General features: G+C 41.6%; 16 protein-coding genes across 23 annotated transcripts; 7 read left to right on the forward strand and 9 right to left on the reverse strand.

The window, feature by feature from the left end:
* Positions 1 to 6490: 6490 nt before the first annotated feature.
* Positions 6491 to 7117, reverse strand: LOC115676170 (transcription factor UPBEAT1). The gene has a single exon (XM_030599055.2). The coding sequence runs from the start codon at positions 7051 to 7053 to the stop codon at positions 6661 to 6663; it is 393 nt and encodes a 130-aa protein (XP_030454915.2). The 5' UTR covers positions 7054 to 7117; the 3' UTR covers positions 6491 to 6660.
* An 8585-nt stretch (positions 7118 to 15702) lies between these two features.
* LOC115676246 (stachyose synthase-like) lies at positions 15703 to 19298 on the reverse strand. Of its 2 annotated transcripts, none has more exons than XM_056319829.1 (4): positions 17384 to 19298; positions 17075 to 17252; positions 16570 to 16976; positions 15703 to 16513 (listed from the first exon to the last, which is right to left on the reverse strand). In XM_056319829.1, exons 1-4 carry the CDS (start codon positions 18863 to 18865, stop codon positions 15908 to 15910), a joined length of 2673 nt encoding a protein of 890 aa, XP_056175804.1. In that variant the 5' UTR covers positions 18866 to 19298; the 3' UTR covers positions 15703 to 15907. The 2 variants fall into 2 exon arrangements, with proteins under 2 accessions (XP_056175804.1, XP_030454982.2); XM_030599122.2 differs by having other exon boundaries at positions 15703 to 16477; positions 16609 to 16976; positions 17384 to 19297.
* Positions 19299 to 25484: 6186 nt separating this feature from the next.
* Positions 25485 to 26814, reverse strand: LOC115676205 (glycine-rich protein 5-like). The gene is made up of 2 exons (XM_030599091.2): positions 26802 to 26814; positions 25485 to 26116 (listed from the first exon to the last, which is right to left on the reverse strand). The coding sequence occupies exons 1-2, from the start codon at positions 26812 to 26814 to the stop codon at positions 25485 to 25487; spliced, it is 645 nt and encodes a 214-aa protein (XP_030454951.2).
* Positions 26815 to 33975: 7161 nt separating this feature from the next.
* LOC115676204 (pentatricopeptide repeat-containing protein GUN1, chloroplastic) lies at positions 33976 to 38141 on the reverse strand. The gene is made up of 4 exons (XM_030599089.2): positions 36038 to 38141; positions 35137 to 35353; positions 34847 to 35031; positions 33976 to 34477 (listed from the first exon to the last, which is right to left on the reverse strand). The coding sequence occupies exons 1-4, from the start codon at positions 38026 to 38028 to the stop codon at positions 34213 to 34215; spliced, it is 2658 nt and encodes an 885-aa protein (XP_030454949.2). The 5' UTR covers positions 38029 to 38141; the 3' UTR covers positions 33976 to 34212.
* A 2786-nt stretch (positions 38142 to 40927) lies between these two features.
* LOC115676056 (uncharacterized) lies at positions 40928 to 57630 on the reverse strand. Its single transcript, XM_030598913.2, has 27 exons — positions 57381 to 57630; positions 57160 to 57225; positions 56024 to 56110; positions 55129 to 55185; positions 54919 to 54983; positions 54642 to 54811; positions 54300 to 54361; positions 53978 to 54061; positions 53266 to 53431; positions 52426 to 52541; positions 51333 to 51461; positions 50270 to 50341; positions 49994 to 50089; positions 49840 to 49917; positions 48884 to 49012; positions 48316 to 48492; positions 47923 to 48126; positions 47716 to 47829; positions 47382 to 47620; positions 45732 to 45777; positions 45349 to 45597; positions 43968 to 44198; positions 43495 to 43586; positions 42573 to 42798; positions 41899 to 42255; positions 41585 to 41658; positions 40928 to 41464 (listed from the first exon to the last, which is right to left on the reverse strand). Exons 1-27 carry the CDS (start codon positions 57486 to 57488, stop codon positions 41359 to 41361), a joined length of 3600 nt encoding a protein of 1199 aa, XP_030454773.2. The 5' UTR covers positions 57489 to 57630; the 3' UTR covers positions 40928 to 41358.
* A 3748-nt stretch (positions 57631 to 61378) lies between these two features.
* LOC115676248 (uncharacterized) lies at positions 61379 to 66339 on the forward strand. The gene is made up of 8 exons (XM_030599125.2): positions 61379 to 61815; positions 61958 to 62025; positions 62506 to 62572; positions 62695 to 62849; positions 62947 to 63017; positions 64319 to 64387; positions 65026 to 65126; positions 65834 to 66339. Exons 1-8 carry the CDS (start codon positions 61534 to 61536, stop codon positions 66131 to 66133), a joined length of 1113 nt encoding a protein of 370 aa, XP_030454985.2. The 5' UTR covers positions 61379 to 61533; the 3' UTR covers positions 66134 to 66339.
* A 302-nt stretch (positions 66340 to 66641) lies between these two features.
* Positions 66642 to 69820, reverse strand: LOC115676189 (pentatricopeptide repeat-containing protein At1g02370, mitochondrial-like). The gene is made up of 2 exons (XM_030599076.2): positions 69473 to 69820; positions 66642 to 68193 (listed from the first exon to the last, which is right to left on the reverse strand). Exons 1-2 carry the CDS (start codon positions 69743 to 69745, stop codon positions 66958 to 66960), a joined length of 1509 nt encoding a protein of 502 aa, XP_030454936.1. The 5' UTR covers positions 69746 to 69820; the 3' UTR covers positions 66642 to 66957.
* A 1650-nt stretch (positions 69821 to 71470) lies between these two features.
* Positions 71471 to 73743, forward strand: LOC115676062 (beta-carotene isomerase D27, chloroplastic). Of its 5 annotated transcripts, none has more exons than XR_008816819.1 (9): positions 71471 to 71681; positions 71748 to 71840; positions 72001 to 72105; positions 72219 to 72321; positions 72429 to 72524; positions 72611 to 72712; positions 72818 to 72898; positions 73119 to 73187; positions 73478 to 73527. XR_008816819.1 is itself a non-coding variant. In XM_056312465.1 (9 exons), the coding sequence occupies exons 1-9, from the start codon at positions 71562 to 71564 to the stop codon at positions 73613 to 73615; spliced, it is 897 nt and encodes a 298-aa protein (XP_056168440.1). In that variant the 5' UTR covers positions 71471 to 71561; the 3' UTR covers positions 73616 to 73743. The 5 variants fall into 5 exon arrangements, 3 of the variants coding, with proteins under 3 accessions (XP_056168440.1, XP_056168448.1, XP_030454781.2); XR_008816821.1 differs by having other exon boundaries at positions 72219 to 72278; positions 72429 to 72528; XM_056312465.1 differs by having other exon boundaries at positions 72611 to 72702; positions 73478 to 73743.
* An 830-nt stretch (positions 73744 to 74573) lies between these two features.
* Positions 74574 to 79110, reverse strand: LOC115676203 (DEAD-box ATP-dependent RNA helicase 24). The gene is made up of 5 exons (XM_030599088.2): positions 78308 to 79110; positions 76623 to 77851; positions 75677 to 75716; positions 75008 to 75425; positions 74574 to 74899 (listed from the first exon to the last, which is right to left on the reverse strand). Exons 1-5 carry the CDS (start codon positions 78930 to 78932, stop codon positions 74848 to 74850), a joined length of 2364 nt encoding a protein of 787 aa, XP_030454948.2. The 5' UTR covers positions 78933 to 79110; the 3' UTR covers positions 74574 to 74847.
* A 1875-nt stretch (positions 79111 to 80985) lies between these two features.
* On the forward strand, positions 80986 to 81884 carry LOC115665736 (pectinesterase inhibitor). Its single transcript, XM_030587575.2, has one exon. It carries the CDS (start codon positions 81087 to 81089, stop codon positions 81768 to 81770), a length of 684 nt encoding a protein of 227 aa, XP_030443435.1. The 5' UTR covers positions 80986 to 81086; the 3' UTR covers positions 81771 to 81884.
* Positions 81885 to 83923: 2039 nt separating this feature from the next.
* LOC115665737 (ATP-dependent Clp protease proteolytic subunit 5, chloroplastic) lies at positions 83924 to 88123 on the forward strand. Of its 2 annotated transcripts, none has more exons than XM_056318873.1 (9): positions 83924 to 84168; positions 85443 to 85529; positions 85612 to 85726; positions 85833 to 85925; positions 86105 to 86150; positions 86254 to 86326; positions 87097 to 87131; positions 87228 to 87316; positions 87702 to 88123. In XM_056318873.1, the coding sequence occupies exons 1-9, from the start codon at positions 84035 to 84037 to the stop codon at positions 87903 to 87905; spliced, it is 876 nt and encodes a 291-aa protein (XP_056174848.1). In that variant the 5' UTR covers positions 83924 to 84034; the 3' UTR covers positions 87906 to 88123. The 2 variants fall into 2 exon arrangements, with proteins under 2 accessions (XP_056174848.1, XP_030443436.2); XM_030587576.2 differs by having other exon boundaries at positions 83925 to 84168; positions 85416 to 85529.
* Positions 88124 to 91816: 3693 nt separating this feature from the next.
* LOC115676265 (probable WRKY transcription factor 65) lies at positions 91817 to 93827 on the reverse strand. The gene is made up of 3 exons (XM_030599144.2): positions 93559 to 93827; positions 93236 to 93373; positions 91817 to 93067 (listed from the first exon to the last, which is right to left on the reverse strand). The coding sequence occupies exons 1-3, from the start codon at positions 93639 to 93641 to the stop codon at positions 92437 to 92439; spliced, it is 852 nt and encodes a 283-aa protein (XP_030455004.1). The 5' UTR covers positions 93642 to 93827; the 3' UTR covers positions 91817 to 92436.
* Positions 93828 to 99130: 5303 nt separating this feature from the next.
* Positions 99131 to 100558, forward strand: LOC115675998 (uncharacterized). Its single transcript, XM_030598832.2, has one exon. It carries the CDS (start codon positions 99465 to 99467, stop codon positions 100341 to 100343), a length of 879 nt encoding a protein of 292 aa, XP_030454692.2. The 5' UTR covers positions 99131 to 99464; the 3' UTR covers positions 100344 to 100558.
* A 3204-nt stretch (positions 100559 to 103762) lies between these two features.
* On the forward strand, positions 103763 to 106132 carry LOC115676202 (DELLA protein RGL1-like). The gene has a single exon (XM_030599087.2). It carries the CDS (start codon positions 104169 to 104171, stop codon positions 105870 to 105872), a length of 1704 nt encoding a protein of 567 aa, XP_030454947.2. The 5' UTR covers positions 103763 to 104168; the 3' UTR covers positions 105873 to 106132.
* Positions 106133 to 107485: 1353 nt separating this feature from the next.
* Positions 107486 to 115608, forward strand: LOC115675990 (histone-lysine N-methyltransferase EZA1). 2 transcript variants are annotated; one of them, XM_056312036.1, is made up of 17 exons: positions 107486 to 107605; positions 107970 to 108071; positions 108234 to 108487; positions 108629 to 108790; positions 109197 to 109281; positions 109428 to 109583; positions 109678 to 109725; positions 109810 to 109881; positions 110309 to 111036; positions 111980 to 112136; positions 112945 to 113162; positions 113490 to 113621; positions 113711 to 113798; positions 113894 to 113941; positions 114159 to 114287; positions 114986 to 115063; positions 115131 to 115608. In XM_056312036.1, exons 1-17 carry the CDS (start codon positions 107567 to 107569, stop codon positions 115314 to 115316), a joined length of 2682 nt encoding a protein of 893 aa, XP_056168011.1. In that variant the 5' UTR covers positions 107486 to 107566; the 3' UTR covers positions 115317 to 115608. The 2 variants fall into 2 exon arrangements, with proteins under 2 accessions (XP_056168011.1, XP_030454682.2); XM_030598822.2 differs by having other exon boundaries at positions 110321 to 111036.
* Positions 115609 to 116102: 494 nt separating this feature from the next.
* Positions 116103 to 119731, reverse strand: LOC115676200 (uncharacterized). The gene is made up of 2 exons (XM_056312042.1): positions 119215 to 119731; positions 116103 to 116859 (listed from the first exon to the last, which is right to left on the reverse strand). The coding sequence occupies exons 1-2, from the start codon at positions 119645 to 119647 to the stop codon at positions 116309 to 116311; spliced, it is 984 nt and encodes a 327-aa protein (XP_056168017.1). The 5' UTR covers positions 119648 to 119731; the 3' UTR covers positions 116103 to 116308.
* Between the last annotated feature and the right edge of the window lie 826 nt (positions 119732 to 120557).

A 120557-nucleotide genomic window follows, 5' to 3' on the forward strand; every position in this document is an offset into this window, starting at 1 on the left:
AACAATTTCTCCCTCACACAACGGGACTCGAATTATAGCAATAACAATTTGTATCTCCCGTGTAATCAAACTTGTCGGTAACTTAGGTTTTGATATCGATGCTGCGTGGTTTTGACCCTCTTTCATCACAAAAGTTAACTTAAAGTGTGAGATTTTTCTTCACACTTATAAATTACCTATTAGTCCCTTCCACAATCGATATGGAATAACCCCAATTAATTTGCACCTCGATTTCCTGGAGCCGAGTTGACGTATTCCATCCACGACATAAACATTGAGTTCTACCGTCGATTTGTCGCCGGAGATGAATCCAAAAAATAAAGCTGCAACGAAACTAAAAATTGAATTCGGATAATAGTAGAAGGACGGTCTCTCTCTTTTTTTTTTCCCTAAAACGAAAAAAAAAAATAGATGTAATTTTTAACTTATTCCTATAAAAGGAAAAGGCACAAAAGAAAAGGAAAAAAAGAATAAGAGAATCGACGTGAGATTGCTTTCACTTTAGGTGGGAACCCTCGATTGTATGATGACGAAAGTTCATGCACGTGCGGCCTACCACGACCAAAAACAAGAAAAGGACATTTAAATTTCGCCCCAAGTTACATGAAGTTCCGTGTAAGACCGCCTCTCTCTCTCTCTCTCTCTCTGCCGTTCAATTATTTGGTTCGTTTAGGATTAAATTAAACTTAAACTTTTTGTCATTTTGTGTTCTCATTAGTTTAAAAAAAAAAACACAAAGTGTTCAAAATGGTGACGAAATTCAATCAGCGCCAATAATTTAGGGTCATACGCATATTAAATTCGTGCGCGTAGCGTACGTGGTACATGCACACAGAGTCGGATCTATACATGATTACAGAGCGTGCTTGCAAAATATGGACGAAATCGATTATCTTGTTCAATGCAAAGGGGTTTCTTGTGGCCGAGTGAATTACGTCGATAGGGCACGATGTTATTCATAAGATTCATCGCACGTCATCGCCAAGTTTAGCTGCATTATTTGTATACAATAGGCGATTTACATTCATTTCTAAGGAGCTAGCTAGCTATGCGTAAATTAAAGAAAATAAGATATCGCACTAGTTAATTGTGCATGTGCAACCACATTAGTCTAATAAACTAGTTCAGAAAAAATAAAACGCCGAAATGTAAGCCTTAGCTTTATCTAGCTTTCCGGCCAAAAAAATAAAAATAAAAAGCGTCATTAGATTCAAGTAAAATTAAAAATATTATCCTAGTCTCAAAAAAGTTATTGGAAAATAATATGTGAATAAACTTACCAACATTTATATGTCATGAAAGTTTTGAGTTGACAATAATTTCAAAAATGTGTTGGTCGCAAAATTTAAATTAAGCGAAAGATAAAAAGTAAAAGTTTATCTGGTCACGTCTTTAACAGCTACAACTATAATTTTGTTTCTCTTGATCTTAAGTTGGTTTAGGCCGAGATACTAGACTTCACGTAACATATGGTGTAGTCGGGGTTAAGAGTGTTACCTACATATCGCCTATTTACGTGTAAATTTTTTTAACTTTAGAAGTCACACCGTCGTAAACATTAATGACTGAGAAACCCTAATAGGCTACATGATAAGGGTCATGAATTGAACCATACTAAATATGAGAGCTCAAGGTGAAATACTTAAGCTAACTAGCGTAAGTTAAAATGCCGAACATGGAAGTTCGAAAAGGAATCTCTCTAGGAGCCGAGGACGCTTTATAGGGCTTATATTGGGCGATCGAAGTTTTACGCCATTTCGGTATATTCCTTCCTAGGGTTTGCTTGCGACATACGCCCCTTAATCTTATAGGCCCATTTTTGCTTAATCTTTTCTTAATTAATTGCTATCGAAAACTTTTCTCATTTACGTCAACGTCATGCTCGTAGTGGGCAGGGATTGTATACAAAATTTGAGGAAAAAAAAAGAGAAAAAAAAAGAGGGGGAGAAATGCCCATTCTGAGTGGCCGTTTGACTAAGGAGTTTGCTTCTTTCGTACGTTTAGGAGCTCAAAAAGATTAAATAATAGTACGACGAGATTAGGAAAAGAAGATTAATCTCTGATCTAGTCACCACCTTCTGTTTACCGAACCGTGGCTTGGGGTTTAGTGCCCAGCTTTTGACCATTGTTACGAGTCTCCCGTTTCGTATTACTCTAATGTTTTAGTGTTTGTGCATGTCTAGGGTTTCGAACGTTTCGGACAAAAGAAGAGCAGCTTGTGGGCAGTATTATAAGTACATTTGGGACATAAACAATGACTGCAACCGCTCTTTGATTATGGTAGCAAGCTTTTCTTGAGAAAAACTCGACTGCGCTCTTGTCTTTTTCAAATCGTTTTTGTGTAGCACGTCGACCCATTCGTCGTCGGTGGATCTCGGGTTACGCGGAAAGGGAGGTGCTGAGAAATGCACGGTTTGATTAAGGGCCTCTTTTTTTAGTTTAAGAAAAAGATTAGCCAACGATGGGAAGCACTAATTGAAACAGGGAAGTTGCTGTTCTACTAATCAGTACTCGTTATCTTATCCCAATGTTTGTGAAGATTACGCCAACGCTAAACCCAATTTAATAATGACCCATTGTCTGCGGTATTGCAATTTGGCCTAACCAGGCCATTTGCCTTTAAGATCTAGCTATATAGCAACTACACACCATGAAAAGGGTGTATCAAATCAACATCGTAAAATAATGCTTTTAGATTGCAATCTCTCCGTTCCAAGGCTCATCACAAGCCAATAGCCGTTTATCGAAGATCGCGCTAAATTTTTCGCTTTGTCCTTTTCATGGAAGGCTGAGGAAAGCTTTAGCGACGAGGCTGTCTCGATGGTTAAAGAACGAATATCAAATTGGGGTGCACAATTTCTTGCACACCCACCTGATGCGGACTGATTTCTTGTCCGGTTCGTCGACTCGGGCTGATTTTTCTTTTTTTTAACTCGAGTCTTACCCAGTTATTAGCGGCAGGCTTTTGTGTGGGCCTGGCTTAATTCACTTTAGTTGCATAAATTGGCTTTCTTATCATAAACATGCCCGGGACATGTGCGTACCATGCCCAAATTAGGAGAGAGAGTCGCAATTGTAACTCTCTCTCTCGAGAGAGAGAGGCTTCGCTGATCAAACAAAATTACTTCAAAATTTTCAAATTCGGTCATCGGTATTAAAATCGAAATTTTCACCAGGCACACTGGTTAGGAAAACATATGAAACTCTTGCCCTAAGCTGCCCGCATGAAGGTGAGAATGATAGCGATTGCAACGTGAAATAATTCCAACTTGTGAAATATAAGTTGGATGGCACAGCAAAGTGGTCATTGTCTAAGCATTACTATAACAACGACAGTTTTGGGCGGGTACTTATATTTAAATGAAATTCTTTTTTGTCTCTTTCACTTGGTTTGTACAAATAATAATGATTAAATTTTTCATATGTAATTGTCGCGGAATGGGGATTCCTAAACCAATGTCCGCAGCTGCTAATTTAGTTGGAGACAGATTTCCCCCACCATTCCACCTAACCCCACCTTAATTCAATTCGTTTGCCCTCACCCAACTTGGACCTTATCTTCTTCGAATTCATTCTCGTTTTTTTTTCTATGTATCCTTCTAGATTTCATGCACAGTCATACGTCTCTCACGTACAAGGATAGAGACGCGAGCAGATCGGATCTCGTAGGATTTTTGACCCGACCCTCCTTGTCTCCTCTAACTCCAAAGATATAAAACATACGTGCACGCGTGTCGCGAACGCAACTGAGTTTAGATCTCGCGTTCGATACTTCATACTCTTGAATGTATACTTTACGGGAAAAATACGTTGAAACGGTCCTAGGCCGTTCATTTAAGTTAATATGTTGCACATTGTTTTAACCTTGGCATGATCACAGATTTAGTTTCGCTTTGAACCGAATACCATGTTTCGTACGCTAATAATGTGATCGGATTTCAAATCTGAAAACCCTTTTCCTTATTAATCTCACCAAGCAATCTACGACCATCGATCAAGTTGGACCGGCTCGGGAATCTGTTCCCGTGACAAAACTTTAGGTCAAAACCGAATAAACCCTAATTTTAAAACACATGTTACGTGATGATTTTTCAAATGGGGCAGTGAACCCAAGGCGCTGGTTTTTCCAAAGGGAATATCGCGAGGAGCGACCGCGGATTTCGAAGTCAAAACCGCTCTGGCTCCACTCGGCCATCCCACAAATTCTTGATCTCTGCACCCAAAATTTTTTTAAAACGAGCTCGTGGGAAGGTAGTCAAACTGGAAAACGACAAAGCTCGAGAAACCATAATTAATTATAACGTTACATGCTTAATCAAGGGTTTTAGATGATAATCATGATCTTGAAGCGATTCGTAGAGATTAGGAAGGGTGACACCTGCCCTAATTAACATTCAACGGCCCATGTGCCCATCAAAAGAGAGAGAGAGTTTGTCTCGATCATATGTCACGTACGAATCCAAAACTAATTTTGCCCTAATTTAACCTATTCTAGTAATGTATCGTTGCTACAAGCATTGTCTTTTCCCATTTAATTTCATGCTTTGTTAAGCGTTTGATTAGTAAGGTAATTAATTTCGTGATTTGCTCGCTTCCTTGAAGCTTCGGGAAGGGGCGTGAAACGAAACCGCTGCCCTCGCTACGAACCCTACATAATACGAATTCGATGAAGGAAAGGAGTGGATGTCGATGTCGAATTCGATGTTGATGTCGATGTCGATGTCAATCGTTCGAATCGCCCGTGAGTCTCTCTACCCAAAAAGCAACCTCCTTTTGTTTGTGTGAAATTGCCACGAGAGGAATACAAAATCATGGTGTCTGAACTGGTAGACCTAAAGAAGGACATTCTCGTTTTTTACTTTGCATGATGAGTTTAACGCGGTGATGTGCCGACAGCCGCTTCGCTCGGATCCGGACACGGTTCGTTCGCTAGCGACGGCGTTGTGTGCTTTTTGTCGCTGCGTTCCGATTCCTTGTGCTCTTTTTCGGTTTTTTGTCTTGTCTAACTTCGAATCCCATGAATTTCACATTTTTAATTGAACATGATGGACACGCCATTCAGCTCCCACTTCCCAAAAAGCAGAAGAAGAGAGAAATTTTAAAGGGAAAGCTGGAATTTGTGTGCATGGGGTATTGCTATTGTTGTTCTGGAACATTGACATGCTAAAGAAAGTAGGGTCCTCGATTAAAATGCGTGTTTGGTGCTCCCTTTTGCGCTATGAAGATCGAGTTGGATTTCGATTCGCAAAGCTCGCTTTTGTCGATTCGCTTATGTTCTATCAAAAGAGTTGATTTTGAATACCACATATATCCTGTTTGAACCATGGTAAACAGATCCCGATGGCAAGGGACGGTGGGGGCTGGTCGAGACCCGAGTTCGATCCCTTGGAAAAGTACCAAGACAAGAATTTTTTTCTTAACAAATAAGAAAAACATTGCTAAGAAAGAAGAAGAGGAGGAAGGGGGACAAATGAAATGTCCAAATTGGGGGAGATTCGAAATTTTCGTAGTCTAACAGATGGGCCGATTCATTAGGCCTAGGCCCACTCTTTACATACATTTTAAAAAATGTGGCCCGATACAATGGTCAGAATGAGATAGTCCAAGATGTGGGAGGTCCAAAATTGACTTCTACCAAGCTTAAAAATTCCACCCCTACGTTTCTCCCCTTTAAATATACAGAAGAAGATATGTATTGATTGAATTCTTTATGAGATACATTTTTCAAATTGATTTGATGGCCTACTTTTTCCTAAACCGGAAAAGCGGAGTTGATATTATTCAGTTAGATCTAACAAACAATATCGATACATAATTGAGCCCGACGACGTAAAAGGCTTTATATATATAATTGATCTTGCATTGATACGGTGTAGCTCGATCTATGAATAATGTCGTTATTGAATAAGTGGGGTAGCTAATTAGCATTACCATATGTCAACTGGGCTCTTCTTTTTCTTGGGATATATAATCAGCAACTTCTGTTGTTTATGAACCGATCCGATGTAACAAAACGTAGTTATCAGGTTGATTCATTCTATTAGGTCAACTCGATCATATTTCACAAATATTATAATCCACACGGAACTGTGAAAACAATAACTCACTCCCATATATCCTTTCTTCTTGTGATTGAATTCATCCATCATGTTAAAACCTCCAAACACGTCCGACAGGATACCAAAGGTCATTTCTCTCTCGTATATTTCAAGAGCGCGATGCATCCCTAGAAACCTAGGTTAGCATATTTTCATGTTGTAATTCCCGAGCAATACTTTTTTTTTGCTTCAATCTTCTTCTAGGCCAAATCAACAATAACCACTTCAAAAACCATAAACACTTCAAGATCTGGTCGATAAAAGCAAACTATAATACAGGTCAGCACATCAAAAAAATTTGTAAAAGAAGAGCTCCATCATGCTCTCTCTTTCAGACAAATTCATGAATCAACCAATCTACTGTCAAACAATGAGGACGACAACATCAAAAGGGTGCTAACAGTAGCTGCGAATTTATCTGACCTCAAACAAACTCCGGCCAAGAATCGCATTAATTAAACACATATAACAACTGGAAAATGAGAAGAAAGATATAAAAGAAAAAAATGGGTAGGAAAGAATGTGGTTTTGGCTTCTCTACAGAGTAGTAGTTTTTAAGTAATTACTGATCACTAGAACCTGAGAACATGTCAACCACCATTTGCATCATCTTCACTCTCATCTCGAGGGACAGTATGTACTCAGCCGTCTCCTGGAACAGGCCTTCCAATCCCATCGACTCGCCATTCGGGATCAGCGTCTTCAACGTCCGGACCCGCCGCTCAATCTTCCGCGAGCATCTGACGACACTCCTCCTCGAGGCTCCCACCTTGTTGTTCCTCTTCTCGATGTTGTTCGCCCCTCTTCTCCTGATGATCCTTAGCCTCCTCTTAGCCTGAAACCTTCTCTTGCTCGCGACCGGTTTACCCCTCGAAGACCCGTTTGAGTCATCAGAATCAAGACCCTTCAAGCCGAGGGATACAATGAAACAATGTTTTGGAGAATCGGCCCCCATTGTGCGAGACTGTATTCGAATATGACTGACGAAGCTCTCTCTTATTGATTCCTCGACAGAGAGAGAGAGAGAGAAGAGAGACCTTCGCGTTGTGTTTGTGACGTGAAAATGGCACGACAGGAGGGCATTTTATATGGGCGTGACGATGCTTGTGGAACAAGGGTTTGGTGGTAATTCAGAGGATAATGCGATTTAATTATAATCGCTGCAAGAAAAGCAAGAAAAGTTGCGGCGGGGGACCACAGCCCAGCTCAACCCGCAACGGCTTCCGAGAGAATGGGGATAGCTCAATGGGAAAATGCCAAGTGTACATACGCCTAGCTAAGCGTAGAGAGAGCGTCGTATCATTATTGTTATTATTGTCTAACTCTCTTATGCTAATTATTATTACTTTGAGCATGTTCTCGCACCCAACGCAAAAGCTGCACATGTACCCACATGATTATTCTCTCTTCATCGCCACCACGACCCAACCCACCACCAATCTCTTGAACCACCACCACCGGTCCACCACCGCCACCACCACCACCACCACGACCTCCATTCATCAATATTACCTCATCAAACCAAGCTGGATTATTCTTCAGCCCTAACTCTTTCCAAATTCAATGCACTGTGGTGCGACCCTTTGTGGCCTAAAACTTCCAGCTCAATGAAGCGTGAATGCATGTTTCGCGACCCTTTTACGGGATTCTTAAGTGGTTAGCCCATGTTTCCTCATGGGAAACCCCATTCATTAAACAATAAAGAAGTGCAAAACCATGGTGGGTTACCTGTCAAAATTTTGTTTTAAGAACGGTGGACAACGGAGATCATTGATGTTGGATAAGGTATGTTTTCCTTTCCCCTTTTTGTTTCAGCTTCTGACATTCATGCACCCATTTTCGATCATGTGACGATGATGGGTGGTTTTTTCTTTTGTAAGATTGTTATCTAAAATCACAAGATCATGTTCTAACATGTTCCAATATCAAGTACAAGCTTGTGAAGAAGTTCGATCTGCTATATGGCAAATCTTTTTGTAGGTAGACAAAGATGCAATGCATCTTTTCGCCAATTTGATACACATGACCCATGTTCACACGCTCAATACTTAGAATCTCCTCTCTGAATTATAGCTCGATTTTTTTCTTTTTTGACACGTTAATTGATTCGACATAATAGATTCCCGGACAGTCCCTAAAGAGATAAGACGATTCCTATTTTTTCTTGTTATTTTCTTTTAATAGTAGTAAATGTGATAATACGCATGATTTTCGACATGTTTCATTATCTTTTAATAGGAGGCAACAGGAATTAAAGATATACTATAGAAAGAGTTATATAGACTCCTCTTTTCTAAAAATTAATGTTGGTATATTTAGCACTTCTTTGTTGTTGAAAATGGGTAAAAAAAAAGGAGATACTTTTAACCCATTTTTCTTATATTGATTGGTAAGTTCACTTCAGCTGATTTACATTTATTCAAGAAAATTAGCTGATTTATTTTCATATTATACCTAGCAAAAAGAAAGCTATATCTTCCTCTCTCTCTTTTTGTAATGTTTTGGCCGCATAACTAGCTAATATCATCACTAGCTGTTTCTTCTCAAGATTAATTAACTTTCGAATTTTTATTATTTGCCTCCTCATCACTGTCACTACCATTTGTCTATCATTTTCATTAGGTTATACTAAGAAGGTACATAATTTACCCCCATCTAGCTTAATCATAATTGTTTCCACGCTTTCACCTGTTTGGATAAGCAAGAGAGAAGCCTCTGCACATGAACCAGAAACGTGGGTTTCTGGTTTAATGCTAATCAATGAATTAATTAATTTCTTTTCGGCCATAAGATATTAATTGATCGAATACATCGAAAGGGTACACGAAAAGGTAGCGCGTAGAATGTATGGCTGTATCCATGTGACCATGGCAATTTCTGTGCGATGCGATCTCAACTCGTATATTGCAAAACCCTCCTTCGAAGCCAACAATGGTGGCCTTTTATTCCTTATCTTTGTGTCTCTTTTTTTTTTTCCTTTTAAATTCTTTTTATTCTTTTGCTTGTATTCTACAACAAGAAGACGTGTCCTCTTTCGTTGGCTAATGGTGAGTTGTGCGATGATACCGCTACAACTTTTTTGTTTCTTTTTGCCTCTCTTACAAATGACGGCTGTTGCACATGCACGGCTCAATCAGACCACATAGCTCATGTAGCTCTTTTCCTTCTGCATTATTGTGTATTGCGTCTTTTGTATTTCTATCTTGTGGATCTTTTTTTTCTCGTTTGATGTTTCCATAGGCGTGGGGTGCAATTATTGGGGGTTGTTCTAGCTAGTTCTAGCTAGGTTATGGTGGCTCTTGTTAGGGCATCTAATTTGTCCCCCTGCGGATGATCTATGATGGACACATCTTTTCTGGTATGCCACCACTTTCGATATGCATCATGTATATGACAAGTTGCTTCATTTGATTTATATTTTGTCCCACCCTTTTCGGTTCGTCTTTAGTCTTAGACCTTGGAGTGATTGTTCTTGCAAGAGATATTTCGTGCAAATTTACGTTGGGCTTCTTCTCTGGCCAGATTGTAGTTCACAATGAGCATATGACACTCAATACGGTTAGCTCCAAATTATTCTTCCCCTTCGGGAGACGCAATTCAACATTCAGAGTTCTTGGTGACATGTGTGTCTTTAAAGACATGTTATTTAAGTATTTGCGGACATTACTAAGAACTAATCACCAAAATGACATTTTCTTTCCAGAAATGTGGATTTCGAATTCTTAAATTCTCACACCCACTCAAACCATCCGAAACCAACTAAAAATCAAACCACTCAAACCATAAACTCAACCGCAGCTGCCGCGCTCATCACTTTCTGGCTGGCTATTGCTCGCCATTGACATCGTGATACTACTTGCCAAAGTCGGGTTGTGGCAATGCCAACTTTCATCCAAGGCCGCCAGCCTCGTCGAGGTTGTCCATGGTGGTCCAAGGTCAAGGGCCCTGTCACGAACGTGGGTGACCCTGGTCGAGGTCACTCGGGATGACTCTAACCTCGAACCTTGGTGAACTAACAGCTTTAACCTACCTCAAACAGAGTTGCTAACCATGGCCATTGTCATGAATATCATCCTTGCAGGTCTATTCAGCATATATATATTTAGAGAGAGAGAGAGAGAGAGAGAGAGAGAGAGAGAGAGAGAGAGAGGTGGGGGAGGAGGGCGACGGCAGAGGTAGGGACAGTGGTGGATAGTGTTGACCGAGGTGGCGAGGTTGGGTGGACGGTCGCATACGATGGTGGGTGGTGGATGGGGGTTGTGGGTGCTTGAAGTTATGATTTGTGACAGAATTTGGGTGATCAAAATTTGCAAGGAAGGGAATTTGGTATCCCATATGGGATTTTGTCCGGAAGAAAGTGAATGATATTCATAACAGCACGTAAGTAGTCATTCGATCAGAAACAAGGCATATCTTTTATATTTCCCCAAGAACAACCTAGATAGATTCACAGAGTGCAACGGCAATTACGAAGTGCTACCAAATTCTTGCGATTTAATTCTGTCGAGCTGCATAACCCTCCAATCCGAGATTAGGTTTAGGATCACTAATCATGATCGAGTGTGCCCCAAGAAATTATATGGTTGAGCTACTTTCGATCGAGGGGGTCCAGTAGCACGTGTAATTAGAACCTAAACTCATCAATTAGGAGGGGAGGGGGGATGATAAAAACACCTAATTATAGTGCAAATATGGCCCCATATTGGCGCGGGGAATCGAATGGTAGCCATGTTCTCCATGTGCACAAGGAAGTGGCTTATCAAGCCTTTAAATTTCCTGTTCTCTATGTATAAATTCAATTTTTTTTTTCCATGCATTTAATTTAATTTGATTTGATTCTTTTGTTTTTTATTTTTTTGATTTTGGGTGGTGACCTGTCGTGGCCTTGTCAGGTACTTTTTGAGGACAGGTGGGGGTAGAGCTGGACAGCGGTGGATGCACACGTGGCGCAAGAAAGTAGGGTTTTGGATGTCCACACCTTCCTGTGGCTGATGAGAGCGTGGGGGATGATGGGATGGGGGAGGGCTTTTCCCCCTTCGTGTCCAAATCTTCATGTGCCCGATGACCTGGACACATGCTCATAATGATTTTTTTTTTCCACTTTATACATATACATATTCATATACATATACATATACATACATACATGCATACCAGAGTTGAATAAATATGTTAGAAATAAAATAATAAAATGGGTAGCTATCTTTTGTTTATATGAGTAGAGCAAGTGGGTATTTGGGTCGTGAATGGACCCATCAAACGCACGAGTCGGGTCCGATCGAAAATAGTTCGATCCAAATTGGCTCGATTTAACTTCTTATGACCAATTTCCATATAATATAAATCTAGTGATCCATATATGATTCAACTCATACTCAATCCAATTCATATTGCTAAAACACGTTTAACCAAATTTAGGAAAGCTCATATTTAAACTGAGTTCGAGCACAAGACAAGTGAACGCAAAATCGAGTGAGGGCAAGAAAGAGTGAAGAGAAAGTCATAGAGATGGATTTGATCAAAGTAAGTTGTTAACCCATTTAACACAAATATTATTAAAACTCATTTATGACACATTTACTAAGTAATTAACCCATAAAATAACTTAGCCTATTAAATATGAGTTAAGAAGTATGTTTATAACCAATTTTGCTAGATCTAATCGTGAATAGGACCAATCATTATTTATTATTATAATTATTTTACGAAAGATATTTTTTTGAAGGATTGAAAAGCAAGTCAATTAAGTGTTTCGTCTGTGTATATACATTATATATATATATATATATGCAAAAGCCTATATTTAGGGTGCATTTGATTTAGCATTCCCACAAAAGCCCCTTGGGTAAATGCAGAGGTGTTTGGCGAGTATTTCCAATGAGCTTTTGACCGAAACCCAACCAATTTTTTTCTTTTCAAACTACCCTCACTAATTCTTCAATATTTCAATTTTGCCCCTCATGACTGTTCATTTTCTTTGGGCTGAGGGCGGCCGGCAAGGGGTCGGCAAAGTTGTGCGACCCCGATGACGGCCACCGAGGGTCGCCCGACCTTAGGTGGCCGTCACCTAGGGTCGCCTGACCTTGGGTGACGGCCGCTAGCACTAGATTCGGGGTCGCCGGCGGTAGTAGCCCATCGCCACCTCCAGTGAAGGTTAAGTTTTTTTTTTTAAATAAAAAAAACGCAAAGCCTTTTGCAAAATAAGATTTGCCAAACTTTACTTGGGCCAAAGTAACTTCACAATGGATTTTTTACCAAATGCAATTTACATTTCTCCAAGAGGCTTTAAGTTAAAGATATTTGCATTCCTCCAAAACCTCTTGGGAATACTGAACCAAACGCACCTTTAGACGGTTGGCGTGCTTTATTTGAATCTCTTTCTCCCAAAGTTAAGATTATTCTGTACAAGTTGTTGAAAAAGCCCAATAGAAAATGCTAATGATTTTGCCCTTTTTTGGGGTCTTTGAAGGTTGGGTTTGGGCAGGACAAAAAAAAAAAAAAAAAAAGGGTTTTGTTTGGGCCATAAAATTGCTGGACATGAATGCTAAAAAAAACACGACAGTGATGTTGCTTTGCTGGATCAATGAAGGTTGGGCCATGAAGTTGTGGATCTCATCTTCTTCCCCAGCAAAAGAAAGAGAAAAGAAGCTGAACAGCTTGGGCCCTAACATTGCACCGAAACACTTTCACAATTGGGACAATACCCCAAACATCACAAACTGGTATATCGGTACTACAGTTACCACAAACTAATTTCCATATCACCAAATATTTCAAATCGGTATACTCGTGACAAATCTATTTCCGTTAGCTTCCATCAATATCTCGTTAACTTACTGATGAGGAAACACAAATAACAAAGTCCGGTATACCTGTGACAAATCCGCCCTCCGTTAGCTTCTGTTAATATCCTGTTAAATTGCCGACGAGAAAACACAAGTGGCAAACAACTCGAACGATGGACGCGTGACTTGGGTCCAAACACGGAAATGGTTCTTCTAAACGACGTTGGTTCTGGGGAAACCAGATCGGAAGAAAAGGAATCGAGGTTGGGAAATCTGCTGATTTTGCCCGGAAAGCTTCCCCGCGTTTCGAAAATCCACAAAAATTCCTCATTTCTGTCGGCAGATTATGGCACAGATGGATTGGTTGGGGATATTTTTGTTGCAATACTGATCTATCGGTTTGAAATCTTGGGCAGTAACGATCTTTAGAGCATGTACACGCGAATGAATACATGGATTGGAGGCATGCGCACACGCCTTCTCCGATAAACAGGAAGACAAGACAGCACCGTCAAAAGCCCAACGCCGACACTAACCAGACATCCCTCCTTTGTCCCACGTTAAAGGCGGTTAATTTAGGTAAGTTTTGGTTGAATCCCTCTCCCTCTCTCTCTTTTTCTTGAAAGTTGGTGGTCTAACCCCGCAACTTCCCATGCATCTGTCTTTGTCGTCTTCGACGACGGCCTTCCTCGCGACAACTCCATCGCGTTTTTGTCCGCAGATTAGTGTTCACGGCCCAAAACAAAACAAAGCAGAAATTCTTCTTTTTATATGTTTTATTCTTAATTGGACCGACCACAAATTTGTGGATAATCCCATTTTGGCATTTTGCTTAACATGCTCCAGAAACGCGTCTTCACAAGCAACCTACTCGGTCTCTCGCTCATCAACTCACCTAACTTCATTACCGCTTCTCTTTGCATGGAACGTTAGTTGAAAAAGCGTACTAACTTGTTAAATCTTAACTAAACATACTTTAGGAAAAACATCAATATCGTCTATTTAAAGCAATTAGCCTCTACTGTATATCTCTTGGATTTCCATGGTGCCTTGAAATTATGGCTTAACAAGCGTCTCGAGGACACCTGTTAATACAAACCCTTTCGATAAGATCTTTCGTTTTTCATTCATTTTTCTGAATTTGCCACAAAGGTTTTTACGTGTACGAACCACATATAATGTTATATTTGTATAAACTTTAGAGGGTCGTGACTTATAACTCATTTACGATACATCTTCTCGAGTTTAGTGACAATGTAATGTGTCGTATATCGTCCATACAACAACTTATAATGAAATTACATTGAAATCATATAGATGAACATATGCTCTCTTGATTACTTGTTATTCAGTACCAATATCCTTTTCTGATTTATATGATGGTAGTTTAGCATGTACCTTCTCTTCGATTAAAACATATTTGTGCAAACTCATGATGATATCGGCTTTAGGTCCTCTCTATCTTTTTTTTTTCCATGTTTTTCAAATGTTTTATGTTCATTGTATCCTAAGATCCTATTATTTTCGTTTATGTATTTTACTAACAGAGACGTCTCCCACGAAGGCTCAAAGGATTCATGTGACGATGTGCAATATCCTCGGCCCTCGATGTTCTTATCATGTCGCATTTTAGGCGACATGCATCCGCATCTCTCGAACTTGATTTTGATCATGAAAACGATCGATAATATGTGTTCTACATCTATCTTTAGAGTGTAAATTTAAAACCTGATACAAGGGTCAATTTTTGCAGTCAACATTGCGTAATATATCCTATGATATTGATACTACCTAACGTACTTAAATGATATTATCAAATCAGTCGTCTCATAATTCGATTCTTACCGTCGACGACACTTTATGATCGGACACTTTCACAATATAACGAATATAACCTATAACATGACCATATGTCGTCGTAGTTAAGTATAAAAACATTGTAAAATTGTTTTACAACGATTCATCGCAAATAAGTGTGCAGAAGTATCGTAGAAATAGATATTGAACCGTGCCATACATTATTGCATTATAAAAATTTCCTCTTAATGATATTTTGATGATGGTATGTACTTCAACCTCAAAAATTTACATGATGTGCTTATACATCGTTATCATATTTTCCCTTGCGTGGCGGACCGACTTATTTAACGAGAGATATTTGGGTGCTACTAATGAAAGTCGTATTCAATCCATAATGGATCAATCTCGATCGTCACCCCACGTGGGAGGCACGAGAACTTTACCTGCGGCTGCGTGCATAGGTGGGACCACTTCACCTAGGCTTTTTGGATTTTTCTGTTGGCTCTGAGCCATCGACACGTGGAATTGACGAGACGACCTTTTTCTGACTACATGGCAACACCTGTCTTCCTCGCAAGTCTTCGCGTTGCGGATTACGCAAGCTCAATAAAGTCATATCCAATTAATTAAATCAGCAGTATATTCCACGCAAGCAATTTGAAAAAAAATCAAGAAAAAATGAGACGGTAACGGGATTTTCAACAGCTTATGTCGTGTGTATTAAGTCCCGATTAGAATTAACGCAACACTAAATTTTTTTCGAGTTGAGTTTTGGTAATTGGATTATCTCTAATCAAATCGGGTTTGATTTATTGCTAAGTTCGTGTAAGATCCTTAAGAGACTTCTCGTTGGGATGTTTCTAGCATGTTGCTCGGGAATTATCCACTTATCTCTTTTGGATAGCCGTGGCGCATTAGAAAGACGAGCCAAATGGAAGTTTTCCCATGTCGTTTCACATCTTTATCCAATCAAATCCAAAAGTGCAAAAAGAACAAGAAGTACAAAAGATCATGTCAAATTAGGAAGGAAAATACAAAGTAAACCTTAATTGATATGGAAGAGTTCCATGGATGATATTTACACCCATATACTCTCTGAATTACATCATTGATCCAAAAGACTCGCAAGAACATAGAATTTAAAAACGTTTGACTTGAATTAAACCACCCTCGACATAGATATAACTAATGACATTGTTATTTGCGAGACGTGCTTGGATTGATTCAGAAGAGGAAAGCCACGGTCGAGACGCCACCCAGTTGCTCGACCCAAGGGAGATCCACGGTCAGCTTGCCGTCCTCCGATGACCACCAGAACGTGGCCTCGGCGCCGTTCACCATGCACTTCTCGGGAGCCCTGCTCGAGTACGCCAAGAACACGCCCCCGCCCTTGACCTTGACGATAGCCCCGAAATCAGGGTACTCCAAATCTTGAATCGTGCCCCCACAATTGAACATGTTGGTGAGCCCGATGGGTGCGAATTTGGTGCTACTGGGTCCAAGGTGCATGACGGGCACAAAGCTGTAGATCTCGAAGCAAGATGGCTGGATGGTGATGCTGATCGGGTCAGAGCTCGGGGTGGTCAGGATGAGCTGATCGGCTTGGCCAAGATAGACCGCGAATTCACGGGCCGTGCCCATTTGGGTCGTGCCCTTGGTCTGGTCCCATTCGATGTCCGCGACGTGGACCGACCCGGACATCGGCTTGTAGCACTCGGAGTGCCCCTTGATCCTCCGCTCCTTGGGGTCCCAGCCAGCGCCTTGGCAGTTGAATGCCCCGAGCACACCACCATACTGCAGCAGAGCAAGCACAAATTTTATTGATAGGATGTTACGTACAACTTAGTCTCAAATGAAACGATCACAGACAAAATCATTGTAAGAAGTGGTAAGATTGCACGAATTTTGCTTAGCAGCGTAGCTACCTTATTGAAGTTCCAAATCTTCAAGATGGTCTTGTTGTCGAAGAGGGGGTTCCTGAAGAGGCAGTCCCTGGTGGGCAGGGCAAAGTGCTGACACTTCGGGATGGTCCCGTCCGGGTACACGAGCTGCTTGATGAGCCCGAAGTCGTGGCCGCCCACCTTGTCGCTCACGTAGACCGGGCCGCCGCAGATGGCCCGCGACCCCGCGTGGAACTTGGCGCACTCGTGGTCCGACTGGAACATGTCCCAGTCGGGCTGGATGATCTGCCCCATCCACATGCTGTTGTAGGCGCAGTGGATCATGTGCACGCCTTGTAGCCAGTACTTCCCCATCGGGTCGCCGTTTGGGTCCTGGAACCAGAAATCGTCGCCTGTCGAGCACCGATTAACCGAACTTATTAACAAATTCGAACAAAGGCATAGTTCATTTGGACATTCTAGCGCGTGATCTGGTGTTTCTTTCGCTTACCTACTCTTCCAATGGAGATCTGTCGAGTCCCGAGGAAGAAGAAGTCATTGCATTGTTGCATGCTCGCGATGAGCCCAGTTCCCTTGAAGTTCTTGGCGAGCGAATTGCTCAGGCCCTTGTAATACGCCTTTGCGAGCTCAACCCTGCCTCCATATTCCTCACTAACGTACTCAAGAGTCTGCATTTTGGGAGTTGTTGATCCCCACAGATAAGTAAATTACCAAAGATGAAACAGCTCAAACATGTTCGTAGAATGCGAAAATAAAGAAGCAAATTAATGCATAAAGGATGTACAGGGAGATCGCTTACATGGATGACGTCCACCTTGACTCCGGTGATGCCGGAGTCAGCGAGGTAGGAGTGCATGGAGTCGTAGAGATCTCCGGCTTGGCTCGGATCGACGAGCCCGATCCCGCCCTCGATGATCTTCACCACAGCTAGGTCGGACATGGTCCCGTCGAGCCCCGGGGAGAGCTTGGTGGGGACAAGCTTCGACTTCAGATGGGTGGCCCCGGGTCGAACCCCGCCCCAAGCACCGCATAGCGCGTGCCACACATATATGTCGTCCAGGCCCGGGAACTTTGCCCTCAAGTCCTTAGTGAAGGCCTTGAACCCGTAGCTCCCACTCTTGCAGGCACATTTCCCGCACCCTCCTGCGCTATAATCTTCGCCGTTTTCCTGCCCTCCGAACATTTCATCGAGCTCTTTCTTGAGCTTCTTGATCCTCGACTCGAGCTCGGCCAGATCTTTGGCCCCGGACTGGACCGCCCTGTCCCGTTCCTTCTCTGCGTGCTCGATCTCGATACCCTTGTCGATCAGCATCCTGGGCTTCTTCGTGTCGAAGGGGGTCGTGCTGGGCCCGAGCATAGACCCGGCTCGGTAGTTCCTGAACTTGTCGCACTCCTCCAGCCTGTGGAGCCTGCCGGTCATCTGGGTGCCGCCGAGGACCAAGTTCTTGGCGTCCGCCTTCGGGTCCTGCCCATCGAAGTTGATGCTTTGCCAGCCATCGTCGATGATAACGAACCTCGGTGGCACGCCTCCTTCGGCGAAGTCCTGGACCCCGTGCCAGACCCCAGCCGGGTCCACGGTGAGGTAGAAGGCGTCCCAGGTGCACCACCCGAACTTGTCCACGAGCGTCGGGACAGTCTTTTCCTCCAGCAGCTTGAAGGTATTGAGGTGCACCCTGATGGCCCTGTAGGCCTCCCTCATCACGTTATACGGGTTGTCGGACACGTGGACGTAGGCCATCGCCTCGAAGGAGGAGGCGGTCGCCCGCGTCGACCCGCTCTCCGCGCATATCGTGAAATGCCCGTCCCGCCCCGGGTGGAGGGCCGACCGGAAGGCCCCCTCGATGATCGGGACGATCAGGACGTAGGACGAGGCCTCGGGGACGTTGAGGAGGACCCACTGGGTCTCCATCTGGAGGTCCGACCCGGAAGACCCGACCCACATGGTCGACCACCACGTCTTGAAGCGGAAGATGCTGAGGAACTCCCGGCCGGAGAACTTGCCGAGGGAGTTCACGAGCCGGTCGGAGGGCTTGTCCTGGGCGAACCCGAGGAAGCAGCCGCGGTTGGCGGTGGAGTCCACGCGCAGGAGCAGGGGGAGGGGGGCGTCGGAGGAGCGGCGCGTGGAGGAGAAGTGGGTCAGCGAGACGTTGCTGGGGACTTCGGTGAGGACGGGGACTCCGTCGACCGACAGCTTGCCTTCGGAGAGGTCGAAGTGGTTCTGCTGGGCGTTGGTCCGGAGGACACTGGAGAGCGGCTTGGCTGGGTCGTTCGGTGGCGCCATTATCAGCGGACAATGAAAACGGAGAACAATTCGACGGAAGAGATGAACAGAACAAAGCTTGCAGGGCTAGGACAATGACAGAGTTCGCGCGAATCTCTGCAGAAGAAGCGAAAGGAGGTTGGTATATATAAACACAGAGGGGGTCACTGATTATGGAAGCTTTCTTATCTTCTTTCCGGAGGGAAAGTTTTGTGAAGTTGGAGTGAAGATTAATCAAAATCTTCTGCAAATTTACAGAGGAAGAAAATGGGAATCTGTGCGGGTGGGTGATTTGATACGCTTGACAAATATAGGAGGGATATCGAACAGAGGGCAAGAAGATGAGGAAATGGCAAGTGCGAGGAGATTAAAGATCGATGTCAGAAAGAGAGAGACAGAGAGAGAGAGAGAGAGGAAGACCGTCTTCACCGATTGCATGGACCAATGTTGAGATCGAGGGCGCATACTTATAGAAATTCCGAGGGGGAAAAAGGTGGGGTTGGATAAAGTGGTAAGGAGAGGACCGTGGAATTTCTTTTCCTTAAAAAACAACGCGACCGGGGGTTGAAAAGGAGGAGATACAGAATCGAGAAAAAGCGTCCTGAGGATTAGAATCTTGGGCGGTCGCGGATTGGATAGCGACTGGCGGTCTCTTTGGTGGCTTTATGCTCTGCCTCTACTCCTGCTCCTCCTCCTCCTCCTCCTCCTCTTGCTCTCTGTAGTTCTTAGAGAGGAACTCTTCGAATGCAAACAAAACGCCCACCTTCGTCAGAGGAAGATGATGTGTCCTCGCTCCGGAAATGCATGCGATCAGAGATTAGAGGCAAGGAGATGAACCAGAAAGAACCGCACCACGTATCGACCTTACATGCACGTCGCTGTCCTTCTATCTATGTTCTTTCCCCTTCTAAGTTCAATTATGGTCGGGTCGAATTTTCTGGATGATGTTTCTGTTCCGCACGTTGGTATCGAAGGAGCTGATGGGGACCTGACATACAGAGAAGGGTAATAGGATAGAAGCACGGGATACACACCGGAAAGTTCCGAAAGTGAGATTAGGCTATGCATAAATCGAAACTAGATTTTGACCAAATTAAAAATTGGATCTTTTCTTGGATTATTGACGGTTCTACACGGCAAGAATTTAACTATTTAGAGCTTTAGGTTTGCAACGTGTTAATACGTGATTGGTTGACAAAGTAGCTACGTATAGCTGCTTCGGACTAGACTGCTATGTAAAAGCTTGCATTATATATTTTTAACTAAAAAAAATCTGAAGTCTCTCGAACAAACGATTCCTCGAAAACCTTAAGGTTTCATTCGACCAATTTTGCAATATTATGTTGAAAAAACACAATAGAAGTTTCCTTTTCAGTTAAGTAATGTTACTCTCCCACCGTCCTTTTCCTCTTATTCCCGCTCAACCTTTTTCCCTACCCACCAAAAACATTCATATTCTACACGTATGGTATAAATTCTTGGACCCAAAGAATACACGTGACGACAAATTTCACAGCTAACCGATGCTTCCCTCTTATAGTCATAACGATTGTTGAAGTATCGCACATCACTTGACAATGTGATCTCTCTCTACTTATCAATTTTTAGCTTTTGGATTGGATTTTCCATTGAACCACATTGATCCTGTGCAAAACTTTGAAATAACATTTCTTGTATGTCTTACCATTTTATGATAATGTCCGGACTAGTTTATGTGCACCACGATCATAAGTCGCACCTATTGAGACGAGAGACAATCCGCAAACTTAGGGGATCGACCCAAGATTTGACCTGATTGAGAGTAGCCACATTGATAATCCTTCGATCTGAATCATCTTACCCAACTCCATCATACAATTCTTTTATCTACCCTTTAGCTAGGCATGACCATATGATAAATAATTAATCCCAGAATTATCTATTTGTTGTTTAGTCACGCTCGTTATTGAAAGGGTATGATACCATGGCTAAATGATATTGGTCATGTAATGTTTATGCACTATAATATTGTGTTTACTAAAAGTGAAAAAAAAAAAAGTTAATACCACGAAAAACCCAAAACTGGTATAGTTGTGACAATTTTACCCTAAACTATTTTTTTGACTATAAAAAATCCCAAACTGGTACACTTGTGCCAAATTTACCCAGAACTATTTGTTTGATCACCAAAAACCCCAAACTAGTATACTTATAACAATTTTACCCCGAACTCATTTTTTAATAATATTTTTTATTTTTTTCGAATTTTTTTAATTTTTTTCTTTTCTTTTCTTTTTCTTTCCTTCATCTTCTTCGTCTTCAACCTTTGGCCTGGTCGCCGACGAGGTTGGCCCTGCTGTGGCCGGCAAGGGGTCGATCTCGCCAAAGACCGGCAGGGCGGCCTCGCCGGCCAAAGGTTGAAGATGAAGAAGATGAAGGAAAGAAAAGAAAAGAAAAAATAAAAAAAAAGTAATAAAAAAATTCGAAAAAATTCGAAAAAATATAATATAATATTAAAAAATGAGTTCGGAGTAAAATTGTCGCAAGTATACCGGTTTGGGATTTTTGATAGTCAAAAAAATAGTTTGGGGTAAATTTGTCACAGGTGTACTAGTTTTGGGTTTTTTGTGGTCAAAAAAATAGTTCAGGGTAAAATCGTCACAGCTGTACCAGTTTGGAGTTTTTCGTGGTATTAACAAAAAAAAAAAAGACCAAAAAAATATAAAAAAGAAAAAGTTAGTTGCAAGCTCTCATTGCCACCGGAAAAATTGTCCAAAATTTATTTGCAATGACCAATTCAGTCCTCAACTTTTTAATTTGACCAACTTAGTCCTAAATCTTTTGATGATTTTCTAATGTAATCCAACCGAACCAATTTTGAATTAGAAAACGTTGACGTGGCCGTCTATGTGGCACGACAAGCGTTGACGTAGACGATTTTTAAAAAAAAAATTAAAATTTCCTTTTTTTCCCTTATTCTACTTTTAATTTTCTTGTTCGGGCCTCGGCGATGGCCAAGGTATGATGCATCTATTCCGTATAAAAGTAAGCCTTATGGTTGGAGCACAATCTCCGGGTATGATCCGTTTTCTTTTCAAAAGCTGTAATTCTTGGATCTGCCTTTGTTCCATTTATTCCGTATAACATTGATTGATGAGTCCGGCCCCGGCAACGCACCTTCTTCTTCTTCTTTTTGGAAATGCATAAAATATTGCCATCTCCCGAATTCAGTGGATGCAATAATGTTCATGAATATTCTTCGTGTTCAAAGAAGACGCCAAGCTTTTTTTTTTTATTTTTTTATTGGCAGCCAAGCTTCTTTGCTCGATGGAATAAAGTATGTCACTTTTTTTATTTTCACCCAATTGAAAAGTAACAAGTGCAAATAAGAAGGTATAAAGTAGAGGAAAAGGTATTTTCCTTATCCTTCACTTGAATTTACATATACGACCTAGCTCTTCAGGAGTTCTGTAACATGCACCATATTGAAATGGACAATGTATGGTTAGCAATTTTGAGGGGATATACTTTTTTTTTATGTGCATACTAAAGCGAGGGTAATCTATTTGGTGCGAGTACGTCCACATCCCATACTATATTTGTGAAAAATAGCCGTCTCACGAGTATAATGTTATTCAAGGCACGGAATATACATGTGGGGAAATTCAAGATGGTTCGAAAATTGTGTAACTTTAGCAAGACCTTCCATTCGAAACCCGATGCTCGTCTTGATAGAGGAAGCGAGAGAGGTTTGAGGTTCAGTTCTTTTTGGTAATTAGGGTTTGATGCATATATATGTCTCCATATGGAGTGTGGATGAGTTATTTAACATGGGTATTCTAGAACCACGCGTATATTAGCCATATATCTTTATTACATAAATAAAAGAACTCAAAGAAAGATTTTGACCTCAGATTTTTACCATTGAACTCATGGAGAACCTTTGGTGAATCATAATCTATAATATATTGTAATGCAAAAGTAAAGGAAAAATTACTAAAAAAGTCATAAACCTATTGTAATCGTGCAAATTCAGTCCTAAACCTTTTGCATTTGTGTCAATTCAGTTCATTCGGCCAACGCTGACATGGCAAATTTTATTTATTTTTTTATTATATATTTTTCTTTTTCTTCCTTCTTTTCTTTTTTGTCCCCCACAATGGCCGGCGTGGCCATGGCAAGGCGGGCCTGGGCGAGGTTGAGCGAGGGCCGCGACCCTCTCCGGCGGCTGGTGAGAGCTTTAGTGGCCCTCGCCCAGTAGCTAGCGAGCCTCGCCGACCACTATGGGGAAAAAAAAAAGAAAAAAAGGAAGAAAAAGAAAGGAAAATTATCCTTAAAAAATTATTTAAAAATTACCACGTTAGCATCGGTCGGCGTTTATGTCAGCGCCGGCTGGCTAAAATTGGCTAGATGGATTGAATTGACACAAATGCAAAAGGTTTAGGACTAAATTGGTACAATTGCAATATGTTTAAGACATTTTTTTTAAAATTTCCCCAAAAGTAAACTAATCCGCAATACTTCAAATCTTCGTTCATTATTTCACTTATTTACTGTATTTAATAAATAAATGTTTTTAATTTTAGTGCACCAATCACACATAATACGAGAAAGACTGTGCATCGAAATCGACAAATTTTATTTAGTGAGATGTTTAGCATGTGCCTTCAAGGTACTTTTTTTAATAAAATCCTATTTTTTAAGTCTCCAACCCTAATCAAAATTATATTTAATTCTTTTTGTTGTATTTGGTAAGTCGAAATTTCCTCATTTCATAAAATCAAACCAAATCCTTGAACATTATTTCCCCTTTTAAAAAGTGGGCTCAACACGTAGCGAAGCTGCCTCCAGGACGCGATGGACGGAAGTTCACCGACACTAATTTCACTTCGTCAAAGAAGAAACATCGGACACGTTCTTACGTTTGACTCCGGTTTATCTCTTCAATTAAAAAAAGAAAAAAAGAAGAAGGAACGGTTATGTCCGGTAGTTAGTGGCGGTTGTGGAGGTTACAGTTACGGGTCCAACGCGTCTTAAGCTTTTGATTTCTATTGGGCCGACCAAAACGATCTTTCCTGCATAATCCCTCACAAAGTTTAACTGCCTTGACGACATAGATAATCTCTTCTCTCCTCTTTTTCTTTTCTAAAGGACTTTTGGCCTTTTGATTTTAAGGGTCTATGGTGCGCGAAATTCACGCTTAAGTGGAAAATTAATTTTAAGTTTTTGGGTAAAAGAACGCAAAAAGAAAAAAAAACGATTCTTCAAAATTGCTTGGACTTCTAGTACCGTCTTTGATCATCCCTATCATTATGATGTGTGGCTCGACGGTTGAACTAAGAGCGCAACGCCCTTCAATCTCTGCTCTTCAAATTAAATAAACCGACTTCCAAATGTGGGGAGAAAGAGAAAGAGAGAGTAGGTTTAAAATATTGTTTCTAAGATCATTGTGAGGTTTATGAAACTAATTCTGACCCTAAGATCGGACCATATTATAAGATCACAATACTTACCATATCGTCAGAGGAAATTAGAAAATATGTCATGATATCATCGTAGATACCGAATGAGTTATATGAGAACGCAATTAGTTCTATTATTAGCAACTTTAATAAATTCATAAACTTGTGGATTTTGCCAAGCGAAAAGCGAAAGGAAGGCAATATAGACAGAGACCCAACTACTTATTGGATCTATAGTGCACACCTTCAAAGATAACATTAACTAACGATTAAACTTACGAAGTTACGATCTAGATAACATAACAAGCACCTAAAAAGGCATAGAAATCAAATGTGAACATTCCTATCAACGTCCGGATTGCAGCCATGACATGTTTTCCATCATCTTTGCCGTCCATCGAGGTCTATCCTAGATCGTGGAAGACCAAATCTAAGATCTTGCGATCGCAAGAATCAAAGATGAATGGAGTAAATCCTACGCATCTCTTTTCCTGTTCCTAACCAAAATCTCTCTCTTTCTCGATACCTCAAACTATTCTCATTCTTTGACTAAGCCCAAGATGAAACGCTTTGACAAGATTCCATCCCTATGCTTGCTATTTCAACATTATCGACATCGTTCCATAATTTTAGGATAATATAATCATACAACTTTTATCGCAGTCCTAACCCTTTGACAAGAAATCGGTAGTATCGTCAACTTTAAGATTTTAAAAATCACATTCCAAATTTTAATGAGAGACGGAGAGAGCCAGAATTTGGGCCACGATTAGGCATCATGGGGCTGGGCTAGTGAGATTGTTCGAGTACCATGAGGAGCCTGCTTGGTGGCCCAACCAACTTTAGTACAAAGAGATTATAAGAAGAATTTGGGCTCGCAAGTTCGTAATTTAGTACACAAACATAATAGTGGATTACCAATTACGATTTACAAAGTTATTTTTGGATTAAAGGATCCGTAAGGTGTTCATTGACTGGGGAAATTAACTTAGTGTGGATGTCCTGTCTCAATTTGATCCGAAATATTGATACGACAGACGGGAAAAGGATGCATACCTAGTGATAACAACCATTGAAGTAGAAAGAGAGAAGGAGAGTGTGCATCATTGCTTGCTAGGAAAGATTTGATAATCTCTTTATTTCGATACATTATTACAACGTGGTGAGCTACTATATGATGAATTGCTATCCAGTTGCAATCATACACCGTTTACAATAAGCTCCGTATGAGATCTACTGAGAGAGGCGGATTCAAAAGCCTTCTTCTCCACCTTTTCTTGGCCCAACATGTTTTTCGCTTCCGATTCCTCTGCCGGCACCTGCCACCGACGCCTCCGCCAGCCTATGCTGCCGCCACCTACAACACCTGCACCTACAACATCACCAATGCCGGCTCCTACACCACCTCCGACACCGCCTCCCGCTCCTGCGCTAGTGCCAGCACCACCTCCACCTCTACCAGCACTTGCACTGCTTCCACCTCCGGCACCATCACTAATACCTCCTCCAATTCCAGCTTCAACTCCACCTTTGATAACTCCACCAACTCTGCCTACGGCTCCACCTCCTGCACCACCACCTGCTCCGCAGCCTCCACTTCCTCTACCGCCACCAGTTCTAGCACCTGCACCACCTCCACCTCCACCTCCTACACTTCCACCGCCACCATCACCGCAAGGTCCTACTCCGACACCACTGCCACCACCATAGCAGCTAGCTGTGCTGCTGCCCTTGTGAACTTGGCCATCTTTTTGGCTCACACAAACCCGAACATCTCCTTGTCCTCTACTCTTCTCCACGGCATTGGCTTTGTTTTCAACACGCCTTGCTTCTGTCACACACACAAAAACCACTCCGATCGACAATGTGGCAACAGTAACTCTTGCATATAAATGAAATGCATATAGGCTGGGTATATATAGGGAACGATTCGAAGGAAATTAAAGTCTAGTAATCATGACGTGAAACCACCAAGTTCTTGGTGGCTTTATGTGGCCTGAAAACTCATCACCATGCTTTGACATGCGTCCAAATCGTAGCATGCCGTCATTCGCATAAAAAACCCTCAGGATGACTCTTTCCCCATTTAGTTCATTTTCGTGAAAAACAACACACTAGTCAGCTCAAGAAATAAGTCTAATTCGTCGTGGTTGAGGTAAGATGATTGATGAACTTCCGCAGAAAATTTATATTTCTCCCTGCAAATTTCTGACATCGATATTACTCAGTGGGTTATATAATACGTGTGCCCAGCTTGAAGTTGAGTTTTGGATAAAGTTGCCACAAACGGAGAAATGAAGTAGGATTCAGATTCACCGAGTACATGCAAGCTGCTCAAGGTTGCAAAACGTTATCTTTTTCGACAATCCCGATGGCGTAATAATTATCTCTCTCTTGAAGCTTTCTTTCTAGGACAAAGGAGCGATGTACAATATCACAAGGGAAAGAAAAAACGTTCCAGTTGTTAAAAGAGAAAGAGTAAGACCTTGGATCTCTGCATTCATGTATATATGTACCTGATCTGTGCATTTCTGTTGTTATTTTTTGAAAGGCAAACTTGCATCATTTCTCCTCAGTTGGGGACATTGGACACACGTTGAGTCATGCATGCATGGTAAGTCCAGCTTCAAGATGTAAATACATGGATGGTATGATGACAAAAGAGGATGAATCAAATATGAGTAACGTACGTAAATTCCTGGTGCGAATGCTATCCCCCCACTATGGTCATGATCGCCACAAGGTAATACTCGTATAGAGCTTTGATATCCCACTATACTTGGTTAAAGAGCATTAACAATTATGCGGATCTTACTGCTAATCCTACACCCACTCAGCAAAAGGGGGAGAGGTTTGCTGAATTGAGGAGTGTTTGTCGGCAACCGGCCACGGACGAGGGACACGGCGACTGGCCACAGGCGTAGAGCTTAGTGATTCTCTGATTGGTCTCTGGAACATTCCATGAACATGCCATTTTCTTTAAATTTTCTGATTCTTTTCTCTCTTTTTTTCTACTTTTTTTCTTTTTTTCCTATTTCCCTCCGCCAGTCATCAGGGCTGCGATGATGGCAAGTGGAGGTCGCCGAACATAAGTAAGGATTGGGAGAGTCCTCGCCAGCATACCCCTCACCAAACATAGGTGAGGGCTTTGCCACCCTCCTCACCCAGGTCCTCGCCGGCCAGAGTGAGGACTCATAGACCCTCACTCAGATCTGTTAAAGTAAAACAGTAGCTTTGAGTTCAAGTCTAAACCTTGAAATCGAGTATGCAATCGTCTTCTAAAATATGAATTTGTTAGAGCACGACACAGAAGTGTCCAACCTCTCTTTTCGGAGTATCGATATGGTGTTTTAGCTTGTTCGAGTTGAGTGACTCAATGTATTAGTATTAAGTTAGTAACTTTTCCAGCTGAGTAAGAAAATGAATGGAAACCAAAAAATTATTTTTGATTTAACTCATGCTCGAGCAATAGTTCATTTGATATGAAAACACGTACAATCCTTATATTTGCATTTAGATTTTGTAAATAAAAGCGATAATTTTAAGATTGAGATATGCGTCTAATCAAAATTGTCTGTTGCACTAGAGATCATGATTTTGGGTTCCAGCCATTTCTAGTTTATTTCAAGATAGATGTGAATTAATTTTTTTTTGTAATTCAAGGTAACAAGTGTAGATGAATTATCTAGAGGTTCGTGCAACGTCTTGTCAACATCATGAACCAATTAAATTTAGACATTAAATTTGTACAAATGATTTTAATCCGGACCAATTTATACACAATTAGTGAGATTTGAATAGGTGACCTTCAATTCATGAATTAAAAATCTCCCGACACCCCAATCGACTACACCGATCCTAAGATTATGTTACACACATTGCATAGCATTCCAAACTCTATGGATAACATACATGAAGAGGGAGGTGCACAATCGTTTAATTACTAATAGAGACAATATATAATCTCTTTATTTCGTTACACTTTATATTACATGAGAGTAAAAATCAAATCACACGATTAATAATCTGGTAGCCTAGCTACACAATCGCATTTATACGTTATTATTTGACTATAACATACAAGCACGCGAGAAATTTTATAAATGGGGCATTTAGAATCATTCTTCACCCATACCCCTAGCTACACACCAACGCCACTACGGTAAGCCTCCCCTTCCTCAACCTCCACCTCTTCCAACGCCACTGCCGCCGCCGCTGCCGCCACCACCTCTTCCAGCACCTCCACCTATCCCACCACCAACGCCACCTCCAATACCTCCACCAATTCCTCCCCCTACTCCACCTCCGGTGCCGCCGCCAACCCCGCCTCCTACACCACCGCCTCCACTTCCTCCTCCTCCTCCTACACCTCCACCTACACCACCACGAATGCCGCCTCCAACACCTCCTACTCCACCACCAATTCCACCTCCTGCACCACCACCTCCACTTCCTCCAACACCGCCTCCACCACCACTTCCTCCAGCACCTCCACCTACACCACCGCCAATGCCACCTCCAATACCTCCACCCGCTCCTCCTCCTCCTCCACCACCACCACCACCTCCACCACCACCTTTACCGCCACCTCCACCAACCCCACCTCCGGCACCTCCACCACTTCCTCCTCCAGCACCTCCACCTACACCACCACCAACGCCACCTCCTATACCTCCACCTGCTCCTCCGACTCCACCACCACTCCCACCACCACTACCTACACCTCCACCTCCTCCGGCACCTCCACCTACACCACCGCCAACGCCACCTCCTATACCTCCACCCGCTCCTCCTCCGACTCCACCACCACTCCCACCTCCACTACCTCCACCACCACCTTTACCGCCACCACCACCCCCACCTTTACCGCCACCTCCACCAACCCCACCTCCGGCACCTCCACCACTTCCTCCTCCAGCACCTCCACCTACACCACCGCCAACGCCACCTCCTATACCTCCACCCGCTCCTCCTCCGACTCCACCACCACTCCCACCACCTCCACCTCCTCCAGCACCTCCACCTACACCACCGCCAACGCCACCTCCTATACCTCCACCCGCTCCTCCTCCGACTCCTCCGACTCCACCACCACTCCCACCTCCCCTACCTCCTCCACCACCTTTACCGCCCACCACCCCCACCTTTACCGCCACCTCCACCAACCCCACCTCCACCACTTCCTCCTCCAGCACCTCCACCTACACCACCTCCTATACCTCCACCCGCTCCTCCTCCGACTCCACCACCTCCACTACCTACACCTCCACCTCCACCTACACCACCTCCACCTACACCACCGCCAATGCCACCTCCAATACCTCCACCCGCTCCTCCTCCAACTCCACCACCACTACCTCCACCACCACCTTTATCGCCGCCGCCGCCACCCCCACCTTTACCACCACCTCCAGCACCTCCGCCAAGACCTCCTCCACCGCCACTAGCGCCACCACCAACACTGCCACCGGTTCCACCGCCAATACCTCCACCAACTCCACCTCCTGCCCCGCCACCTTCACTTTCTTTACCACGGCCACTAGCGTAGCAGCCAGCTGTGCTGCTACCCTTACGAACTTGCCCACCTTCCAAGGCCTCACATATTACCACGTCCCCTTGCCTACTACTCTTTTCTACAACAATGGCTGCGTTTTCAAAGCGTCTCGCTTCCGTCACGCACACAACGACCACTGCGATCAAGAATGTGGCAACGGTGACTCTCACAACATTACCTGAAAACTTACTCATCGTTTACACACACAGACTAGATCACAGAATCAGCAAATTAAAACGTTATGCTTGTTTAGATTGCATGCAAATACTTGCAAGTAGCTAGGTATTTATAGGGGACGACCCCAAAGGAAACTAAGTATGGTAATCATGACGTAACACCACTAAGCTCTCAGTGGCTTCATGTTGAGCCTCGAAAAATCATCACCCAACCTGCTTTGACATGCGTCCCAATTCTAGCAACCTTTCATTTTTTGCAATTCTTGCTCCGCGATCATTTTCGTGTAGAATTACGATGATTTGTAAACGTGTCAGCTCACTATAATCATCGTGTTCATGTGAAGTTCCTTTAACAATCTAGATCTCACTGCATTAATACTCACCATGCTCTTAGTGGATTCTCATACGTGCCTAAAGGCTAGAGTTGGGGATAAAGTTGCCACAAATGCATGGTGAAATATATGTTTTATTCGATGAGCAATCTATGTGACATATTCATAGAAAAAACAAATACTTCCAGCAAAATATAAGGTGGTCCTTGGATCTGCACTTGAAATTGTTCAAATCGATCCTTTTTTGGAGATTAATTTTGCCACGGTTGAGCTCTTTTTATTCTTTTTTTGTGGGTTATTTCTGGTGAGGGATTTCCAGTTAAATTTTCTCGAGTTGGTAGTGCAGTCACGTCGAGTCATGCATGCTCGAAACTTAGAAGCTAGGAAGATGATGAGTCGCTGTCAATGTCACTTTTGACTATATGGCGTTGATATCGACATAAATATACACGTATGTAGCCTTTATATTCCACTAAATAGTGGGGAAGGATACAGCTAATCTTACGCCCACTTAGCAGGATGATCTTCGGCTTAGTGAATGCGTGCTTGTGAAGGAAACCCTTCTCGACTTTCGTGTGTTCGACAGGTCACAAGATACTTCTAGTCGTGAAGATCTTCTTACAAGAGATGACCTCCGGTACGAGGAAATTGTCTTTTTTAAAGGACTCCAACGTTTAAATTCCCAAAAATGATATTATATCGCTCGACATATTGATTTTTATAATAGATTTTTGGCACAATTAAACATTAATCTTTGTGCTGGACATTAATGGGTTTCGCATGAGGTTCGTGACGGGGGCAAAAGGAATAGACATGTAAAATTGACGCGGTATCAAATAAGCGGTACGTCAACAAATAATCAAATTATAAAAAGAGCCTTGTTAGGAAGACGGTAGTGATATTTCCAATCGACAACTGTGCTATTGCAATACGGCAAACTCCTTTTAAAAGAATGGGCAACCGAAAGAGTTTGTGGAATTAGAAAATGGGATTTTTATGGTACTATAGAATTTTTCACTTTTGCTTTATGTCATTTTCAATATAGTTAAGACAAACCCGACGATAAAATTTAAAAAAAAATTAGCACTTTTTTTCAATATTATGAAATATCACGATGGCATAAATTATAAAAGATAGTATTTTACAAAATTTTGCATTTGCTTATGGCAAAAACGCCGTAAGTCTTTTAAGATATTTAAAAGCACGTAAAGAAATCACATCTGCACTTGGTTACAACTAAACAACGTGACACCGTTATGTATAAAGATTATTTTAAGACGTTTTGCTTCTTAGTTTCGATGGGCAATATGGACCTTGTGAACTTGAATAAGATTAAATGAAGCAAACACGTGGACAATGTCATGCTATTAAAAACCTGAATTATACAACGTTCTTTGATTGGCTACGCCAAAACATAATATAAACCTTTTAGTGTATCATAAAATAAACATCTCGTGTCTGACATCTTGCACTCGATTAATAAACAGCGGCGGCAAGATTTTGACATGCATTAATGCTATTGACCATCCTAAATTAGATGACGATCTATCGACACTCAACTGTAATTAATCTAGTCTTGTGAAAACAGCGGACATCAAACCCTTGTAAAATAATGTAATATAAGCTGTTGTTGACGCAGGAATCAATTAGCTACACATAAAAAGTAATAGAATTGAATTTTATGTCTAATTATTTTTTTAAGGAACCCCACTTATTTTTTTCTTTTCTTTTCTTAGTGAAAGTTTACGCCACAATACTCAACATACATCAAAATTCATTTTCTCTTGCCCATTTCTACATTCCTCCTAGTAGAAAACTAGAAAATAACACTAGACAAGGTAAAAAGACTAATTCCTAAGTATATTGCAATAGATTTGCTGAAGACTTACACGATTCAGTAAATTTGATAAGGATCCAAGTAAAAATTAGCTTACTGCAAATAAACATTCTCACGAAATTAATCTGAATACAAAAAAAAAAAAAGAACTATTTTGTCTTTTTCCCAGAAAATAACTGAAATAAAAACAGCTTATCAAATCATTGAATTTGAACCGAAAAGGTAAAAACAGACCACCATTAATATAAAGGGGGGAAAAAGCATTAGAAAATTACAAAAAAAGTCATAAATTTATTACACTTATACCAATTCAGTTCTAAATATTTTAATTGTGTCAATTTAATCATGATGCTTTTGATGATTTAGTCATGAACATTTTGACAATTTGTCAATTTAATCACCCTGGCCAATTTTGGCCGGACATACGTAATTTTTAATTTTTTTAATTTATTCTTTATTCTTTTCTTTTTTTCCTAACCCTAGGCCGGCAAGGACATAGACCTTGGCCCAAATTTAGGTGAGGGCTACGACACCCTTGCTGGCCAATGGGCAACGGTTGCGATGCCCTCACCCAAACTAGGCAAGGGTTGCCTATTGAGGGTTAGAAAAATAAAGGAAAGATAAAAGAAAAAATTAAAATAAAATTAAAAAATCAGAAAAAAACTTATAATAATTAAAAAATTGTCCATGTTAGTATCGGTCGTACCACGTGGGATGGCCGGCGCTAACTAGATTGCCACCTCAGCAATTTATAGGCCAAATTGGCCGGGAGGACTAAATTGACAAATCGTCAAAAGTTTTGGATTAACTTGGTACAATTGAAAGATTTATGACTGAATTGACAAATCGTCAAAAGGTTTAGGACTAAATTGGTCAAATCGAAAGGTTCATAATTGAATTGGTATTAGTGCAATGGGTTTATGACTTTTTGATAATTTTTCGAAAAAGCACCTACAACGGGCCTTATAAATGTACATGCCACACAAGGCACAAACTTGGACCTATAGTGTTCATTTCCCTCCAAAATTTGGTGAAGACCGGATTTTTAATAATATGAAAAGGGATAAAATCGAATATAAAATTAATATCTAACCCCTAACTTATCACTTAATAAAACATAAGATAACTCTCTAGGAGGCTGCGGATAGAAATTAGTGTCTAGGCGCCTATCGATTCCAAGATTGGCTAGTGAGTCACTAGGACGATTTCGATTTTCAAAAATTATATTGCACTTTGAACTCAAAATAAGAGATTAATAGTCTTATGAAAATTTTAAGCAAAACAAGGCCATCATTATCTACAATAAGTTCTGAACTAACAAGTTTACATATGACTTTGGGTCGACTTTAATAATGATCTTGTGAAAACCAAATTGTTTTGCAAAATTGAGTCCTAATCATAACCCTCTTCGTTTATGAATGATCCCCTGCACCTGCAAATCCTGTGTTGCGAGGCCCATTAGTATTCGATGCAGTTCACCCTGAGGTAGAGGATCTCAACCCATCATAATCGAAAAAATGTATGGTCCACCGCATCAAGCTGTGCATAGACGAAGCCTTGATGTTTTACTTCACGTGTGACCGAATTAAATGTATTGAATTCGTAGGGAAAATAAAATTATCCTAGAAAAGTGATTTGTTTCTTCATAACCAAAAAAGCCGCACCCCGACTCCAAAAATCATATTTCAATCATGATGAAGATTCGATCGCCCTATTTAATGCAATGATCAGCACAAATTTACTGAGAAGAATTCTTCCAAATGAAACGCGTACCTTTTTGCTTGACCTCAATGAAAGGCAAATGATTCTAATTAAAGAATCCAACCAAAAAATATAATCTACACTCAGAAGTTTCAACTTATTAAGACAGCAATTTAACTACAGAAACTGTTTTAAACTCCAGAAACCGACAGTGTTCCGAACGCCAGCACAGGTTCAAGGAGAATTGAAGTTGGAGAAGTCGCTCAAGTTCATAATTTACAAGGATTATTAACAACTAACACCGAAAGGTCAGATAATACAGATAGGCTACAAGGGCAGCGTTTGCAAATCCGAGATTTTATGAATCCGGCCACTTGCGGGATGACTTCTGTCATCCTGAAGTACAAGAACCTTAAGTGCGCCAGACTCTCTCAGCCAAGCAGCCACTACAGAACCCGTCGATATGAACCTACCTATGTTGCACTTGGCTAGCCGAAAGGGTGCGCCCATGCCAGTTAGGAGGGCCTCGATGGCTCGTCTAAGTGCACCGTCGCCCACTATTTTACTGTGCTTGCCCCATCCCGTCAAAATGCTGCAAAAAAAAAAAAGGCAACTTTAGGCAGGCAATGGGGAGTGTTCCCAGATATTGTTCCAAAAACAAGAAAAGAAACAACTTAGATGTTTTTAACCTAAAAAGAATGTGCATAGCAGAATGTAACATTAAAGGCTTTCAGAACAATTCAATTTCTCCAGAATTTTACTAGTGGAATATATCCGCAAGCGGTTTCTCAAGTTTTACAGAATCTGCTAAGAGAAAATACCTGATAATACTATCGTGGTACCTTTTAAAACAGAATTTGTTCTTGTAACGAATTAGCAAGATAAAAATTTCACTGTTCTCTAAGATCAAAACTGTTCTCAAATTGGATAAGGATCCTAGACACACGCTCAACTTTCTTACCTCAGCAGTTTAGGCAGCTCATAACCTTCATATACAATAGACCGTATGTTCAGCAACCATGCATGAACCATGGCCCGAGCAGCCCCCGAAGACATCAGGTGCAAATCTAGGCAAGAATCTGACCAGACATTATCCCACACTTGGTGACGTCTGCCTTCAAGTACAACCAATTGGGCACCATGTCTCTGAAAAAAGAACGACCAAAATTTTAATCAAGTCTAAAAAAGATGTGTGATCAATTTCTTGACAAAGCAAATTACATATCTTAGGCACAGTGCTGCTCTACAGACCTGACCAAAGTGCCAAAGCATATCGGTGAGAGCATTATAAAAGGCAGATGCAGTTGCAGTGTCCATGTGTTTCACTTCATCAAAAAGGGATTGGGCTTGAGCCCAGACAGTCTCCCGGTAGCCCATCAGAAGTCCATGCGCCACACCATAGACTTGATTGTCAAACATGCGAAGTTCCTCCAAAAGCATAGAAGCATCTTCAAAGGAATTACATCGGCTGCATCCAAACATTGAAAGTGAGAGAAATGGGTCAAGACTATATGAAGGAATCATGAATGATAGGATCAACTTGTTTACTAGATCAAGATGGCAAAAACTAGTTATTTCCCGATTAAATAGGGAACCTCCATGGAAGAAACTAGGGAAATTATTCAGACAACATTGATCAGTTGGCATGTAGCAGAAACTATTCCAGGAAATGGATAATGTGGCTAAAAGAAAGTACAAACAAAACATAGAGAAAAGTTCTCTTCAAATGTTTAGAATTGCCGCACTAAGAGACAACATAAACTAGATGGATGACTAATATGAGCATGTGGCCAAGTAGTACCCCTGGAAATCATAATAGCATACTACTTAAGTATCTACTCTCCCCTTCATTCAGGAAGTCAATTTTCCTTCAAGAAGCCTGTTTTGCAGTACCATAAAAGAACCATATCCTGATTAGAAGTTTGATTTTGATTGTCAGACCAACTCGACTTTAAATTAAGAGCAGTCAACAGGACATTCAAGGCACTAAAAGCAAACCCTCATCTTCAAAGGCATCCCCGCCTATTAATCTCATCATATTTAGCCGCTAGACTTAAATTTGCAAAAATGACTATTTATCCACCACAATATTCCCAGCATGGACAAGATACAGAAACTTATAAGAATTTGACAGATGAGAGACAAGGAATACCTGCATGCATTCAGAATAGCAGAAAAAGTGACGACATTAGGTTTGATCTCTAGCTCGTGCATCTTCTTAAACACTCCCAGAATGCAAAGAATTTCCTGACTGCCTCTGCTGTCTTTCTTCGATGAGCCCGCCCTCTCAGATGCCAGCTGCCCAAAATACTTCATGATTCGGCTATCTCCTTTCGCATCTGCTGTTTTGTTCTCTGTAAGATCCTCGATAAGCAATGGATATGAAGGTCCATTGCCATCAAATTCAGCTTCAGCAGTCATGTATCTACCAAAAGCATCAATTATAGAATTGTAGGTGACAACATTAGGGTTTATACCCTCCCTTGTCATCTCATGAAGTAAAGAAACAGCAGATTCAACCAATGCATTCTTGCACAGGGCATCAATTAGTGCACTATAAAGGACAACATCAGGCTTCAACCCAGTCTGCTTAAGCTCTTTAAAAGCATCCATGGCCTCCCTGTACAAGCCACCTTTTGAGTACATATCAATCAGGGTCGAGTAGGTCAACAGATTCGGGCACACTCGAGCTGCTTTCATCTCCTTATACACTCTCGTCATATCATCATACTTTCCCTGCTTGCCATACCCTCCCAAGAGTGCATTATAAGTTACAACGTCCTTCTCAACGCCACAATAATCCATTTCCCTACAAATATCCACAACCTCCGGAAAATTACCGAGCTTCGAATATGTCGTGAGCAAAGTATTATATGATACCCGATCCAAATCAATACCTAAAAACCTCATATCATTAAAGATACTCAATGCCTCATCACACCTCCCAGCCTTTGCGTACCCATCGACCATCGTACTGTAAGTGACTACATTGGGCATGATATTCTTTGCGGGCATCTGCGCCATGATCTCCAAAGCTGATTCCATCTGACCACCTTTGCATAAAGCATCCAGATACGTATTATACGTGACAATATCCTGGTCAAGCCCTCTATCCACCATCTCATTGAACCAATTATTTGCCGCCTCCCAATAACCCCCACGGCTGCAAACCGCAAGAAGAGAGTTATAAGTTATCCTGTCGGGCTGTACCCCATTCTTCAACATCTCATCAAAAATACACAATACCTTGTCTAACTCCACACCCCCTTTACCACATGCATCGATCACTGCATTGAAAGTGACCAAATTCGGCTTCAACCCATTGTTCTTCATTGTCTCGAAAACCTTAATCGCCTCACCGCAATACCCATTACGGCCAATCGCGCTAATCAGAGCAGAATATGCATAAACGGTATTACCATACCCTTCCCTGAAAGCTGTGTCAAACACACTCCTCGCGAGGTCAACCTTCCCAAGCCTACCAAGAATACTTATCGCAGAACTAGCCAATTTCCCCTGCTCATTCTTACGCCTCTCTCTCCGCACCGCAAACTGGAAACACTGAAGAACCTTCAAATGCTCACCTCTATTGCCGAATTCCCGCAGCAAGAAAGTATAATCATCGGCCCCACGCAGCTTAGACTCAAAGGTAAGCAACACATTCTCGAGACCCTTCTCATCCTTACCATACCGAATGGCGTGCTGAAGGGCCTCGTCAGCGACGGAGGTGCGGCGGGCGCCGACGACAGTCTTGGGGCGGCCGACGGGCATCTTCGACACGAACCGGGTCGACCGGCGGCCCGAGAACTCCGGCCCAAGATCCGATTTCGGGGCATTCAGAGGGGACAGGGAGGGAAAGGAAGGGTCTTCGGCGGCGTTGGCGGTCGCGGCCGCGGTGGCCGCGGCGGTGGCGGAGGGCGGCTGGGCGGCCGGGCTGTGCGGCGACGGCAGCGGGGGCTTGGCGAGGGCGACCTTGTGCGCGGCGGTCCACCTGGGGTTGCTCCGGCTGTGCTGCTGGTGCTGGTGGGGGTGGGGGTGGCGGTGCTGGTTGGGGTTCTGGCGCTGGTTCTTCTGGGGGTAAGGGTGGTTCTGGTACGGCTTCGACGCGGTGAGGGAGCAGTGCGGCGGCGTCGACGAAGCCATTCGCGGGTCCAAATTGCTCCGCCCCGAAAAGATCGATCTTTATCTCGCGCGTACACGCTCTCTGCTCCGCCCGTCTGGGGGGGGGGGGAGGGGGAGGGGGGGCTTTCGAGATTGCAAGGACGGGGGCTCAGCAGCGACGGGAGGAGAAGGTCAAAGAGGGCTTTGGCGGGGTTTGGTGGAAGGCGAGGAAGAAGGGTGTGGGAGAGGAAGAGGAGGAGGAAGAGGAGGGGAAGAGGCCATTGGATATGGCGGAGGAGATCATAGAGAGAGAAAGATAAGGAACGAGATATAGAGAGAGAGAGAGAGAGATTGAGTGAATGACTGGAATTTCAGCTGACTAGTGGTAGTAAGTACGTAAATTTATAGTTTTTATTTATTCTTTTTAGAATTTTTCGGGATTAAAAAATGGGAATTCGGACATTGGGAGTCACGCCGGACTTTTTCAAATTTTTTTTTGCGATTTTTTAGGAGGGTGGGACGGGGGGGATTAAAATGTCTCTGATTATGTACGGCGAGGCTTGCTGGTGTGGTGTGTCCTGTGTCGTTTCGGGGGGGGGCCTTCATGGCAAGAGCGACGCGTCGTTTCGATCGGGTGCTCCGCGGGACCACCGCTGGCGGTGTGGGCTCGGCGTCGCGGGCCGTTGAGATTAGGTGGAGGGCGATTGGGACTTGGGAGGATCGTGCGGCGTTCGATTGTCCTGCATAAAAATATGGGGGGCGGGGGACAGGCAGAGGTGAGCTGTGTGTTCCCTCGGTTGCTGGATAAGGTTTTCCCGCTTCGTTTGGGAAGTGAGCATAGATTATTGAGTTTCCTTTCTTGGTGAGCAAGACTACGTTTCCCCAGAAAACAAAAAGAAGGAAGGAAAAAAAAAGGAATTAAAAAAGAGGTTTATTTTGTCAGAAAAGGAAAGAAATCGGGGTTTGATTAGAAATTAATTTATGGCTTGGGATAACAATCCGGCATATCAAGTAATTTAATCTAATTTGCGAAGCCAACTAGAATATGCGTGGCTTTTACCATCTTTAGCTCGTCCTCGAATTACTTTACAAAAACGGAGTGATTAGACAAGAATTAGATGGTAATTGGGGAATCAGTTTGTTTATTTGGTAAGTGAGAGCATTCGATCTGGTATTTCAGAAGCATCTCAATATAAGGTATTTTTTTTTGTTCCAAATAAGGTATATTATGTGATTGCTCTTTTTATTGATTTTGTTCTCCGATTTTGGGAATCCGGTTGTTCTGGCAGCTGGATTTACTTGATTAGGAGAAATTAAATGTGTTCTTGAGCAGATGAATATGAACGAAACGAAAACGTGAGAATTTGGGAGCAATGTAAAGAGATTTGAGCCAATTGGGTTTATTTGATTAGAAATCTTCCTCCGTGTGTAAGAAAAGGGCAAGCAAATGTGCCCACACGCCTCTTTTGTGCGAGAAACTGGCATTTGAATGATTAAATGAAATAATTTAGTTGCGAAATATATGTTTCATCTAGCAATAGAAAAATAATATTGATAAATGTACAGAATAACCCAAAAAAATATGTATAAACATACGTGGAAAAAGAATAATATAATAAGCCTTTTATCATATCGAACATATCCAGATTTTATATATTGAAATACACGAGAGACAAAATAAAATTAGAAATTGCACACGAAAATAAAAAATAAAAACTATGAATTTACGCATTTGTCAATAGACATGATGTTCGTAAAATAAATAATTAAGAGTATTTGGGGGGAAACGGTTGAGATACATTAAAAGTTGGAGATTCTCTTTGTTTATATAATAGTATAGATGAATGAAATCGTATCCAAATTTTAATATTGAAATACACAAGAGACAAAATAAAATTAGAAATTGCACACGAAAATAAAAAATAAAAACTATGAATTTACGCATTTGTCAATAGACATGATGTTCGTAAAATAAATAATTAAGAGTATTTGGGGGGAAACGGTTGAGATACATTAAAAGTTGGAGATTCTCTTTGTTTATATAATAGTATAGATGAATGAAATCGTATCTATTCGAAAATTTCTTGCCTAGATCTAGGGGTCCAATGGACCCATTGAATCACAATCTTCCACTTCAATTATGAACATATTTCAAATCTTCCTTAAGTCAATTAATGATGTAACATGCCGGAAGTATGATTACGGTATTTTATATTCACCTAAATAAACATAAAATTCTTGCGCCTTCTCATTGAATAGCACGATTTAGTGATGCAATTTAGTCATTAAATAAGTTTCTCTTTATTATTATAAAAATCTTGTAAATCGAGTAGTCTCTTATATAACATGCAAGTTTTTCTTGTTTATAATACAATTGACGTAAAATCATAATAACAACATTTTGCGATACCATCTTAGTACCGACTTACTTTTAAGGAAAATGGCGATATATACTACTAACAGAGATCCTATTATACAGCACAAAATATCCGTAAAATATTGACGCGTGAGATTTTATACAATCTTTACATTTTCTAGGAACTTTGAAAAGAGTGGGAAGTAAAAATAGTGGTAAATTATCGAACTTCAGGATTACCCCTTGGCCAGACAGAACTGGATTACTGCCGATAGACCAGATTCGTTGACTAGCTTTTCGCAGATTGAGCGTATCTATCTATGGGAAGAAGGATTGCATGGGAATATTCTTCATTTATATTCCTGCATACATCAGAGTATTCAATTGTTCTTCCTCCCGCCAATGGAGACCCGCCACGTCATGCAAGACTCAAGGGACCTCCTTCACGAGAGCATCCCAATCCGGATTCGACACGTGGATAAGAACAGCTTTGCTCACTATGCACGCCCAGGCAAAGTAATAAGAAAAAACAAGAATGACCATAGTATGAGCAAAACTGAAAGAGAGACAGCAACTCAAAATTCGTAGAGAAGAAAGTAAAATTCGTATACCAAAATTTCGAATTTCTTGAGACTTGAAAAACTAGGAAAGAAGACGATTCGATCGCTGTAAAACTCGCTCGAGGACTCAACATAACTACTAACATCAGTTAACGAAAAAAGGCTAAGAGGACTAAGATCAATGTCGATCTTCAACTTCCGTTGTGAGGTCCGATTGCACGACTCCCATGGAGAGAGTGGCACAATGAAACTGAGGATTGTGAACAAAGTACAAACTCGAAGCACGTCCCGCCAATTGTCCGTTTGACTTCGCTCTCGGACATGTGCTCTCTCACAAAGGAGCTTTAAAACTGACCGAGTCAACTACGGTGCTTCTAATGCTGCTACCTCATGGACCGTCAGAACTAGAATGTAATCAGAAGATGGAATCTAGTGGGACGGACAAAAAGCGGGTCCTCAGTATGTCTTCCTTCTAACTACTGGTTTTCTCACTTCCTTTTTAGCAGCTCCGTTAAATCCAGGTGCCGATGCTCCGACTGTGGTTTCATATAAGTCCTTCAACCTTCACATTTGAACATACGCAGCGTAAGAAGATTAGGTCTATTGACAACAAATATTAATGTGTAACAAATGGAGATAGGTAAAAGCATATATCCGCTATGCTATTCGAGTTTTGAATTACCTCGGCATGCTGGCGAACAAAGCTATCACGGAGACTCCGGCAATTAGAGGATATACAGGTGCAGGAGTTAAATCCTGCAAAGCATGAAAGCGATTTAGACATGGAGTAGCCACATGCACGGAAAGAATCATTACCAGGGAAAAAAGCCATCCAGTGAAATAATTTAGACAGCACTTCAGAGAAAGGTCTGCACTGTTTCTATGAGTTTTGCACCACCGTGACTTATGAAAACATTATCTCCTTTCATTTTGCTTTCATTTATTTCTTATTTTCCTTGCGGATATCGAGAAGAGTGACGGGGAAGTCGCACCAACCTGTTTGTGGTAATTCTCAATAACTCTGTATCTGAGAGGACCGACGTGGATCTGAGACATCTTTTGTAGGTCAACCTCAATAACGTCGGACTCAAACTTGTACGCGTTTGTAGCAACTTCAGATCGGATCTGAATGAGGTGTTTGCTCTTAGGCAAATCCTTCACCTGGAAGAAGTTGGAGAGAGGGAGTGGGAAGACTGATTCAATCTTAGATGGGTCAACGGCCGATCTTATCTCGACCAGGAGATTTGAGTGCGATTCCCACAATTTTTGTCCTTCAATATGGCAACTCAAAATGGTTTTTTCCGGCTGTTCAAAGACCACGAAATCCATTCCTTTAATATCCTCAGTTTGGACCTGCACATATCGAGCAAGATCGACAAATCAGAGCCTGCAATGACATTCCGGTAAAGTACATCTAACTTTTTACTCTTAACATCAAGACATGTTTGCCAAATAATAGTGTAGCAGATTGTTTTGTTGGAAACCCAAAAAAGAAGTGCCTCGAGATTCACGAGTGAACAAGATCCTACTGGGGACACAGGTAGGCATAACAAGAAACACGCTATCTCAGGACTTGGACGTGAAATCAAATTCAGTTAAACAAGAATAAGAAGAAAAACATTAAGTACAAAGCACACATCCTCAATAATAAGCATTAATAATGGAAATACCTGAACAGTAACAGAATCTGGAGATGCTCGCTCAATCATAGAACTTCCTAGGCCATCCTTCCTTGCTACTCTGATCGTGTATGTTGTGCCAGGAAGAAGTCCTCTCAAACGGTAAGTTCCAGACGAATCTGTCAATGACTGCTCATAGAATCCTGAATCAGAACGAGCTTCAACAGAAACGCCTTCTTTTGGCTGGCCGGATAAAAGAGTGACAACGCCTGTAGCACTGTACAGAAGTTTAAGAAATCTCAATGACATGTCTCGACTAACCAAAATCTTTGCGACAAAAATGCTCCCATAGCAGCGTCTCAAGGACTTGACAGTTCTATTTTTCAATTCCCTTCTCTGCTTAATTAATTAACAGAATGACAATGCAAACAACAGACCGTCGTCAAACACGAGTGCTACATTTTGCAATATATGGAATATACAACTTGAATGATGTATTATTAGAAGACATTTTTAGTAAATCCTGTGACGAACTGCATTTTTTCATTAGTAACTAAGCAGTTAACAATCACATCATGAAGGGGATAGTCCAAAATTCTGGATCCAATTAGGTTTCTAGTAGGACAAGTGGACAACTGTTCAAGCTTTAGGGAAAAGATCCAGAAATAAACAATTATTGCCTTATTACTTCCAAATCTAAAGCTAGAGCAAGTGTGAATATAATAGGACCAAAAATATGTAGTCGGGGGACAAAAGGGGAGGCAAAGAAAAGTCATCTAAGGAGAACACAAAATCGTCAAAGTAAAACAAATCTCATAAAAACATTAAGCTACATGGGACTCTAAATTTTCATCACCGTGCTAACTCTGCAGTGAGTTTAACACAAAAAAACATGCATCAATACATTGAATCAGCTTTTACCAATACATGTAAGCTATAAATATAACTGAGCATTAATGGAGGAAATATGAACCTGTAAGCAACTCGGGTTGCCTGAAACACAATTTCACTAGACTCCCCAGAACCAAGTTCTATTGCCTGTACTGCAGGTGAGAAGGCATACTCCTGCAAGAAATCGCACAATTAATCTCTTAGTTGAGGGGTGAAAATTAAACTTAGCTACATCCAACATTAAAACAAAATCTTGCACTGTGAATGAGTGTGCAGCCTAGTGGACGGGCATGGTGGCTGGGGTGAAATAAGTTAAGAGGAATCAATGACACTCCAACTCTGGTTGCTGCAGAGAAACATCTCCACAGATAAAATACATCTAAAAGGCTTGAAAAGCCACATGCTTCACTTCAGATTTCAACGATTCGTGATCAAGCATCCCATGATAATAACATATATGAATTTCGTCATGCTTCAAACAAGGTAGATAGACGGTACTAGAAAGCAGACAAAGTTAGAAAAGAAAACATAAATCAAATTTCCACATTTCGATACCTTAAGAAGAGGACGCAAATAGAAACTCCCAGGGAATAAGTTATCAAAGAGGAATGTTCCTCCAGCCCCAGATACCGAGTTGTTTCTGTAACCATCATCACCGCTCAACGATAGTAGCACCGAAGGGATGGGCTCTTTAGCATCATCTTTGGAATGGACATGAACAAATATTTGACCAAGCTTTTGACAGGAAAATGAATAAGGCCCAACTCTCTTTAGATGATAACCAGGCTGCATGAGAAAATGAATTTAGGGCCAACATAAAGAATTCAGCTATGTAACTACCATTGGCCAAAATAGGAACCAATAGTGTCAACCAAAACTGATATATATTTTCTCACAGATCAAGACACAAAACTAAGCAAAGAGCAAGAAAAGCACCCAGAGTCTCCTTACCCTTTCTAGTACTAGGAAGGAAATGCAGCAAGGGATAAAACAAGAAAAAAAATTAATGGCCAATATGTTGAATTGATAGCCTAAATTGACTGTTTGTGTTGATTGACTACTGCATCTTTAGAAAGACAAGAAGAAAGAAATTAGGATAAAATGAACCCTCATGAAGTGGCTGGATGCTCACTCTGGAAGTGCTCTCAATTGTAACATATTCCTCTCCTGTCTCCATCTCCCAAACAAAGCATCTAAGTAGCACCGACACCGACACCGACACGTGACACAACATGACACGACACACTGACACGTCATTTCTCAAAAAATAGAGAATTCCGACACGTATATTAAATGTATATATTTATATATACATGATAAATTATCATTTTTATGATTATATCAATCAAATTAATTTGATTCAAATACACAAATAAATAATAATAAAAAAAGAGCCTAGAATGAAAACGTTTAATTTGATTCAAATCCACACGTTGAAGACTAGGATTTCTTCTTTCTCCCTTTTCTCTCTGTTTTTTTTTTCATAGATTTACATTTTGACCCCTAATTTATTGAAAATGTTTAAAATTGACCCCGTGCGTGTCGAGATGCTCCGACTTACATGTCGGAGGTGTGTCGGGAGTGTTGACCACGTGTCGGAACGGGTTGGAGCGTGTTGGACTCATGTCGGACACCGACACGGAGGCCTCCGGAGAGTGCATGCTTCCAAGCAAAGCATAAGACAATGCCTCTTTCATGTGATTTCTGTGCAACCATACTCAAAGTTCTTATTTTATTATGTGAGATGTGAGAGTATCAAAACTCATGTCACATCACTCCTTTATTAGGGAACAGAAAATTAAATAAAAGCACAAATGCCATATCAACAAATCAGTTTTTTTGGGCCAAACACAAATGAGATTCAGAAATATGTTCAGGTAAATTAAATGAGTTTTACACGTGCCAAGGAAAAATGAAGAATACGAGGGAGGCATACCTTTGAAACCTCAATATTGTAAGTAATATCATCATATAGAGGTCCTCCAACAAACGAACCATCTGAGCCTGTGGTAGTTCTAAGGGCTGCTTCACCTTTCCTTAGTGGAGCATTCTCGCTGTCTCCTGCAGCTATAACCTTAACATCAACACCAGAAATAGGGGGCGAGACTGATCCTTCAATGTATAACCCAAGTCGACCAGAGAATGGAGCAATTGAGGATTGACAGCCGTCATTTGTTACCAAAATCTATCAAGCAAGTAGGGAAATCAGTCACTTAGCTTTCAAGAGAAAATTTAAGTAGTACAGGTAATGTTTTATCGGATATAATTAGAGAGCTCATAGAGAGGAGTTGAAATGAAAGAGAGCCCATTAATGATTACCTGATGCTGCCTTGGATAGAACAAGATCTTCTTTTTGCCTTCATCCCTGCAATACATTATCGTTGAAGAATAAACAATCAATGCCTCAAGGAACGTTAGCAACAATAGCAGGGGAAACAAGCATTCTGGCCATCGCCACGTAGGCATTTCATTAACAAAACACTATGCCAAAAAAGAGTGAGGAGAGCTGCAAGCTGTAGCTACTCAGGCGGATATGATGAAAGTTTGATTGGAAGGATGAAATACAGGACAAAAATCATTAGTATGACAAGTTCTAGAAAGCTTCCCACCAAAAGCTCACCGATATGTATCAGCTAGTTTGACAAAAATGAACTTACCACTACTAATATAGAAACAGAAATAATGCAATGCTCACATCTATTTCTTTTCTTAATATCTCTCTAGCTCAGATTGATTTTGGTCTTCACATGATCATTTTGTAAAGAAAATCTCTAGTCCTGCGTGGGTGCGGCGACAAGCATGCACATGTTCCAGAATCTGGATTTAAACAAATTTATAGATTGTAATCAATTTTAACCTCTTTTTATGTTTAGTGACAACTGAAATCCCCTCCCAGTATCTCTATATCAATTTTGGAAAATTCCTGGTATTGTATTTCACACTTTAGAAATCACAGACAAACTCAACCAGACAATCATAATTTCATTCAGGAAACAGAGTAAGCACAGCCCATATCCAGAAACTTATTGGAATCAAAGAAGAATGCATTTTGCAAACACTCGATTTAATGTAAACTACAGTTGCAGATAGTAGAGGAATGGCACGGAGCATCAATATTTCCAGAGAGAAGAAAGAGCACAATCAACCATTTGGAAAATGTAAAACTTTTTTAATACAACATTAGACTGCAAAAAAAGTGAAAAGAATGTTATTCGAGAAAAAAGATAAAGGGCCAATTTACATGATAAAGGAGAAAAGGATGATCACTTTTAAACAAGGCTTTAAATTGCGGTCCGCAGTTTCACTGCAATAGTCGCCGATGCAGGCATAATGGCCACCAAATTGCGGATAGCGGTTCTAAGAGGCGTAAGTTTTCAAAATATTCACTCAACATACATGAAATTCATAAATCGACCTCTGTGTCTGGAATTAATGTACATTTGTGTTATTATCATAGCATTAGAGTGCTTTTTCGGGCATCTAAGGGCATAAATACCTAAATTATATGATCCTACCAATGGATTTAACAGTTGGGAAGAAGAAATATAGATTACTATTTGGACCCTCTTTTTATCTGCTTTGGGGCAATGTCTTTCAATTCATCTGTCCACTTAGTACTATACTTAATAGTTTTGCCATGATAGAAAGGAGACAGAAAAATAGAGAAACCAATAAAATAAAGACAGGAGACATCAAGCACGCGGCTCAAGAGGTTGCACTACCCCCTCAACCCAAGTGTCGTCAACTTCTTCTTCTTCCAAACCAGCAGACACAGACAGACCAAAACACACAGATGACAGACCAGATTCGCGCTTTCGCCACACTAGTGGCCGCAATGTGCACTATTGCCGCAATAGCGCTTGGTCTGAATTTGATTCCCGCCGCCACCACTATTTAAAATACTGCTTTTAAACAAATAAGAATAATGATAGTGGTGCAAACAACACAAAAGCCATTAAGCATATGTACCTGGAGTCTCGAGGAATGAAGGTTAATTTATCTCCGATGTTCCCCCACACAGAATACTGGTATGCAGCAGTCTTTGTCTGTTCATCTCCATCAGATATAAGACTTCCCCTAGTAACCTCAAAAGCATTACCCTCACCACTTATCACATCCACAGTGATGTCTTCTGGTAATTGAAGCAAGCTTGAATCAACATTAATAAGTCCCTTGAGAAGATATTTCTCTCCTTTTAGATAAATAGGCTGCAAAATAAACATGCAATCAAATAGTGAAAGTAGGTACTGGAAATCAATTGCTCTTTCAACAAAGATGAGAGAAAGTTGTTTAAGTATCATACTGAAGGATCTGATGTATCAATCTTCACAGAAGAACTTCCAAAGAATATACATGAGTCCTCAAAGTGTAGTTCATGGACGCCAGGAAATCTCACGCATATACGTTGGGAACCTTCCTGCAGTTTCCCAACATGAAAAATGAATTCACTTAGACATGTGGCATTACTTAAACATTATTCAAATCTAAACTTCGGTTTCCAGCAAATGACCTTTATTTTCAACTTTAGTGATGAACCATCTGGTTGAGTCATAACAGCATTCACATCATGGGTGGATACGACATTGACCCAATAACCTTTTTGAACAAATACAATTCCCTTTACATCCTCAGAACCAATGTCAAGATAAATGAAGCTGTGCTCCCAGCACCAATTATCTTCTCCAGCCTTCGATTTTAGCGAATCATGCCTCACCTGAATGAAAAATAAAACAAATGGAGTGAAATTCAGATGGTATTTCTTAACTCCCAGTATTCGCTATAGCAACCCCAGAGAAACTAGTCATCCGATGTGCTTGCATCAAAACATGACTATAGCTATAAAAAAGCGAACTAGGAGATTGATAACTACCTATGGAAGGAGATTAAGGACTAGGCACTTTACCTCAAGCTTGTACTTCCCAGGGAAAACATTTGCAAAGAGGAATTCACTGTTATCGTCAGTCAAACTAACTGTCTTCTTCTCTTCATCACGTTTACCAGCCATTCTCGTAAGAGTAATTGAAACAGATGGGCCACATTTCTCTTTGCATTCAACATGACCGTATAGGTTTACTAATGCCTTAGGTCAAGAATTAAAAGGGGAAAAAAGGGTTAGGTTCCAAAATCCAAAATAACAAATAGAGATCCATATATTTCTACATTGACAGCATGGTTCAAATAAGACAACCTTACAAAATGCACATTTTCAGGCATTATCAAGAGACTCCAAGTGAGAAACATGATGCAATTTCTGCAAGCTTTACCATTAGGTGGAAAAAAGGAAAAAGGAAAAAGGAAAGATGGCAAAAGACCTTATCAACTCACAATTCAAACAACTCCTAATTCAATGGAGTCAATTACTGATTCCAAATCCTTTAAATAAAATTATAGAATTCAAAGAGTCTCAGCAAAGACACAAGAAAAAAGATAAAATTAATTGAAAAAGCAAGTTCGGTAATAAGAAACAGTACCTGAGAAAATTCAACATTTAACATTGGACTTTTAACAGAAACATCAGTATAAGGTGGCACAAAAAGAAGTCCAGAAGCAGTCTCTGGAGTAGCAGCCAGAGCAGAGAGGCGATATTCACCGGGCGGAACCTAAATGACATTGGAGAAGAGAAAGATGTAGCTGATAGAGGCGAGGATAAGTGATCTTGGATCAACGGATACGAGAGATTATGAACAGAAAAAAACACAAAAAGCAAAGACCAAAGTCTAACTTAGCTATCATCTACTTCTCCATTAGATCAACAGAGGTGTAGATACCAATGCAAAATCAGTACATTTACATATGAGGCCGATTGAGAATAGATCGAACTTGGACATCCTCTTTATTTAAATAGTTCTACATTCTACCAGTGTATCAGTTCTGATTTGCACAAACTTTTTCAGTATTTCTACTGCTCATCTACATAACTCTACAGCATCAGGCTCAGAAATAATAACTCTTAGGCTTATTGTCATCTGAAACCAAGCCAACGAAATACTAAGTCACATTGGCAAAATATACAAAACAGCAACCCAACTCTGGTTGGTCCTGCAACAAATTTCCGGAGCCATGAATTCAAACAACGAATCAATTTCATTAGGCCATGAGGTTTTAGTTTCTAAAAACTCTGGTTGATCCTGCAGCAAATTTCCGGAGCCATGAATTCAAACAATGAATCAATTTCATTAGGCCATGAGGTTTTAGTATCTAAAATGTGTTTTCGAGAACCGCTAAACGAAAAGCACAGAGAGAGAGAGAGAGAGAGACTATAAATTCCATAAACGAAACATACTTGTTGGAAAAAATATCCCAAATTACTAAAAAAAACTTTGAATTAAACAGGCCCTGACTTGACAGCTTTTTCGTCCAATTCATGTGCTATTCCAAATACAAAAATTCTATCATACAGTAACATGCAAAGAACAAATGAATATACCTCAAAGCAGAAACTTCCGCTTCCATCTGTCTGCTTCATTTGAGGTTTCACGTTCTCAGGACCATGAGTCAAAGCTACCTGGTGAATGAAACTATAATCCTATTATCATCCAGGATAGAATCATTCTAAACAAAGAATAAATCGTATCTAATACCTTTGCTTTATGGGTAGAATGGACCATACGAACCACACCACACACATCATAAGAAATTGCTTCGATATCTGCAACTGAAGCCATGTTAGGCAGCACCTGAATGGACATTGAAAGAAAAGAGAAGCGGTCAGTCAGGAAAAAACGCCAGCCTCAAACGACAATTAGCAAATATAATACGACTATTAGTTGGTACCTATATTATATTGCGAGCAGTATAAAGACCAAAAACAACATTATCAGTCGAAATGCATTCACAAGTTCAATGATATCACATACCAAATAATCCTTCAATGTTTTGAACTTGTAATGCTCCTTTACAGCTTCTATTGTATAACGATTAGATGTCACCTGCAATCATTTACAGACAAAAAATCAAGATTAAATAATATTTCATCAATTCGAACTACCCTACCCTAACATACTCCTAATATTCTGCCATAAAGGTTCTAAATTTGGAGACATCAGGAGGACGCAAATGAAATTACATAATTTACGCAAGCTTTAAACCGGATAGATATATTTATATATATATATATATATATAGATATATATATAAAAGATAACCCATGCACACATCACATCAATTACACAAGCTTATTTTATAGTAAAGAACATGATGGGAGTCATGATTAATGAATCCTAATGCAGAACAGGAGAACAAACTGACACATTGAAAGAAAGAACTAACCAAGCTTGTGTTCAAGCTACAGTAAATAGATCTACAGGAACTTACTGCCATAGGGAAAATCTTAGTTCTGTTTCTTGAGGAAAGAAAGTTTTCATTTTAAGAATCAACAAATAAAAACACAGCGAAAGCTTCAGGAGGACTTCAAGCACAGATACTTGACATTAAGTATAGCATGCACTCTGTTTCAGGCCAGCTACTCACAGACAAAGTCTAGTAACTTGTACCTAGTACAAATTATCACATTGCAATATTAATAGAAGCTGCTGGTTTGGGAAGTCTGCAGGTGATGAAAGCGAACCATATGACCACTTATTTCAAACTCTTTTTCTTTTACTCATTGAACAGATCCATATGCGTATACTTGTGAGAGTAGACCTTTAGTCTCTACAGATTCTGAAAGACTAGAAGATCAGTTATTGCTAAGCAATATAGTACATTCTAACAAGCATTCGCTTATGAGTTCCCACTTGGATATGTAGAAAATTATCTTACAAATTCGACCCTGGATATGCCTTCTAATACATTTTGGAAGCTGGTGTAATCAAATATATGAGAAAATACAATGTAAAGAGCAGGTGGAGTCTTGCTTAGGGTAAATCTTAACTAAGTAGAACCACACATGTCAGGAAAAGCCCACTAAGGAAACAATACCTGGTCAAGCTTGTACCGTCCTTGCTTGTCGGTGATAGACCTTTCATGACCATCAACTGCAATCTTAACGCCCTCGACTCCAACGTCATTCCCATCAACAACTCGACCGCCAATAGAAAATCCAGTGACCTAATTTAAGAGTAGTGAATTATGATAGTATGTATTATCTAATATCAGAACCTGAGCGACAATACATAGGTCACTATTATTCATTAAAAAATCATTCCACAAGCAGAATTTTACTCTGTGTGCACCATGTTATGTCACAAATGTACATGTTGTCATGCAATACATGCACAAAAGAACGAAAGCATACTCCTGCCTTGTAGAAACTTGAAAAGTGCGACGGAAGAGTCATTTTGAAGGCGAAAATAACCGATCCATACCAATAAGCCGCTAGTGCTACAACTAGGCATTGGAAAAGACTAGACAAAGCCTACATATGATCTAGCAACTGAATCAGAAGCTTGATGATTGCCAAGATCTTTAATTATAGAGAATTATTTGATAGACACACATCAATCAGTTCTAAAGACTATATGAAGAATCTACACTTTACTCTCATGGGACCTATTACAAGTTGTCAGCATATCAAAGGAAAAAGATATTGATTAAGAGAATATAAAGATGGCATTTAGAATACCCTAAAGCATTGGCAACAATTTCCGGGAAAAAAAGGCAAACTTAGAATGCACACATCCCATCATAGAATAAGCTATGCAAGATTATTATCAGGATCCTCTGACAACAAAAAGGAAAAGAGGGAGACTGAATCTGTTCGTGACACATCTAGAATTCTTATACCTGATACTTACAATAAGTGAGTAATTGGCAGATAATAAAGTATCAAACATTGGCTAATCAAGCATCTCAAGTTTTCATGACCATTTGTCAGGGTAAGGAGAGCACTGTAATGAATACTCGCGCACGCGCGCATATGAGATGACATGCTCGTGCATTAAGTGAAATCAAATCAATTTATAAGGAGCTTGATATCTTTATTTGTAACAGTAGACCCCAAAATCCTAGTCCACATGGTAACAGATAAAATGAAGAGGCTTATCTTGCCTGAAACTTTTTGCATAACTGTTACCTGAAACTTTTGGGGAATCATAACATGCTGATGCTCAACGGAAATGGATAAGACTGGAGGTGAAACATCAAATACAGTATTTTCACCCTTGTAGTAAGGTCTGAGCTCATAAGTTCCTGCAAGGTTTTTCATAAAGCTAAGCAAGTCTGACCAAACATGAACATCATTGACATGCATCAATTTGATTTCCAAAGGCTCGAGCATCTCCAAGTATCTAAGACTAATGCCCAGCCCAAAACATTGATGGAGGAAGTAAAGCGTGGCGCGTGCTCCTAGAGGCCTCAATATTTAGTCAGTCAAAACTCAAAACTCTGAATGGTGCTCTGAAACTAAGGCAAATCAAAAATATAAAATCCTATTTCAATGTATTTTTCCAGCTTGAAAGCCTTAACAATGTTTAAATGCTTAATATACATTGACAACTGCTCTGAAGAAAGAGACAAATTGCAATTGTCAGACCATGAGGATCTCACTAACCACAAAAGGAAACATCAGAGAGACATGATCAAGGGAACATGTTCCAATACTTTATGGGGCAAAAATCGGAAATCGGTACAGAACTGAAAATAGAAGAAAAGCATGGAGGGAACATAGATCTCATTACTCTTGCATCTTTTCAAAAGTTCCATTATACAGAAGCAGAACTTAGTCTATGTAGGTAAAGTCGATTTCAATTACTGATATGTCTGCATAATTTTCAGGATGCGTTTAACCCCATACCATATTCCAAAATTTAGACATTTGCAGGCCCATGACGCTGAATAAGCATAGAAGACAACGATGGGACAGGGAGGAGAGACCAAGAGTGAGATATGTCACATGAAAGGACAAAAGCAGTACCACAGGGGATGGATTTAAACATGAATTTTCCATCAGCATCAGATACGGTATGACAGAGAGCTTTTCTCTGTACAGGCAGAATCACATGATCATCAACTTGCGGACAGTCCACCTCAACAACATCATCCGAGAATAGGTAAATGTGAACTCCCAATATTGGATTACCCTGCCAAAACATTAAAAAGTTATCTCTTATTGTAAGATCGGAACCACTAGCAAAACAATAACACCTTAACATGGTGAGGCCAACTGTAAATACATATTAATGTAGCCCATGGAAAGAGAAAATAGCATGTGCACAAGGTATAAGAAGTAAGTAAAATAATGAATAGGGCTGTGTCATCAAATACATGAAAAAATAGGGTTGGCATAAGTCTTGCAGTAAATATTAACTGGAGCTATTCTATAAATTTCTTTTGAATAAACAATATTTGGAATCCTCTGTGCCACAAAAATACATTCACCAACTTTAAAAAGGAAAAGAAAAGGACAAATGGACAGTTCAGTTATAGATCAACAAGAAGTGCTTTCAAATAGTGAGAAAGGTAAGACTTTACCACACGAATAATCTAAGGAGTTCAGTAAAAGCTTTCATAGTTCATGTTTTTTCTCCATGAGAGATTTCTGATTTATGATTCAGCTGTCAGAGAAAGTTTCAAACAAAATGTGGAGGATGCAATTTCATGCAACCCTAATGCATGCCTAAATTTACCTGGGCAACAACAGATCCACGGATGTCATACCCTGAGACAAAAAAAATGTCATTGGCAATGCCATTCCCAAATCCCAGTTCTATCTGCAGATGGAAACAATTCAAGTCAATGGTCAGTAGAGTAAAAGAGATATGGACAAGCAGCAAGGTATACACGGTCATCAGAAGCACAATAATGATTGGTTTCTAAAACTGATTATTGCTTTGGAGTTTCCTTCAATTGCAATATTTTGGTTTGGACGAGTATAGATCCTTGTAAAGTACACACAGAGAAAAAAATTGAACAGAAATGACAAAGTCATCAAATCCAAAAGTATCCAACCTCAGTTGAGCCTCTGACTTCAACATTCAAATCTGGATGAGAAGCATGTAAACTGTATCTCCCTGTCTTCCAAGAAACACAATTCAAGAAATTCACAATGAGTATGGCATTGACAGCACATAATGCGGCAAACATCTGACATAGTAGTTTTGCTTGGCAACTGAAATATTGTAGTGTATCATGTTAAACACATACATATTATGCAGTACAGAAGTTCATTGTTTAAGCTATTGGAACAGGAGTTAAAGATGTTAGCAATAGTTGTAAACAAACATATTATCCCATAAAATACCAGTTAAAAACTACAAGAATCCTTTAACTAGTAAATGAAATTGTCTATACCTGGAGTGATGTTTATGAACTTGTAGCTTCCCTCAGATGACGTAGAAACAGAAGAGACAATATCGCCAGTAGAAGATAGAAGGTTAACATTTACATTTGAAGGACCTTCATTCTTACGAGAACAGCTCTCCCCACCAACAGCTCCAACAACCCTTCCTGAGACTGTGAACCTATCATATGGAGAATTGCACCAATGTGCAACAATCATGAGCAGACAGCTTGATGACGAAAACTTTACACACAAAATGAAGAAATTAAAAGATTAGATCAGACAAACCCGGTGAACTGGAAATTAATATCATTGTTGTTGTTGCAACCGGCAGCGTCTATCACAACAGGGACCTTCAGCATAAAGAAAAAAAGTAAGGGAAAACATATTTCAGAACATGCATAATTGTCAGAAAGCAGAATATTTTGCACGAGCAGAGGAAAGAAACTAGAAAAACAACAGAGAAACTCTACTTAAATACCAGCGAAATTAACTGACCTTATCTGGAAGCCATGACCATCCTTCAGGTCCACTAACTCTGAGTTCAAAAGAACCCTGCAAGTATCCTTAGCTTAGATGACAAGAATGCAGGGAAAAAGTACCATGCTCAAAGAATTTACAGTAGAATTAATTCTTTGTCAAGGATGCCAATGTTTAGACATTATAGAGCCTCGTTTTGTTCCATAGTAAGTTATTCAAGTAAAAGAAAGGTTCACGTGTCTGATTCACTCGTATGGAACCTTTCAAAAAATTCAATTTCCACCTAACTTGCCATAGAGTTCTGACAGTTGACTCCAATTTGATTTTCCAGAGAGCAAATTTGGGAACTGGTGGCGCGGGAATATGAAGCAGTGGCTTTTTTTTCAAGCAAATGAAGGCAGTGGAATTAATTGACCAATCTGCTACTTCAGGGAGAGTTTCGATCAACTCCTCGTTTTCAGCTCTACTTTTTGGGTGTGTGAATCAGAGGATGCTTCACCATGGGCAATGCAAGTTATTAGACATAGACAAAAATCTTTACAGCCAATGCCTAATTTGCTCGAAAGAAATGAGAGAAGATCAAAACAAAACCTCAGTTTATTAAGAAACTGAAGGATTTTTCAAAATCATGACATCGAATTCCTATAAGTTTAAGTGTTCTCTCATTTTTTTCCCACCTTAACTCGTTCTTTCTGGCACTTTCAGTTTTGCATGCCTCCCTTTGTGCTACAATTTGAATGAAATTGATAATGAAACCAAGCATGTCATAAGCTTTAAATAAATGTGTCAAAGTTAATGAGCCAAAAACAAAAGGAAAGCATAAAAAATTTCCAAAGCACGACTACAAATGATATAATCATCATCGGAGGGCAACAACTTCAGAAAAAAGAAAAAGCAAAAGAAAGAAATATACCTTGTCATAAACCGGAATGAAGTAATAACCATTGGGAGCACATTGAGTTCTGTCTTTTACCAATCCATCTACAGTGCGAAGTTCAACCTGTGATTTGGTATGACAAGACTTTTGAGCATAAATATTGACATAAATAATGCCTAAAACTTAACATGGCACAAAACGACAGAGTCATCTTGTAGGCGTACATGCGACAACCATAACACCATACATCTCTGCAAGATGATGCAGAGAAGCCGATGTATGAACTATTTTGATTGGTCTTAAAGTGGAATTCTTCCTTGTCAAGGTCACTCACCAGAACATCAACCATCCACATCAAGACCCTACAAAAGTTGGTCACGCAAAAAGTTTGTTTTTCGAATTCTAGTCTAGCACCAAAGGAATATCCAGGCTAATGCACTACTTTTTTCCAGGATAAGTGACATCTCATGCTACCAAGGAGATGGGATGTCAAACAAACTGGATGATGGATACATGAGATTTCGCACACTGACGTTTGGTCTAAAATATGAGATTACTACAAAACTAATCGAAGAATGGAGCATGAGAGAGCAATGTCGAGCCCACATAGTTCACCACTCAAACTCAAGTGAAAAAGTCAACGCTCAATAAGTTTCAAGCTGGAGCTTGAGTCAATCAAGTACTCAATATACTCGAGCTCTACTCAACTCAACTTAATTCGCCAAAGTCATTTCTCATATGAGCTGCAGTAAGGCTAAGACAACGACTTGAACTCAAGCTCGAAGTAGCTCAATTCATCTCCAATTGCAACCTAGTCAGGAACATCCCCAGCTCATCTTGCGGAGGAAGCATGGGAGGAAAAGAGCATTCCACTGAGCTCAACCACCTAGCCCAAAATTACCATAGCAGCGCAGCAAACACCAGAAGGATCAGATTACCACTGAGATACATTCGAAAGCTTATTTAGACTCGATACGTATAAAAAACAGGGAAAGTTCTTGTGAGCTTCAAGCCCAACCGTCCGGCCTTGCCACATTATAAAGTACATAAATTAATCAATCCCCATCACGAAACCACTAACTACAAAGACCTCTAAGCCTTGCTTCATCACTAGGATCATTGCAGAACAGAAAGAAACCAATCAAGAAGAGCACGCGATGCAGTTCCATTACCGCGATTTCGGAGTAATCCAACTTCCCGTCGCTCGGCTTCCTCGACTTGATCAGAGACGGACTCGCCTACAAACCACAAGCAGAGGATCAAACCCCCAGTCACACTGAGCAAAGTTCAACTCAACTTAGCACGACGCCGGACGAGACGTCGCCCTATTCCGATCCACACGATTCATCTCGCCCCTATACGAATCGACAGGGGAAGCTCCCCAATCCCCTACCTCGACGAATCCGCCGCAGCCGTGGATGGCGTCGGCGAGGGCGGAGGAGGCGGCGGCGGCGGAGATCGCGACCAGAAGGCAGAGCACGGCGCGAGACGACGTCGTCATCGGGGGACGAGAGCGAGCGGGGGATTTTTGGGTGCGATTTTCTCAGGCGGGCATGGATCGATCGGGAAGCGCGATGCGCATTTGGGGATTCTATCCTCCTTCCCCTCGAGCTCGAGCTTCGCGGAGCTGCGGATGTTTGATTGGATCTAGAGCGCGACCGAGGGTTTAATGCTTTCGCCTCTTTTTATGGGTTTAGGTGCAGTCGCGGGAAGCCGTGGCTCGCTCGCGCTCGACTCGGTCCCGTGCGGAACGCGACGCTGTGGTCGCGGACGAGTCGAGTGTTCCGCAGGCAGACATTTCTGTAAATTGGCGAAGGTAAAACTGAATCTGGTAATAAAAAAATTTTGAATTAGGAAAAAAGTCACCAAAAAAACTTTGAATTATGTCCACGGTGACGCACTTACTCTGAAACGTTTTTTATGTGCCCATGGTGACATATTTACTCTAGACTTTTTGTTGTGACATAAAAACCGCGAGGCAGGACATTTCTGTAAATTGGCGAAGGTAAAACTGTCGAATCTGGTAATAAAAAAAAAATTTTGAATTAGGAAAAAAGTCACCAAAAAAACTTTGAATTATGTATCGACCTCTTCTTTTTTTTTTTTTGACTCTTTTATGGCGCTGTGGGGCGCCTGGTGTTTCCTTTTGGTCAAATTGATGGTCAGACTTTAATGGCTTCATAAGGCTTGTGGAAAATAAGGCTAGCATTAATGGAGTAATGATGAATAAATTTTAGTAAATTTCTGGGTTTTAACTTATTTAAATACTAAGACCCAAGTCAAATATAATATTGTTAAAATATATAAATGTTTAAAATTCTCAAATATATGTCATAAAAAGATCTTAAAAACATTTTTCATGAGAATACTAAATTTTAAAATTTTTAGTAGTCAATACAGACTAAAACAGTTCATTGGAACAGATTCTTTTTTAAAGTGTTAATTGATATGAATTTCAGCCTTAAAATATGTAACATTTTACCGGTCCGAAAATCGTACCACTTCATATCAACTCCAAAAATTCTGAAATTAAATTATGTAAATCTTCAAGATTTTTGGAACAACTTTCAAGAAGGAAGTATTCTGAAATTCGGATCATAAAAGTCTCCTCAAAAATAACAAAACAAAGGGGTACAAAGGATCCGAAACTGGGTTTTCCAAAACAAGAGTAAACACGAAGTTCCGGGATTGGAAAACCATCAAACCTAAAAATTTGGGAGGTTAATGTGCCATAGTGTGCATAATTTATGGTTTTTTGTGGCTTTTGCCCTTTAAATTATTGAAACGATAGATAATTTCAAAATAGTCAAATGGACGTTGGTGTTGGCTCAAATAAGAATTAATGATTAATACACTTTGTTAAATTATTTTGAAAATAGTTAATTATTTCTAGTAAAATTTAATAACGAGATAATGACACAAATAATTCATGAACTTTGATCTAATGTGTAATGTGGTCCCTGAACTTTAACGTAATCTTTAATATGGTCCTTGAACTTTTGGTATATGTTCAATTTAGTTTCTAAATTATATGAAAATATTCAATGTAGTCCTTGATCTTCAAGGACTACATTGAATATTTTCATATAATATAAGCACTAAACATGTACCAAAAGTTCATAGATTATATTGAACAAATTGAAATTTTAGGGACCATATTGCACATTGGACTAAAGTTCAAAGATGACATTAAAAAAATTAAAAGTTCAAGAATCACATTATACATTGGTTAAAGTTCAAAGATCATTTGTGTCATTTTCCTTTTAATAACTTTAATCCGTTGTTAAGGTTCATAAATATATATATATAGTAGATTGACTCTTCCTGCATTCCTGAGCAAGGTTGAAGCTTTTAAAGGATTTGCTCTCGTGTTGGGTATGTCATCTCATCATTTACAAATGCGGTACGAGAATTGGTACCTCGTGTAGATCTCCTCATTGAGCTCTTCCTGAGTAGTGTTCGATAGAGGTGAGCGGTTCCATATTCCATACAGGTTTTACTTGGAACCTACTCATTAGAATAGATTTTTCATTTTTGGGAACCTGGAACCTACCATGCATACATTGAAACTTAGAAGCCACCATGCCACAAGTTCCAAGGTCAATTTCATGGTCTACCTAGTATCCACCTGTATTATTAATTAAACGAATTGCATTGAATCATTACCTTTAATAACAGTCATTTGCTGTTATAATGCACTGACCATAACTTATATTTAGACACACTAAGAATATGGAACATTAACCATGTAAAAGTCTCATTCATAAAATATAAGCTCGGATTAGTAGTTCCAGATTATACACTCATTATCGGATACCATGGAATACCGCATAATCGTGCGTAGATATAGACCAAGAAAAACACAAAAAACTTGATCCAGGCTAATCTGATAAACGGGTAATTAGGAAAGAAAATTAAAAAAATTGTACTTCAATCTAAATTATTAGGATGAGTCTATTGGAGAAGTAAAGCGCGAAAACTCGTTTCAAGAGCGAAAACATATTCAAAGAAAAATTTAACATTTTCCTTACGCTCTTTCCTTCTGTACTCCCAAAATTTCCTTCGGCAACTATTAGAATTCACGTGAAATCCCTTTTCAAACTCTTACTCCACATTTCCATGATCTTCACTTCCATGATTTCGATAACTTCCTCGAGTAATCGTATGTCTTGCAATAACTTTTTCCTCTCTCACGAACTAAGTATATTTTGCAACTACTTCCCTTCTTAACTCCGGTAAACCAAGGAGCTCTAACTCCTACGTTGGTCGAAGTGACCTCAATACATCTCAGATCAAGACCAAAAAGCCAAGGTTAGGCTTGATGAACTCCGATAGAGGTTTTTTTCTTTTGGTTGGAAAAACTCCGATAGAGATTGAACTCGATGTAATTTGACTCTTGCCTTTTATTCCTTCTTCTCGACTTATACCTTAAATCGAATCTAATCTTAACATTTGGGCCGTACTTTTACACTACCAACATGTATGCTTAACATTTTTGCTTCTATGAACTTTTCGAATTGGCTATGTCGCATGTCTTACACTTTACATCCTAAAGTATTAATCGCCAGCTTATGTGATCTATTTATAAGCATAATTTTTGTAGCTGATTATGTCGAAATCACGATTACTATTTCTCGAACCATATCACGTAACTTTTCTCAAATATGATTCGGGAGAAAATAAAACATACCACGCTATTAAGATTGATCGGGATAAAGATATCACTGATGTCGTGTCATAATTTTCCCGCCCATCCCACCTCCCCTCACGTCCACCAACCACCATCTCCCGCCCGGCCGCCCTTTTCCCCCCCCCCCCCCCTCCCCCCCCGTGGCCGCCATCCATCGCCCCATTCCTTTCTTTTCGACCACTCGAAAAAATTTCTAAAAATTATTTCAACAAATTTTTGTCGTTATCAACGTGTTTGCTTAAATTATCTACGTAATTTGCAGCGTTATGACTTTCAAAAAAATGTTCACTTTGAGTGCCATAACTTTTAAAAAATGTTCACCCAAGTACAAAAAATTCGACGTCATATAGCACCTGTTGTGAATACTCTAAAAAAGTTATAAGTATTCGGAAAAAAATTATGGCACTCAAGTGAGATCCGTACGAAAGTTATGACACTTGCGGCGTCCTTTTTCCAAGAAAAGAAGATTATGCCCGAATAAATACAAATTTTGATTATACTAATTTATCTCTTCGAATTTTTTTAATCCCATCCGATTGCATAAAGCAGCTCACGTACTAATTTTCCTGGGATTGCAATCGTCGTACTCATATCCGAACATTCGTGTACTAAACATCGTACTGAAGTTCTCTTCCGCCCGAAAAGAACATCGTACTAATTTCTCACATCATAAATAAAGTATAAAAAGCTAAAAAAAACGATAATGGCAGAAAAAGAAAAATTTGCCATCGCCTCCCCATTTCGCGGAGCCACCGAGAGAGCAGGAGCGAAGTCAAACGTTTGACTTTTCTCCTCGGTAAGTCCGAGCTCGCCGTCGCACGCCCGCCACCCGCTCATCATCTTCTTCCTCTTCGCAATGCCTCGTCTCCCGCCGCCGCCCCTCCTCCGCCTCCTCCTCCTCGGCGTCGCGCTGCTGCTCGCCGCCGCGCGGGTCGGCTCGCACGAGGAGCCGGGCGAGTGGAGGTGCGAGTCCGACTCGGCGGAGATCCGGCTGCAGGCGGAGTTCAGGCCCGGGGCCGTCGCCGTCGACGGCCGCCCCGGCGACTGGGACGCCTTCGACGGGTCCGAGTTCGCGCTCCTCCCCGCGCTCGACCCCGACGCCGACAAGGAGTACAGTGGCGGGAAGATGACCGTTAAGGTGCGCGCTTCCGGATACGAATTTTGGAAAGTTTTTTTTTCGTTTTTGGCTTAAAGAACGTAGAAGGCGTGTTTTCGGGTAGGAAGCGTTTTCATGCTGCGGCAAGAAATAATCAGGTGCGGCGAAATTGGAATTGTTGCAGGCTCTTCACGACGGCAGCGACGTATTCTTCTTGTTGCAAGTGGATAGCGACTATGTGTACTCTCCTGGGTAAGCTCTCGAGTGCTCGAGCTTGCATTTAAGAAATGGAGCCGAAACCGACGGACTCGGGTGGATGTAATTTGATTTGCTCGACTGAATTAGCGCGTTCTGAATTTGATGGTTAAGTTTGCTTATATGAACTGAGTTCAGAATGGAACTGAGGGTGGATTCACTTTGTCTCCTACGTAGGCTCTGTAACGGTTTTGAGGGAGGGAAATATGCTGCTGGCATAGACCTTAGTTTGATCGTCATGATTAGGCTCAAAGTTTGCTCCATTCTTGTCATTGCCGGTAGAGTTCTAAGTAACTAGAGTTTGATTTAGACGAGTCACGGCCGGTTGCGGTTGCGTTAGTCCTACCCGGCAAGTTGTATCATGCATATGATTCATTTCTTAACTGGGTTGCATCTTTAGCCCCCGCTTCTTAAGGGCGATGAAATTACGGCAAAAATCATGTTCTTTTCTTTGTTCTTTTTCCTTTCTTTATGCAGCAACAGTAACAAATGCCCCTCGGTTGCTCTCATGTTCCAAATTGGTCAAAGTGCTACCTATCACGATGTAAGCTCTCAAATTTCTGTCGCTTTGTTCTCTTGTGTGTTTGCTTTTTTTCGTCAGTCCACAGCATGTCGATCGAAGTTTTCGTTTCCTTCTAGTCTCAGAATAATATCTGTTATTAATAGATGGGCGGGTGTAAGGAAGGAACAGATACTTGCACCAGCAAGACATGTAAAGGCCATGAAGTTGACATAATGCACTTTTCAATTGGAAATGCCATACCGGGAAGACTCTATGGTGGAAATCCTATTGATAATGCCGAAGGAAACGGTGGTGACAGGTGACTCATCTCTTTGACCTTCCAGGAATTAGACTGATGTTTGCTATGAGGATACTTGCTAAATTCCCATATCTAACATTTAAGTTCCTGCAAACAGGTTTGGCCATTTGGTTGATCTTTATGCTTGGACCCCACACTGCAGATATCTCGATGGAACTGGCCCTTCAGGTATTTTCATGGTCTAAGAGATTCTTAATTCTTTTCCTTAGATATACAGTTTCTTTATCAATTTTTTATGCTGAGAGGAGGTAACACTAACCATAAACGGGAAAAATGAGGATAAAGTGCAAAAGAAGGTGATGGCAAAACAAATGTGGCACAGAAGTCATAAAGTACATTAAAGTTCAATTGTCACATTTTTCCGATAATCCCCTTGAAGTTGCTATATTGACAGAGGGTTTAGAAAAATTGTTATCTGCAGATCCTGTGCTTATACTCTTAACTGTTTAATCAAAGATGGGTCTTCTTGTCTATATTGTGCTTTCTCCAACTCTACTTGATATCTGCATCTTCCCAAGTCAATTTCCATGTACTGAGGTGGCAGGTCATGATTTTGTACTTCAACTGTGCCTGCATTGTACCTTCATATACCCTCTCTCATGATAAGAGATTTCCCTTGTTAAGTTCCAGCTCTGTTTCTCTTTTAATTGCTGATTAACTTTACCCAAGTCTATCTACCTGCTTTATAATCTAAATTGCAACAATAATTGACAGTTATTAGAAATCACATAAGCAGAGCATTGTGCACCATGCAATGCTAGGATATTGCCACCTATGACATTTCGATGCAGTACTCTCTGTTCTAGATGTCAAGGAAACATATAGACCTTTGATTACTCCTAGCTGGAGAAAATCTGTGCTCTATCCTAGTCAACGAACAGATTAGAGTAATCTAGCTTGCTGATTGAAAAGGCAATTGATCATCATAAGAAAACTACAGAATATAATCTGCACGATTCCTCATAATTAGTGCTCCTGTCATGTACGAATAGGTGCCTTGCCTCTTGCAGGGAATCAGCCGGATGGCCATTTACTATTTTTTTCTGATAAGCTGCTTATGATATAATTTGTCAAACTATAATTGATGATAAGGATGATGAATTTCCCATGTCTGCCTTGCGCTTGCCTGAAATGAAAGAGAATTTAGTTCTTCCAGTTAGGCATGGGATGGCCTGATAGAAACTGTGTTTTCTCGACCCATTGAACCTTGGCTTAACTGAGGCATTTTGTTGGCTGGTTCCATTTTATAGTTTGTCATGATGGTGTCTGGTGCTGTTTTATAGAGTGAGATGTCAAATTGGGCTTGAAATGCTCCTTGTTTCATGGCTATACCATTAAGTGTTCATACTTCTTAACTCCGCCCCTTCCTCCATGCACCCCCACCCCCAGATAGAGAGAGTGAGAGAGAGTTTAAACCCCAGATGGAGAGATGAGCACTAATGTTTCAATTGTCTGTCTGCCCTCTTCAGGAAATGATTCCAGTGCGCAGAACAACTGGAGAGGTGCATGGTGGCACAGCAGCTTGTCTGTTGAGTCTGGTACTTTACTGCTTGCAATCCCATGAATATATAAAGTTACTTCGACATTTTTTACATATATGCCTGTGCATGACATGCTTAATTCTGTGTGCTTGCCTGTCTTTTCTGCTTATTCATGGGTTTGGAATGCAAACGTGACTGTATATTTAGACTATAGGTTGCCCATGTCAAAGCTCCTACTAAATGACTGAGTGATAATCTCCCTTATATAACACGGAAGGGATATAGGAATATAAAGTTTCATGCACCGGTCCTCTGTGACTCAGCTCCTGTATATTCCATTCTTTACCCTCCCATGGTCATATCACTGCATGGAATGCTGATTAATTAAAACCTTTAGCTTTTGTTCTTGGTGCTCTAGCTAGTGACCAATCCATAGTTAGTTACATTGGTCCTGTTCTGAGTAGTTGGAGCGGAGAACCCAACTGACACCCAGTAAGTAAAGGCATTTTCAGTTGCCCGTAAGTCTTTGGCATAACCATATTTCTCTATAACTCTACCGTAACATTTCAACATCTCACTAGCTTTTCACCAAGATGATAAAATTATGTACTGTGCTTGTTTGATTTGTCATTTAATGAATGACTGATTCTTGCTCAATTTATTTATCAATAATAAATGATATACGCTTATATTAGGTTTTGTCCAAGAGGACAGTCCATATGGATCAGATGGTCGAAAGGGCACATATTACTTTGAATTTTCAAGGCCTTTGAGAACGATGGATCGCCTTCAGCAGGTTTGGTAGCTTTCTTACTTTTTGCCATACAGTCAGAGGATATAGGCCGCGGCGCCGTGTTCTACTATAACGTTTTAAATCAGAAAGAAGGTCTTTCTTATTTCTACATTGTTAAAGCAGATGAGCGGAATCAGGTTATGTTAAAGCAAATGAGGGAAATTAGGTTGTCATGGCATTATTTAAGGTTAAGAGCAGGTCATCATTGTCATAGTGAATTTGATGGCATTTTTCTACTGCACGTTACTTCTAATCAGCTGCTTAAGAAAACAAGACTTGGAATGACTAGAACATAGTTTGTCCTGTTTACCAAGTCAGTGCAATGTACCATGATAAATTTTGACGTGTAATGTAATTTACTCATTTTACCTTTCTCGTATCCTTTTGTCTTAGCTGTTACAATTGGGTAAATTGTGACCATGAGATACTTTGGTCCAGCTAGAGTAGGAAGATCGTCATCTCCAATGTGTTATGGTCTTCAATAACAATCTCAGTCTATACATGGGTACATAAGAAATGGATGGAACCGTTTTCGGATTTTTTTTCCAGCAGTGTGTTTAGACCAACTTTTAGATAGAATGCAATCTTTTAGTGCCCTGCTGTCCTGGTTGTATTATGCATATACCGATTTGAAAGTCCCTCTCTTGCAAATTATGACAATTATGCAGTGAACAGAGTTTTGAATGATTATTGAATTGTGATGTCTGCAGGATGTTCAGTTCACTATTGGTGAATCGAGCAAAATATCAGCGGCATTCTGGTATCCTGTCGATGGGACTCCATGGCACGGATCGGGGCACTTCGCGATTAATTGTGACTGGGTGTCCTTGGATATTGCTTCAGCCAGATCGACGCTTACCAAGTCAACATCGACAAGTTCCTGGGATGTGGCAAGCGTGTTCTCCTTCCTATTGTCTGTGATCGCTTTGTGCCTGTCGATTTTCGCCATCTACCGCATTTTGAGACCTAAAAGTTTCCAGTTTTCTCCCATGGAAGTATCTATGGAATAATCATCTTGTTTTAGTGTTGGCAATATCGTTTGACAGTCGAGGTCATTAATCCTTCCACAGAATTGATCAGCTTCGCTACCACACAAATTTTTCGTGTTGACATTTGATCTTCAGTTAGTATAATTCAATGTTCACAATACACAATGAACATCATGTATCTGGTCATCTTGTTGATATGAAAGTATATTATAGTTTGGCTTGGTTGAGATTGTGTCTTCATGTAGTTTTTTAATACTCTTTATAATTAGAAAAAGTGAATATATATATATTTTTGTCTATCATACTGTAACTCTTTTCTTTCTTTCAAACTTTTGCCCTATATCTCGATCATTGAATATTGAACCCTACGTGAAACCCATGCGATCCAAAAGGATGAGATCCATTGGGCTCGTGTACACCTGGAGGCAAAAATTGCTTTTACTGGGAATGCTTACATGATTCTAGTGAACAGACCCGTTCGAATGACTTGCCATGCTTTGGGACGAGGAACTTCCAAGAAATATGGCAGTTGCAGAACAGCTCACTACAAATTAATTCAAAATAAATGTTCTGATACAGCCTGTATTATGGGCCACTTCGACATATACTTTCACATCAAAGTGCTCTCTGCTAACAGAGTGAGCAACGATGACCGTTAGGCCGACACTTCCCGGTGCCCAATCAACAGAAGATCTCAGTAAATGTTTCGGGCCCATGCATACAGCAAACAAATGCATGCCAGCGACGACGACTAAGAGCTCTTGTGAACTTCGAATTGCGCAAAGATTGTCTAATTGCATACGTCAAACTGATCCGTGCCCACAGTAATGCTCCCGGCGCAGTAGTCATGAGGCACACACCTTTTCGCACAAATTATAGAGCTCGTCGTCCATTATTATGTCATCTCTTTCCAGCATTTCACGAATCTCTGGAGCCGTTCTGCCAGCTGCTATATAAGTTTTGAGCAACACCTTGGAGGCAATCACCTTGACACCCTCTTCATTCTTCAAAAGCTCGTAGAACTTTTCAGCGGAGTCGGTGTCTTTAGTTTCCTCGAAGTGTTTCAGGAATGCATCCGTGATAACTGCATCAGGACGCCACCCTTCACCTTCTGCTCTGGCAATAACTGCAGCCAAGTGCTCCATAGCCAAATCTACCTCACCTTTTTTCAAGAAGTAGAGCATAAATACCTCCCTGCCCTTGAAAAATGGTCTATTGCTCCTCCTAATGGCCTCATCGAATAGTCTTGAAGCCTCTTCTAGCATATCATGCTCTAGGCATGCACTTACCGCGACTTTCGCTAACCTTTCATCGTAACTGCAGCAACCCGACTCCCACTCCTTGAAACATTTTAGTAAACCCTCTACATCCTTCAGTCTATGAAGCGCCTGCAGCATTATAAGATAGCTGAAGTTGGTCGGCATTTTAAAAGCCACCTTTAAGGACTCCCATACCCGATTCACCTCCTTCAGATTAGAAGTGCCTGCATACAGGCTGATCAGAAAGTGGTACGGCTCACGGCTTTGGGGTTTCATGAAAGTTTCCAGATTCCTCAGAGCTGACTCAGCTTTCTCAAATAGTCCGGCCTTGACATAGATCGCGGCTAGGTTGCTGTACACGGTCCAATCGTCACACTGACTTGAATCATTCAATCTCTCTTGCCAGACCATTTCTACTCCCTCAATATCATCTAAACTTGCATAACTCTGCATCCATAATACGTAGGCATAACTGTCCAAGGAAATTTTTCTCTCCTTCATTTTTGCTACAAGTGAAGGGACCATCTCAGGCTTGCCCAATCTCAAGTACAATGTCATAAGATTGCCGAAAGCCAACCTAGTGGAGGAGAAGTTTAGTTCATCCATTTTATTGAAGAGGGCCAATGCCTTGTCTTCATTAGCTTCCTTACAGTAGCAGTTTAAAAGAGTTCCATAAGTAACTAAATTTTTGGCAGATTCTGGGAGGCTATTAAAGTAATTCTCAGCTGCATCTACCCCTTTGACCTTTGATATCAGGTCCAAGTTCAGCGCATGGTCTGCATATGCGAAATTGATATTTCTTTTCTCCATCCATTGCATTACCTGCAATTGAGGCAGGAAGACATTGATGGGTACACGATTACATCAACATACTCAATTAAGTGTGCCAATGCACATAAAAAGAAATGATGATGATTGATCCTCATGAAATTAACTCGGAACCAAATCAAAGGTGCACATCATAGTAAATTTTATTAAAAAGGAAACAAAAGCTTTCATGCACCATGGAGGAAATATGTAGCATCAGTTTACCTGGGATCCAAAAGAATTGAGTATGTTGACACAACCGTCACAAGGAAATTTATTTCCGATATTTGTGTCACAAGGAAAAAATCAAAGGTAATCGACTCTGACAAATGGAACATTGGAGTCTGTATTTCAACATAAATTTCCTCATGGACTCTAAATTCCACCATACGATATGAAACTCTCCCTCTCTCCTATGGCTTTCATTAGATTTTCATCCTTCCTGGCCAAGGTGCCTGTATCAGACCGATTGAAAGGGAAAACGAAAAGAAAATCAAAGGGGCACATATCAAACTCTAAACCTTCATAAAATGCTCTCTTACGATCTTCTACATCTTAATTCCCTGCTGTCAAGCATGTAACTAAGTTTAATCCGTGAACCCTGATAGCCAAAAAAGGAACACATGATCTATAGATTGTCAGATCTCACACCCACACAAAAGAAACAAAAAATTCACATAAACCGGTAGATGATCTTCTACGTTGAGAATAGATCTATGTATGTCTCTATCACCCCAGACAAATGAGCATAGGGCCTGGAAGCTAGAATTCAATGCAATTGACTCCTGAGATGCAAGGGAAGCTAAAGAAAGCCACGGAGCCCAACGTGCCTACGGCGATCGCTCGGTTAAAAAGCTTTTACTGCACTGTTGAGGCAGCCGTAATTATTCGAGCACAACACCCCGATTCAATGAGCAAATCCCTAATCAGTTTCCATCTCTTCTCTCAAGCTCATCATTCGTTTCTCTTCTTCTATCTCCCTCCGCCGGTCTCTCCTTGTCTGTCAATTTCGAAAGGCTTCGCCGAGAAGCCGGGAATTCTATCAAACCCCTGATCAACAGCTGATCAAGGGGAAAAACCATGAACGCCGACTGAACTATTGACCAAAAATCGAACGGCATATGCACATTATCACTCAGACATATCTCGAGCATCAGAAGGTTTCCACTTTCACCTACATCACAAGGACTATAGCAATCCAACAAATCCGCATCACCGCGACTGCACCAGGCTTCGACGGAGGGATTGAAATCGCGAGAGGTATTCATTTTATTCGGGCTAGAATCGGACGAACCTCGAGAGCGTGCTCGTAGCGGCGGTACTTGCGCAGCTCCTTGGCGCACCTCACCAGGTCGAGCTTGCTCAGCTTGCGTCCCTCCATGATGTACTCGTTCAGCGTCTTCGGCACGCTCCCGCCGAAACCCGCCAGAGGAGACAGCCTCCGGTAAATCCGCACCGGCCTCGCCTCCGGCGGCGGCGCCGCGGCGGCCGGCTTCGGAGCCTCGGCCACCGCGGACAGCCGCCTCAGGTGCGTCAATCGGGAGGCTATACGTCGGCTGGGATTCATTTTCTTCGCCGATCAGCGCCACTCCGACGGTTGTTTGTGGTGGGGGGGCTGTGGTTTTGTGAGGGTTTAGAGAACCGAGAGTGGCATACGACGAAAAGCTGAGCTAGCCTTGAAAACGCACCGTTTCATCTCAAACTGCCAGGCATGTCGTTTAGTGAAGTCCTGCTCATGAACCGTTTTGTCGTTTTGAAACCCGAAAAATACACCGTGTTTTGGAACCCCTTCAAAAGATCAAAGAATAATTGTCAACTTGTTAAAAGTTATCATGAAAGTGCAATCCAGCCCATGCTTATAAATGAACCATGGTAAAAATTCAAGCTAAAATCTCTTAATTGTCACCGAGCGCTTCAGGGATGCATCGGTGTCTCCAGCTCGCAAATCCGTAGCGGCCTCGCCTCCTTCGATGCCATGCCAGCCACCTCGGCCTCGTGAATCAGGAGGCAACACGTCGTGTAGGGTTCGCCTTATTCGCCGATGGATACCGCCCGTCGGCGGCGGTTTAGCGAGGGTTTGGGAGTGAGCCCCGCATGCATATTCATTCGGCTTCATGTAATTTCACCAACAACATCGTTTTCTCGAAGAAAACGGACGGGATCCGACGAAATCCTGGTAAGAATAGAGAATATCATTCATGTCCTGTCCATTCAGATCATAAGCTGTGTAAAAAGGGATAATTATGAAATTTTTGGACTTCATGAATGGACGATTCAGATTTATTGAGACCCCAATGGGAACATTAAATAGGGTTTGAAAATGGATAAAAAAAAAACCGCAAATAAGAAATACGGCGCGTTATGCATTTTCTGGAAGACGAGGCGGCGATACTAATGTCTTATTTTATTTTTTTTAACTATGAATGTGCATAAACCTACAAATCAGGGGTTTAAATTATCAAATGAAGTGTCTCTCTCAGCAAAGTTCGAAACATTTGAAGATTCGTTTAGCAAAAACGTGCGATAAACCGAAGCTCCGTTTGTTACGCGAAAAATGAATATTTTTAAAAAAAGTTCCTTAAAAATTAATCGTTTGTATCGCTTGAAATAATTAGTCAATGTAAAATATTTTTATTATCGGTAATAATGTATGTCAAAATATATTCATGAACGACAAAAATATTCTTCATTAGTTTATTTTTGCGAGCGATATAAACAGTTATTTTAAAGAGAATATTTTACAAATTATTCATTTTCCGTTAAAAATATTTTTTCATGAATGACTTATAAAATAGTAAAGCGGGGCGTTGCTTATCCCCTCCATTCACATGGTGGTGTCGGCCCATAAATGCTATTTTGGGATATGTCCAACCATTGCAACCTACTATGGTATGACAAGAAGATGTGGAGCTCACTCAAGTTGCTAGTAGCCAAGCCCAACGATGGACAGGCTAGCGTTCAATAATCACAAGAGTAGCAACATCGTTAAATATTGAAGTTTTGAGTAGCAGTCCCACTCGCAAAGTGCCATCCAGGTTGTTTGATTGCAAGTCGAGAGCAGTAAGATTTTCCGAGGTCAAGAGATGTCTTCAGGAATTCAGCCAATTAATTTGTTAGATCTCAGCTGGAATTTGGCCGATTAATTGGCGGCGGGAATTTCCCGAGAGAGTTTGATATTGGTGCGCTAAGATCCAAATGGAAGAATTGGACGAGCTTCCCAATGGAAGATGGGATTTCACCGTAGGAGTCGTTTGTTGTCGTCTTCGAAATTCTAACATGGTTAAAGTTCGAGTCGGGAATTGACCGTGCAAAGCGAAACTCCGGCCGGGGATGACCCGACAGCTCCGGCGAAATGACCCAAATCGATTTCTCGAATTCTGAGGATGAAGCCACTGGTTCTTCTCTCTCCCGTCCCCGCGTCTCCCTTCTCTCTCCGCCATCCCCCGCCGCGCAGAGCGAGCCCCGGATTCCCCACCACCCGTCTCTCTCTCCACTCCGAGACGGTGCGCTGCTTCATCTCTCTCTCTCTCTCTTTGTGGCTATGATGCCGATGGGGTCGTGTTCATCAGATTGCCGCAGGTGATGCGGCTTCGAGGGCTGAATACAAGCCTGGCGCGTTCGATGATCTGCTCCTCAATCTGTTCCGCAGCAGGATGGTCAAGGTCAGCTCGATTCCCACACCGAATTAAGGAAACGAAAGAGAAAACAAAAGCAGGGATAGCAAGTCCAAGCAGCTATTTCAATGCGTTGTTTGTTGTCGCTGGTTTTTGTTGGGGTGGTGATGGTCGTGGTGTGTTTGCTTTCAAGGGCTGCTGTTAACAGGAGGTCGGATGGGATTCGGAGAAGCCGGGATACGACGGACTGATCGAAGTCGCCCACCGCCTCATGATGAAGGGCTCCAATAACTCCGACACCAGAGATGCAGCGGTATACCCGCCTTTTGCACCGCCTTGGTTTTTCTTCTAAAAATCAGCAGAAATTGGACAATCGAATGGCTTTTCCTGATATATGTTGCTTGCTTTTATCTATAAAATGTAAAGGGTGTGTGTGAGGACATGCTTAATTTGTGCTTGGAAGAGCAAAGCCTGCATCTTTTTGTGGTTTGCTCTCTCTTCCCTGTGCATTTTTGTTCGGCTCCAATGTGTAATGGCTATGAGGCATTTCATTTCGATGGTTGATGATGAGAAGGAATGACTTTGAAACCGATCGTTGATTTCGGAATCATCTACAACTTCTGGTGCTGGCAACAGGTTCGGATTTTACGATCGCTGTTCCCTCCGTTCCTGCTGGAGCTTTACCAATTGCTCGTCGCGCCAGTAGGAGAAGGAAAGCTAGCTGCAATGATGGTTGGTAAGTCTTCCTGCTTGTGTTAAACGACAGTGTTTCTTTGGAGCTAATGGAGTTCTGTTTTGATGCGTGTGTCGTCCTCAAGCAAGAGTGACTGCACTCACTTGTCAATGGCTCATGGGAAAATGCACGGTCAATTCTGTCGACCTTCCTGATGGTGCCTCTTGTCAAAGTGGGGTAATACGTAGTACGCCTTTACCTGTCTCTAAAACCATGAAGAATGTATCTAAGAGCAGTGGCCCAGAAATGGGTGCTGTGGATCCACATTATGATGCAATGATATGCAATACAGGTCTTTGTGGAGAGATGCAAGTATTTGGAGGAGAGCAAGTGCGTCGGGATTTGCGTCAATACTTGTAAGCTTCCCACGCAGGTTAGTGATGTCCCCTAATGAAACGGACAGTTCTTAAGTAAACAGAGATTCAGTTGATTCGACCCCAACATGGAAAGCATCAAACTCTGAGTTCTAGCTATTTTTTCCCTCTTATCCATGAAAAATGTGCTGTTACCTCCTGAAATAAGCGAAATAAAAGAGGCTCATCTCTTTCTGAGGGGGTCTTACGGTTTGTCTAATGTCAATGAACTCTTTCCAGTCTTTCTTCAAGGACTACATGGGGGTTCCCTTGCTCATGGAGCCAAACTTTGAAGACTACAGCTGCCAGGTATCTGCATATTTAACTCGTGAAATCTGCTTCTCGTGCCAGCTTTAGTCTTCGTTTGTAGGCCGTTCTCGGGGGAAATTCTTGTTCCACGAATCCGGTGCTACTTGCATCGTTTTCTTCAAAAGGAGGGTCCATAGAGTAAACGGATAGAGTTAAACAGAAAATAGACGGGGGCAGGAATGGAGGGGATTGATCTTTGGTGGTCGGGCATTGTGTCATTCATATCGATCTCTTGCAGTTTTACTCTCAATTGGTAGTAACTGATTGAAGATTTCTCCTTCCAATGGCAGTTCAAGTTTGGCATTCATCCTCCGCGGCCTCAAGAAGATGCAGCCCTCAAGGAGCCTTGCTTGGAGATTTGTCCCAACGCTATCCGACGGAGAGAAGTCATGCAGAACACTGAGTTAGGGCAATGCCCAAAGGCATGATTGTGCACATATGCAAAAGCAAGCACTATACATAATACTGAAGTGGATTAGGATTAACTCTGGAAGAAGTCTATGCATATGGCAATCAGCAGTTTCTTATGACGAGATTGATGATTGAATCGGCCCAATTTTGTTGTGATCGTGGTAGGATACGATCTTATAAAGAGCACGTAGATTAGCAACCTCTGGATATTACTTCACCATGGCGGATACAGAATGAAAGAATCCTGAATTGTTCTTTTGAAGCACTAACCAAAGCCATGTCATACTAATGTGGCATCAAGCGGACTAAATAACAACTGCATTGTTCCTGCCAAAGGTTCAAATCACGAAGGAAACATACCCTTATATGTTCTCGATAAGTAATGATGTCCTTCTAGATATTCCGAACGCAACAGTAAATCACAAAAAAATTTACACTTGAGATAAAATTTTGACGAAAGAAGGCAACCTATTTAGAGACCAGAGGACATCATGGACGGGCATAGAGAGTTATGCAGCTAGCTCTGGAAAGAACTGAGCTCGTTTGATTTAGGGACTTTGGTTAGTAAGGGTTGAAGTACCTCGACCGACATTCAAAATCAGGAGCTGGGACTGACCTTGGCCTGCATTGCGTTTTCAGCCATGGAGGCGGAGATAGAAATCATGATCCTGCTCCCAAGTAGCATAAATACAAAGAGAAGTACCATCCGCGACACGACGCCACCTTCAAGCATCTTAGAGTGATGCACTATGGGAATAAACCATGGTAGAGCCAGACAGAGAATACGTAATTTTTTTAGAAGGTATCGCAGTTTTCAATGGGAGCGTTGTCATTCAACAGCGACAACACCGTGATGACTCCCCTCTAACTTGAATCCTACAAGAAAAGAGGTACAACTACCTGTAGAATTACAAACCAGGCATGCATTAAACCAGGAACCCCTCGAGCCGCATCTCCTGGGCAATCCAAGAGTCATAAACAAAGAAATCTTGCATTTCTTTTACTTCAATTGGATTCTTTCAAAAGAATTTTCAGAGAAGAGAAACGCGGCTTTTGTACAAGAGTAAAAAACTCATGTACTCCTGCTACATCTGGAGTGGATTTTCAATGCTGTAGATATGAAACATATTTGAACATTAACTTACAGATGAGAAACTTACTCAACCTACAAAATTACAGACAAAATAACATCTGGACAATCCTTCAGGGATTAAAAGATTCTGTCAACATAGGTCTAGCTTTCATTAAATCAACGGTCCCAGCCAGAGGGACGACGCCTTTCCCTCGTTTTATCTCTACTGCTGCAGAATTGGAAACAAACAAAACGTAATAAGAACCCATTTCGCATAGACTCACTTAATGATAGCACATATACCAAATAATGGACATATGCAGGAAATGCAGCTAACCTTTCTGAACTTCTACGACCAGCATTCTCTGTAGGTCTCTGACCAGTAGGATTTACTCCTGATGCGGGAGTACTAGATGACTTAGTTGTCTGACCTTTGTAAGCATCTCCTCCTATAGTACCACCAGATACAAATCCAGTCATCGCCGGTCTCTTGCTCGCTTGCATGTTTGAACTGCTACTTATGACTTGATTTTGGGAGTTAGAAGCAGCAGCCACAAAGTTACTTTTAAATTGAGCCATCATCCCAGTCTTCAATGAGTTAACAGCTGCTGGTCGACTTGGAGCATTCTGAGACGATGCACTTGACTCCGGATTATATCCTATACCCAAACCAAAATCCACTCCACGGACGCCTCTACCACCACCGCCACCGCCACCGCCACCGCCACCCCCTCTTCCCCGACCCTTTCTCCCACCTGCTTAAAAAATTATACCATGAATAGGAAACATAACAATCAATTAGCAAATAACGTTTTTCTAACTTTTTCCACCATGTTTTATGAGAAATACAGAAATGATATACCACAATTCAGTGCATGCGTGCGTGTATGGGTGAGAGAGAGAGAGAGAGAGAGAGAGAGAGATGTTGCAAACTAGGACTTCCAATGTTCAGACAAAAAAATCAAAACTGGAGCGAGTTGCACAGACAAGATGAAACAAAGCATACCCCCTTTTCTCGAGTCGCGTTTGGACCTAAATCTTCCATCCTGATAATTGACAAATAAAATGACTAATCAGAACCTAGGACCTTCATAAAATGATATCAAGAGAGCTTGAAGGTAGAGCAAACTGAACTTCAAGCGAAAAATGGGACATTTTGAGTCTGAATACATCTTCTGGGCAAAAGTCTCAGTAATTTTAACAAAAAACAGTCTAATTGAAAGAGTATCAAGAGTTCAGGGGTAAACTCCTGTAAAAGGACAAGCCCATCTCACATGTATATTCAAAGAGTGAAGATGACAGCATATGACAAAGGCGCTGAAATTAATAACATGCAAAGCAAAAGAATTATTTGCAAGCTGTCCATCTTAATCATTCCACCATCTTTTCACTCTCAACTCTTTCTCATGGATGCCAACAGTCACATGTTTGGGAAGATCTGCATTTGCCATGTAACATAGGCAACAATGCATTTCTGTTTAATTCGGGATGGGGGAGAAGAGATGGATGAGTAGAGTGAGGAAGGTAGAAGTCTCTTTATTGCATCAAGAAAGCTTCAAACTGTTGCTTAAGCCTATATTTGTCTACATTGCCCGTTGATTCAAGCTAAATATGGAGTGACAAGGCATCGATTTCTCTTCTTATCCCACTTTTCCATCCTTCCCCTGTTATAATGACTGCCTATATCTTCTTCCACCAATAGTCGACAAAAACACAAGGGGCCAGCATCATGTAGGTCAGTTGTCAATGCAACATCACTCGCACGCATTATGAAGTCCCCACCGGACTCACGCATGTGGAAGAAAGGGTAACACTGAAAGTTTGCATTTTTGCACATTTTGAAAAACTCCAAAAATATAACAAATGCAAAGGGACGTCAAATCACTCAATCGACTGCGTAAATGGTGTCACAAATGTGTAATATCAAAAATAGCACAAGGTTCAAATTTTACCTTCATGGCAAGATCCATGAGCTCCGTTGAAACATTCTGACCAGCGGCTATCAGACTATTAACCAACTCCCCAGCAAATCGAGCCTCCTTTTGCATTATAAGAGTATATGCAACCCCCTCCTTGTCACCTGCACGACCTGTTCTACCAATGCGATGGACATGCATGTCCATATCACGTGCAATATCAAAGTTTACAACTGACTTAATCGACTTGATGTCGAGACCCCGAGCAGCCACATCTGTCGCAATAAGAACATGATATATGCCAGATTTAAATTTTTGGAGAATTTCCATCCGAGAAGCCTGGTCCTTGTCACCATGAAGAGCAGAAACTTTGAATCCTCTTTGAGACAACTGTGACTCAATCTCATCCACGGCAGCCTTCTTTGAGGCAAATACTAGCACATCTCCCTCGTCAATCAGTGCAGGTAGTTTCTCAATAAGCCAAGGCAACTTTTCTGCATCAGAAGGAATGACATGAACAACCTGTGTGATATCTTCATTGGCCATTCCCACTTCTCCCACAGTAACTCTTATGGGATCCGAGAGGATTTCTCTGGCTAGCTTCTCGACTTTTCGAGGCATAGTTGCTGAAAATAGTAATGTCTGACGGTCAGGCCTAATTTGGCCAACGATAGACCTTATTTGCGGCTCAAATCCAAGGTCAAACATTCTATCAGCCTCATCAAGAACCAAGTAAGTTGCTCTCAACATTGTCAGTGCCTTCATTTTTAGCATGTCTATCAATCTTCCAGGAGTTGCAACAACTATCTCACATCCCGCCTTCAATTCCTTAAACTGTTCCAGTTTGGACATTCCACCATAAACGGCAGAGACACGTATGCCATGAGATTTTGAAAATTTTTTGCACTCTAAATATATTTGGTGTGCTAATTCTCTGGTTGGAGCACATATCACCCCAATTGGGCCCTCTTCCTTCGCCAGTTCAGGTTGATCCATGATATGCACTATCATAGGAAGCACAAAAGCAGCGGTTTTACCGGAACCAGTCTTTGCTATACCGATGATGTCTCTTCCTGAGAGCACAATTGGTAAAGCTTGGCACTGTATCGAAGTGGGTTTTTCATATCCCTGTTTCGCAATAGCATTCATAAGTTGAGGAGAAAAGCCACAATCATCAAATGCCTTGACCGGCCTTGGGACGTCAAATCCAGACACCCGGATAGCCACACTCTTCATATAATCAGCGACATCCTGCTCACTCATCCCTAAAAGCACAAATTTTGGGCGTCACACCGCATGCAGCATAGATAACAAAAGGTAAAGGACAAGGAACTCGACATAATACTGCAGTGCATGGAGATCCGGTTGGTGTGATGTGGGTATTCATTTCGGAAACTAAGCAGTGACTTGGAACAGTCAAAACTATTGGAATGGGGGCGGTGTAATTCACCCATGTACAGTCATACTAAAAACATTCACATCACACAATTCACGAAAATGACAACTCCGCTGGTTGGAACCTAGACAACATCAGAATACTTGTCCCAAGAGACTAAAGAGAGACTGCAGAGACGTTGATGAAACTGAGCAACCAATAATTCTACCTATAATAATGACTATAATTTAACTATGCAAGGAAAATTACCACGCAGAAAAAGCAAGCTGAAAGATACCAATCAAGCAGATTCTGACCTATCAGCAATAGTGTCTGCAACACTCACCTGAAATTGACTCCTTCTCCTCGTAAAAATCCTTACTGAACGGCTCATAATCAATCTCACTATGGTCCAGAGCCGGAATCGGCTCAATCTTCTTCTTATCCAACACAATCGGATTATCGTCCGAATCGTACTCCAACATCCCGGCGTCGACTGCCTTGGCGGCCGCATAAACCTCCTCGTCCGAATCGTAACCGGCGTGCAGCGCGTCCGACGCCAGCGTGAGCCCCACGTCCTTCTTCGCCCGCAGGAAGCTCTCCACCGGATCGTCCTCCTCGTCGTCCCGGTACTTCTCCACCTTCTCCTTCGGCTTCGGGGGCGGCGCGGCCCTCATCTCCTCGTGTATCCCCTCCATGAACGCGTCCAGCGGGTCGATCTCCTCGCCCCCGCCACCCGCGCCGCCGCCCTCCCTCTCGGCGGCGGCGGCGGCGGCGTCCTCGCCCCCGCCCCCGCCCCCGCCCTCATCGTACTCGATGTCGTCGAGGTCGGTGTCCTCGTAGTTGTCGTGGCCGTGCGCGCGGGAGGAAGGCGGGACGTAGAGACGCTGCGGGGGCTGGGATCGCTCGAAGTTGTAGGTGGCCTGCCGGTTGATGCCGAACCCTTCGAACCCGAACTTCCTCTTCGACATGGCCGCGGAGAAGGGAGCGGAGGAAGGAAAACCCTAGATCGACGTGGCGATCGAGAAGGTCGGAGACGGTGGCGGAATCAGAAGCAGAGAAGCTCGAGATGGTGTCGCTGACTCGCTGTGTGCGACTGACGGAAGGTTTTGGCATCCATCATCGCCCAGTTTTCTCAGATTTGCGTTTCTTCGGGTCCTCCGTTCGACCCGAATTTGCTACCCGGATTGGGCCGTCACGAAGTCGGGTCAAATGGTAACTTAATTATGGGCCGCCAATATTTTCCTAAAAATAAATATTTCTACCGTGCACAAAAATGAATTAAAAAAATATTTTTATAGTTCACGAAAATATTAAAATATAATTTTTTGTTAATAGTGAGAACATTTCTCGTTGACTAATTATTCAATCGATACGAGCGATGATTTCCACAAAAATATTTTTCAAATCATCTATTTTTCCGAAACAAACGAAGTCTTAGTTAAATGGGTTTGGATTTGACATCAACGAGTCAACTCGTTTAAGATATGACACAAGTTATGTTCTACACGAATCGATCCACTTAATCCGTCTAAACACAAACCTAACGTGTGTTGTTAACGTTTCATCTTTTTTATACGACGCATTTTGACATGTTCCACGCTAGTATCCAAAGACTCTTTTGTTATCCTTAAAATTTCATAAAAATAATACACGTGTTAAAAAGAACAAAAGGCAAAACAAAAAACATATTCATGGTTACAAAAATCGTATGACATGAAAAAAGCATCGGTCCATAGTATGCTCTGAATGTAACATGTCCTCATTTGTCTAGAAACATGTTAAAAAGATGTCAAATGCACCGACACGAGTTATCGTGTAATAACGTGCTTTATGTGTTTAACATCATAAAAGGATCAATGCATAGTATTGTGTTGGTACCAAATATGGTGACATGTTTGATAGTCGTGTTAATCGCGTCATGTCGTGTGGCTCGCTTTATTAGTCGTGTCTTGTTGAGATTAGTCACGTTCATGTTATACCATAGACACAAATCGAGAGTTCATTGAACTTCGAATGCTTAATTTAGGTTTTCGGATGTCTGAATTATGCAGTGATTTTTTTTTTGTCGAATATGCAATCAATGTTTAAGCTGTCTGAAGTGTGTCTAATGGGTGGGTTGATGGTGTTGGAAATAGAAGAAGAAGAAGAAATTATGTTATTTAGGGAAGAAATACGTAACACTCTTTGTTATAATAAAAAAATTAATAAATTTGAGAAAGCACTTACAAAAATTAAGCGAAGATGAGGTGCAACTAACTGAATCTCTTTAAGGTGATTAGTTTTTACTATTGGTGTTAAGCGGCTTGACGAACTATGCCTCTCAAGATACAACACCTCGAACCTGTTTGAATTAGCACTACGCAAACAACACTCTGTCGAGCACTTCTTGAAGCCAACACATTTAGAGAAAAATGAAGTGATGAGATGTGGGTGTTTTCGATAATGCTTGGAGCGAAGAATTTCAACTCTATTTATGGAGTTTTAGAATTCATGTATCGAAACTGAATTAAATAGATACAAGAATCCAACAAATACATGAATTAAATAAATACAAGAATTCAAGAGATACATAAACTCGAAAGATACGTGAATTAAGTAGATACACGAATCTAAGAGATACATGAACCGAAGAGATTCACGCGAATCCAAGAGATATATGAACCGAAGAGACGTATCTCGTTTTTGCTCAAATTCGTTGATCCATCAACCCACCAAAATTACAACATATTAATACGAATTCCGTTAATGTATTTAGTCACAAATTATACCAACAAACACACATTAATACGAATTCCGATAATCTGAACGCTGTCTAGATCCGTGGATAGGCACCGAGGATTTCCATCCCATGCACGTGTTTATAGCCTATTTAAAGCTAACCAATATCCAAAGAGATCAGCACCCAAATCATCCATCCAAAAGGTCCCAATTAGACCTAGCTAAAAATACGAAAAATCAGTTAAATTTAGTTTCGCCACCGAAAAATAGCATTGGGAAGTTGCGACGAAGTTAAACCAGATCGATAAACCCTATTTACATCCGTCTCTACCCCTCCAAAACAATCTCTGTCGACCTTCATCTTTTGCTTTAATCAATACTTGGAGATCGGAGAGAGAACAACCATGGCGACGTCGTCCGAATCTCGCGCGCTGCTGCTCCTCCTCGTCTCCGCCGCCTCCGCCTTGCTCCTCCTCTCCTCCTCCCCCGCCGTCGTGGACGCCGTCTGCGTGCCCCGCAAGCTCACCTCCTTAAAGTCCGTCGCCGTCGAGAAGCTCCCCCAAACTCCCGCCTCCTTCAAGGGGCCGTCGTCCCACGCCCTGGCCTCGCTCGTCGCCTCCAAGGCCGCGCAGGCGGTCGACCACACGGTGGTCGACATCTGCCACCGGACGGACTACCCCGGCATCTGCATCTCCTCCGTCGGCGCCCACCTCAAGGGGACGGCCAACCCGCTCTCGATGCTCGCAGCCGAGATCGAGGCCTGCACGGAGAAGACGAAGAGCGCCGCCGCCGAGGTCGCCACGCTCTCCGCCGATGCTTCCGCGTTGCCCGCCGAGAAGATGGCCCTCAGCACCTGTAAGGAGAACTACGGCTTCGCCCTCGACAGCCTGACCAACGTGCAGAAGGCGATCGCGGCGCACGACGTCGGCACGCTGAACAGCGAGCTCAGCGCCGTGATCACGTTCGCCAGCACTTGCGACGACGCGTTCGTCGAGATGAGCGTGAAATCGCCGCTCACGGGGGCCGACCGTATCCTGCAGAAGCTCGGGAGCAACTGTCTCGCCATTGCAGCTCAAGCTCGCTTGTGAATGTAGAGCGAATCTTATTTATCAAATCGGCGGATGTGCTGCAAATCCGTGCTTGTTGCGCAGAATGTCATTTCGCAGTTGCGTCTATCTATCCACGCTTTGATCTATACATAACTTCCAACTTTACGTAAAAACCAGTAGATTTTCGCATGCGCTGCATGCTCTAAGGACTATATACTTTCCTTCTAGATGTGTAGAAATCAAATTTGATCGAATGTGTAAAGACCATATAGTTTTCTGCAAAATATACAGGAATCGTATTCGATTAAGCATGATTCGAGGGTTTTTTATTCGAGTTTGAGCGCGATTGAATCGACGGTACCGATCATGAGAAAATGTAAATGTACAGATGCTTGCTTTCTCATGTTAAACTCGTGATTTGACCTAACGTATGATCACGATTCATGAATGAAAAAGGCCCATTATACAGTTATGCTAGGCCAACTTTCATTGATGAAATGTGCGAGGAGGATGATCCAATACTGCATGGACTCGAATGGTGAACACTTGCAAGGACTTTTAGGCAAACCCTCGTTACAAAGTTTTAGAGTAGATCGACCGGTGTCTTCAGCACGTCTGGTTCACTCGGAGCCATAGTCATGTCTATCTTAAATAAGGATCTGAAGTGGTCATATCAATTTCATATAAGAACTTGATCTCGCCGGTCGGCACCCGGAGCCGGCAAATCAAGGGTATCTTCATCCAAAGATAATTTTAATTTTAAATTATTTTTTATTTTTTCTTTCTTTTTCCTATTTTCTGATTTTTTCTTCTTCTTTGCCAGTGACCAGTCGCTGGCCACCAGCGATGCTTGGAGAGGGTTAGGCGAGGGTACCCTCGCCCAATCTAGTAAGGCCACCTTCACTAGCCATAGGTGAGAGGCAACCTGGTCTGGGCGAGGCCACCTTGCTGATGTGAGGCCATCCCTCATGTGGCTAGCGAGGGTGGCACGAGGGACGGCCCTCACTAGGTCGAGTAAGGGTTGCCCTCGCTTAGCCTTCTCCATGCAGCCAGCCACCGACGAAAAAAAAAAGAAAAAACCAGAAAAAAGCAAGAAAAAGAGAAAAAGGAAAAAAAGGAAAAAATTTCAAAAAAAGGCAAAGGATGAACATGTTCTAGATCATCCGGAAAGTCATATCCTTGCGTGAAATTGACATAAGCACTTCATATCCTTGTTCAAATCAAAAGCCATTTCAGAATTTTATTTGAGAAAATGATAGCACCGTATTCGAAACAATGTTCATTTATAGCCTTTATTTGAGAAAATAAGAGCATTTCGTACCTTTATTTGGAATATTCCTTGTAAAATTTTACAAAACAAATTGAACTCGATTTCAAGGTTCTGATCTCAAAATTAACCCATCTTGAAATCGATCGTCTCCATTATTTCAATGGCCACAATTCAATTGGGAAAGGCAGGGATGGTCTCGACTAGTCGAGCTTTGGATGAGAAGAAGAGAAGATAAATGTATTGCCAGGGGTGATCAGTTTTCAGTCCAATCCGGTTCCACTGGAACTGGGAATCGAGGACCGGATCGGTTGATCCTAGATTCGAGAACCGTTTCGATCCAACGGAACTGGTCACTTTTTTTTCCCACTACTTGATACCATCTCTTCGTATTCCCACAACTTTTTTAGAAAAAGATTTTAGTTAAAAAGGAACCTAATTATGTGCTCATATATCTTCTACGATAAACAAAAAAAATAAATAGCAGGTTTATAAATTTCAGATCGAAAACAATAAACTAAACCCACAAATCATCGAGAGATAATGATTATTTTGCAACCATGAATGATCAAACATCGGTAATGATTCTCAAATTGAAAAGACGAACAAAAAAACGTACTTCACTTGAGGTTTAATTCACATTTTATTAATTATTTTGAAGATATAAAAGAATCAAAAAAATATACATAGTTGGTCCGGTTCCCTTTATAATTGGTAACCAGACCGTCCGAACACCGATTTCACTTTTAAGAAGTTCGAACCTAATACGCCAATTCGGTCCGGTCCGGTCCGGTCTCGGCGATTCCTGATTTCGTGTTGCTATCGAGTTTAGTTGTAATCGGAGGAGTGGTTTCTTGTTCTACCCATCTTCTTATCACTGCCACAAAAAAAACAAACCGCCGTCTCCTTCTCCTTCTCCTCTTAAACCCACTTCGGATAACTCCCACTCCCACTCCCCCTCCCCCTCCCGCTGACCTCTCGGCCATTGTAGCATAAATCGAAGGGCGGCGCGGAGACCGGAAGCGATTAGGAGGAGATGGCGGCGCACGCGTGCGTGTCGACGGCTTCCTCGCCTCTCAGATTCACCTCCCTCGCTCCCTCCCCCAACCCTAGCTCTTCCCTCGACTCTCCCAGGCTCGCGCTCGCCGCCTCGGAGCAGCTTCGTTCCAGGTACTCTCCGCCTTGGTCTTGCCCGGGGGGGGGGACAAAAACCGCCCCGCGGTCGAGGGGGGCGGGTTTTGAGGGTTTCTTTGGGTTTTGCCTAATGCCGAAGCGTGAATCGAAGCGGAATCGAGTCTGCGGTTAGCTTTGGCAGTAGGCGACCTCTGCATTTTGGTTTTCGATTTGACCGCTCAGAACTCAGAAGTATCGGTATTACAGCGTATTCTGAAACAATGGATAGTCCATTTTGAATTCACGATTGCAGAAAGCTGACCCGAGTGCGAGATTGCTTTGGAAAATAGCAATTTGAAAGTTCTTGTTTTGGAAAAAAGGAAGAATTTTCTTTCGCTCTGCTAATAATTTGAAAGTTCTTGAAGCGCAATCGAGTTTGCGATTAGCTTTAGTAGGAGGCGACCTTACATTTTGGTTTTCGATTTGACCGCTCAGAAGTATCGGTTTAAGAGCGTACTAGTGATCCCGAAACAATGGATAGTCCATTTTGAATTCACGATTGCAGAAAGCTGACCCGAGTGCGAGATTGCTTTGGAAAATAGCAATTTGAAAGTTCTTGTTTTGGAAAAAAGGGAAATTTTCATTCGTTCTGCTAATAATTTGAAAGTTCTTGAAGTGCAATTGAGTTTGCGATTAGCTTTAGTAGTAGGTGACCTTGCATTTTGGTTTTCGATTTGACCGCTCAGAAGTATCGGTTTTACGGCGTACATGTGATTCTGAAACAATAGATAGTCCATTTTGAATGCACGATTGCAGAAAGCTGACCCGAGTGCGAGATTGGTTTGGAAAATAGGAATTTGAAAGTTCTTGTTTTGGAAAAAGGAAAATTTTCATTCGTTCTGCTAATAATTTGAAAGTTCTTGAAGCGCAATCGAGTTTGCGATTAGCTTTAGTAGTAGGTGACCTTGCATTTTGGTTTTCAAGTATCGGTTTTACGGCGTACATGTGATTCTGAAGCAATAGATAGTCCATTTTGAATGCACGATTGCAGAAAGCTGACCCGAGTGCGAGATTGCTTTGGAAAATAGGAATTTGAAAGTTCTTGTTTTGGAAAAAAAAAGGAAGAATTTTCTTTCGCTCTACTAATAATTTCATTCGTTGGGTTCTGTTCTCGCAGTCCTAGCATAATGAAGTGTCTGGAATACTGTCAGAAGTCTGTCTCATAATATGATTCAATGTGATGGAGTTTGATGATAGTTCTTCCCTGTTACTGATGAACAATTCTTGTACTGTAAACTCTGCAGGAAATTTAACAAGCTTGTTTGCAACAGAAAGAATCTTCAGCGGGTAAAGGCCGTTTATTCGGGTGAGTTCTGGGCTCCAGAGAGGAGTTCTCGGCAGGGCATTTGGTCCATAAGGTAGTTGTCAGTTTTAAATTTTTCCGACTTTTGATTAAATCAGGGTATTTTGTGCTTCATGATTATTGGTTCGTTTTTCTAGGGAGGATTTGCAAATTCCATCTTCACCATACTTCCCTTCTTATGCACAAGGTCAAGGGCCTCCGCCAATGGTACAAGAGCGTTTTCAGAGCGTAATCAGCCAGCTTTTCCAATATGTAAGTTTCCTTGCTCTAGTGTTGGTTTTCACCTATGGCTCGACGGTTGTCACAAAACTTTAACTGGCCTTTTAGCATATTATGATGGTATCTGGTGGATTGACAGAGAATAATACGCTGCGGTGGTGCTGTTGATGATGACATGGCCAACATAATCGTTGCTCAGCTTCTTTATCTAGATGCTGTTGATCCGAACAAGGTCCTTCTAGTCTCTCGTTATACCTGGCAAAAACATCTTGTAGCATTGACAATGACGCGCGCTCATATACTTTCTCGTATGCTCCCAGGCAGTTTGATTGTAAATGCATGTATTGGCATTTTACAGGTTATAAGCAATTGTATTATGAGCTCTTACACATTTGCTTTATCATTGAATAGGATATTGTAATGTATGTGAATTCTCCTGGAGGATCTGTTACAGCTGGTATGTCCTTACCATGGGAGCTTTCTTTTGGTGGTTCATTTTTGTATAGTTTGGTCTTCAAAGGCATGGTTCTTGGTTGACTTGTTTACCTTTTGTCTCTTAGGTATGGCTATATTTGACACGATGAGGCATATTCGTCCCGATGTCTCCACTGTATGTGTTGGACTTGCAGCTAGGTATCATATCCTTTGACAAGGTTCTGTTTTTCCTTGGTATGCCACAAGAAGAAATGCCGTTTGTTAGTCTTTTAGAAAGCTTGCGGTCATTGTAGGGGTAATACAATGGTTGCCTAGAGGTTTTTGAACGAACTAGGCAATTGTACTGATGCTCAATATAATGTTTTTAACGGCTGCTTTAGAAGTGAAGCTTCAGATTGTCAAATTCATGTTTCGCATTTATGAAGGTGATGCGATTTGTTCTACCTGTGTAGAATGTAGTGGATGCATTTAGTGATTTGAGTTTTCAACTGAAAGCACTTAAAGATGCTACCAGCTGCAGTGTTAATATTTTATACTACCTGTATAAGAGTGGAGGCAAGATGTTGAAGGATTTTCAACCCTGAATTATAAGCTATTAAGTGGTAAGAGTGTGCATGTACATCAGGCACATGATTGCTCCATGCATTATCTATGTGGAATTTTGAAGACCCATCTTACATCCAAACGGGTAAGAGATAGGCGATGTGTTGCAAGGGGAATGAGATGAGGAAACCTGTTTTAAGGTTGTCTGCAAGTATAATCTACAAAGGCTACCATAAGGAGATCAGAACTTTTGAAGTGACTTGTAAGGATTGTAGCATGAAGGTGGAATTAGAAGACAAATGTTGAACTTCGATGTTTTGTTGTCAATAGCATGGTTTTTTGTTCTGTTTGTTCATTAAATTACTTGAACTCTTTTAGCCAGTCTCAGTATCTGTTGGTTGATCGATCCATGCTCTTCTTTGCAGTATGGGGGCATTCTTACTAAGTGCCGGGACCAAAGGTAGGTTATTGTCATGAACTATATCCTCACTTTGTGAAGCTCTGTATGTTTTATGCTTTTAGATCCTGACAGTACTTTTCTCACTTGTGACTGTAGGGAAACGATATAGTTTGCCAAACTCAAGAATAATGATACATCAACCTCTTGGTGGAGCACAAGGTGGACAAACTGACATAGATATCCAGGTTCGTCTATGTGCAGCCTGCATGAACATCACTTGCATTGATACGTAGACCCATGAGTTTTCATGCATACACCTATTGGCATCCATGTGCACAGGGCATGGATGCGCATGTATGACAAGGAAAAACGAACTTGTGGGTGTGGACACGATCATGTGCACAAGCACTCACATGAGTAATTGTCGCAATGAAATCACTGCTCCAGTTCATTCACACGCTACATCTGTAGTCTGTATGAATCTCTCAACTTGAATGAAATGCACATCTCTCTTGGGAAATGACTGTACTTAATTTTATAGATTGAAGGTCTGTCCAGTGTTGAATCTTCAGTCAGTGAAACTTTCTGTTATGTTTCTGATTATGGGTGGAAATTTGAATTAACTACCAGGCAAATGAAATGCTGCATCATAAGGCAAACCTTAATGGCTATCTCTCTTATCACACGGGTCAAAGTCTTGAGAAGATCAACGAGGACACAGATCGTGATTTCTTCATGAGTGCCAAGGAAGCCAAAGAATATGGACTTATTGATGGTGTGATCATGAATCCTCTCAAAGCTCTTCAGCCTCTGGCAGCTGCAGCAGATTCATGAAGCCACCTTATATCTAAGCTTTCTTGGCGGGTTGTTGGAGGGTTGACCATTTTCATCCTCAAGTGTTCATTTGTGCTAAACAATGGTTGATACCTGCAGCACGAATTTAAAATAGGAATGGAGCTCATCTTGGCTAGATTTGTTTTTTGGGGAACAAATTAGTTTACTATACAGGTACTGCTTGGCTGTGATAAGTTCAATCTCAACTTTGCTACTTATTTCTTTTGGCCTCAATTTTGATGCATGGGCAAAAGCTTTTCGCTGCTCTATGTCGTTCTGACCTAGTCGTGATGTCGCAGGAGCTAAGTTGTCTTCCTTGGTCCCTTTAATGTGGTCCTTGCCAATCCTCAATCTCGGTGTATCTCTTGTAATTTCCAGAGCACAATAATTTGTTCAGGATCTACGTAATTTTAAGACGAGAGCTGTGCAACTTTCCAGTTCATCTTGTAGATTTTTGCCTTCCTTTCACTTTTCTGTGCACTTCGCAACAGCTTTCCCCAACTCCGTGCTTTCCTACTATACAAATGTTAATGAAAAGAGTGTGGATATGTCACTCTGCCATGAGAACTGGTGAACCGCAGGGTTTAGGTTTCGGAAGCCTTGAGTTATGGCTTTGAATTTAGCAGGGCAGATCCTGATTTTATAAAAGCAATTTTTGCTCTATTGGCTCTCCTGAATCATGCTCTGTTGGCACTGGCGACTGCGATTTGCAGTAGAATGCATTGTGGTCAAAATCCTCGAGAACGTGTAGACATTGGGTAGTGTTAGTGGATGTGTCCCCTATTCTTTCTTAGACGAACAGAAATTTCGAGCTATTCAGGAGTATTGTTGGGCTCGTCCACCAATTTAGAACTTACCATCTTTTCTTTCTTTCTCCCTGTTTTTACTAACTTTGTTATGGATGTCGTCTCCCTTTTTGGTGTATATCTCTACACGCTTACGGTGACGAAAAGTTCTCACGTACTCAGAGGTCAGTGATGTAGATGGATTTTCGGAAAATTATATAATATAGTTTCCGTCTATCTCATCAATTTAAAATGAATTTGGGCATCAAAATGATTTTATGGTACCATCTTTGGGTATGTTTATTTCAAGAAAAAAATTATGAAAAAGGGAATGCTTCTCATGAAAATCTTTTAAAAGCAAAATGCTTCCCCATTTTCAGATTAGCAAGTTCACCTTTATATATTTATGAATATTTTTTTGACCATGAATGATTTTTCGTTGACAAATAGTCCCGGAAAATTAATTTTGAAATTTTTTTTTTACTCCAACAAACACACCTCGGGAGTTCTGTTGCAAGTGAGAGACAGAGAACTTGAAAGTTGGAACACCAAATGCAAAGAAAATCCAACCTTTTTTGTTTACAAGACTTCAGACAAAAGTAATAGGATCTTAGAAACGTCCCGTTGAGAAAGCCCTGCCTTTATTTTCCAGGGACAAAAGTAACAAAAACTTTTAAATGTCCAGAAAAAAAAAAACTCAACCTTTTACTCGCCACGCGTCAACTCCTACATGATTCATCGTGCCGACGTGTACAGCGAGCCACGTCCACCAACAAAAAAAACTGCGTTATTTTTAATTTATTACATTTGCTTACTAATTTCTTTTTTTCTGTATTTTGTGCCAAAAACGACGTGATTTTTAACGTGACTCGCTATGCGCGTCAATGCGATGAGCCACGTCGGATGACGCATGGCGATTTAACAATGAGAATAAGGCTCCGTTCGTTTGCGGAAAATATTCTCCTTTTGAAAAATATTTTCCTAAGTCATTTTCCCGAAAATGTTTTCCGGAACACAATTTTCTGGTGTTCGTTAAAATTTGAAAAAGTTTCGGAAAATATTTTCTCGGTGTAGGCGGCGACCGCCGATCCGGCGGCGCCTAGCGATCGGCGGCCGGCGGCGGCGGCGGCGGCGGCGGGCGGCGGCGGCGGCGGCGCGGCGGGCGGCCGGTGGCGGTGACCGGCGATCCACTTCTTCTCTCCCACGTAAAACATTTTCCCTCCCATGGGCAATTTTGCCTTCAAAGAGGAAATCATTTTTCTCAAAATAATGAAGGATTTGGGGTGGGGAAGGAAAATGTTTTCTCACGGAAAACATTTTCCGCCCGAACACCGAAAAACGCGACTAATTTTTTTCCGGAAAAATGGTTTTTGACGTGATTCGCTATGCACGAAAGCCACGTTGGATGAACGATTTAACAATGAGAATAAATCTAAATTTGTAACGGGTATTATCCCACGAACAAAAAGTTGGTTTTATCTTAGGATGTGCAAAAAGTTGTCTTTTTTTTGTTTTTTTTTTTGTCAGAGTCTTTTTTTTTTGTTTGGATAGCAGAAAATTGAGTTTTTTTTGGGACATATAAAGGGGTTGTGTCATTTTTAGGGTTAATATCACAAAAAACCCCAAACCGGTATCTATGACAAATTTACCCCAAATTTGGATCACTAAAAACTCCAAATTAATACGCATGTGACAAATTTACCATGAACTAATTGTTAGGTCATCAAAAATTCAAATTGGTACACGCGTGACACATTTACACTTTGTTAACTTTCGTCTAATTTTACCGTGAAACTGCTGAGCTAGATGACACATGTCAATAATTCACTTGACGTGAAAATTCATATATTTCTCTCTCTTTGTTTCTTCAATTAGTTATAATTTGAAAACAAATAGGTCTCTCTGTCTCATTTGAAAACAAATAGGGCTTATTCCCTATCTCCCTCATAGCATGAAAATATGTAGACCTCGCTGGCCATTGGCGAGCCCTCGCTTGTGATCGCGAGGTCGAAGGCAGTGACCTCGCAATTGGGCGAGGCACGACCTTGACGGATCTGGCGAGGTTGGGCCTCACCCATGGCTGGCAAGGCTCAACCTCGCCAGCCCAGCGCAAGGCTACCCTTGCAACCATCCGGTGAGGTTGAAGGTTGCGACCGCGCAGCCTCTGGCTAGGGCGAAGGCCGCAACTTTGACCTTGCCAAGCCGCTGGCGAGGCTCGAGCCCCCACTAAGGGCCACTAGGTTGCAGCGGCCTTCGACCTCGCCGGATGGTCGCAAGGGCGGCCTCGTGAGGTAGTGAGGTTGGGCCTCGCTGGTCATGGGTGAGGCCCGACCTCGCTAGATCTGGCGAGGTTGTGCCTCGCCAGTGGTCGGCGGGGCTCGCCGGACCAGCAACCGGTTGGAGGAAGAAGAAAGGGAAAGAAAAAAAATAAAAAGAAAAGAGAATTTTAAAAAATAAATAAAAATTTTGAAAAATATTATTAGAAGTTGTCCACGTCATCGCCGGCGGTGCTATATAGGCTAGCTGGCATTCACATCAGCAATAACCGGCCAAAATTAGCCGGAAAGACTGAATTGACATGAAGACAAAAATGTTTAGAACTGAATTGGTACTAATGCAATAGGTTTATGACCTTTCTAACACTTTTTCCTGTGTTACGCGTGATTCAGTTTGGGATAAATTTGTCACATATATATCGATTTGGATATTAAGATAAATTTATCACAAATGTATCGATTTGAGATTTCTCATGATAACTCTTATTTTTACGGGGAGCGTAAAAGGGTTAGGCTTTTTGTTGGTCAGATTGTTTCCTCCAAGTGCCACTTTTTTTATTTCTACACACCCCCTACTTTAGCAGATTCTATACGGAACAGTATCTATCTAGACGTCCTTCACGTACATAGCTCCACAGGCGGCAGTTTTTCGGCAGTGCGCACGCTTTCCTCTTGGCATTTTGCAGGAGGAATCCGAAGCTCCCCACGCAAGAAAACATCCCCCAACTAGAGACAAACCCAGAGGTTTGATGAACCTGCGGAAAAGAACAAAGAAGGCTAGATGCACGGGGTGCGTTTCCAATGATTCTCATGGGACCAGTCCCGACCCCTCGATGACCGTCGGACAAAATAAGAGTAATCTCGTCGGTTACGATATTTTATACAAGAATTGCCAAAAATTACAAGAAGTTACGATCTGTTAAGATCTGAGAATCCTTTCCCTTACGGAACATGGATGATGATGTGAGTTTCGAGCCAACTTCCGGCCTATGAACATCAAGAAAAGTCATGGAGCATCGAAAGCTACAAAAAAACCATTTCACTGTCATAGGCTCAACCACTCCATCCAAGTAAAGCCTTATCCTCGAACGATCTCTGAGCGCACCCACTCGTGATCCTCGTGCCATCTTTTTCGACATACGAATTGACATGGGAGAACATGTAAAGTGCCAAGTAAGTTCACAAAGTGGTGTGTTCAATTCAATTGCCATCACACAAGAGCCATACTATCCCTACTTCTCCAAGAAAAGATAATGACCCTATGCCCCACCATCTTCGTCTTACTCGCTCTCTCGTCTTTGCACAGATCGCAACATGCGCTCAAAAAGAAGCAACTTCTAAGACACCATCGAGAATGCGCACTAACCCAACAACATGAGGTTAATGGACAAAGTTTCGGTGGGTACAATTCTTTCTCCTTCCCAAGGATGCGAGAAACCGAGGAAACAGCATCGCACTCCTGCGCCCGGATCAAGAAGGGACGACAGGAATCCTGTCGTCGAAGAAGCAGTTGCTCCTCTTGAGGTTCGCGAAGTAAGAGAACGCGGGGAGCTCCTCGAGCTCGTCGAAGAAGTCGTGACCCTCTTCCGGTTCGGGCGGCAGGGCCGCTGCCGCGACGCCGCTCGGATCCTCGCGGGAGCAAGAAACTAGAGGCTCTTCGTACACGTGCAGCAGTTGCAGAGAAAGCGTGTCTTCTTGTTCAGTCACCAAGTCGTGGGAAGAACAGTCGGTCGGAGATCGGAGGTAGTGGAAGCGATCTTCTTGCGTGCGGCCTTCCTCATCAATGGCCACATGGGTGCGTTGATCTCGATCTTGTTTGTCACCGAGATCAAGACGGCGTTCCTGTTCTTGATCTTGATCTTGATCTTGCTCTGGGTCTTCATCTTGGGCTGAGACGGTGGGAGAGACGGCGATCGTGGTTTCTTCAGGATCATCATCGGCCTCGGATGGTGGAATGGTGGGGTTGAGGGAGTGAATGTCGGGGCCTGGGTGGTTGTGGGTGGATGTGTAGGTGATGACCAGGACTGAAGCATCTGTCTTGCATCTCTCCACTTGCTTCTTGGCCGAACACCCCTTTGATGTGCTGCATCTGTAGTACCCTCTGCCAAAATAAATGCCAGAGCCAAAAAGACATATCAGGAACTAGTCATGCTTTTGAGGCAAGAGAGAACAATCATGGCCAAAAAAGAGACTAGAAGAGAGAGAGAGAGCACGGAGCATTTGCATGGGATTTAAGGGCAAAAAAGAAAAAGGGGTACAAAGATGATACCTTGGGTAAGGTGATCCTTTGATTGGCTTTTGCCCATATTTCCTCCAAGACCAGAAATCAGAAGGTGGCCCTTCACTCTTCTGCTTCCCCACGTTTGCTTCCGTCTTCACCCTCACAACTGTCTTGTGGACCACCTTCCTGCAACAAATCATGCCGCAATCCATTACTCCCCCCCAAAAAAAAAACAAACAAATAAAAGAAAGAGTGATGTAAGTCTTGGTTTTAAAGCAAATCAGAAGGCTCAAAAGGCGAATGCAGAAGAAGATTTCCCTGAAAAAAAAATGCACTCTCTCATGATGCATGCACTCATCAAGCCTCTTTACCTTTTCTTGGATGCCTGAGCCTCTGGCTTAGTCTCCTCAGAATCCTCCATGTCAAGCTTTGGCGTGAGAGAATCAGCAGCCATGAGCGATGTGTGCCCGCAGATTCTACTGCTGCTTCACAAAACACGTACTTCTCAAGAAACCCAGAATTGTTGTCAAGATCAGGAAGCAGCAGAAGCAGGTGAGAAGAGTTATGTATGGATCAAGATGTGCTCCAATTGCTTGAGGGAGAGAGAGAGATAGAGAGGGAGAGAGAGGGACAAAGAGGAAGCAAGGAGGGGGGAGGGGATAGGGAGAGAAATGACAAAGGAGCAAGTTGCTTTCCCCTCATCTCTTGTCACTCATTTATTAAAAGAGCTATGATCACAGCCATGCATGTCACTACTCTCCCTTCCCCCCCCACTAGCCTCTCCACCTTCCAATATAATATCCGGCCCGACCCACACACACATAGTTACGCATATTTATGAATAAAAAAAACAAGCATGCTAATTTATTCGGCATGTCGGCCCCACGTCTTAATTAATCAATGGTGACAAGCATATGCTCTCTTTACATCGCTGTGGTGGACTGATCCGATTGGCTCGAAATCTCATCTCAATATTGCTGAAAAATCCGAATTCCGCGTATTTTCTAAATATTATGTTTAACTTGATCCATCACATGATCAATAATACGATCTCGTCAAATAATCTTGCTCTTAGTGGCAATGAATTTCGACGGGCGTGTCCGAGCAATCCCCTGCCGCCACGTGGACGGCAGAGGACGGGGGGCCCGGAGCCAATTTGGAATTCGAAAAATCTTGAGCGGACGCGGACACACGTTGGGACTTTGCCGAACGCAAAAGGGCTGACAGAAGTACGGCTGCCATTGCTGGGATTCGGTGGAGGGCGTGGCGACGTGGCGCGTGGGTGTTCTTGGCTGAGCTGAGGAAGTGCACGAGGGAAGATACGCGCACAAAAAGGTGAAATCGCAGGTGATTTTAGTGGCGCCTCCTTTATGGCAATTTGCCCCCGCCTTTTTTTGCTTTTTTGGGCGGAATCATGAGGCACCCTCTATTGAATATGCCTAAACTTTTGCACTTGTGTGTGGAGTCCCAAATTCATGAGATTCATGATCGTGAAAGAGGATGGCACCATAATGTGTACACTTCGGTTGCCCTTCGCGATCATATTGTGCACCGGTTAGGTGCGTACATTTAGGGCGTGCTTGTTTGAGTGAAATAATTTTTCAGGAATTAGTTTTCTGGATTTTTACACGCTTGGATTTGCTGAAAATGATCAATCAACGAAAAACTATTTACGGTCGAAGAAAATATGCATATTTAAAGTTAGGAAGAATAATTCCCTAACCTGGAAAGGGGAAAATATTTTTTTTTGAAAATAATTTCCTAGAAAGTATTTTCATTTATAATGAAGTTTTCCCCTAAACAAACACATTATTTAGACTCCGTTTGTTTCGCGAAAAATTTAACATTTTTTAATAATGTTTTCCAAGAAGTCATTTTCCTGGAAAATGACAAATTTTTCCGGTGTTTAGCTGAAATCTGAAAATGAATTGTAAATTTTTTTTTCTAACATTTGAAAATGAAAACCAGTCTTATTTTCCTCAATAGGCATGCACTATTCGATCGCTAGTGACTTTGGGCACGGGCAGCCGGCATGGGCATCGAGATCCCGGGCCTGACTTCTGTGGACTCGAGACCGACCTTTGTGAACCTAGGCTCGGCCTCTTTGGACTAGGGCCTATGCGTCGGGGTCTTGGGCCTCGGCGTTAGGGGCCGGGGCACAAGCATCAAGGTCCCGGGCCCGTTCTTTGTGGACTCTGGCCTAGGCGCCGTGGTCCTAGGCCTGGCCTTGGTGGACCTAGGCTGGAGCGTCAAGGAACTAAGCATAGGCACAAGCATCAGGGTCTCAGGCCTGGCCTCTTTGGACCTACACCTGGCCTCGATGGACTTGGGCCCGACCCCAACCTCTGAACTCAAGCACGCTGCCAAGGACCCAGTATTGGCGATGAGGTTCCCGTGCCTAATGATTTTAAAATTTTTCAAAGAAAAAATCATTTACATGAATTTAAGCATAGATTTTTTAAGAACTTGGAAAAGGTTTTCTATCAACCCATATTTTTAAGCGATACAAACGTCAAAAAATGAGGAGATATTTTCCCAGAAATTTCTTTTTGCCAAAGAAACGGAGCATTAATGTATGCTATTAGTATTATATGAAGTAAACAGAACCTTGTATTTATTTTTAGAATCAAATTTCCTCTTTTATTCCCTAATATCTTTAGGAAAAATTACCAAAAAAGCTATAAGCATATTGCAATTCTGCTAATTCGGTCATAAACTTTATTTAGCCAATTTAGTCATGAATCTCTTGACAATTTATCAATTCAGTCAATCCGACCAATTTTAACCGGAAATCGCTGACGTTGGCGTCTTCTCTTTGTTTTTATCCACCAAAATATCACATATTCAAGTCAGTGAGGTCGCGTTCACAAGGACTTCAATAAGGCCTAAAGATATTAGCTTTTTCACATAGTGATAAAGTCTCGGTGCATTTTACAATATCAGTTATTGTAATTGTGAAAAACCCTGATCTCTCTCTATCGGCATCTCTCTCTTCCAAAAAACCGTCTCTCAAAGAAACTTCACCTACGGGCATTGCCTTTCTTTTCTAGGCTTTGATTTTCTGTTTTTTCTCTCCCGATCTAATCTGGGAGTCTCTTTTCGTCTCGTTTGGTGTCTTCCTTCGCGCATTGCTGTAGCTTTTCTTCACTAGTCGTGGTGAATAAATTTGCTTGTAACTGAAAATTTGTGAGAACATCATCACCAGTCCAACCAGCAGGATGTCCAGGACGTGGCTATAACTTCTCCAAGATTCGGCAGGAGCTCTCCTCTCTCGATTTAGGTTTAGATCTAAATTTGGGAGTTTTTTACTCCCAATCTATATCTAGATCTTGGAGTTCCTTAGAGGCGTTCGATCTCTGGTAGTTCGACATGTTGTTGATGTATTCGTATGGTGAGGGTGTTGATGAAGCTAAACCTATCCGCGCACCGCAAGTCATAGTTTCTAGAAGGGAATATCTTGGCATGTGCTTTTGTTACATAGAAAATGAATAATTTGAAATTTTTTTTTCTAAAAATGATCGCTTATATCACTTACAAAATGGATGAAAGAAAAAATATTTTCACCGTTTAGGAAAATGTTTAGACATAAATTTCTGTCAATAATGAAAAAAAAATTCATTGACTAATTATCTAAAACGATTCAAACAATTACTTATAAGATAAAAAAATTTCAAATCATTCATTTTCCTTGAAATAAACGAAACCTTAATTCAATTCGAAATTTGCGGAGTTGAAGCATTTACCAACCCGAGGAAAAGATGAATTTTCCCTCATCAATAATTTTATTTAATTATCTTAAATTTCGATTTCTTATAATTACGCCATGTACGAGGACGACAATGGCATAATAAAAAAAATGAAATCGTGTTCTCCGAAGAAAAAACTAAATAATGAAATAGGGGTTTTTTGTACATAGTAAATAGATAAAACTTTAGTTACTCCGCACAACCACTGCTTTTATTTTAATTTTTTTTAAGCAGAAAATGACACTAGCGCAGGCGCAGTTTATTTTATTTGATTTTATTTTCTTCCTTAACTTTAGTCGGGTCGGCTACATATTTCTGAACTTTTCTTGGCGTACGGTTTCGCCAAATATGACGTAACCTCAGAGCATTGAGCCAGCACAAGGAACAATATTAGGGCAAGTTGCCTTCAATATTTATTATATATTTCTAATTTCTTAAATCGTAAATTTTTTTCCTGAATGTATGTCGTGCATATATATAATAAATTGTACGATATTTATCCGAATCAATTTCATGTGGACGAGATTTTCACGGACGTCATGCAGTGTTCCGTATAAAAATATATGTACGTATCGGTATTTTGTTTTTGGGGGGTCGGCGAAGTTTAGTGTTATCCAAAAAAGAAAAGAAGAAAGAAAGGTGTCTACGTCACTTTGGTTTGTCTAGGTCCCATGCATGTGTTTAAGATTTTTATTTCCATTCGATTGAAATGTCAATGGGCAAGACTTGTTCTTTGTATGGAGGTCACATTGGGGGGTCACGTAGGACCTACGTACGTTTGAACACGTCCAAGGTTTGGACATTTTTATTAAAGAGGGCTTGAGATGAGTTTGGCACTAAGGTATTTTATTTTTTCCGATATATACTGGTCCGGTAACATGTCTCTTTTTTTTTTATCAAAGTTACTGATGGCAATTGCGATATGTCGGGTTGAAAATTTCTTTAAGATTCAATACTAGATACTCAGCATGCGCCTTATAAGGCACGTCTATATATATAGTTTTCAATCATAATATCTCTCTCCCTCTCCCCAATTTTTCGGGTCGATTAGGGGAAATGGGAAAAAGGGAAGCCAAACTACAAATGTAATTGGTTTCTACTTACTTGTGTTCTCTCGCTCACATACAACTTCCGAACACGCTCCTCTTAAAAGGATGACGAGAAATTCCAAGATTAGTCAGTCATTACGTCCTGATGCGATTCTATCATATGATTTCGCATTTGAATTTTATTTAAAATTAATTTTTTTCTCGGGATTGACAAGTATCATATCTATTTGTCTGAGGAAATTAAAAAGAAAGAAAAGAAAAGAAAAAAAAAAGAGGTTTCGGTCTAGTCGCATTGTAAATTTTTGTGGGACGTGATGAAGTAAATTCTGTTTGGACAATCTCAGGCCCAGGCCCAAGCCCAAGCCCAAGCCCGATCCAGCACAAGGGTGGGCTAGGCTTCGAGCCTTTTTACTGAGGCCCGGTCCGAAAAGAGCGAAACCGTTGACCTTTTCTTCGGCCATAACAGACCGTTGACCTTAGGAAATGGACGGGCAGTTAAAAAAAACCTAACATCCGAGGATGCTTCGTCTGATGCACGAAAACACGAGAAAAGACGCGACCAGAAATGAATTTATTCCCCCAAAAAAAAAAAAAATAAGGGACGCTATAAAGATGGGACGATATCGCTCGTAACGATTTGATATATTCAGAATTTACAAATGATCCGACAAAAAAATCGAGCCAGACATCGTTATGAGGTTCATACAACTGATCGAGCCCATGTCAATAAGATAAGCCCTCGATTCCTCGACGTAGTTGTCGTGGCACCCACTTTGGTTAGGCCAATTGCAATAATCGAAAAAATGTACCCTCCAATTGGAAGAGCACGAACTTATCTAACCACCATCCGACCCCCAAAAAAAAAACAAAAGAAAAAAGAAACTATCTAACTACCAGCGGTTAGGCTCCATCCAAATAATGCCCGAAGAAACACTAAACAATGACACGTGTAAATATTTAACTGGGGCAGCATTGGGTAAGCAAAACTCCATTTAATAACAGGTGGCGCAAGCCCATCCTCCAACGACAGGGCACCTTCATGCTTCAACGCATTGAGATGAACCCCGAACCGGTTCGCGAATCAACGTACGTTCTTCTCATTTTGCAATTACTAAAGTCGAATCGAAACTGGGTCGATGATACCTTCTTATTTTTTCTTTGGTTTTTTTCTTTTTTTGTTTACTTGCTTTGGTGGGTGCGAGAGAAAGATAGATAATTCAAACCTTGTACATGACATTCCGCGTAGGCGTCTAGGCAAAGCGCCTCGGCACATCAACATCAGCGTTCGAACGATGGACGTGGACACCACTCCATTGACCAAGCTTTCGCACAAATTCAGATATATAGACAAGATGCTGCTCTTGCTGTGTTCTGTTCTGTTCCTTCTCTTGCAATCGATTTCAATTCAATTCGTCGCTGTTTTTTGGTGTCCTAAGTCCCGTCGTTCTTGCGTGCACCACCATCATCACCAGCCCAAAGACGATGGTGTGGCCGATCGCGCGCTGTCCACGGCCGCACCAGCCCAAGTTCTTGGATTCTTCGATCTTGAAGCAGGGGTTTCATGTCCTCTCCGTCACTCTTCTCAGCCTCTTGCTTCCCCTCTCGTTCCTTGTGTTGGCGAGGCTCTCGTGTTTCAACTATTACTCATCGATCCTCGCCGACTCGATCCGGCGAGTCATCCCGTTTCCTTTCTCCTTCTTGTTGTATACTAATCCGACCCTGCTTCATGCGGTTGTGGCCATTTTCACGGTGTGCACCCTCTTGCACGGCCTGACTGGGAGGATCACCCTGCTGACCGAGCCGCCGCCGCCGCCGCCGCCGGGGGCGGCATTGCGCAAGGCTCGCCTGCCCATGGCCTGGGCCGTCCTGTGCGTGCTGCAGGTCTGCTTCGGCCTCGGCCTAGAGGTGAGCATCGCGGCCGGGGTCGACGGTTCGCCGCTGCGCCTCGGCGGGGCCGAGAGGAGCCTGCTGAGCAAGGCGATATTCTTCCTCGGGCTCCACGAGATGACGGTCTACTGGTCGAGGACGGTGGTGAGGCCGGTGGTGGACGACACGGTGTTTGGCGGCATGCGGGCGGAGGGGCCGCTCGGGAGGGCGGCGGTGGCGGCCGGGTTCGGCGGGCTGTGGTGGTGGAGGTTGAGGGGGGAGGTGGAGGCTATGGTGGTGGTGCCGGAGGTCAAGAAGGAGCTGATGATGGGCATCGGGGTGGCCGACTTCGCGGGGTGGTGGCTGTATTACCTGACCGTGACGATTGGGATGGTCAGGATCGTGAAGGGCCTCATGTGGGTTGGGATTGTTCTGTTCTGTAGAAAATTAGAAGATGACTTGGGCGAGCCCTGTTTGGATGAGGAAATAGTCTAAAAAAAAGATGGGACCAAGAAGCTTTTTCCATCGCGATGGCCTTGTAATTCGCATTCTTTTTCCACAGAGATAATTGAATTCTTTCTTTGTCCACTTCTTGGTCAATGCCCAACGTTTTCATTGGACCACCTGCATTGATTGACAGATTCTTCTGCATCGACTCTCCCTTTGGAGAACCATGATAAGAGGAACCTGTCCAGGATTTGGTTTTGGCATTGAATCATTGAGCATGGTGTGGAAGGCAGGGAAATGATTTGAGATTCCACTTCCAGGAGGCAGCTAGTTGGATTTGGAGATCATTAGTTTATGACTTAGGTCCAGATTATATAATAAAACAGATGAAGCGTGGGAATTATTCTTGCAATCATCACAGGAACTGGTGAGGCCAATTTGGGAAAAAAAGAGAGGGTATTCCAATGATATGTTCGACAAAACTAATCACGTAGCAGGATTGTCTGAGAATAAGAGTGCGCATGACAACGATTCTGTACCCGGAAGCTGATTCTGCTCATAAATGATTCTTTTTTATTCCGTGTCCGGGAATAATTTCTAAGCATTTGAAAGCGTTTGGTAACTTCCCAAAATTTCTATTTTTAGAATTAAAAAAGAACAGAAATGCGTTTGGTAACTACACAAAATTTCTTTTTATTAATATTATTATAATAATATTTTGAATTTTTTTAATATTTATTTATTTTTCTTTCTTTCCCTTCCCTTCCCTTCCTTGGTCATGGCCAGTCGCCGGCGCCAGTGACCAGCCACAGGCCAGGGCAGGCGAGGGCGTCGTGGCCCTCGTCGCTGGTCATGGCTGGGCGAGGCCTCGCCGTCATGGCCGCGAGCCACCCTCGCTGGCCTTGGCCGATGGCGGGCGGCAGGCCGGGAAGAAGAAGAAGAACAAACCAAGAAGGAAGAAGAAAATCAAGAAGAATCAAAAATGGAAAAATTGTTCCAGAATCAAGAAGCTACTTTTTTTTGCTTTTGGATTCTGTTCCAAAACTGGTTCTGGGAACAATTTTTTGCAAATTTGTGCCTGGGCACAAAAAATTTAACAAACAGATTTCTGTTCCCAAATTGATTCCGGGAATAAAAGAACATAAATTTTCACTATTTGACAACTTGCCAAACGGGCCCCAAGTGTTTTCTTTTCAAGTTTAGGCCTCTCTATTTCTTGACACGCGATTGACTTGTTCTAGCAAATCGAAAGCCGATAAAGTTTTGCCCATGCCGAGGAGTTTTATGGCCCTCAAGATTCATCAAAGGGCTATTGGGCTTGTCAGCTGAATAGGTGCGGATCAAGCAGAGCGCCTCTACGATCAGATGTTCTGGCTTCTCTTCAGCACCATATGATCACTTGACCATGTCTTTGGGACCAATTTCTAAGTACTGCATCATCAAATCACTTAAAAAAAAGCTTTGTTCTTCCCTTCAGAACTTGTGCGGTAGTGCTATTTACTACCAAAGGTCAGTTGCGGTCTCAAACGAAGTTGAGGAAATGGACTCTTTTGCCTCTCTCTTTTCTACCTTGCTTTTATGCATGAATTGCAGCATGGAATGCAACTGAATGTGACTGAAACAGAGGCAGCGACGCGACCTATATTGAATCGGCAGCCGGTGAAGTTTTGTTTGCACGAAGTCCCCGGCGTTTGGTTAATAATTACTAGATAAGACCGTAGAGCAAACGCTGGTTCAATCAGAAGGCGGAGTCAAATTACGATCCGGGTCCGATCGCCTTCCATGGATCAATCACAAATTCTTCAGAATAGAAAAATTCCAGCAGTGATCTTTCAAAGATGGCAACTCCTTGGTCCTCAGCATGTAAGTGGTCCATGCTGGTCAATCAAGGAGTACACTGGGCCACAGACAATGGCTTGTCGTGCTGAAGAAGACGAAATGCTACGCTGATGGATACACAAACTTGTTTAAATCAGACGATCTGGACAGGCTTTTCAATCAGAGCAAAACCAGCTAGGATTAGGTAGCGATAAGCCCAATCAATCACGTCCGGTTTTGAAATTGTTATCGTATAGTTTGTCCAATCAGATAGCCAATCTGATGAAGCATTTAAAGCTCTCTGTCTCCACCAAATGTAGAAGTCTGGATAAGATCAATAGTCCCTTATCTGACAAATTACCAAAAAAATTTTAAACATATTATAATTATATCAATTTAATCTTAAACTTTTTGTATTTGTCTCAGTTTAGTCAATCCAGCTAATTTTGGCCGATTGACGCTAACGTGAACTTTTTAAATAATATTTTATAATTTTTTTCTTTTTTCTTTTTGTGGCACTCCCTGGCCCTAAGTGGAGGGCAAAAATCTAAAGAAAGGAAAAGAAAAGGAAAAAAATTATTAAAAAAAAGTTCACGTTAGTGCCGGACGGCTAAAATTGGCTGGACGGATTGAATTGGCATAAATGCAAAGGGTTTAAGACTATGGTCAAAAAAAGTTTTATGACTGAATTGACACAATTACAATAAATTTAGGTTTTGTATTTTTGTAATTCTCCCTATTACCTAGGATAAGGATGGGATTGTTGCTATCAGTATGCCCACTTTAGTGCCTAACTTTTTAAATGATCATTTAAATACCACGGCTCTTAAAGAGCGGTAATTTAAGTGACTGAAAATCGAAGTTACTCAAAAAGTCGCTTAAATGGACAAATAAAAAAAAAAGAATTTGGCACTAAATTAATTATTCATGAAATTTTGGCACTAAAGCGATCATCTTTAAAGTTTTGGCACAAGATCTTGAAAATTGTATGAGGCCTAATTTGGGTGCCGAACAACATATATAGCTAAACGCATCAAAGTTTCATAGATAGAAAAATTGGAGTTGAACTGGCTTCCTGACGTTTTCTTGCATTGATCCTCACACCTGATCAATCAAAGCGAAGTTGGTCCATTTCCACGAGGCTCCAAACTGTATTGCTCAATCTCCAAACAAACAGAGCAATTTGTTTGGAGAAGAAATGAATGCGAATTTACGAGATGAAGGAAAATTTCTAGTACTTCCCTTTTTTTTAGGAAGATAAATACATCCTTGTGATTTTTCAGGATTTATTTCGAGAGAATGTTCGTTCCATGATTTCGAGTCTAGTCTAACAAAACAAAGAAAGATAGTGGCAGAGACTACACCGTTTTGTCAAATTTCTTAGTTTTGAAACTTCTACATCAACAATTTGATAATCGATTAATCTAGCGTCAAAACTTCATGAACGATTGTAGTAGTACCGAAACTCTGTAAAAAACGTCCATTCGAGTGACTCCGGCTAGCCACGCGATACATTCCGGCAAATCAAATCGCCGGAGAACACTCGAGCGATCGCTTTTCAAAGGTTACGATACCGATTTCAACACCAAAATGGGTGCCGTGCGGAGTCGCGCCGCCGGTGCCGTCCTTTTTTTTCCCTCTGATGCTGAAACAGTGGTGTGATCTTTCTTTACCTAATCCCACAAAACTTTGGCTTCCACTCTTCTGTCCTATCTCGGTCGGCTGAGCTTCCTAGGCGAGATTTTCCAACTTATTTCCTGGCAAACAATACCTGTCGACGGCAACGTCTTTGGATCGTTTCGCCTTGTTCCTATGTTTGATGTTTTCTCCAAATGCACAACGTGGTTTTCACAGAAAGAGCTAAATAATCCAATCCGAGTAGATGTAAATGAAGCCTTCTTTCCAACGTGGGTGTCTACTTATGAAGCTGTAATTGTCGAACACTCGACCCATCAGTGTCGAGTGTTATGATCCGTGCATTGCTATACGTCATGGAATACGAAATCCTCCGGTTTCTGCATTGAGTTTGCAGACAAAGGTTTCTCAGCTTTAGGAATGGCGAATGTTTCGTTCTCCTACCCGTCCTTCGGTTTCGACGAAGGCCGTGTTCTTGATGATCGTGATAAAGAGAGAAGAAGGGCTAAAGGCGCGCGAGAGCATCGAGGTGAAGATATCGCCGAGCTCGATCCTTTCTTCTCAGGGTTTGGAAGTCGGCAAGAGAATTTAAGCGGCAAAGGAGTCCATCTGTCCGGCCAATCGCAGGTCGGGGCGAACTCTGTGGTCCTTGATCAGATGAATCTGAATGTTTCCTCTCCACCAGTATTAGGATCTGAGGACAGTCCGGAATTCGGGAATGCGCAAAAACCGATGATGCCTTCGAAGACGAAGGCATCTTTGGAGCTCCTCAGCAACTATTGGACGGTGCTCAAGAAGCCGAAGAGAGACGAACCGGCGGAGCCGAATCGCGAGGTTCCGGTAAGCCAGCCGAAGCTGTCCACGGAAGAGATAATGAGAGTGGCTGGGACTCGGTACCTCCAGTTTCAAGATCAAAGGGACAACTATTTCTCCCTGCTCACACACCCTTTCGGCCCCGCTTTTTCGGGCCTCTCCGAGGAAGACTTGAGAGAGGTCCAACTCGTTCAGTTGCTTCTAGCGGCGGCTGAGAAAGTAGGCGACCAACAATTCGACCGCGCCAGCAGTTTGCTTTCGTATTGTGAATTGTTGGCGTCCAAGCGAGCGAGCCCGGCACAGAGAATCGTCCTGTACTTCGCGGAGGCTCTCCGAGAAAGGATCGATAAAGAAACTGGACTGATGATCAGTACCAAGGGATTCGAAGGAAACACGGGAAAGGATGATTTAAGTCAAGGCTTGAGCACTAGTCTCACAAATCTTAAATGCCACGCGCAACTTCCCTTCAATCAAGTCACTCAATTCACTGCGCTGCAAGTAATCATCGAGCATACAGTGTCGGCAACCCGAATCCATTTGATAGATCTCCAAATAAGAAGCGGAATCCAGTGGATAGTGTTGATGCAAGCTCTCGCTGAACGGAATGGAGATCCGGTTGAGCTTCTCAAGATAACCGCGGTCGGGTCGGCAGGCAGAGAGAAGATAGAAGAGGCAGGGAAGAGACTAGCAAGCGTCGCGGAATCAATGAAAATTCCCTTTTCGTTCGAAGTAGTCTTTCTGCCAAACTTAGAAGACATTAGGGAAGAGCTATTTAACATAGAGGACGGCGAAGCCATAGCAGTCTACGCAGCAGTGGTGCTGAGGACTATGCTCTCGAGACCAACTTCCCTCGAGAAAATGATCGGCGTCATCAGGAATCTCAACCCGTCTGTGATGGTGCTGACCGAAGTGGAGGCGAACCACAACTCTCCTTCCTTCTTGGCCCGCTTCATCGAAGCCTTGTTCTTCTACAGTGCGTTCTTCGACTGCCTCGAGACGTGCATGGTTCATGAGGTCAAGTACAAGACCATCGCGGAGGAAATGTTCAGCATTGGGATCAGGAACATAGTCTCGGCGGAGGGCCACGAGAGGTTCACGAGGAACGTGAAGATCGACGTGTGGAGGGCGTTCTTCGCAAGGTACCGAATGGTCGAGATCGAGTTCAGCGAGGTCTCACTCTATCAGGCCAACCTGGTCACGAAGCAGTTCGCTTGTGAGAGGTTTTGCACGCTCGACCGAGACGGCAATTGCCTGCTGGTTGGCTGGAAAGGGACCCCGATCCTCTCTCTCTCGGCTTGGAAGTTTCGGTGAGAGAGAGAGAGAGAGGAATATGAATGCCTTCAAAAGTTCATTGAAGCATGAATCTTGATCTGCAAACAGCATAACAGTCTCTTTCTGAATTACTTCTTGTACTTGGGAACCAGTTCGCTCCTCTGAACGGTGTTTTCGAGACATGCTCTCTCTAAGATTGCGAATCCGAGTCGTCGAGATGATTCGGACTGGAGAGATCCTAGAAGGGATCAGTGTAATGTTTGATCAATAGAGATGAATTATAGCTGCAAACCTTGTAATTTGAATAGTCTCTTCGTATGATAACTGATAGCTTTTGAAGTGCAGTGTGTTGCAGTCGGTGATCATGCTCTACTCACATAAATAAAGGCATATGTACTTGTAATGTAAGACGAATAGTCCATAGCTGAAGCAAGCTCTGGCATTTGAAAGCATGAGATTCTTAATCATACTAAAAGAACTTGGTAAGTATACTAAAATTGTGGTTTAAAAAAATTACGGGTCGCCTGATTTCCCGGCAAATTCATTGGTAATTTATTAGTATTTTCACGAAATTTTTGTGAATAACCAACTTTTATTTGCCATTCTTATCGACGCCTTAAATTTGCTTAACGCTTATATGAGTTTACCAATGTTTATTTGAATGATTTCTAACATTTTTTCCGATTAAATCGGTAAATATGGGTTTTTTTTTTCATTTATCAACATTCGTTATCTTTTATTTGTCTTTTTTACAAACACATTAAATTTATACACTTTTTTTTTATGAATTTACCAACATTTATTTGTATGGCTTACCAACTCTTCTCCTATTGAGTCACCAAATAGTTTTGGTTTACTCACATTTATTTAATTGATTACTTACATTTATTTATTTTTCATAAATTAGTAATATTTCCGTTGAGTTACCATCTTTTATTTGTCTTGCTTATGAGCTCGCTAAATTTACTAACTTTTGGAAAAATTAACGTGATAATTAGATACTTTTGGAGGAAAATCTGTATTTGAATTATAGATAACCAAATAGCAAACCTTTAAAACTACGTCATGTGTCTAACCACGCGACAAGCAAGCAAAAAAAAAAAAAAGAAGTGTCACGGGATGAACATAAAAATGAACTTTCTCTCAACTCTTGCATTAACCATAAATAATAGAGATTTGTACGTTTTACATTGAATTTGATGGAAGTGATCAGAAAGGAAAAGAAGAAATATATATTGTTGTTATAGAAAAAAGACTTAAAGGGATTAAATTGTAATGTTAGTTGAATACTAACGAGGGAAAAGAAAGAAAGAAAGAAAAAATGCAATATGACATAAATATTCGTTTTTTTATATTTAGAAAATGGAAATGGCATAAATACATAAGTGAAGAAAAAGAAGGAAAATAAATTGTTTATTAAAAAGCATGAGCCCCTCAAAAACATATTCCTTTCTCATTCGAACAAATTCGGAGGGATTTAAAATTGACTTTACTAATCGATCCTTATTAACACATGGCGGCGTTGAAGAAATCTTCGATTTTGCAAGGTAAATAAAAAACCAAATTGCGTAATTGAAAAAATAAAAAAGTCCACGTCGATGTCGCGACACGTGTCCGTCCGTCCCCACCCCCGGAGGCTACAGGAGGTTCTCTCACGCTTTTCTCTCTCGCTCGGAGGAGCGGGGCCGTGTGAACGTGCAGAAGACGCAGAGCAGCGAGGGAGGAGCCGAGCTATGGTGTCCAAGGCGGGCGACTCCGGCACCAAGCTCAGGGTCAGTCTCTCTCTCTCTGTCTCTCTGCTTTTTGGGGTCACTTCTGGTCGGAGCAGACATGGGTTGTGTGGTTCATCAGCAGGGTCTTGTGTCTTAATCATCCACTGTACAATTCATACTAATGAAGACCCGAACCCTGCTTGTTTTTTCATCGATCGAAGTCGTTAACTCTGAACGGGGGTGCCCTTTTGTCTGCATCGCAATAGTAGTATCTCGTGATGAAGCAGCTATGTGTTTTTTCTTCTTGTCTAGTTTCTTGATCACGGTGGTTTCCGTCTTAGGTATAGTCCGTCGTCGCGAATTCGAGTGATTGGTTATCTGGGTTTCTCGATATTCACGTGCTCTTTTGTTTCTGGTATGGCAGAAGTCGAATGGGGAGCAGTCGAATGAAGGTGTTGGAAACTTGGTCTCTAAGATAAACCAGCTCAGAAAGCAAATTCAAGCTGAGAGGAATTCTTCGGTTAAAGTTGAGTCGCTCTTGTTTCGTTGGATATATATGTGTGTATATGTTTTTTTTGATGGATGATTTCAGTTGATGATCTCTGTTAGTGATAGTCTCTGGAGATTAGATAGTTTGGTTGTGAATGCTGCGATATGGCAAGAACTCACTCCTGATTCTATCACGCAGGAGAAGTTTGAGAAAAATGGGCAGAAAGTAGAAGATCATGTACGCCAGCTTTTTTCGGAAGCATCAACAAACGATGGTTCCAGTAATATACTGTCGTCGAGGATTGAGAATCCTCTTGGGAAGTTTGGTGCGTTTGTTCATGGATCAGGTGATAAAGATGGCATTTACAATCACGAATTGTCATCCTTTGTGGGCATCAAGCTTCCATATACTGAGAAATTACCTCCGTATACCACATGGATATTCTTGGATAGGTATGACTTCTTGGTAACTTTGGTAAAAGCACTGAAACCCACTTGTTGGTGTGTTTTACACACACTCTCTTTGTCATAAGTGTGGGCAAGTGTACACACTGCCATCTTGAAGTGATGATTCTAATTGGACACATCTTGCAGGAATCAGAGAATGGCTGAAGACCAGTCAGTGGTTGGGAGAAGACGTATTTACTATGACCAACATGGCAGTGAAGCACTCATTTGCAGTGATAGTGAGGAAGATATGACCGAGCCTGAGGAAGAGAAGCATGACTTCTCTGATGCTGAGGATCGCATACTATGGTAAGTGCATAGTTTTTAAAGGATATCAGGTCAGGTATTTCTTATTTGCGTCTAGAGAGGTTTAAGTACGACATGATCAGGTGTTTGCAATAGGTGGAGAGAGTTTGCTTGCATGTGTCGTCTCTTGGCAAGATAAGTTAACACTTGAGATTGCCAAAAGTGGAAATTCAAACATATACTTTGTAATGAAGAGATTAGGAACTGCTTGAGGGAAAGCTGATTTCCTGAAATTCCGAAAGAAAAGCCTAGATTTCTTTTTCCTGTTTAAGAGTAGAGTATGACGGCTAAAACAACTGGTTTAGTGAAGTTATCCAGACCCTAATAAGCGGGAGATCATGAAGAGAGTCCAAACTTTAATTAGAATCGCCTCATTGATATAAAACGAATCTCTTTGTAATAATTCCAGGATGGCTTTTGAGGAGCATGGTCACAGCGAGGATGTACAGAACATTGTGAGCCAGTTTGTTGGGGGCACCAAATTAGAAATCCAGGTGATCTAAACAAGATGATGATTTTTTAACAAAAGTATTGAACTGGTGGTATGTGCTCTTTTGATTGAAAAAGTATGTAGTTCATAAGAAAATCCTTCTTGTGTTGACTTGAGACTTGAGAGATGTATTTGATTCTGGATCTGCAGGAGAGATACAAATTTCTTAAAGAGAACCATGACAAGAAACAGAACAAAAATCTCAAAAACTCTGGAGATGTGGGAACTGATAAGGGAATATATCTGGACAAGACCCTCAGTGCTGCTTTAGATTCTTTTGACAATCTTTTCTGTCGTCGTTGCTTGGTATGCATTCAGAGACCATTTCCTTTCCTTCTCTCTGTTTTGGCTAAGGAAGAAGGCGTCAAAACCATGCTTATCTTCTTGGGAATTTCCACAGCTATTTGATTGTCGTCTTCATGGCTGTTCCCAAAGCTTAATTATTCCTGTAAGTGGAGAGGCAGCAATATCACAAAGAATTTTCCTCCCTACTTTAATTTTACTATATTTTCTTATAGGCTTTTCTTGACAGAGTGAAAAGCAGCCCTATTCTCTTGAGCATGAAGAAGATGGAAAACCTTGTGGTGATCAATGCTACCTGAAGGTATGTACAACTGATCTCCCATAAAGAAATTTTTTCAATAAATTAAAGTAGCCCTCCCTCTGGGCTTAGCTTGGGCAGACTCGCATGCACTTGCACGCTCAGACGAGAGAGAGAGAGAGAGAGAAGCGGGTGGTGGATGGGATATGGGACACAGAGTGGATGCCAGTGTAAGTGATGTAGGATGAGGGTATATGTTGTGCGCTTTATAGTTTCCATCATATTATGTGGGGATGCAGAGGAAATGCTCTAAATGGTTGTCAATATCTCTTTAAATAGTCTCAGTCATCTTCTTGTTCAACTTTACTCCTTTTTTTATCCGCTCATTATCTGAGCTACAGCCATAAGAACATTGCTTATCTGTATCATGCAATTTGACAATCTGCCCGTTTTTTGGGGGGGAAATGTGTGGCAATCTAAATTTAATCAGGATTGTTTGCAGTTGAATAAGTTGAATGCTATCAAGGCTTCATCGGAATGTTCTGATTTTGATTTCTCCAATGGGAAAAGGGAAACCTTAAGAGAGATAGAGGAAAGTATGAGATCCTCTAGTGCTGAAGAGCTGGTTCCTGCAGATCACAGCACAGGTCTCACCCAAGTGCATGACCAAGCCATACCTTCTTCCTCAGAAGGTATTGATGAAGATTCACAGTGTCATACGTCTGTAACTGCGGTATGCACCGAGATCACTGGAAAGTGTAAGGATATAGAGAAGGAAATTACAGCACCGCAAGACCCAAAACTCATTCCTGATGATTTTGGGGGATTCCCTATTAAAAAACAGAAGATACAGGTATCACCTCATCCCGATGTACCTAGTAAAGTGGAGTTTTACCCGGCCATTGTTGACGCTGCAAAGGAGTCCACTTTTGGTGATTCTGGAAAACTAGGATTTTCTGGTGGTCCTTGTGATAACACTGAGGATCTTATTATAAATGAAGAGGAAGATGTCGTGGAGGTACCTGCTCCAGTACAGACTTCCAATAAGGCTGGAGAACATGGCATTATGAGAGATGAAGGTAATGTTGTAGCAGAGGCACCTAAAGTAAAGCGAAAATCTAATGAAGTTGCAGGTGAAAGGATGGTGCGCATCCATGAGTGGAAACCTATCGAGAAAGAATTATATACGAAGGGAATAGAAATATTTGGCAAAAACAGGTACAGGATCCATTTCATGTAATTTCCTGCTCTAGACATCTTTGTACATTCTTAGCTAATACGATGGCATTTCATGAGGATTTGACACTATTGAAATCCGGAAGAACAATACAACAAACTTATGAGATTGCTGTGTGGCAGCAGATTTTGTGTATGAGATATATCTGGCTAACATAATTGGCATGATCAGAGAATACTATTATAGATATTCATGACTTTTAAAATGCTGGTTTAAGCAGTGGCAGGCCTTCTCCTATCATTCATGTTTTGACTTCTGACAATTAGCATCTAATGATTTCTATTGCTAATGCATCATGACTTGCTGAGTATACTATGCATTTGCTGGTTCCCTTATCTCTTTTAGACGTGATTGATGACTTTGAAGTGCATCCACATCGAGTGTTGATGAGATTGCTTGGGCTAGCTTTTGAGGGAGATTTATTCGAATTCATTGGAATTCTCCAATAAAGGAAGAACTAGGAACAATGCCTGATTACTGAGGACTAAGATTAGAGAATGTGCTAGCTATGCAATGAACGACATTTCTGTATTAGAATGTTTAATATAGAGTGATGTTTTCGGAAGTAATGACATTAACCCTATTTTTTCCACTCTTTTATCATCTTTTAATAAATCAACTCTCTTTTATAATTACATGTCACCAAATGTAATTTTGTCACATCATACAGAATCCTGATATTTTCTTGATAATAGACTGTACATGAAGTGGCACAATTTTTTTTCAGAGTGTGGCAGTTGCTGTTTCTCATAGAAAGGAAGTAGAGGTGAAAAAGGCCAGTGACTTTACAGATATATATCAAGTAATATGCAGATGGAAGTGCTGCTTGATGTTTTATTTGTGATTTATGCATTCTGTATTATAATTAGAAAAGCTTGTACATTTCGCCTTCAATTTTCTGCTAAAGCTTATTTTGTTTTCCAGCTGTCTCATTGCCAGAAACATGCTTTCTGGCTTGAAAACATGCATAGAAGTATCGAGCTACATGCATGATGTTGGGGCTTCAATATCCAATAGATCAGGTGCTACACCTAGTTCATGTTTGGAAGACAATGGAAAAGCAGACATGGATCATGCTACTGTAAGTACAAGATGATCTTCATTTGAATGAGGGCCGATTGTGCTATTCTATTTTTCCTATTTCAGTTTATGTTTCTTATTATTACTTTAGCTAGAAGGGAGAATGGAAGATCTATCCCTACCGAAAGTAGAGGTGATCAATGGGCAGGCGGCCCGCTCGCACGCCCAAGCCTGAGAGGTAAATGGGCAGGCTTGGGCATAGGCCTTACTTGAGAGAGCCGGCGCACCCATCTTTTGCCCTAGCCTAGGTCATCCAGACAAAAAATATCTATTAATTTTGTGATGTGGTAAGGCTGGCAAACACATTAGGCCCGATTGTTCGGTCCGTCCCTCTCCGAGGCCACCCATTGATCACCCCTAACCGGAAGCAACACAGACATCCTTTTAGGATTTTGTGTTCAAACTATAAGTGCGTGGATATATTCATGTTGTAGAGAATTTTCCTGTCTCCATTTTGTGTCCAATGATAAAAGAACTATCTAGCAACTGCTTCTTGTAAGTTTAGCTGCAAATAAGGAAAGAAGAGAAAACAGAAAAGAGAGCAGAAAAAGTACTTAAGATTATTACCATGTAAGCATTAAGTAGCAGCTGTATGCAGGCTAAGTTCCTAAATATGTAGTTATGGGCCTGTGGCCTCCTTCCTATATCTTTGAATGTCACGCTTCTCTGACTTTGAAAATCTGAGAGAATTATGGAAAAATATCTGCATTAAGTTCTACTTAGGGTGACTCTGTACTTAATCACTGGGATTTTTTATAACCAAAGATGACCTGATGCATAGAGTTGCAACTTTTACACCAATGTCTCAGGAAGAAATGCCTACAAAAGCTCGGTTACTTCGTAGGAGGGGCAGAACACGGAAACTCAAATATTCCTGGAAGTCTGCTGGTCATCCTTCGATTTGGAAAAGAATTGCAGATGGTAAAAATCAATCTTGCAAGCAGTATACTCCGTGTGGCTGCCAGTCTATGTGCGGAAAGCAATGCACGTGTCTACGAAATGGTACTTGCTGCGAAAAGTACTGTGGGTAGGTTAAATCACATCTAAAAGTCTTGCTTAAGGTGATAAAAGTGTGTTTAAGCTCGGCTGAAGCTTCCTTTAGAATTGCATTTGTCATGTTGATACATATCCCTGATATTATATATCACGTGCAAATCTTCTTGGCTCTATATATCCTTTAGCTTCTAAGAAACATCTAGTTGATAGCTATTTAAAAATCGAAGAAGCGATACAATCAAACAAGCGAATCAGTTTCAGGGTTTCTTTTTCAATTATTCTATGACTTAGCTCTTGATGTTGGACTATAGAAGAAGTGTGCTTCAATTTTCAATAATGATGCCTTTGAGATCTTCAGGTGCTCGAAGAGCTGCAAGAACCGTTTTAGGGGATGTCATTGTGCAAAAAGTCAGTGCAGAAGTAGGCAATGCCCCTGCTTTGCCGCTGGACGTGAATGTGATCCGGATGTTTGCCGGAACTGCTGGGTGAGGTATGAATCTTATCCCACCAATTTTTTATGAGCAGATTCAGCTTTCGTAACTTACTCTTTGTAATTCATTACCCGCTTGCTTTACGCAGTTGTGGAGATGGTTCATTGGGTGAGCCCCCCAGGCGTGGTGAGGGCCAATGTGGAAACATGAGGCTCCTGCTAAGGCAGCAGCAAAGAGTGAGTGAACCTTTTGTCAAATAAATATTAGTTTATTATATGTGCAGAACTAAGATGCATGGTCTTACTATGTTTTGGTTTTTGATGCGATTCAGATCCTCTTGGCCAAATCTGATGTTGCTGGATGGGGTGCCTTTTTGAAGGTTAGGAAAATAAAAGAATTATTTATACTGTCATACATTGTAGGTGTTGCTTTTCTTATGCATAGAGGAAGCTTGACTAATCCGCTGATCCCTCTGAGCTCTTTTTTAATAATCCTTGTTCTTCCAGCAGTTTGGATTCATTATTATTATAGTAATAAAAAAGCTCATCTCCATGTGCTTACTAATTTCTTTTTCTGACTGGCTAATTTGATATCAGAACCCAGTGAACAGAAATGATTATCTTGGAGAATATACAGGAGAATTGATATCTCATAGAGAGGCAGACAAACGTGGGAAAATCTATGACCGTGCTAATTCGTCATTTCTTTTTGATTTGAATGATCAGGCAAGTAATCTCGCTCTCTCTCTCTCTCTCATGTGCTTGTTTAAGTCTCTGTGTGTTTGCGCACACGTGTTTGTGTTTTATTGTATGTAAAATACGGCAGTTTGTTACCATAACAAAAGCTTGATGCACTTTCCACAAGTTCTATGTTAGCTGCTCTGCTGCTTATATTGGTCTCTTGGCATGTTTTAAGTTGAGTTGCTTCAGGCTTTAAGGTAGAAGTTCATGGTTGAAAGGTTTGTCATAGTGGAAACCGATGTTGAACAGTTCCTGATTTACGTGGATTTTTTCGTGCAATCAGCATAATCTTACTTATGCAGATTGCCGCTCAAGATCCTCATTTAGCTAGATCAGGGACTGAATATTATATACATGTTAGCAATGCTTCACTTTGTGTTTAACTGGCAGCATTGCTACTTGTGAAACCATAAGCTTTTTGTGCGATTACAACCAAAAACAGATGCATGACATATCATATCTGGAAATAGAAGCTTCAAAGGACTTGAGTTCACGATTCAACAACATGCTCAATGCACCTGTGCTGTGCCTGTAAAGTTTATGGCACAACATCTTACAAGTCATCCAGTTACTTTCTGCAGCATCCATTCCATGCTTGTTATATAATGTATGGTCTATGCTGCAGTAGATACTCTGGTATTGTGATATTTCCAACCTGAAACTGCTGCCACTTTCTGGTGCAGTACGTCCTTGATGCTTTCCGCAAGGGAGACAAGCTTAAATTTGCAAATCACTCATCCAACCCTAATTGCTATGCAAAGGTACCCTAGCTTCAGTGACTGTTGTCTGGTTATATCCGTCATTTAGCTAACAGCTAGGGATTTTCAGGTGATGCTAGTGGCAGGAGATCATCGGGTGGGAATTTTTGCAAAGGAGCATATTGAAGCGAGTGAGGAGCTCTTTTATGACTATCGTTATGGGCCAGATCAAGCTCCCGCATGGGCCCGGAGACCTGAGAGTTCGAAGAGAGATGATTTGTTGGTCTCTCAAGGTAGAGCAAAGAAGCACCAGTGATCAGTCTCGGTCATTAAGTGCGCAAGGTCGGTCATCCCAGGTAACATTTACTTATAAGACTGGCAGGGGACAAGACAGTTGGATTTTAGTTCAATCTTTACCTGTAAGGCTATACTATAGAAATTATCCAAACAAAGGATTCGAGTGTAGTACTGTACATTTGTATATACACATCAGAGAGAGAGATAGAGAAGTATTACCTAGACATGAATAAATGTCGACCTAATAAATGAATGGATTCACAGTGTGATTGCTCTAGAACAAATCAAAGCTATTTGACAGTCCTCGTTTATTTATCTTGCATTGTTCTATATGGATACTTTTTGGGGTGCCAAGTCTATACGCACTTTAGCAGTGATTCTGGCCGCCGGCCTTGTCCTCGGCTTGTTGACTTCTTGTGGTCGTTTCATATATCGTAGCCAAGCAGACATATTTGTGGAAATTCCGTCCTCATCAACCCAACAATGCCCCATCTAGAATTCAAGCCAGCATTCAATCTGATTTTCCCGGGAAAATGTGCAGCTCGGTGGGAAAAAAACAGGGTAGTCAATGCAACGTGGTGCTTTGAAAAATGAAACAAGGGTGTAGAATAACGGAGAAGTAGCTTTACGTCAAAACAGAAACCAGTACTGTCGATTGTTATCTATTCACCTAGAAATTAGAGGGGAAGCTGTAAAAGTCTGACTCATTCCATGCCATTTCAATTTGGGTGTTCCGAGTTTGCCAGTTTCATGATCCTTTACATTAGTTGCATAACCCGTGCCTGCCAAACAGATCCATAAGGACTTGACCAAGAATTCACAGGCCTCTTCATGTAAAAGTAAAAGTTCTTGCCAATTCAAAGAAGGAAAAAAGCACCATCACATTTCACAGAACAGCCATGAGCTCTACGACCTCTGTTCTCTTCTCTCCACATACAATATGAATCCGGAAAAGTATGATTCAGCCAAACTCTGGTTTCTTCTCCAGAAACGTTCGTCCCCTTCCTCTCCTCATGTCGAGAACACCGCCTCAACGAGAGCGTGCTTCTTCCTTGGGTACCCGAGCCCAAACATGTGATTCAGATACACCTTCCCGTCCTTCACTGTGGCGGCGGTCGCCAACCTATGCGAAGGACCTTTAAACCTCCCAACAACAGAAGCACTCTGCCACCCATCGAGAGACTCTACTAATCTCCCTGAAGGATTTCCTGCAACCACAAGCTTGGTAGGCGACAGTAACTCCAGACCATCCCCAAACGTCAATGGGCCTCCCGCAACATCAACCACCTTCACGTCCTCCCGTCCGTTCGCGACGTCGATCTTGAAGAGATTGCCGCTGAACGTGTGGATGACTAGGAGGTACCCGTCGGGGTGGTACACTATGCCGTTCAGCCCGACCAGGTTTCTGTACCACTCCTTTGGGATGAACAGCGGGGATCGGATGATCGAGAGGAGCTCGCCGTCTACCCCGACCTTCCAGATTTTGCTCGCTTTGGCGTCGGTCACGTACGCGTTGCCCTCGGCGTCCACCGCAACATCGTCCGCAAAGGATTTCTCATCGCCTGCGCCGGTTAGGAAAGCATCTTTTTAGAAGGTTGTGAGTGTAGAACTTGCCAAGAACATGGAGCATCGACAGATGAACTCACAATGCATAAGGCGATTAACGGATCTAACTACTTCCATGAAACAAATAATGTGACATGCGCTTGAGTTCACCTATATTACATGGCCCCTCCAAATTTATTTTTATCACAGCCATGGGCTCCAAAATGTCATAAATGCACAAGACTAGACTTTTTGTGATAGTCTCACCAAGTCAAAAACAGGGAGGGCAAGATGGATTTGGTTGATCCAAGGCAATATAGACTTGAAGAGTTAACGAGATTGTATTACTGGTGCCCTAAGTAATTCATATCGCAGTGTGTATCTTAACAAAATTGGCTCCTTAAAGAAGAAAATATAGTTCCAAGACAATGAATAACTGGATCTGGAAAATGTATAATGGGAACGACATTACACACAGGAACGCCATCTTCGGCGAATCGATCGGATCATGTAGGATCTACACGGCCAAACTGTAGCATAAGTGGCCTAATTCGGACCGCTATCGACTTCAGCTCAAGATCAAATACTCAAATGGAGGAACCAACTACTAATCGCAAGTGACCAAACCTTACCTTCTAGTCTGGCCCAAGACTTGATCCAATTCATGACACCACATGTGATGAACAAGATGGCAAAACAGTAGATTCCCAAAAAAAAAAAAAAAAAAGACCAACAACAAGAAACAGACCGGTTTGGATTCGGGTGCGGGCCGGGTATGAATCTGGCTCCGATCCTCAAAATCCCCAAATTTTTGCTATTAATGATTTGCGAAGTTTTTAATGCCAACCAAGATTTCGGTGCTTGAAATTGTTGTGGGGCGATAGAAACGTTGCCCCACTAAGGAGGGCAAAAATTTAGTTATCTCATTCATTGAAAATATAAAAAAAATCCTTTTATTGCGTATATTCTGATAAATATTTTGCAAGTCTAAGTAGTCCATTTTTTCACTCCAACTTTTTGGCAATACAGCCTAGCAAGTCCTGTTCTCCGCATGATTTGAAAGGGAAAAGATCAACCACCATGCCCCGACCCACTGATTTGACCCATCAGGCAATGAATGATGATGCACAAGGACCAGCTTGTTGAGAAAACAAATCCAAATACAAAAATCTCCCAAACCTTCATTTCGTCAAATCAATGAAAGGATGGAGAGAATGGACCGGCATTATTATCTCTGCAAACTTTACAGTAAGGGTCCCCCGGTCACCGGATCTTCACTAGGTTGCCAAGCAACGAGGCTGCGGATGTCTAAGATATAGTCTAATTCGAAAGCTTCACGACATGACTCGCACATGTGACTTAGGAAAGACACTGTGCACTGTATTTAACCAACAATAAGGATATCTTCTTCCTTTTTGTACCAAAGGAGAGACTAAAGGAAAGAAGACGTCAACCGGTTCAGAGAATCCGCTAACCATCTCCGGGGTTTCACCTCGGTCGGGTCACGACAGGATAAAAACCTCGGATGACAATAATTTTTTCCAAAATAGATCATGAATATAAAGCCAAAAAAATATTTGCAAGATCGGTTTTTCAAGAAATTTATCTACTGGTTTAAACCAATTTTTTTTGCCGGGTCATACCAAAAAGTATCACCGCAGTGCGCATTTACGAATGCCCTAAGATAATCGAAAAAAAATGCCACAAAAATTACTCTTTTGCATCAATCAATATAATTCGAAAATTCATTATCCAGAAATTAGTGTCGAAAAAGGCCCCCCCCCCGGTCGTATCATTTATACTCCAGATAACGAAAATTTAAGATCTTGTAATGTAAATAAATAAAATAAGGCAGTTTTCAAGATTACTGATTCCATTGGCAAAATTGAGTCCTTTTGCCTAGACAAACCATACTAAAAAAAAAAAATTACACTACATGTGCACCCTATAAAACTTCTTTCTCAACATAACCTAGCTAAAATAATATTGCGAAAACACTCAGATTAAATATTATAGGAATTGAATAAATGAGAGACCGCCCGAAATATTGTTTCTTGAAATTAAAGGGCATATAATGCATCAAACCAAACCTCCATTTTTCTTTCTTTTTTTTTTTCATAGGCTATTTTTAACATATTTTTCTCCACCAAACTACCTCTTTCCATAACACAGAAAAATAAAGCTATGCGTATTTTTCTTGGAGATTATAATATCTATTAAACCAATATAGTAAATGCAGACGACGTACCACGCAACAGCAAAAAAGAAGGAAAAAAAAGGAAATGTCAATGTCAGCGTCAAAAAAATGATTCAATTCACTCAATAATCTCTCTCTCTCTCTCTCTCTCTCTCTCTCTCTCTCTCCCGCTTACTTGGGCCGCTGAGCTGCGTGAGGAACGCCCTCTTCCACGTCGACAAATCGTAGGCCGCCACGGCGGAGTACCGGTTCCCGATCACGTCGGCGACGGCGACGAGCAGCCGCCCCCGCGCCCCGTCGACGGCGAGGCCGAGGGAGGCGTTCCCGGCGAGGTCGGCGTCCTTGACCACCGTGGCCTCCTCGAGCACGGCGGGGGAGCGGTCGTCAGGGACGAGGACCTGGCCGACGCCGCCCTCGAGGAAGGAGACGAGGAACCGGCGGCCGGGGGCGTCCCACTTGGCGCACTCCCGGAGGAAGCCGGAGCTGTGGTAGTGGATGACGTGGGTGGCGGGCGGGGAGAGCTCGAGGGAGATGAGGTAGGCGAAGGGGACGGCGGAGAGGAGGAAGAAGGCGGCGATGAGCTTGGCGGAGCAGAGGCAGACTGCCATGTTAGGGAGAGAGAAGAGAAGAGACGAGAAGAGAGAGAGAGAGAGAGAGAGAGAGAGAGAGAGAGTGTTTTGAGTTGAGTGTCGTGCGTGCGGGGGAAATTATAGGTGGGGAGTTTGGAAATTCTGATTTTTTGTTTGACTTCAATTTTCAGTTTGTTTATCAAATAATAATAATCATAATAACAACAACGATAATAAAAATGATAATAATAACAATACGACAGGTGTTATTTTTTTCGATGAATGACGTTATGCACGTTGAAATCAATCGACGAAATGGACATGCGATCAAACTAGGAGAATGTGAGCGAACGGTCGAAAGATCTGTCGGCGAGTGCTCGCAAGACATTTATTGTGCTTAACGAACAGAGCACTGAAAGCTGTGAAGTCTCGTCGATTGATCGGAATCGGTTCGCCAGCACCTATCTTTCATGTGTCGAATTGCAAGATTCGCAATTTATCTAGCACATATAAGTGAAATTTACACAAAAAAGAAGAAGAAAAGATTTCCCTGATCATGAAATCAAAGTGACAAAGTGGCTGGTTGAGCTATTCTTGACCTAAGGAAGAGGGGGGGGCCAACCCATTTTTCAAAGTGACAAAGTATTTGGCTCAGGTAGTATTTGCCTGGTGTTGGGTGGGTCTTTGGCGGGCGTGGATTCCAAGAGGGCGGGCTGTTGGAGCTGGGGATCTTCTCTTGTCGGCTTTCGCCTTGTCTCTTTCGTCCATTTTGCGGGACTTGACTTGGCTCCGGTTCAATTAATCTGCTGGGAAAGTAGATTATGCCATGTTTAATCATTTGTGGCCTTGCGCTCTTCAGTATATTTCATTATTCAATTGTGTGCTTTTAGGTTGAGTGCATGGCATAAGACTCGAAAGAGTTGCTTTGCATTCCCTCGTTAAAGATGGA

This window comes from Syzygium oleosum, unplaced genomic scaffold, assembly GCF_021117445.2.
Source record: "Syzygium oleosum isolate NSW1041296 unplaced genomic scaffold, Sole_v2.1 Sole_v2.01, whole genome shotgun sequence".
Classification (NCBI taxonomy): domain Eukaryota; kingdom Viridiplantae; phylum Streptophyta; class Magnoliopsida; order Myrtales; family Myrtaceae; genus Syzygium; species Syzygium oleosum.

What these genes read in the sequence shown, in the direction of transcription:
- LOC115676204 (XM_030599089.2), bottom strand. Translation starts at nt 38,028, where the DNA reads ATGGCTTCGTCGACGCCGCCGCACTGCTCCCTCACCGCGTCGAAGCCG. An exon ending in GCTATTCTGAATGCATGCAG is followed by an intron (nt 35,354 to 36,037) that starts GTATTCCTTGTC and finishes GTTTGGATGCAG; the next exon opens with CCGATGTAATTCCTTTGAAG. An exon ending in GAGCTGCCTAAACTGCTGAG is followed by an intron (nt 34,478 to 34,846) that starts GTAAGAAAGTTG and finishes TTTTTTTTGCAG; the next exon opens with CATTTTGACGGGATGGGGCA.
- LOC115676246 (XM_056319829.1), bottom strand. Translation starts at nt 18,865, where the DNA reads ATGGCGCCACCGAACGACCCAGCCAAGCCGCTCTCCAGTGTCCTCCGG. An exon ending in TCAAGGTGGACGTCATCCAT is followed by an intron (nt 17,253 to 17,383) that starts GTAAGCGATCTC and finishes CCCAAAATGCAG; the next exon opens with ACTCTTGAGTACGTTAGTGA. An exon ending in GATCTCCATTGGAAGAGTAG is followed by an intron (nt 16,977 to 17,074) that starts GTAAGCGAAAGA and finishes GGTGCTCGACAG; the next exon opens with GCGACGATTTCTGGTTCCAG.
- LOC115676200 (XM_056312042.1), bottom strand. Translation starts at nt 119,647, where the DNA reads ATGGCAGTCTGCCTCTGCTCCGCCAAGCTCATCGCCGCCTTCTTCCTC. An exon ending in CACGCAGCTCAGCGGCCCAA is followed by an intron (nt 116,860 to 119,214) that starts GTAAGCGGGAGA and finishes TAACCGGCGCAG; the next exon opens with GCGATGAGAAATCCTTTGCG.
- LOC115675998 (XM_030598832.2), top strand. Translation starts at nt 99,465, where the DNA reads ATGGTGTGGCCGATCGCGCGCTGTCCACGGCCGCACCAGCCCAAGTTC.
- LOC115665737 (XM_030587576.2), top strand. Translation starts at nt 84,035, where the DNA reads ATGGCGGCGCACGCGTGCGTGTCGACGGCTTCCTCGCCTCTCAGATTC. An exon ending in CAGGGCATTTGGTCCATAAG is followed by an intron (nt 85,530 to 85,611) that starts GTAGTTGTCAGT and finishes TCGTTTTTCTAG; the next exon opens with GGAGGATTTGCAAATTCCAT. An exon ending in ACTAAGTGCCGGGACCAAAG is followed by an intron (nt 87,132 to 87,227) that starts GTAGGTTATTGT and finishes TTGTGACTGTAG; the next exon opens with GGAAACGATATAGTTTGCCA.
- LOC115676265 (XM_030599144.2), bottom strand. Translation starts at nt 93,641, where the DNA reads ATGGCTGCTGATTCTCTCACGCCAAAGCTTGACATGGAGGATTCTGAG. An exon ending in GCTCAGGCATCCAAGAAAAG is followed by an intron (nt 93,374 to 93,558) that starts GTAAAGAGGCTT and finishes GATTTGTTGCAG; the next exon opens with GAAGGTGGTCCACAAGACAG. An exon ending in AAAGGATCACCTTACCCAAG is followed by an intron (nt 93,068 to 93,235) that starts GTATCATCTTTG and finishes TTATTTTGGCAG; the next exon opens with AGGGTACTACAGATGCAGCA.
- LOC115676203 (XM_030599088.2), bottom strand. Translation starts at nt 78,932, where the DNA reads ATGTCGAAGAGGAAGTTCGGGTTCGAAGGGTTCGGCATCAACCGGCAG. An exon ending in TCATGGATCTTGCCATGAAG is followed by an intron (nt 75,717 to 76,622) that starts GTAAAATTTGAA and finishes GTCAATTATCAG; the next exon opens with GATGGAAGATTTAGGTCCAA. An exon ending in ACGCGACTCGAGAAAAGGGG is followed by an intron (nt 75,426 to 75,676) that starts GTATGCTTTGTT and finishes TTTTTTAAGCAG; the next exon opens with GTGGGAGAAAGGGTCGGGGA.
- LOC115676056 (XM_030598913.2), bottom strand. Translation starts at nt 57,488, where the DNA reads ATGACGACGTCGTCTCGCGCCGTGCTCTGCCTTCTGGTCGCGATCTCC. An exon ending in GACGGTACAAGCTTGACCAG is followed by an intron (nt 50,342 to 51,332) that starts GTATTGTTTCCT and finishes AAATGATTGCAG; the next exon opens with GTGACATCTAATCGTTATAC. An exon ending in TAAATGTTGAATTTTCTCAG is followed by an intron (nt 48,493 to 48,883) that starts GTACTGTTTCTT and finishes TCTTGACCTAAG; the next exon opens with GCATTAGTAAACCTATACGG.
- LOC115665736 (XM_030587575.2), top strand. Translation starts at nt 81,087, where the DNA reads ATGGCGACGTCGTCCGAATCTCGCGCGCTGCTGCTCCTCCTCGTCTCC.
- LOC115676170 (XM_030599055.2), bottom strand. Translation starts at nt 7,053, where the DNA reads ATGGGGGCCGATTCTCCAAAACATTGTTTCATTGTATCCCTCGGCTTG.
- LOC115676189 (XM_030599076.2), bottom strand. Translation starts at nt 69,745, where the DNA reads ATGAATCCCAGCCGACGTATAGCCTCCCGATTGACGCACCTGAGGCGG. An exon ending in GCTACGAGCACGCTCTCGAG is followed by an intron (nt 68,194 to 69,472) that starts GTTCGTCCGATT and finishes CCTCAATTGCAG; the next exon opens with GTAATGCAATGGATGGAGAA.
- LOC115676062 (XM_056312465.1), top strand. Translation starts at nt 71,562, where the DNA reads ATGAAGCCACTGGTTCTTCTCTCTCCCGTCCCCGCGTCTCCCTTCTCT. An exon ending in GAAAGCTAGCTGCAATGATG is followed by an intron (nt 72,525 to 72,610) that starts GTTGGTAAGTCT and finishes GTCGTCCTCAAG; the next exon opens with CAAGAGTGACTGCACTCACT. An exon ending in TTGAAGACTACAGCTGCCAG is followed by an intron (nt 73,188 to 73,477) that starts GTATCTGCATAT and finishes TTCCAATGGCAG; the next exon opens with TTCAAGTTTGGCATTCATCC.
- LOC115675990 (XM_056312036.1), top strand. Translation starts at nt 107,567, where the DNA reads ATGGTGTCCAAGGCGGGCGACTCCGGCACCAAGCTCAGG. An exon ending in GTGATCAATGCTACCTGAAG is followed by an intron (nt 109,882 to 110,308) that starts GTATGTACAACT and finishes AAATTTAATCAG; the next exon opens with GATTGTTTGCAGTTGAATAA. An exon ending in TGCTGCGAAAAGTACTGTGG is followed by an intron (nt 113,163 to 113,489) that starts GTAGGTTAAATC and finishes TGAGATCTTCAG; the next exon opens with GTGCTCGAAGAGCTGCAAGA.
- LOC115676202 (XM_030599087.2), top strand. Translation starts at nt 104,169, where the DNA reads ATGGCGAATGTTTCGTTCTCCTACCCGTCCTTCGGTTTCGACGAAGGC.
- LOC115676248 (XM_030599125.2), top strand. Translation starts at nt 61,534, where the DNA reads ATGCCTCGTCTCCCGCCGCCGCCCCTCCTCCGCCTCCTCCTCCTCGGC. An exon ending in GAAGGAAACGGTGGTGACAG is followed by an intron (nt 62,850 to 62,946) that starts GTGACTCATCTC and finishes TCCTGCAAACAG; the next exon opens with GTTTGGCCATTTGGTTGATC. An exon ending in CGATGGAACTGGCCCTTCAG is followed by an intron (nt 63,018 to 64,318) that starts GTATTTTCATGG and finishes TGCCCTCTTCAG; the next exon opens with GAAATGATTCCAGTGCGCAG.